The sequence below is a fragment of the Astatotilapia calliptera genome, chromosome 3 (genome assembly GCF_900246225.1).
Source record: "Astatotilapia calliptera chromosome 3, fAstCal1.2, whole genome shotgun sequence".
NCBI classification, from domain to species: Eukaryota; Metazoa; Chordata; class Actinopteri; order Cichliformes; family Cichlidae; genus Astatotilapia; species Astatotilapia calliptera.
Genome location: NC_039304.1, coordinates 22881735 through 23010283, shown reverse-complemented (window position 1 = coordinate 23010283; position 128549 = coordinate 22881735). Strand labels below are relative to the sequence as shown.

General features: G+C 38.9%; 4 protein-coding genes and 1 pseudogene across 6 annotated transcripts in view; 4 read left to right on the top strand and 1 right to left on the bottom strand.

The window, feature by feature from the left end:
• LOC113013697 (uncharacterized) overlaps positions 1–2066 on the bottom strand; it is a 6308-nt gene extending 4242 nt beyond the window's left edge. Inside the window, exon 1 of the mRNA XM_026154830.1 lies at positions 1862–2066. Coding sequence (XP_026010615.1) covers positions 1862–2066 — 205 coding nt within the window. The remainder of the gene's footprint in view (positions 1–1861) is intronic.
• A 17785-nt stretch (positions 2067–19851) lies between these two features.
• On the top strand, positions 19852–25118 carry LOC113018973 (low affinity immunoglobulin gamma Fc region receptor II-like). 2 transcript variants are annotated; one of them, XM_026162427.1, is made up of 10 exons: positions 19852–19967; positions 20219–20254; positions 20585–20887; positions 21026–21295; positions 23062–23304; positions 23497–23605; positions 23804–23895; positions 24071–24133; positions 24265–24334; positions 24504–25118. In XM_026162427.1, the coding sequence occupies exons 1-10, from the start codon at positions 19853–19855 to the stop codon at positions 24508–24510; spliced, it is 1308 nt and encodes a 435-aa protein (XP_026018212.1). In that variant the 5' UTR covers position 19852; the 3' UTR covers positions 24511–25118. The 2 variants fall into 2 exon arrangements, with proteins under 2 accessions (XP_026018212.1, XP_026018214.1); XM_026162429.1 differs by having other exon boundaries at positions 24265–24358; positions 24474–25118.
• A 6322-nt stretch (positions 25119–31440) lies between these two features.
• Positions 31441–94385, top strand: LOC113018972 (uncharacterized). 2 transcript variants are annotated; one of them, XM_026162425.1, is made up of 14 exons: positions 31441–31455; positions 81129–81208; positions 81592–81627; positions 88074–88340; positions 88964–89230; positions 89353–89631; positions 91870–92154; positions 92230–92343; positions 92450–92465; positions 92610–92665; positions 93120–93170; positions 93252–93308; positions 93975–94034; positions 94202–94385. In XM_026162425.1, exons 2-14 carry the CDS (start codon positions 81172–81174, stop codon positions 94276–94278), a joined length of 1602 nt encoding a protein of 533 aa, XP_026018210.1. In that variant the 5' UTR covers positions 31441–31455; positions 81129–81171; the 3' UTR covers positions 94279–94385. The 2 variants fall into 2 exon arrangements, with proteins under 2 accessions (XP_026018210.1, XP_026018211.1); XM_026162426.1 differs by lacking the exon at positions 31441–31455 and having other exon boundaries at positions 81030–81208; positions 92233–92343.
• Positions 52757–61658, top strand: LOC113013695 (killer cell immunoglobulin-like receptor 3DL3). The gene is made up of 12 exons (XM_026154813.1): positions 52757–52766; positions 53754–54026; positions 54166–54426; positions 55097–55363; positions 55847–56125; positions 58627–58746; positions 58855–58870; positions 58988–59082; positions 59469–59519; positions 60986–61048; positions 61194–61253; positions 61373–61658. The coding sequence occupies exons 1-12, from the start codon at positions 52757–52759 to the stop codon at positions 61378–61380; spliced, it is 1503 nt and encodes a 500-aa protein (XP_026010598.1). The 3' UTR covers positions 61381–61658.
• Positions 94386–97144: 2759 nt separating the features above from the next.
• On the top strand, positions 97145–127289 carry LOC113013691 (Fc receptor-like protein 4; annotated as a pseudogene).
• Positions 127290–128549: the final 1260 nt, after the last annotated feature.

The window sequence follows — 128549 nt, the reverse complement described above, 5'->3', positions numbered from 1 at the left end:
GGCTTTCACTGAAATTGACCTACCTTATTGAATCTTTTCTACCAATTGGTTTACATCTGTAATGCCAAAAAATCCACCAGAAGGCACTGTGAATGTAAACGGTTGGCTCTTCTTATCACTCTCCCAACCAGGAAGTCAGAAACAAAAAATCATCCAACATATTTTGAGTGTTTTTGATGAAACTAAGGTAGGAAGATATAATTTTTTGATATATGATAGTGTTAGAGGACTTACTAAACAGATGTATGTCACTTGAAAGCATTAAAAATGTGAAATTAAATGTTTAATCATTTAAACATGATTGCCCAACCAAACGGCTGATTTGTCACTTTATGGTGCTAATGCTAACAAAACTTAATGTTATTATAATTCATTATTTGTCATAATATCAGACCACTATTCCCATTTTGTTTATCCATTGCTGTTGATAAATCCCATTAAGTGTTAGCACAGCAAGAATATGCTGAAATAATTTCCTCAGTAAGTAATTTTTGTAACTTTCTGAGTTAACATTAGTAAATACTGTAAAAATCAAGAGTAACATGTGGAAATCACAAATATCACAACTAATTACCTTTTAACCAAAGTACAGTAGCTGGTAAATAAATTTTTCTGAGAAGTCAAAATTATAATTTCATTCTGTACATACGATAATTTTTAACCCTACAACTGTTTACAACTTGCATAGTTCCCATTTCTGTATAGCTGTATATCTCAGATTCCTGTAAAGTTATTTATTTCATATTCTGTATAGTTTTTCATATTTATATCCTGTCCATATCCTGTCCATAGCTTGTACTCACTACAGCCTGTACATACTTATAGTTATAGAATATTCACAACATACTTCATACCGTGTACATTATAACATAATAGACCCATTTCTGTAATATACTTACATATCTATATTATTGCTAATATATATTGTAATATATCTATATCACTAAGCACTTCTGGATGGATGCAAACTAGAGCTGGGCGATAGAACGATAACGATATGTATCGCAATATAACTTTTTCTCGATAGAAAAATTAAACTATCGCGATAGACCTCGCCGCTCTTGTCCCTCTTAAAAAAAATAAAAAATAAAAAGAGAACAGCCAATCCAAATTAAGTAGCGCAGAGCCGAACCAATCACAGCCGCAGCGTCACGTCACGTGTCAAAAATACCCGTGTACGTGTGGACGTAGCCTCAGTCTCTGACTGGAAGCGCTAATTCGTCATTCGGCTTTTGTCAGACTAAAGTAACTGTTAAAATTGTTTTGAAAAGCTAAGCTATACAACAAGGAGAGATTTGAGAATTTCCTTTTAGTTCTCAGTTTATTTGACTATTGACAAAAGTTAGTCCAGTTTTGTCTGTTCTCTGTAAAACAAGATTTATTTTTAGAATTAATATTTTGTTTCTAAGTGGAATTGACAATTTAGTAGTCTGTTTCGTTTGTTCTATTTTGAAACTTAAACGCTTTAGCGGCTGCCTTTTGTGTAGTTTGCAATATTTGCCTTTATTTATCTGAAAAAGTCTCATGTTCCTTAAGTACATCTACCCTGTTGAACTTATTATGGGAAATAAATATTTAAATAAAAACAAGCTGCTGATTATTTCACATTTTACTTGTGAGCAACGGCACATTTAAATCTTACAAATATAGTTATTTGGCTTATATCGTGATAGATATCGTTATCGCCTGAAATGAAAAAAACATATCGTGATATGAAAAAATCTTATATCGCCCAGCTCTAGTAGGGCACAGTCCCTCTTGTAGATCAGGTATTCAAGTCAGGGATGTATGTTTAACTTGTCTTATACAGGTGTAATAGCATATCAGAAAGCTTAATTCCTCCCATATGCTAATTATATACAGGGATGAGTGATGGGCATGGAATGGTGATCTTTGCCATTGGACTCTTTGCTCCACCGTTTGACCGATATAAGAGGCTTGAACCCACAGGCATTCTTTAGAAGGTTGACACATTTGCTGTCAGACCATTTTACTGGAATCAGACCTTCACCAGACCTGTAATAACAGGCTCCATGGCCCTTCTTCATCAGGTTCTTGTCTGCCATCAGGGGAGCTCCACCGGTGCAGTTTGGTCATAGAGTACCATGCACCTGACACCGGAAGGAGGTGTGCAAGTTCTGGACCAAGCTGAAACTTGTGAAGAGCTGAGGTTCTTTTATGGGTTTGCTTAGCTGTTTTTTACAACTTTGGCCCCTTAGAGGTAGCTTCTGTTCCTTGTCACTGGAGGGGAGCATTGAAGAATGTAGATCCCCCTTGATACGCAGCAAGTCATGGATGATGCAGATGAACTTGCCTTGGCAAAACCATTTAAAGCCCCACTCATCTGGTTTGTTGGCAATATACTGGTGGAGATAAGATAAGATAGATAAGATAAGATACCTTTTATTAGTCCCCCACACGTGGGAAATTTGTTTTGTCACAGCAGGAAGTGGACAGTGCAAAAGTTATGAGGCAATTAGAATACAATAAGAATAAATACAGTACACAACTGTACAGAATAGAATAAAATAAATACTATATACAGTAGAATAAATAAAATAAATATACAATAAGATAAAAATAGAATACAATATAAATACTATATACAACTGAGTAAAAATACAACGATGACAGAAAGGATTATTGCACTTAGTATTATTGCATATGTATGGATGTGTGTGCTTGATCAGTTAAAGTCTTTATTATGGAGTCTGACAGCAGTGGGGAGGAAAAGACCTGCGAAATCTCTCCGTCCCACACCGTGGGTGCCGCAGTCTCCCACTGAAGGAGCTGCTCAGTGCTGTCACAGTCTGCTGCATGGGGTGGGAGATGTTGTCCAACAGGGATGACAGCTTAGCCCGCCGTTCTCCTGTCACTCACCACCTCCACTGGGTCCAGAGGGCATCCTAGAACAGAGCTGGCCCTTCGGATCAGCCTGTTCAGTCTCTTCCTGTCCCCAGCAGAGATGCTGCCGCCCCAGCAGACCACACCATAAAAGATAGCAGAAGCCACAACAGAGTCATAGAAGGTCTTCAGGAGTGGGCCCTCCACTCCAAACGACCTGAGTCTCCGCAGCAGGTACAGCCTGCTCTGCCCTTTCCTGTAGAGGGCGTCTGAGTTATGAGTCCAGTCCAGTCTATTGTTCAGATGAACACCAAGGTACCTGTAGCTGTCCACAGCCTCAATGTCCATACCTTGGATGTTCAGTGGTTGCAGTGGAGAATGCTTGTGCCTGCGGAAGTCTACCACCAGTTCCTTGGTTTTACTGGCGTTGATCTGGAGGTAGTTCAGCTGGCACCAGTCCACAAAGTCTTGGGTCAGACCTCTGTACTCCTTGTCGTCCCCATCAGTGATGAGGCCGACTATTGCAGAGTCATCAGAGAACTTCTGCAGGAAGCACTGGGTGGAATTGTGGGAGAAGTCTGCAGTGTAGATGGTGAAGAGGAACGGAGCCAGAACCGTTCCCTGTGGGGCCCCCGTACTGCAGACGACCCTGTCCGACACACAGCCCTGAGTCCTCACATACTGTGGTCGGTCGGTGAGGTAGTCCAGGATCCAGGTAGTGAGGTGATGGTCCACTCCAGAGTTCACCAGCTTGTCCTTTAGAACCGAGGGAAGAATGGTGTTGAAGGCACTGGAGAAATCAAAGAACATGATTCTCACAGTGCTTCCAGCGGTCTCCAGGTGAGCGAGGGAACGATGTAGGAGGTGAATGACGGCATCATCCGCTCCAATGCCAGGCTGGTAGGCAAACTGAAGTGGGTCCAGTGATGAGCTTATTAGGCGCCGAAGCTGAGCCAGGACCAACCGCTCCAGGGTCTTCATCAGGTGGGATGTCAGAGCCACCGGCCTGTAGCTGTTGAGGTCCTTGGGGCGTGAAGTCTTTGGCACTGGTACAACACAGGAGGTTTTCCAGAGCTGCCAGCCCTGTTGGCTTCATATGAAACCATGACCTCAAACACACTGTGGTTGAAGGTGGATGGTATCATGAGTGTCATGCCACAAGACCATGTGATTTTTAGCCATATAATTGTTTAGCGTCCATATAGTACTTATTAATAGAATTAGGATAGAATTCAACTTTATTGTCATTGCACATGCACAGGTACAGGGCAACGAAATGCAGTTTGCATTAGAGCAGGGCGATATGGCCAAAAATATTTATCACGATATATATTTGAAAATTTGCGATAACGATATAACTGACGATACAATTGATGCGAGACAAAATACAACTCCACAACATTACTAGCGCAAAAAGACAACCTTCCATTTATTTTCACTTAAACAAGAAGCTGGTTTTTATGTACATTAAAGCTTTATAAAAATGTAACAGTGCAAATGCAAATTCCTTGCTGAAAGTTTAACCAAAAGGCATTTCCAGTAGAAATGGGCTGACATATCCTGAGCATAACCATGTATAATATCCACTGAAGTTAAAAAGAGGTGCTTTGCAACATTAAACTGCAGTGTGCAGTACGTATTTTTCGGACCATAAGGTGCACGGGATTATAAGGCACATTAAGCGAAACAAAGCAGTCAGATAAATCAAACTTTATTAAACTCATTCTTCTTGCTTCCTCCACTTCTGTACCATTGATTTATTAATGAATGAATTCTGCTCTATTCCCATGTTGTTGCAGTATATTAATGACTAACCTTGTATTGTGGATGGATTATCTCAGTTGTTCTCCTGACTGAAAATTGGTCCGTTTACAGCATCCTGCCATGCGATTGCATTTGTCTCTAACTATCAGGAACTTTAACGTTAACTTTTATAAGTGGAAAAGTGTTAGTGTTTGTCCTCCAGCTTCACTGTTTATGTTATGCTAACATAGCTGTGTCGCTAGCGATCAGGTAGCACATCATTATATACCAGCTAGCCCAACTTCAGTAACCCTACAAACGTCACTGCTGTTTAGTTTCCTGTCTTCATTTATGTTGGACGTGATAGCAGAGCTGTACGTTTGAATTTTTCCAGAAATCTCTCAGTCAGAACATGCAATATCATGCTTAGGTAACTAGCGAAACTAGCGAGCTAACTTCCGCTAGCTTCCTGCTAACTTCTAACTCTGTTAAATGTAATAAATTTTGTTTTCATAGATGCCTGGAAGTTAAAATTCATAGTTACACCTGGTAAAGCAGCAATGCTGATCGTTTTATTAAAGATGAAAGAATTTAGACAGTTTTTAACTCTCAGTGATGCTGCAGTGTTCGTTTGACCTGAAAAGACGGAATTTAGGACCCAGATTACTCCCAGATTTAAGAGCATCTTAGTCCGACAAATACGACAATAATGACGGCCGCTTGCATGTTCTGCAAAAAAATGTGCTTTGTCGTGTATCTGACGGACAAACACCAAACCCGTTCCACATCACTGAAGTTGCACCATTTTTACAAACCAATTCTGGTTCATCTGTTTCACTCAACAATCGGCCATGTGCGTATGAAAACAAAGGCACTGCACATGCGCGTTTTACTCATTCTATCGCGATATTTCATTTTCCTATCGTTGCCTAACATTATACCGGTATTACCGTGAACAGTATAATATGGCCCAGCCCTAGTATCCAATGCCCTGGATAGTTTTTTGTTATTAATTGAATTATAATTTGGCCCTTTATTTGATTTTTCTTTACAACTGTATTATCTACTGTACTTGTATTTGCATGACATTTCATACGTTAACCATTAAGTGACATCTCAACCATTTAGTAGAGATCAATATTTTAAAAACTACAGGGTCTATTGAAAAAAAAATATTGATTGTGGTTATTACTCACCCAAGTCAATAAGAAATGCAAAGAGAATTTTTTTTTTCCATTGCTTTTTTCTTGGTGTGGACCTCAAAGGGTTAACATACTCGCAACTATTTTAACTATTAAAAACTACTATTATAATCGAACCCAATTAATTTGTACTGGTTTGTGCGGTTATTTGTAAGCAACAAAACAGAAAATAGTTTTTAAATATTCAGGATTGGAAATCAGAGATTGATTTTAAAAGCCATTTGTAGCATTTGTGCAATCTATTCTTATCTCTTCCTATATTATGTCTTCTTTCTTTTTTCTTTTCTTTTCTAAAAGTGTGCACCAGCTGATGTGACTGAAACAATTGTGTGTGATTGTTTCACAGATGATGGTAATGGTCCAATCCTGGTGAGTCCTGTTCATCCTGTGACTGAGGGAGCTTCTGTTAGTCTGAGCTGCAGTTTGAGAACACAAAAAATACTTTCCAATGTGTTTTTCTATCACAATGACAAACTTATTGAAAATGATCCCCGAGGGGAGCTGAAGATCTCTGCAGTGTCAAAGTCTGATGAAGGTTTCTACAAGTGTCAGTACTCAGGAAGAGAGTCAGCACAGAGCTGGATGTCAGTTAAAGGTGAGCAGGATCAAAACATTTGATGGAGTTTTTTTGTAAACCATTTTGATATTTGAGAACTAGCATGATTATCATTAAGTACAGTCATCATAAAGAATAAAGTGATGTGCTCTCCATAAAGAATGTTGGCTGTTTTGAAGTTTGAAGTCATTTGATTCTACTTTTGCAATTATCTTACCATTTTAAATGTTTTTTCTAATAATTATTATTATTTTATTTCTATTGTTGTTATTATTTCTTTGAATTTGCAGTAGGTGTGTTATGTCCTGAAAGCTCTTCTTTGCCTGTGTGGTTGATTGTTGGATTGGCTTGTGGAATCTCTGTCTTTATTATTGTCCTGCTCTCGTTTTATCACTTTAGAAAAAAAAAGGGTGAGACCTTTTCCTTGATTCAAACTTCAAAATTTAAATGTAAAGATAACTGCGACATTTATAACAGGGAATTTTATTTACATTAACAGCGAAACAATTGTCTTTTTTTACAGATTCAGGCTTCATCAGGTTGGTATTTTTTTTATTGTAGTAAATATATTTATTAACCTGCAATGCATGCGTTCATCAGACTTTTTGCATGTAATTGTTATGTTTTTATTATGCCATACAGTCCAATGACCACCACCAATCATGTAGTCAACCAGAGTGAAATTCACAAACACAACTGTCTTGACCATGGTCAGTTCTTCTTTAAGTTTCATTTACCCTTAACTCTAATTCTTTGCTTCAGTTTTTGGTCACCTGTTTTCAAAAGAATGTTATTTAAAATATATATTTAAAAATCAAAAGCTGTGAGAATGAAACTTTTTTCAGTTGAACTAAAGTAAAATGACAATAAACCAGATTTTTTTTTATACCTGATTGTATCCTTTATTACTTGATTGAAAAAATCTACAAAGGTTATTGTTGTATATTAATTACACATACTATAACACCATTATGACTATGCTGCCCTCACGACATGTGATCATGTGAAGCTAGACAGCTAGCGAACAAAATAGACTAGATCTTCCACACAAGGCTTGCTTTTCTTGCTTTTCATGAAGATCCTTTAAAACCTTATCCTCTCTCAAGGCTTCTCCTTGCTATTTCTTATTTGTAACTGAAATATACAGAAAGTGAAAATAAATTGCTAGCTAATACACATCTTAATGACAAACTTAAAGATTAGCCTAGCTTAACACGTGCGTTACATTAGCATCGCAGTTCACTCCAGGTAAACACATATAAAGGTTGTTTCTGAACACATTAATACTCACAAAGACGAACGTTTTCCAAGGTACAAGCGTGTAGGGCACTCTTAGCGTGTACATGAACTCGTTCACTCTTTTAATACTGCCGAAGCACTTTTCACAGGATTAACGGAGAAAATACGTCAAAGATAGGTTAATGATCAGAGCGCTCCCTCGCTCCACAAAGATCACTTGTGATAACGATGACTCACTCTGAGCAAATTTCGAACCCAGACATTTTAACTGTTTTTAACATGAATCACTTATAATATTTCTTAACTTTGAACTTATTTATCACCTTGCTTATGTAACTTAATCAGACTATGCACTAACTACTGACTTTTGACCAAAAGGCATAACAATGAATCAGTAACCCATGTGGGAAAAAAACTGGAGATGATTTAATATATAAAGTAGTTACAAATAAAGCTATCTTCTTGTTGTTAGTATTTTTATTTTTGTTTCTCTAATTTAAGGAAACTAATTCCATGTGATATATTTGCATTACAGGTGCAGGTGAAATACACGATGTTACATACTCTGTAATTCAGCTTAAACATGTTGGAAAAAAGAGTGAGTATGTAAAAAAAACATTGAACATGAATATATAATTTTTCATAATTGAGAAAGTTCAAATTATTAAAGTTTTTCATATGATTATCTAAACAGGGAAGCGTCATAAATCACAGGAGCATACTATTTACTCAGAGGTGAAGGTGGGAGTTGAAGGTAAAGTCATAACAGTCTCATTGTTTGCATTGCATGCAGTTTCAGGTCAGCTTAGCAGTTACCAAGCTTGGCTACTTTCATAGGATTAATAAATATTACCAGAGTTGAATCTTGCACACATCGAAGATCATTTGGATATTTTGGATATTATTACATTTGCCTGCTTTATATACAGTATTTTTCAACCAATTTGTGATTTATAGTTGCTTTCCATTTGTTTCTTAGATATATGCATGACAGATAAATAGCTTTTTCAATGTTTTCACTCTCTATTCATATTCCTAGAATAAAATTTATTGGATTTTTTATTTTGCTGGTTGTTTGCAGGTTGTACATGAACTCATACATACTGTATGATATATATATATATATATATATATATATATATATATATATATATATATATTAGGGGTGCAACGATATACAAAATTCAGTTCGGTTCGATACTTTGGTGTCACGGTTCGATATTTTTTCGATACGAAAAAAAATTGTTCATGCCTTTTTAATTTGTCATTTATTAAAATTATAAATATATATTTTAACTCAAAAGTACAGTTTTTAAATTTAATGTTGCTGAAACAACAAAGTAATAAAAAAATATATATATATATCTGATTGAGGAATCACTCATCTTTGGAAAAGAGAGTTTATTACAGAGAAATGGCTCTTTCCAAAATAACAGCTATACTATACGCTTCTTCTGGGCTATATTCTCAGCAGCATATTAAACACATCCGGTCCCCATGAGGAGAATCATGTGCTAACGGCTGTCTAAATGACTCGGGTAAAGTTTGTAGCATGCGTGCTTGTTGTTTTTGTCTGCTTTCACTTGTCTTTGCACTAGCATGCTGTCGCCGTAAATGTGCAGTCATATTCGTTGTGTTCCCACTAGTGCTGTCAGCGTTAATCTGAAATGACGTTAATGCCACAACACGGCAAATCTCCGTTAACGAGCTACCGCGGATCGCCCCGTGCGTGGGGCTGGACGGCCAACACGTTAACGAGCTAACTGCGCTATCACACTAGTTCCCACCAATGTAATTGAGCATTGCGTGGCACATCAGACATACTGTTTTACTTTAGTCCATGACGCGCTTACCTTCAGGGTCATACGACGTTGCACCCCTAATAAATAAATATATATATATATATATATATACATACATATATATATATATATATATATATATATATATATATATATATATATATTTATTAGGGGTGCATATATATATATAAAACACCCAGCACGCCCCTGCGGGCGGTTTATCCTTCAAGCTCGGGTCCTCTACCAGAGGCCTGGGAGCTTGAGGGTCCTGCGCAGTATCTTAGCTGTTCCCAGGACTGCGCTCTTCTGGACAGAGATCTCCGATGTTATTCCCGGGATCTGCTGGAGCCACTCGCCTAGCTTGGGAGTCACCGCACCTAGTGCTCCGATTACCACGGGGACCACCGTTACCTTCACCCTCCACATCCTCTCGAGCTCTTCTCTGAGCCCTTGGTATTTCTCCAGCTTCTCGTGTTCCTTCTTCCTGATATTGCTGTCATTCGGAACCGCTACATCGATCACTACGGCCGTCTTCTTCTTTTTTTTCTACCACCACTATGTCCGGTTGGTTAGCCACCACCATTTTGTCCGTCTGTATCTGGAAGTCCCACAGGATCTTAGCTCGGTCATTCTCCACCACCCTTGGGGGCATCTCCCATTTTGACCTCGGGACTTCCAGGTTATACTCGGCACAGATGTTCCTGTACACTATGCCGGCCACTTGGTTATGGCGTTCCATGTATGCCTTGCCTGCTAGCATCTTGCACCCTGCTGTTATGTGCTGGATTGTCTCTGGGGCATCTTTACACAGCCTGCACCTGGGGTCTTGCCTGGTGTGATAGACCCCAGCCTCTATGGATCTTGTACTCAGAGCTTGTTCTTGTGCTGCCATGATTAGTGCCTCTGTGCTGTCTTTCAGTCCAGCTTTGTCCAGCCACTGGTAGGATTTCTGGATATCAGCCACCTCCTCTATCTGCCGGTGGTACATACCGTGCAGGGGCCTGTCCTTCCATGATGGTTCCTCGTCTCCCTCCTCTTTCTTGGGTTTCTGCTGCCTGAGGTATTCACTGAGCACTCGGTCAGTTGGGGCCATCTTCCCAATGTATTCTTGGATGTTCGTTGTCTCATCCTGGACTGTGGTGCTGACACTCAGCACCCAGCCCCCTTCCTTCCGCTTAGCGTACAGCCTCAGGGTGCTGGACTTGGGGTGAAACCCTCCATGCATGGTAAGGAGCTTTCTTGTCTTTATGTCAGTGGCTTCTATCTCCTCCTTTGGCCAGCCTATTACCCCAGCAGGGTACCTGATCACGGGCAGGGCGTACGTGTTGATGGCCCGGATCTTGTTCTTACCATTCAGCTGACTCCTCAGGACTTGCCTGACCCTCTGCAGGTAGTTGGTGGTTGCAGCCTTTCTAGCGGCCTCTTCATGGTTCCCATTTGCCTGCGGGATCCCCAGGTATTTGTAACTGTCCTCTATGTCTGCAATGTTGCCTTCTGGTAGTTCAATCCCCTCAGTATATATATATATATATATGAGAAAAAAAGAGGACGTTTTTATGTGGTTGATTATTTTTTGTTGTAAAAGGCTTCTTGGCAATTAAGTCTGTTAAATGGTCCCTTAAATGGTACCACATTTGTAAGGAAATTGCATTTGAGCAATAAAGCTGAGTATGCTGGTTGTGCCCATGAAAAACTACTACAGGGGCTGGCAGTCCGGTGACTGAGTGGGGCCTGATTAGTAGCGCCTGTGAGGATAGACTGCTACAGCTGTCAGTTGGTATCTGCACCAAGCATGTCACATTTGACTGATATTGCCCATGCAATAGGTCAACTTCAAGCTGGAGTTCCACAAAATGTTCCAGTGTTATTCAGATTTGGCCCTGGTACCATCTCCAAATTGAAGAGGAAGATCCTTGTAATGGAGGATGTCTTCCCAAAAAGATCACACCACAAGAAGACCGTTTCCTCACCCTGTCAGCACTCAGGAAACATCTTCTACAGATTTGCAGTTAAGGTTTGCAAAATGATATAACTGATAGCTCATTGTACCCAAAATAAATTTCACAGACCAAATCTCCAGTCTCATGGAGCTGCCAGGAGGCCCTGCCATAATTGTTCTTCACAATCAGGCCCACTTATACTGGTGTCAGCAACTTGTGCACTAGAACCTGAACATATGGAGGAAAGTTGTGTTCAGCAATGAGTCAAGATTCTACTTATGGATTATAGAGTCAAAGTGTTGAGAAGACACTAAGAGCACTATGCTATATGCTGGACTGACAGGGTAGAGCTAGTATGACGGTTTGGGAGCAACCTCTCCCTCAATGGAAAAACAAGTCTTTTCATCATTGGCGGTCATTTCAATGAAGAGAGATATCAAGATTAGAATGTGCAACTAGTACCTATCCTTTGCTCTCCGATGCATTCATCGGAGTATGAATGTGTGAATGAATGTAGGAAGCACTGAGTTTAGAGAAAGTGCTTGTGAGAATGGGTGTGATTGGGTGATGTGGCATGTTGTAAAGAGTGCTTACTCCTGGAGAGTAGAAAAGCGCTATATAAGAGTCAGTCCATTTACCATTACACTGGCAGAGAACATTTGGCATGGATTTTTTTCTTGGACGCAGGCCACATACTCAACTAAATGGTAAATGGACTGGTTCTTATGTAGCACTTTTCTACTCTCACTGAGCACTCAAAGCACTTTATACAACTCGTGCATTCTAAGCTGCATTCTAACCCAATCATACAAGCGCGTTATCTAAGGTTTTTAGTGTTTCTATCAAACATTCACTCGCATTCACACTCCGATGGATGCATCGGAGGGCAAAATGGGGTTAATATCTTGCCCAAGGATATTTGGCATGTAGACTAAAGGAGCCTGGGATCAAACCACCAACCTTCCGGTGAGTAGGTGACCCGCTCCACCACCTGAGCTACCGCCACCCCAGCTCTGCTGCTGCTCAACTCACAAATACATTTTCCTTACAAATGTGACACCATTAAAGGAGAAATAAACAGGATTCACAATGGTATAATATTTATTGCTGAGAATTATTTTTACAACAAAGAAATCTTTTGTTACATTGTTTTATCTTATATATAAAATCAATAAGCATGCATTAGCTGCGGTGTCAGTGACAAAAAGCTGATTTTCTTTTCAGTGTCTTAAAAATAGTTTTAGTCCACCTCTGAATCTGTTTATTAATTCAACAGCTCTGTATCACATTTTGGATGAAAAAAATCTGACTTTTTTTTTTTTTTTAATATGAGTCTGATTTATGTTGAGGTCACACACCACCCAAAAAAGTAAAGAAAGGAAATAACTGGCAACATCTGTCATCAGTCCCACTGAATATTTTTCAATATGCTTATCTTTTCTTGAAAATATAAATCTTTTTATGCATTTTTATGTCTGTAGTCACAGTTTACATCAAGATTTGTAAATCAGTTGATGCTATCATACTCCTTCTTTCTTTTCCTTAGTAGAGATATCAATTGTCTTCCTTTCAAGTACATTATAATTGGTAATCATAACACTGCAGATCAGTGCTTTAAATGATCTTCTCTCCATTCACAGAAAAATCAAGTCCTGCAGCATCTAATGAGGAACTTTACTCCGAAGTCAGATTAGAAAGCAGTCTCGGTAATAAATATATAAGTCTATATAAAAATCTATAAGTTATAGAAGTGCATTCACATTTAATCACATACATATAAACATACATACATGTATATATACACATACACATATAGCTGTGGTCAAAAGTTTACATACACTCATCAAGGGCATGAGTATCATGGTAGTTCTCAGCTTTTATTAATTTCTTTTGACACAGTTAAGTGAAGTCAACATATTTTCAATTGGGCTAATGTCAGAACTTTGAGCTTCGGGAATGAACTTTCCAATGGGACAGTCCTAAACAATTGTATGTAAGTACAAGTTATTCAAATTTCTCACCACCTTGCCAAGGTCTGGAAGTGGTTAGAATAATGAAAGGAGGACTACCTCTAAATTCTTAAACTTCACCCTTACTCAGTAGCTAGAGGGTTTAAACTTGGGCACAACTGAGTGTTTCAACAGGACAATGATAACAACCACAGATCAAAGTTATTTTTTTAATCGATAAAGCAGGCTAAAAGTAAACCTTTGGAATGGCTTTCCCAAAAGCTTGATCTCAAAAATTAATCCAGAAGCTTGCTTATTGTGACCCAAAGCACTTGATCAAGGTGCAACTTGCTGAAGGACCTCTTACCAAATTATTTGTAAGAGTGTATGTATACTTTTGACCCCATATGTACACATTTGTGTAAACTGGGGAAAATCCCAAACAAAACATGTACACCCAATTCTCTTTATTTAAAGGCCCAAAAGAAAAAAGAAAAAAAAAAAGATTAAATCATCATGTGCTGAGTCTGGGGCGAGGGGGATTACTCACCCATCACTGGAGGCGGAGTCAGTAGTTAAACAGGTCCTTGGTAGCAGGAGATGGATGAGATTCACCTTGAGTTCCTTGAGGATCTGGATGTTGTAGGGCTGTCTTCGTTGACATTCCTTTGCAACATTGCATGGACATCAGGGGCATTGCCTCTGAACTGGGACACTCACTGTTGGTGGTTCCCCTTTCTTAGAAAGGGGGCCAGAGGGTGTGCTCCAACTACAAGGGAATCAAAATTCTTAGTAAGCCAGTGAGCCACTGATAGAAATATATTCTCAAATCTCCTTTCTTATTATAGAAGACATTCCAACATATGCCGAGATCAACCGTCACAATAAAGCAAAAGCTAAGGAAAACCAGGGTAAGTAAAGCCTGCTATAATCTCCAGTGTTGAACTTGATAATTATTATAAAAATAATAATTTCTGATTAAAAATTAAGTCTTTTTTCTTATTTGTGTATGCATTTTAGTTTATATTAATAATTTACTGTCATAATTAATGATTGTGAACTCTAAAATTGTGAATCTATTTTACTTTTTTGTTTGTATGTACTCACAGTTTAAATCACTAACAAAAGCTGTGATATTGATGTTTGCTTGCCTTTGTCAATTGCCTGATCCTTTTTGTGTTGTGGATGTGTGTTGTTGTTTTGTTTAGGGTTTTTTTTTCCTTTCAATTTTTGGCCAACTGTATGCATCAGTTCCTTCTGAGTCTCAAAGAGATTTGTTTGGTAGTTTCTCTTCTATCTGTACCTTACACAAAGAGTTGGTGCACCCATAGATTGTCTTATAGTCCATCTTCTGCATTATCTAGTGTCTGTACTGTCCTGTTCTAGGAAGCAGGGTTAGCTAACAGCTCTGAGTTGTAATAAGTGAAACTGGGGTTTTCTGTTCCAGAAAGAGTGTTAACTTCAACTCTTAGTCGGTTTCTGGGGTGACAGTCTCTGTAAACCTAACCTGCTCACTGGCAGGTTTTCTTCTATAAACTCTGAGTTTCTCTGACTCCTCCCCTTCTTCTAGACTTGAACCAGCTGACTGACACATTCATTTCCTCATTCATAAAGATGCATTGACAAGTGAATTACCGTATTTACCGGACTACAAAGCGCACCCGAATATTAGCCGCACAAGCTAAAATCAGGGGAAAATCCTGTTTTGTACATACATTAGCCGCACCTGACTAAAAGCCGCAGGTGTTTCAATGTTGACTTATCATATGTAAGAGAATATGCACAAAGCGAATTGTCAGGAAAGAGATGGCTGTTTGGAGACACATCACTTTTATTAATATTTTGAAAAACAAGTTATGGGTACATATTTGCATAACTTTTTAGGTATATGTACAAGTAGCGGTAATTACAAGTATGAAACATGTACTGTGCTTCATAAATGAGTAACAAATGTAGTACATAACAATAACCTATAGCACACCAGAAAAATAGATTCGGCCTACCTTTTAGGCTGAGGTGCAGTGACACGGCTTTAACAAGAAGAAAAGTCAGTCATTCACCACCATCTTTCTCTTCTTCCTGCACACTAAAACCACCAAAGTCCTCTTCTCCAGTGTCGGAAACGAACAGGCTCAGGATGGCTTCGTCATCCACTCTCCGCTTCTCTCCTTCGTTGTCACTTTCAAAACCAAACAAATCCTCGTTGTTAGTGTCAGAGTCGAACACCCTCAGAAGGGCCGTGGCGGTGTCCTCCTCTCCATCATGCAGCAGTCCAGCCCTTCGAAATCCGTTGGTGATCGTGGATGTTTTCACACTTTTCCACGCTGTCAGAATCCACTGGTGGAGTTGGGCATAACTTGCTTTTCGCAAGTTTATCGCCGCTCATCATCCACGCCTCCCGCTGAACGCGTAGCGCTACTTTGAAGTTTGTTTTTTTGCGCTACTTCGTACGGCACTACGTTGCCTGGCGGACAGACATGTGACCAACATACCACTCTTGAACCCCGATCAGGCAACATAGTGCCGTACAACAGCGGAACAAACAAAACAAATCGTCTTACGATACCACAAAAATCATGGACAATCCATAGAAAAGCCGCACCTGACTAAAAGCCGCAGGGTTCAAAGCTTGTGCAAAAAGTAGCGGCTTATAGCCCGACAATTACGGTAATTTGCAGAAGTTTATGTTTTAACAAGAACTGAAATCCTAGACTTGAATTAGTTTGCTATTTTGTGTACTTAACATGACTGCTTCCACATTCATTCAGTTAGTACCAAGTATAGGTGCATTTTTTGAATTTTTGTGTTCCAGGTGCTGTATGTTCATTTTTCTTACCGGTGTGGCAGTTGGTGATACATTGTGCAATTCTATTTGTACTCGTTCCTTTTATTAGGTTCCCCTCCCCTGCCCGGCTGTCCTGTCTTAGACATTGTCATATTGTGTACCATATACAATGTAATAATTGAAATAACATGGATAAAAGTGACAAAATAAACAGATAAACCCTGAAAAGGAAGCGCCCATAGCAAATTTATAGAGCTGATCTTGAAAAACCAAAATGTGTTTGGAACAACAGTTTATCACATTTAGTTAGGAACTGGACCCAAATGCAGGACTTTCCTGGTTGTGGCAGTGAATTTATTTACAGTGTTAGAACAAACAGTGCGATTTCTTCCGTGGCAAAATTCCCGACTCTTGTGCAGTGCTCTCCTCCCGATCCGTAGTGCAAGATTAATCCAAAATGACGTATTTACAGCAGTGCTCACTCCCTGCACTGAGCCACTTAGGACAGGTCAGCTGTTGAGGACATGACATTGATTGCAAAAGCTGCCAGACAGGATAGGATTAAGAAAAAAAATATATACTGTTGTCTTCTTTTCTGTTTTTAAAGATTGACATTCATATTGTGAATATCAATCTCTTGTCATATCTTATTTCTTGGTCCTCGGTATTAAAATGAATGGTCTGCTATTTTTTTACCCATTGGCATGTTGAATTGCAGTATTGGGGATCCACTGATGATTGCTTTTTTCTCTGCTCATGCATCGGGTGAACATATTCAGATTTGACTGAACTAACTCTGATCAGCTGTTCTGGAACAGAAGACACAGAGTTGCCAATTTCAGAGTTAATCAACTTATTGTTTGTTTTTAAAGTCAGAGTTTGATGAATATGCTTCCTGGAATGGTGCCACACAGGGGGGTTAAAACAAACAAACAAACAAACAAACAAACAAACACACAGTTTTGTGTAATAATAATAATAGTAAAGAATATTATGAAATTCATACGATTTATGTCAACTTCTAAGGCTGTCCACAAGTTCAGCAGCTGTATATCATTGTTTTCTGCGGCATAAATGCATCCTGAGATCTCATTTCTTTTTTAGAAGACAGTCCAACGTATGCCCAGGTCAACCGTCACAATAAAAGAGCATCCAAGAACAACCAGCGTAAGTAAAGCCTGCCATCCTCTCCAGTGATGATCTTAAAATTTGACTGGAATAAATAACATGAAAATCTGCTTTACTTATTTTTTTACTTGAATACATTTTAGTTTGTATCACTAATATGTCATACTCTGTATTTGTCTCAGATACAATTGAGAACTAACTTAATTGACCTGTGAGTTAAAGACTTACTTTCTATTATGAGTTTACAGCTAAGCCTTTTAAATAATATTCTCTCCAGTCACAGTAAACTCGAGTCATGCATCAGCTGATGAAGCAGTTTATTCTGAAGTTAAATTAGGAAGTGCCCTCTGTAATTAAGCTAACATGACTGTTATATTTAGTGATTTATTTGTACTCTTTAGCTTATAATATTGTTACTAAATGATAATCCCTATGTCCTTTTTGTGGCTGTTTTACAGGTCATTGAACCGAATTGTAGCAGTAAAACCAACCTCAAGCTTCTTATACAGAAATGTCTGTAGCTTGTTCAGTATTTTGTACAGTTTTTTTAGTGATAGTCATCATCATTATAATATACAGTATACAATATATATAATATATGGTACAGACAAGGTGTTTTCATTTAGTGTTCATATTATCTGTATTCATTTAATAATAAAACATGATTTAAAGTTAGCTTTTGCAGTGTAACATACGATAGGTTCCTCTATGGGTACAAAGAAATACTATAAATGCATGTATTGAAAGTTTTTGAACATTACCTAAAAGAGGACTGATATAATACTGTATGGATTTAAATGTGTGAATAAATGCATTTCTTCATGGAAATTGTATGCAGTTATAGTTTGGGTTTTTATCTTTTTTTATTTTGGCCTGAGCAGTGTTTTTGTTCTATCATGATATAGCTCTACAATATAATTGTAAAAATGTAAAGGATTTATCTTTTGTAACTTTCAACTAAATGACCATGTATACAATATGAATAGCAAATCACAGAGACAGCTTAAAGTTAATAGACATTTAGTACTGGGGTTCTATTATTTTGAAAAACGAGTGTTTAGAAAATCCAATCAGAGTAAATTCTCCGCTATAAAAATTTTCCTCTACATTGGACCTAATAATTTGCTCATGCACCATTTTTCTTCCGATCTTCACTGAAAATGGGAAAATACTATTTTCAGACAAAGACTCAAAATCTCAAAATTTTGGCAATCTGGGTTGGTCAAAAATCAACCAAGCAACTTTTTTTTTTTTTTCTTCGCAATTTTGAGACCAACTGAACAGCTTTATCCTTTCATCTCTGCATATAATGTTGGAACACCTGGGCTTGAGGTACCCCTGTTCTGAGTAAGCTTGGTTATAAAAGTGCCCTCCTTTCTGCAGTCACACCTCTCCATTGCTCTCTGTCTGGATTTTTGTTTAAAGCCTTCTGACTTGGACAAGCCAGGATATAGCATGATTTCTTGAGTCATTTTTTGTTGCTTTCTACATGCTTTGCTATGCATCCTGCATTAACGATGGGCAACAACATTTTGGTATTGATCCAATGTTGTGTGCACTTTATGTAGTCCTGTATTGATTTACTGTTTTATGTAGCACCAAGGTCTTGGAGGAATGCTGTCTCGTTTCACTGTGTACTGAACCACTGTATATGGTTGACATGACAATAAAGCCACTTGACTTGAGTTTATATGTCTGTAATTGTTAGATGTATTTTTTTAGGCTGTAAGCTGTAATCATCAAAATTGTAAAAAATGTAAACAATGAAATATTTAACTTTACACGCAATTCAATTCAGTTTTATTTTTAAAGCATCAAAATCACAAAAATAATAATACAGGAACAAAAAAAAGTCAGACCACCCCCTCCAGAAAAACTTCTTTTTAATAGGAAGAAATCTCCGAAATACAAACCTAAAACATAAATAAATTACTCACTCTACTCGACTATACAGCTCTTTGTCCCATATTTCCTACGTGAATCTTATAACACAAAGCACAGTACAATGATGGACTGTGTTTACAGCCGATAGGCACTAGAGGGTGATATTATGTCATTTATAATTTATTGAATCTATGTTAACCTTTGGCAGAAATGGTTCCAAGACCTATCAGTCAGTGTTTGACTGCAACCCGTCTGCTAAACCCTGCAGTATCACAGTAACAGCTTAGTACAAATTGCATCTTTTGTAATCCTAAATAGGGACTAAAAATAGCAGTCAAAACTACTCATTTTGCTCTAACATGTTTTCTCTACACAGACAATGTCCTGAAAATGTCATTAGTTTAATTGCAGAAAACATTAGTTTAACCCTTTAAAGTTATTCTCATGACTTATTCTAATAACAGCCACAATAATTATCAAGCCAAAAATGACACATGAAATAAAATGTAAACCCTCATGCAGCTGTCAAGTCACTATTCATGAGTTACTATTTATCATTATTGTGTTGACAGGGGACATGTTCAAAACTGAAGTATTTGTGGTTCCTCATAACGAAGTGGGAATTTCAATATAACTGCAGTTGTGAGAGCTTTATTTAAAACAGGAAAGGGAGGAGAGATGGTGTGGTCTGAGAAAAGGACTCCGCAGAAAGCAAGTGTGCTCACGCTGATAAGAGATATAGCTTCCTTTCACCCACACTTCTCTTTTTATCTTGTTCATATGCATCAGAGCATCAAAGTGGAAACATTTCTCACAAGTACAGAGACATTTTCACCATTTTCAGTATTAAATATCAGGATGGGACATGCTTTGTTCTGTGCATCTGGGTTGGTTTGTAAGTATACTGAATATTTACATTATGCAATGTCTATTTTTATATTAGTTTCTTTCAGAGCGTAGAGAGTATGGTATTTTTATCCACTTCACTTTGGTCACCTTTTAGTTAATGCAGGGTAGCTGGCGCAGGTGTAACTTAACTTAGTAGTGACATTGTTAATTACACACAATACTGTCATCAGTAAACCACCAGGAAGTTTTAAATGCAAGGTTAATTTTAAGTTTTATAAGTATTAACTTCTATTTCAGTGCTGAACACACTTCTGTCTTGCGGACAAACTGAAGGTGATTGAATGCTTTTTCTTTTGTTTCTGTTGCATCACTTCAGATAGATATATATCACATAAATACCATCAACCATATTTTATTTGCAGAATTACTGCCAGTTTAGGCAGTAATTCTGCATCTTATTTCTTTAACACAAACACTACTTACGCGTGCTGTGATTACTCATCTTTGCTACTTGAGCAGTTTCTTTGACAATGTATTACGACAAGGAACACAAAACTAATATAGTTACTAAAGATTGTGTAAGAAAATGACAAAAATATCTTGAAGAACTGCTGAGTATTGTTTGCTTTACTTACGTGGACATGCATGTGTTCATTCTGAAAGATAAACCCAAACCTGATCTCAGTGTGTCTTCATCATGGCTGAGTCCTGGGGCATCAGTGACTCTACACTGCAGTGTTAGAAGTCACTCTGCAGAATGGAGGTTCTACTGGTATCAGGCTTTTTTCAAAAATTCAAGCAAGGCCTACTACTTTGAGCTGCTACCAGGTGGTAAAAATGGAACTGCACAAAATTCCTACATTGTTCATGGACAGAAACAGACGGCAGGATATGCATGTAGAGCTGGAAGACAACAGCCAGAGCATTTCACTTCGGACAGCAAACCTGTATTTGTTTGGTCTGCAGGTAAGTGTGAATGTAATATCACTGCCATGATGCATAACAATACAGCTTCTGTTAATACAGTTACTTCAAGAAACATTTAGATTCCTAATTTCATAATATCTCAGTGGCTGTTTTGATCCCACATTACATGTTTCTAAGATTCTAGTTCAGCAACTGCAACTGTCAAAGTGACTCCTGACAGAGTGCAGCACTTCTCTGAAGAGTCTGTCTCACTGCGCTGTGAGGGGAAACCTTCTGAGTGGAGAGTGATGAGGCTGAGTGAAGCAGGCTACCTTGCAAACTGTTCTGTCTGGGGAACAATGAGTGGATCCACCTGCACGATCAAAAATGCTACAACCAAACCAGCCGTGTACTGGTGTGAGTCTAAACTGGGTGGCTTCAGCAATGCTGTCAACAACACGGTGCAAAGTACGTATTTTTACATCCTTTTTTTCTTTTTTTCTTTTTTGTTTGTTTGTTTGTTTTCCTGTATGACTCTGCAGGTTCTACCCACATTGTGTCACAGTAAGCATCCTTTCAGTCAATAAGATTATATTTTTGAAAGTGTTAGAGTTATGTTTCTGTAAATATAAAAATGCAACATACTCATTCCTCACCTTTATCTTATTATTTTTTTATTCAATTTGTCATTAATGTGAAAACATTACCACAGGCCCCAATCTTTCTGCCTGAGTTTTGAATTTTTGTATTTACCTTTTATGTTTAACTGTTCTGAGTTTTTGAGTTTTGAATTTTATTTATTTCTGGTTTGGTTCTTTATGGATATCTGCTCAGTTTTGTCTTTAGACTTTTGCAAATTTCATTGGTTTCAATTCTCCTTGCCTCCCTGTATTAAATCTGTTATTAAATCTCTGTCCCTGTCAATCGGCCGAGGTTAACCCAAAACCTTTCCAAGCTCTTTTGATTCCTGTCTTAGGTGCTTCTTTGTTTAGTCACTTCCTGTTTTATTTTAGTAGTCTCCTGTTCCTGTCATGGTCCTGTGTCTCCAACACAGTATTTTAAGTTTTCTGTAGTATTTGGTTTCTTGTGTTTAAGTGTTGTTTTTTTTTAATTTCTTTGCAATATTAGTACATTGTTATGGTCTCTGTTAGCCACTTCCTGTTCTGCTCTGACAGTCCCTCTTTTCATGTGATGTGATGTTCAATTTACTTCCTCTGTCTTGTCAGTTACATTCAGCAGTGTCAAATCGTCAACAGATTCGACACTGTAGTTAATGCTCACCTTTCTACTCACTTAGCTGTAGTCAGCCTGCAACCCACAGCCATGCAACACTCTCCCGTCTCCTCACTGCACCATAATCTAGTATGAAAGAACAGACACCTCTCCCCCACCTTTCACTTTCACTCACAACCAGGTTCAGAGACAAATAGTAAGACTCCACTTGGGGAAGTCTACTGGACAGATGGGGCGAGTCCCTGCCTCATCAAGGGCTGTGCCTCCATCATCGACCAGCTCCGATCTATAGACAGGCCACATTAGGAACCTCTTCACTTATCTTAGTAGCTCCACTTCAGACATCAGCAGATGTCATCATCTAACTTCTCAATTGTGTTTATGCCGATCTGGACCAGCCAGCAAGCACTGTGAGGGTCACACTTTTTGACTTTTACAGTGCATTCAATACCATCAGGCCAGCCCTCCTGGGTGATAAGCTGACAGTAATGCAGATGGATGCTTCTCTTGTGTCCTGGTACCTTTACACCACAGACTTCAGCCACTGCACTGAGACCTGCCATCTTCAGATGATTTCTGATAACTCTGCGAAGGGTGAATTCATCGGTGGGGATGATGAGACAGAGTATCCGGCTGTGGTTCACTCTTTGTCTCGTGGTGGGAGCAGAATAATCTGCAGCTCAATGTGACAAAAACCAAGGAAGTGACTGTGGACTTTAGGAGGACCAGGAAACCAGTAAACCCTGTTTTATGCAGGGGGTCGACAGTGTAGACAGTGTGGAGAACAATAAATACCTCGGAGTACACACTGACAATAAACTGGACTGGGTTAAAAGCACAACTCCACTCTACAGGATGGACCAGAGCTCTCTCTATTTTGTGAGGCAACTGAGGTCTTTTAACATCTGTCAGACAATGCTCTGAATTTTCTACAAGTCTTTTGTAACCAGGGCCGTCCTCTAGTACGTATTCTGATATGACATTGTCTGACTGTTTTACAGAAAGCAATATAATACTTGTGAGCCCGGTCCACCCAGTTACTGAGGGAGAAGCTGTTACGCTCCACTGCAAACTGAGGAACAAAACTTTAAAATCCTCTGTGCTTTTCTTTCGAAATGATAACCTCATCAGCAATGACACCAGAGGGAGGCTGAATATCCCTGCAGTGTCAAAATCAGATGAAGGCTTTTACAAGTGTCAATATTCAGAAAAACAGTCACCACAGAGCTGGATGTCAGTAAAGGGTAAGTTTGTTTAAAACTCTTCTTCAGCCCTTCTTTTTGCAAATACTCCCTGCAACAACACTTTTGGTGTTTTTATGTGAATATGGATCATTTTAAATCACATTAATGTACTAATAGTAGTGAGTATTCATACTTTGTGAAAACAACTGAACATAAAACTTAAAAATAAAATGTATTTGTTTTTTATTGTAGCGGTATCCAGGCCTTTAAAGTCTTCATTTACTGCGCAGATGATTATTGGATTTGTTTGTGGGATTTTACTGATTGCTATCCTACTCGTGATTTATCTGAAAGTCAAAGGGTGAGGCCTTTTCAATTGATTAAAATCTGATTCTGCCTTCAGTTTCTAATGCAAAATAATATATTTTCCTTATAAAAGTTATTGAGTAATCATCTTAAAGAGCATACATGTTTATTAGTTATCAATTATTTCTATTCACTTTTTTTTTTCAATATTCTTAACATTATTTTCTTTCAATTATTTTACTACATTTTACAGAACACAGTGCAAACAAACCCATGTTGATTCTGCAGTTTCTGAGGTTAGCCAGAATGCATGTCAGCTTGAAGCGCTCTACTCTGAAGTCCATGGTCAGTTTTGATTAACTAACCCAAATCTTCAAAAGTTTTTAAAAGTTACTGACAAAAAACCTTTATGATGTACCTTTTTTAAATGTACGGACATATTTTTAAAATTAGATTCCACTTTTGCAGCATTTCAGTTTCTGAAATATCATTAAACTGTCTGTTTTCTGTCATCTTTTAGATGATAATCTGCTGTATGCCCTGGTAATGCACAAAAACAAAGGTGAAACCCAGAACAATGCAGGTATTTTAAACTAGCATTCAATTCAATTTCAGTTTTCTGTTCATGTTAGTTAAACTTGATTGATTGTTTTTGTAATTTATGTAACATCTAACACACATAATCTGGACCTTAACTGGTTTCTCCATTTACAGGTAGACCATCACAGGCAGCAGCGGATGGCGCTATCTATTCTGAAGTCAGACTACAGGAAAACAGCTCTTGGTAATATAGGCACATATTAAGTCTGTTGTCTGTGTGTGTGTGTGTGTGTGTGTGTGTGTGTCTGTAGGTGTGTGTGTGTGCGTGCGTGTGTGTGTGTGTGTGTGTGTGTGTGTGTGTGTGTTTCATCTATGTACAATATACATCATCTGTATATATATTTTCATCCAAGTTCATAGAAAGAAGCTTCAGCTTTACAGCAAGAATTTCCTGAGTTTGAATCGACCTAGTTGGACCTTTCTGTGTGCAGCTTCCATTTTATTTGTGCCTGTGTGGGTTCTCTCAGAGTACTCTGCTTCCTCCTACAGTCCAAAGACATGCATGTTAGGTTAACTGTGTTTGTGAATGTCCAAAGTCATCTGACTGTGTTAGCCAAAATGTTCAGGGTGTATCCCACCTTTTTCCCTGTGACAGCTGGGAGAGGGTCCAGGAAGATTTTCTCTGTAATTGAACATATTTTGCATCTGTAGCCCTTACAGTTGTCTGGATTGATGTTAAAGCTGCTTCTTTCATTTTTTTTTTATACTTTTGCACTTTTCCACTTGAATTCTGCTTGTCCTTCAGTCTTGTCCACACTTCCACTTAAAATCTAAAGGTGAGAGGTCTTTCTCTGAGTCTCCCCTCTTTTGTAAAGTCCCCCTCCTGTTTGGAAATTGTTTAATCAATCTTGAAGACCTAGCTATTTTCACAGGCTTTTGGGTCCCTTTGAAACCGGCTATGGGTCTGTTCTGTCTTAGTTTATCTTGGTTCTTTATGTTATTTGTGCACGTATGTGTATATGTATATATGTACACATGCACACGTGAGTATCTGTGTGTATATACTGTACATGTTCCCTTTCAGCACATGATGCAATAAATAGTAACTCAGGAATGGTGAATGGTGATATGACTGCTACAGGAGACTTTACATTTCATTTCATGTGTCGTTTTTGGCTTGATAGCTATTGTGGTGGTTATTAAAGAAGTCATTACCATGATTTTAAATGTTTTCTGCAATTTAAAATAACTACACTTTCAGTACATTATCTGTGTAAAAAACAGTGTGCAGAAAATTTAATGATAATAATCATAAAGAAAGAAGAAATACGCCTGGCATGACTGTATGAAATTTATTTCCTCTTTTGTCATCATATTCTGTTCAAACCTGCCAAACTGTCAATAAATGTGTCACTGTTAATTTCTGTGCCTTTTTAGCACCACATAAAGAATATATATAAATATCACATGTGGTGATGTGCTATACAAATAAACCTTACTTGATTTGACGAATTAAAAAAAATGTGGTCATCATTAACAAAATGCATGTGTAATAGTGTGCTCCAGAAAATTATCATTTAACGTTACTACTACTGCTAAAATGTGATCTTTGCATAAATTTTTAATCACATTGGGGAGTGAGAGGGGGACTCAAGGTTAAGACTGCATTCATCAGCACTACTCAAGGCAGGATCATTCTACACTAGGGAAATATTGCTCACCACAAAGCCAAATTATGTGATTTGGTGAATTTGAAATTTAATTTACTAATTAATTAGTAAATTAAATGTGAAATTTGCCTTCAGTTTTTACATTTTGTTGCAGTTATGTATGTTGTTAACTTGCCTGAATAGAGAGCAGCCAAGTTAAACACACCTCCAACATCCAATGAATACAGAATCATCAGAGCTACTGAGTCTGACAGTGGAGGATACAGCTGCCGGGGCAGCAGGGACTATTTCTTCTCAGAGTGGAGTGATATCATCACACTGACTGTGTCATGTGAGTTAGCAAGAGCACTACCTGTTGCAGCAACATATGATAAGGATGGCGCCAGTGTCCGGCAGCCTCGCCTCTGTCAGTGCACCCCAGGGCAGCTATGGCTACAATGTAGCTTGCCATCACCAGTGTGTGAATGTGTGTGTGAATGTGTGTGTGAATGGGTGTGTGAATGGGTGGATGACTGAATGTAGTGTAAAGTGCTTTGGGGTCCTTAGGGACTAAATATAGCGCTATACAAATACAGGCCATTTACCATTTAATTCTGTTGTTTTTAGTGTGTATTAAATGGAGATTTCATTTTTGTGGGTGAATTTATGACCAAACCACAATTTCTTCATAATGGAAAAACACGTTAAAAGAGTCTGCATTGATGTAATGGGATACCTCACATTAGTGAAGTTCAGCTTTATCAGTTAACATGAAAAATTTCACTTTTTTAGACACACATTTCACTGTTGTGAAAGTGCCAGGATCAATAACACGTGAAAATTTAGCCCGGGTATGTATGGCACCTCTCTTTATCAGTATAATTTGATACGTTATTCATCTATTAATGATTTTTTAAAGTGCTTATAAAACTTGATTTCGTTTGTTGCAGTCTCTCCCAGCTGTCTTCAAGTCAAGTCAAGTGGCTTTTATTGTCTCAGCCATGTACACTTGTACAGTACAGAGTGAAATGACACTGCATTCCTCCGAGACCCTGCTGCTCAAATATAACGGACAAACACAGAACTACGTAAAGTGCAATGTAAACAAAAATAAACAAGACAAGACAGTGCAACACTAGACAGAGCAGGATGATACAGACACAAGACAGTGCAATGGAAGAAAGCAAAATGCTGAGTATTGTGCAAAAGTAACTTGGTGTCTGTAGGTGTGTGTGTGTGTGTGTGAGAAACTGCAGATAAGTGCTTGGTAGTGACGCGTATTTAAGTGTGCATGTGTGTGTCAGTCCAATCACTGAGTGTTCAGGAGTCTGATGGCTTGGGGGAAGAAACTGTTCTGTAGTCTGGTAGTGAGGGCCCGGATGTCTTAATGTGAAAAGTACTGTGTACACCCTGTTACTTTGTTACAAAGTGCTTTGAGATTACTTTGTATACTCTAAAAGGAAATAAAAGTATAAAGGTGCATTTATTAATCAAGCAGTTTAATATTTTTCTTTAGTGTGTCATCAACAGTTTGTGGCCCTCAGCAATAAGTGTACAGTAGTTATGCCTACAATCACCAATGATGGTTGTGAGAGTAATTATTATTGCTGGTAAACCTTGTACCAAACCTAACATGCAGACAAGTAGCAGACAAAGACAACAAAATGTTCTCAGTGAAGTTTTCAGAGAGAGAATAGTGCATTTCAAAGGTTTTGTCTGGCCTTAAAGTTCGATATGTTAAAACCCTTAACTATAACTAACAAAGAAAAAGAGTCCATCGATGAGACTCTCAGCAGCCATAATAATCACATTACTAACTTATAACATTATAACTTGGTGTTAGCTTGATATTTGTTAATAATTTGAAGACACATATGAGTCTACAGGAAAAAAATAAAAACTTTTCACAAACTTACGTCTGCCTGTTCCTCATCTCCCAGCATGCTTAAATTAATTTACAGGGATCACAAATATCTTTTATAAGTTCCAGTAGAGTAACAGCATGCAGGTAGAACAGAGTTTTGTTTTTTTTTACTGTTTAGATATTTGTTGGTATTTACTGCTTTTTTTCCCCAAAGAGTTTTGCAATAAAGTTCTCAAACTTTTACACGAAAAGCATCCAATTTTGTTTCCTGTAAATTGCATCTATTCAAAGAATACCGCAGACCTTGTGTGTTAACGTTAAATACATGGCGTTCCTCTGCTACAACCTGCCCCATTACTGGGGTGTGTTGTAACACATGCTACAGAGAATTGTAACAATTAGAAAAAAGAAGCAAAAACTGAATCCACACCAGAGAAAGTACTTCAAGAAGTGGTTTAGTGGAATAAAGGTTTTTGTGTTTATTTCCCTACGACTGACCATAATCCAAATTCACTCTTTTGTGTGGGTGTGCAAATTAGTTTAACAGAAAAAACTTTCACAACACCGCAAATACTTAATAAATATTTTTTTTATTATTAGTCCCATGCGAAAAAGATAAGTTTCTGTGATGGGGTGTGGTCTGCAGTGTGGCTGCAGGGGATGGGTGGACCAGTGGGTTCAGGCTGTAGTGTCACTGGAGGTCACTGGATCCTATCATTATGATCATGCATCCCCTATTTTTACGGTAGCTGCCAGGGCTGGAAGTGGAGACCGGTAGCTGAGCATGGGTCATACTTGCTACAGTCTCATTTAAAGCTTATATATTATCTGTATCAAAAATACAATAGCAGTGTGCATGTAACCCTATAGTGCAGCCTTGGTGTGCCCAATGACTGCACAAATTTTACCCAAACTTCCTCCGGCTTTGGGCTGCCAAATGGCTCCATACAGACAAAGGTTTTTATCATCTGAGGTCAGAGTCTTTAGCGTTAGTTTTCATTTCTTTAACAGGTTTCTCTTTCTTTTTCGTCTGATTGCCTTCAGTTTTTCCTAAGACATTCTTTTTGCATTTTTTTCTGTGACTCTGTCAGCCTTTGCAATGATTTGTAGAATTAGCTCAGTGTTATGTGGCAGATCACATGTTCTTTAGTCACTGATTTAACTGACTCGCCCTTCTTTGAGACCTCATCAGATGCTTTTTTGTTTTAAATATCAGCAGGCACACCTCAATCATTCTTTCTTTTCCACTTTCTAGGTATGCTGTAAAAGTATAAGTATATGCAAAATTAATAAACTATTCATACTTTGGGGAAGGGGGTGTTGGAACACTTTTATAACATACGTTAGAACCCACCCCACCCTTGTCAGTCATTGTTTAACTAAATGTATTTGCGTAGTGCATTAAAATAAGCAGGGGGAAAAAAGCATCACAGTTTAATGTAAGTCATTTTATCTGTAGCTGTTTAATTACTTAACAAGGTTTAGTGCTGGTCAAAAAAAAAAACCTTTCGTAATGCAAATTATCATCGGTGTATTTGTATTGTTTAGTTTCACTATATTTGTATGACAGGTCATTTGATAAAAACTGCTTGATAAGTTTGTGCAGCACCAGGACAGTATAAACATGTCACAGTATGCTGTGGACAGATCTTGTTAAGGTGTGTTAGTTCTGTTGAAAAAGGGAAGGAAGCAGAAAGAAGAAGTGTTAAAACCTCTTTGTTTCCTTCTCAGCTCTTTGGTATCTGCTGTGCTGCTGCTTCACTCTCTCTCTTTACAGAAAGTTGTAGAAGTTTTCAGACGTGTCACTGCTGGATGTGAGGATGGGAGCCACTTTGCTCTGTGAGCTGGGCCTATTCTGTGAGTACATCACTGACTCCTATTGTTTGATTCATACTGATCCATAAACATGTTTTAGTAAGAAGAACAGAGCATCAGTCATTTGTACCATTTCAGGTCATGTGATCAGAGGACTCTCATGTTTGTTACCAACATGGTTGTTTGTAGACTGGATTAGATTTTAGTGGACTGACTCAGATCAGAGTGGAGCTGGTTTAGTTTATCTAACAAAGGTTTGTTTCTCCATCAGTGGTAATTTGATGCATTTAAAATCATAATATAAAATGTCACCAATCATAGTAGACACTAGTAAAACCCCAAGTGTGCCATACTAGATTATTTGAACCAATGTCTGAAGTTTCTGTCTTTATTGTAGTGCTCTGTACGCTCCTCTGCACTGGACACACTCAAGGTGACTGAACAGTTGTTTTATTTTATTTATGATTTTTTTTATCTCCACATACTGCATCACTCTTTAGCATTTTATCTTTCTGTAATTCTGTCTTTATTTATTTAGAACTGACATTTTAACTAAAAAAAACATTTTATGAACACAAACACAGATTGTTTCGTGCATAAAAGTGTTTCAGATTTCTAATGGTGTGATTGTGTTGGATTCTAGCTGCTGTGCTAACTATTGAACCCAACTGGTCCAGTTTTGTTATTCAAGAGTTTGTTACCTTCATATGTGACATGAATGAAGGTGAAGACGCTGACTGGGAATACAAAATCAACAAGGATGGGCGAGAATTTATCCCCTACAACACACACAAAGACTATACATTAGAAATTAGCTCTAAGGGTGACAGTGGTGAATATCAGTGCTCTGGTCGCAAAAAGAGGTCACATAAAACAAAGAACAGTAATACTGTCTCTATAATTGCATTAGGTAAGTCCTCTGTGAACAATAGCATGAATTGTTCTGTTCAAATTCTCATCTGAATAATAATGTAGATTTTAATTAATTAATTAATTAATTAATGTTGCTACTGAAACTTTTTTCCTGATGCATGAAATGTGAAGCTTCAAACAGGACCACCGTATTTACCGGTTATTTTGCCCATGCAATGCTAACATAATGCTAAATACTCCCTCACTGTTTAATCCATCATCACTAGATGTACCATTGTGGGTACAAATAATGGAATCTTCACGAATCAGTGTGTATCATTCAGCATTAGATTATAGTGGGACTTCTTCGGGCCAGAAAATAGACAAACAGTTATACTGATCTTATTAAGAGAAATGCAGAACATTAAAACATGGTTTAAATCTAGATATTTATTTTTATTTTTATTTTTTTTAATGGATCAACATGCATATTTCCTTCCCTTCTTTTTTATAACTGCAGATAAACCCAGGGCCACACTGACAGCAGGAACAACAATCATACCAGTAGGGGGCAGTGTGACACTGACCTGCTCTGTGCAGAGCTCTGATGGATGGAAATATGAGTGGTTCAGACGAACCCAAAGAACCTCTGAAGGTAAAATCAGAGATCAACAAAACAGAGATATCAGAGTATCTGAAGGAGGAATCTACAGCTGCAGAGGAACAAGAGGAAACCCAGTTTACTACACTGATAGAAGTGATGATGTCACCATTGAGAAAACCTGTGAGTTCAGTCATTTAGTTTGAAATATACATTCACTCATGATTATCAAACATACAATGTTAAGTTTTCTGTGTTGATTTCATGTTTCTGTTTGTATCTCAACTGTTAATATGTGTAAACAGTTTCCAATAAAGTTGTTGTAAAACAACGACCCAACTGGCCTCAGATATTCAGAGGTGAGACGATCACTCTGACATGTGAGGTGCAGGAAGGAGGTGAAACCACTGAGTGGGAGTATGAATGGAGAGGACCCAGGACACCCACACAGTGGACACACAATAATGATGTGACATTCAGAGTTTCTGAGTCCAGCAGTGGAGACTACATGTGTAAGAGTCGACGCAGAGATGACTTATATTCTTCAACAGAGTGGAGTGAAGCCTTCACATTGTCAGCATCAAGTAAGTCATGTGTGTATATACATTATTATTATTATTATTATTGTAGTATTTTAAGGCAATTGAATCTAGTGAGTTGAACCACCTAACTATATAAGCTAAAATATTTTATATTTGGAAGTATTGAAAGTCATGATTTTCTTCTGAAAACCTTCCAGTATTCATTATTGACAAAGCTTCACTCATTTAAATTTCAATACTCCCATCCATCCATCTTCTTCCGGCCCTGGATAAATGGAAGAAGATGGATGGATGGGAGTATTGAAATTTAAATAAGTGAAGTTTTGTCAATAATGAATACTGGAAGGTTTATCCAGAAGAAAAACCACGACTTGTATTTTTGAAAAAGGGTCAAAAGCTGGGCCCAACTCAATCCAACCGTAACATAAGATCTAAAAGCCTAAAAAGAACAAAGTGTTGCACTTTGCAGAGAATTTAAAGACATAAAAATACTTAATTAAATATCATAAAGAAAATCATAAAGAAACCATAAGGTCATAAATTGCTGTTAATGTGTTTTTGTTTCTACTTGATGAAACATCATGTGCGTCTTCTTCTTCTGTATTAATGCATATGCTATAATTATTGAATTATGTGGCTACTTACTAGATAATAAAAAAGACAGAAATGATGAAAGAGTGAGTTGACGTAAAGCCATCAGTGTTAAAGCTGCTCGGAACCTTTAACTGTGTGGTCACAGGAAATGGAAGTAATACTGCTAGAGCATCATGCACTGAAGAAAAGGTCAAGGTCTAATTTAAAGGCAGATAATAGCCTTGCATGCCTCAGGTAGCACAGACCAGGGCAGTGTGATCCTGACCTGTAAATTGTGATGTTAAATAATATGTCTTTTTTCTCCTGCCTTTGTTCTACATACAACAGCAGTTAAACCAAAGGCCCAACTGACTACTAACAGCAGAGACGTTCCAGTAGCAGGCAAAGTGACTCTGAACTGCTCAGTGAACCTGTCATCTGAATGGAAATACTTCTGGTACAGAGGTAATAAATCCTCTGAACCCCTGACTACACAAGATGCTGCTCCTTCAGACGGACAAATCAGTGTCTCACAGGAAGGACTCTACAGGTGCAGAGCAGGAAGAGGAAACCCAGTTTACTACACAGACTACAGTGATCCAGTCAACATTGATAAAAACAGTGAGTTTGACTGAAAGTTAATGAGTATACAACCTTCAAAAGATTGTTGTGAGCCTTTCAATTTGACAATATTCAATATGATATTTGTATAATATTTAAAGTTTGAATAGCTCTTGTTTACCACTGGGTCATTGTTACAAATTGACTTTAGCTGCGTAGAAATACCATAGTTTTTGAAAACATCAACATTATTTATAGGTTAAAAGGTTCAGTACTACAGAGCCATATTTAAAGTATAAATATGCAATAATATATATTTTTTCCTCTAAGGCTGATTTTTAGTACATGTAATTTTGCTAATTGTTGACAGAAGTTACACCATCACATCGACATATTGTGGTTTAAGTAAGATGTTTTTGGTCAGTGGAGACCTAACAGCACAAAAGCACAGCTCCATCCTGTATTGTATTAACAGTCCAGGATACTGGTGGTTGTGTAATAGTGCGAGAGATATTCTTAGTACACTTTTGTCCCCTTTGTACTAAGTGAGCATTGTCTATATACCACAGAATACTACTGCAGAAAACAATACTAAGTATTGTTTTTGACCATGTCCATCCACCTTTATGACCATAGTGTACCCATCTTCTAATGAATGCTTCCAGCAGGTTAACGTGTCACAAAACTAAAGTCATTACAAACTGGTTTTTCGAATATGACAATGAGTTCTCTGTGTACTCACAGCCACCAGATCTCAATCCAGTGGGGCACCTTATGGATATGGTTGAACAGGAGATTTACATCATGCATGTGACGATAACAAATCTGCAGCATCTACCCCCCCCCCCCCCCCCCAGACACACACACACACACAAAGTAAAGGAGAGGAAATGATGATTCCTGCCATGCAGTGACATAATTATAAGAAGATTTCCATAGGTGTCAATATACAGGAAAAGAATGTTGGGCTCTAGCATATGTTTGTAACCTTCAGGTTTATGCAGAAATACTGTTATTAGGAATATGTGTTGTTCTTGTGCCATTAAAGAACTCTAAATCATTTTGGAGAATCTTTATACATAAATCTAATTAGAACCTAACATTTATTACAGCAGAGCCTGGGCCTGAAAACTCTTCGTTTCTCACTCCTTTGATTGTTGGACTTGTTTGTGGAATTTTACTGATTCTTCTTCTTCTGCTGTTGTGTCGCTTCAAACTGTCAAAGGGTGAGGCCATTTCCATCTTGTTTTTGCCTTATTATGTGATCTAAGTATTCATGCATCTAGTCTGAAGTAGATGTACTGTCATTGCACCAGAGCAGTTTGAAATTATTTTCTTTTTTGTTGTTTTACAGATTCATGCTTTAAGAGGTTGGTTCAACCCTTCCCACCCCTTTTTCAACCTTCTGGAATTGTTACATTTACAAATTTATGTTATATTTTTATTCCTCCAGGCCTCAGAGCGAAAATCAGCACTCTGCTACAAACCACATGACCAAGCAAGATGAAACTCAACACATTTCTCCTGTTCAAGGTCAGCCTTCACCCTGCATTGTTTTCTTGACAAATTGTAAACTCTGAGCTTAATACATTACGTCCTGATTAGATGTATTAGAAGATGCTCAAATTGCTATATATGACTATTTATTTTGTATTATTTATTTAACCATTGGCTTGATTTTACTCTGTATGTGATTCCTTTTTCTACAAATCAAATAAAGACATCAATGACACAGAAAAAGGCACAGTATGTACCATGGAAAATAAAAATGAGTAGGACTTTTAATAATCTTTTTTTTTTTTTTTTTGTCCCGTTTGGATCTTTAGCCATCAGACTTGTTGTCTTAAGGCCAAGAAAGATGCCAAGCGGATTTATTTTACCAAGTGGATCATCATGGCCTTGCCATATTGGTCCATTTGATTGACCTTTATTATAATTATGAATTTATTTTATTTTCAGTTGCTACAAACGGGACAGACATGACTGGGGATAGGACAGGGGGAAAGAATGAAAGAAAGGGAGGGAGAGAAAGAAAACCAAAGGGGAGAAGAGATGGTGAGAAAGGGGGGAAGAAAAAAAGAAAAACAAACAAAACACCTGGATCACATGTATGGAGAAAAAAAACAGAAGAGAAAGCAAAAAAAAAAGAGCAACATAATAAAAAAACAGCACCATCACAATAAACTAGCTAGCAGTAGATAACAGTAGATACTAAATATTAAACGATATTGTGCAGCACACAAGATAGACAGCGCACAATGTGCTTTGAGGCAGCAGCCAAGAAAGCTGTAGTCCTCGTCTGTGAACACCCGTGTGTACACCTGTGTGGATCAGCATGCTTGTATTCCAAAGGTTTCTCCATGTAACGATCTGCTAGGGAGTGTGGGGAGCCACAGCCCCGTCTCCCAGGGTATGAAGCAGGTATGGAGGAGATCCAGGCCCCAGATATCCAGAGGCCCCAGAGTACAAGGACCCAAGGAGGACCACCAAAGGGGGGGGGAACCGTGCCACCCTCCTGGGAAGAGCTGAGTAGAGCCCCAAAGGAGAGGTCACCCCGCAGCTACGGAGCAGAGGCCAGAGGGGGTTGCAGTGGCGTGCCCGCGGGCTCTGCCGGCAGCCAGCTGTGTCAGAGAGGACCGAGCTTCAGGCCTCGAGGCCAGAGGCCTGAGGGCATCCCACCCCTGCCGGGCCACAGGCACCCGGCCCCGCCAATCAGCCACCAGGAGTGAGCCGGTACATATATGAGCGCCCAGCCGACAAGGACCACCAACACACCAACATCTGAGGGCATCAGCCACCGGCAGGGAGTGTGGTGAGGGGAGATAGGCCTCCGTACTTTAGAGGGCCTGAGATGTACCCAGAGAGGTTGGGTTTAAGACCCAACCTGACATATAGACACAGACGAACAGGCACACGCGGACACAGACGTGCATTCCCACCCCATATGCACAACCAAATACTCGGCACTCACCCAACGTGTAGACAGACACAAATAGACACTGCACAGACAGTCGCACTCCCCAAACTCTATATCCCAGGTCCAGGTAACCCCGCCCGGACCTTTAATAATCTATTAATTAATGGATAACTGTTTCACTATTTCAGTTGAATCAGAGGATGTCACATATTCTTTGGTGGAGCTTAAAAACACCACTCCAAGGAGTAAGTACTTTATGTTGGAAACATTTAGGGGTTTAGATGTTTTTAAAGCGAGCAATATTTAAAGAAAATAAAGAAAATTGTGTTTTCTTTTTTTTTCTTTTTTTTGTTTGGTTTTTGACATTTGTCTTATCCTTCTGACAGAGAAGCCCAAGATACCAGAGGAGAGTTGTGTTTACTCTGATGTTAAAATACGACCTTCCTCAGGTACAGTACAGTCAGTGACAACAATCCTGCTTTTAAATGTTTCTTTTTTTAATATCACATAAAGAATAATCAGCAATCTGTATTTTATTCCTTGGTGTCGCAGTAAGACATTCCTGGAGAAACCCATCTGGGAACAGTTAGGAGAAATTTAGGACTGTTTTTGACAGCTGGTCAGTCAGAGGCAATCAATTTTTTCACCCCTTACTTCTACAGTAGAAGTGTTGTCATATCATCTGTTGATTATCGCGTCTTAACAAAAATGAAGAAAAAAGTGCCAACTGAAGCATAAATCTTTGTGACAAGGCTAATGTTTAATGTTATGAGACCTGTATCAGTAAAGTCCAAGAAAGCCCTAAAGAAGTGAAGGTTGGATGGATGTGATTAGGAGCAGGACTACTTATGAATTCAGTGGTAGACTTTGTTTTAGACGTTAGCCTGTTGTACGCACAGGTCTCGAATATTAAATCGATAGCCAAGACAAGGAAAGGTAAGTAAAGTAATATATCAGATAATTTTTTCTAGCACTTTCTCTTCTACAATTTATAAATCCTGAATAAAATTTATAAACACGTACTGATCCAGTTTAAATTACAATCTTGCTGGGAAAATGTTTTTGATTAATTGTCTATTTTTATTTATTTTTTTAGGAAAATCAGATCCTGCCACAGCCCATGAAATGGTTTATTCTGGACTCAAACCGGGAAAATAACTTGGTGACTGTACAGCAGTCACCAAGCCCCAGCAGAGATTTTTCACTGTAATTATGTACTTTTAGACACATTAGAATGTATTGTAAACAAAATAAATATATCTGCAAGTTACCATTAATTACTGAGGAATTTTTTGGCTTTTTCTCCAGCTCAATAAAAAGTTCTGTATAAACAAAATCAAGGGAAATGATGACAAAAGAGCAACTAAACCCTAACCAATTTAATCCAGAATATCCCCCAAACCTAAAAATACCCCAAATTAAGTGGCAGTGGTAAACTTTTAAAACTATCAGTCCCTTTTTTTTTCTTTTCATGTTTGTAATATAGTGTGCACTTTGGGGAGAGGGACACTGGATTGGTGAACTGGGGTGGTGGTTCCCCTCTTCAATAATAGGGACTGAAGCATTTCAGTGGATCATGCTCCTCAGTTTCCACTATACAGGGAGTGCAGAATTATTAGGCAAATGAGTATTTTGTCCACATCATCCTCTTCGTGCAAATAGCCCAAAAGCACAAGGTGTGCAATACTCAGAGACATGGCCAAGGTAAGAAAGGCTGAAAGACGACCACCACTGAACAAGACACACAAGCTGAAACGTCAAGACTGGGCCAAGAAATATCTCAAGACTGATTTTTCTAAGGTTTTATGGACTGATGAAATGAGAGTGAGTCTTGATGGGCCAGATGGATGGGCCCGTGGCTGGATTGGTAAAGGGCAGAGAGCTCCAGTCCGACTCAGACGCCAGCAAGGTGGAGGTGGAGTACTGGTTTGGGCTGGTATCATCACAGATGAGCTTGTGGGGCCTTTTCGGGTTGAGGATGGAGTCAAGCTCAACTCCCAGTCCTACTGCCAGTTTCTGGAAGACACCTTCTTCAAGCAGTGGTACAGGAAGAAGTCTGCATCCTTCAAGAAAAACATGCTTTTCATGCAGGACAATGCTCCATCACACGCGTCCAAGTACTCCACAGCGTGGCTGGCAAGAAAGGGTATAAAAGAAGAAAAACTAATGACATGGCCACCTTGTTCACCTGATCTGAACCCCATTGAGAACCTGTGGTCTTGGGGGTGGGCACGATACACGGAGTCCAAAGTACCATCAGGGTGTACACCTCACCCCTGACGTCGTTGCCCACCTCTCAATTTTAAATGCACTTAGTCATTGAGGGCTAGCAGGAGGGACTATGCGCTTACCTGCTGCTCCTTGGCAGGTAGCTCCATGCCCTCCTGGGTTTTAATTGCACCTTAGAACACATATGCATCAACACTACAATGAGCGGGTGGAGGGAGGTTTGGAGTCTTCTCCCACCCCCATTCTCTGCGGCCTGCTGGAGCGGGAGGGCTAGTAGGAGGAGTTGGCCGTCCGACTGCGGTCTGGGGTGTGGGGCCTCCCTGCTGCTGCGGAGTCGGGGTGGTCTGCCTCTCCCCACCGCAGGGAAAAGGGTAACACCACCTGGGTCTGGGTGCAATTCCCCCCTCCAGGGGCAAGGGTACCTAGACCCGGTTTGTAGAGTACGCTTGGGGAGTGTGATTGTGTGTACAGCGTCTCTTTATGTCTGTCTCCACGTTGGTTGAGTGTGGAGTGAGTGCATATGAGAGCATGAGGGTGGGAATGGATGTTTGTGTCTGTGTGTGCCTGTATGTCTGTGTCTATATGTCAGGTTGGGTATCAGACGCCACCTCTCTGGGGACACCTCAGGCCCTCCAAGGTTTGGAGGCCTATCTCCACCCACCACCACTTCCCCTGCCGGTGGCGGACTCCCTCAGGTGTCGGTGTGTTGGTGGTTCTTTGTGTCTGGGGGTGGGCGTCCGGGTACACACCGGCTCACTCCTTGGTGGCCGCTTGTCGGGGCCTGGGGCCTGGGGCTCGCTCGGGCCCCTTTGGAGGTGGGGTGCCCCCGGCCTCTCGGCCTGGGGCTCGGTCACTCAGGCACAGCTGGGGGCCGGCGGAGCTCACGGGCGCGTCACTGCAACTCCCCCTGACTTCTGCTCCGCGGCTGCTGGGCGAGCCTTCATCTGGGACTCTCCTCAGCTCTTACTGGAACAGTGGCGCGGCTGCCCCTCTGTTGGTCTTCCATGGTCTCTTGTGTTCTGGGGGCCTCTGGATGTCTGGAGTTTTGATCTCCTCCATACCCGCTTCACACCCTGGAGGACGGGGCTGTGGCCCCCCCACACTCCCTAGCAGATCATTACATGGAGAAACCTTTGGAATGCAAGCATGCTGATCCACACAGGTATGCACACATGGGTATTCACAGACGCGGACTAAAGCTTTCTTGGCTGCTGCCTCAAAGCACACTGTGCGCTGTCTATCTTGCGTGCTGCACAATATCGTTTATTATTTAGTAAATATTGATATCTATGACTAGCTAGTTTATTGTGATGGTGCTTTGTTTTCTCTATTATTATGTTGCTCTTTGTTGTTTGCTGTCTCCTCTGTTTGTTTTTTTTGTTTGTTTTTTTTTTTTTTTTTTCTCCATACAGGTGACCCAGGAGTTCTTTTTTTTTTTTTTTCTCTCTCTCTTCCCCCCCCTTCTCACCGTCTCTTCTCCCCTTTGGTTTTCTTTCTTTCTCTCCCCCTCTTTCTCTCATTCATTCCCCCTGTCTTATTTATTAAAAAAAAAAAAAAAAAAAAAATGACAAAGGATGAACTGAAGCTCTGCCATCACGTAATGTCGCATACTGCTGTTTCTGATGTCATTTAAAAAAAAAAAAAAAAAAAAAAAAAAAAGAGAACCTGTGGTCCATCATCAAATGTGAGATTTACAAGGAGGGAAAACAGTACACCTCTCTGAACAGTGTCTGGGAGGCTGTGGTTGCTGCTGCACGCAATGTTGATGGTGAACAGATCAAAACACTGACAGAATCCATGGATGGCAGGCTTTTGAGTGTCCTTGCAAAGAAAGGTGGCTATATTGGTCGCTGATTTGTTTTTGTTTTGTTTTTGAATGTCAGAAATGTATATTTGTGAATGTGGAGATGTTATATTGGTTTCACTGGTAAAAATAAGTAATTGAAATGGGTATATATTTGGTTTTTGTTGCCTAAGTTGCCTAATAATTATGCACAGTTATAGTCACCTGCACACACAGATATCCCCCTAAAATAGCTAAAACTAAAAACAAACTAAAAACTACTTCCAAAAACATTCAGCTTTGATATTAATGAGTTTTTTGGGTTCATTGAGAACATGGTTGTTGTTCAATAATAAAATTATTCCTCAAAAATACAACTTGCCTAATAATTCTGCACTCCCTGTAAAGCCGGTCGGAGCAGGCACGCTTTGTTTTGCGTAACTATTTTTAAATCCCGGTAGCACTGCAACCACGTAAGCTAGTGCAATATTTTTTTTTGCATATGAAACCGGAGGAGTTGTACTTACATCTTATGCCATCAGCTTGTCCTAGGTCACAGTTTCCTTCCACATATAGCTTTGCAAAAACTGCATAAAAAGCGCTTGCAGCAACAAAAACATAATATTCCAGAAACAGCTTTGCCGATCCGATCAGCTGTTTGTAACACTTCCTACAGATGTCAGCGCAAACTATTGCATGTCCTCCATGTCCTGCCCGAAACCGGAAGTGACGTCATTTTGCCGAAATGTAGTTTTTTACCATCAAGGCCTTATGAGCCTATACTGGTGTTTTTAAAAGTTATGTTTGACTTTATGACTTTCTGTGTCATTTCTGGGATGCTTAGGACTCATATTGCACTGCTGGAAATAGTTTATTTTGATGCATACGTTGTTTTTATTGCAGATTTGCATTACAATATTTATTTTCATTTTTCCTGCAGTGTATAAAAATTGATGTATTTCAAAAATAAAACTATGAAGACACTTAAAATAAATTTCCTGTGGTAGGAAACTATTTTGTGCAACTTTTTTGTATTTACAGTTTTGAGGGATAAGCCTCTTAAATTTCTCTAACTAGAAATATATGTTAAAAAAACAAAAATGATTTACATTTTTTTGTAGTTTATTGCACCTTTTTGCAATGTATGTAATTACTATGCACTTAATGCATACATATTGTTACAATTTGGGCTATAATGGTTGTATTGATGTATATCAACTTGAAATGCTCCCAAAAATGGTACTACAACATGTAAAAATATAATATAAGCTCTGGCGGACTTGGTGCTATGGTAGGTCTTAACCCTTTAAAACCGGTCAGAGCGGGCACACTCTGTTTTGCGTAACTAGTTTTAAATCCCGGTAGCACTGCAACCACGTGAGCTAGCGCAATAATTTTTTTTGCATATGAAACCGGAGGAGTTGTACTTACATCCTATGCCATCAGCTTGTCCTAGTCCACAGTTTCCTTCCACATATAGCTTTGCAAAAACTGCATAAAAACCGCTTGCAGCAACAAAAACATAATATTCCAGAAACACGCTTTGCCGATCCGATGAGCTGTTCATAACACTTCCTACGTCCATCAGCACGAACTATCGCATGTCCGCCATGACCTGCCCGAAACCGGAAGTGACGTCATTTTCGCGGAAATGTAGTTTTTTACCATCAAGGCCTCATGAGCTTATGCTGGTGTTTTTAAAAGTTATGTTTGACTTTATGACTTTCTGTGTCGACTCTCCACCATTTGACCCTAGAACCGAAGAAGCTTCTTGGGTGAGAGGTGAAACGTCTTCAAGCAACTTCAAGAAGTCCAGACTCTTTTATTTCCAAGCTCGTTAAGCTTCAATGACCCGGATGACTGAGAACCTTCAAAGACAGACAAACTGGTCAGAATTGCTTTGCATCACTTATTTGGGAATATTACTCTGGCGGGGCGTGATCACTGGTGACACAGCAGGGAAGGCAGATGCACCTGTGCTGCATCACAATCATGCCGCGCTAGCTGTGTAAGGTTCTGTGTTTGTGGTTGTTGTTGATGTGTGTGGCTGGCAGTGGCATAGCTGCAGCTGAGTGCGTACAGCAAGAATGCACACCCGAGTCTGCTGTGGCTTTCACATGAAGTTCATAAGAAACACACGCAACAAAAAGTCAAATTCATGTGCATGCAGTCTACATGTGTTTTACACAGATAAACCACACTTAGTTTCAGTTTGCTAGCATTTTCACTCGTCTGTCACATTCACATGACATGACACTGTGCAGCATTTACAGCAATTCAGGTATTTGAGTACCTTCATTATTGTAACTTTAAGTTTAAATTCTAGTTAAGTCTGAATCTAAAATCTAGTTCTAAATCCTGGTGTTATTTGTCTCTCAGAAACAGTTCATAACGTCAACTCATTCATGTCACCTAAAAGGTAAACCTGTTTCTCCATCACCTGTTCAGCTCTGATGATTCAGTAAGGACATCTCCTGGTTTCATCTTCATGTTTCCCTCTCACCACATATCCAAACCGATATCATGACCAGCAGTTTTACATCTGTGGCTCCAGCAAACATCAGCTGATACTAGAAATTAATATTAAATAAATTCTAACAACAGATGATCAAGCTTAAATGTGCTGCTGTTGTTTAGCGCGACATCCGCCTGTTTCCTGTTTCTGGCGCAAAGTGGGCGATAAACAAACAAGAGAGAAAAGCCGATCAGCTGATCATTGATCAGTTTCATGATTGAATGAGAGAAGAAGAGACAGCTGACAGCATAAAGACAGAATAACTCCACCTTTGTGTCTTTTTCCATCCTAGCTGAAGTACGGGACAAACTGTGTTCCTTTTCAGCTCAATACGAAACGCGTAATAGTTCTCTCCGTTTTTACGGGTCAGTTGGCAACTCTACTAACTAACTTTATGAATAAAATAAAGTTCACTATCAGTAACATCATAGTACCCACCCAGTTGTATATAAACTCCGTCATGCTAGCTAGTACGCAGTAGGAGTTATTGTAACTGACTGTAAAAAGTCAGCACAACGAAAATAAACTCCACCTAAACTTGGTTTATATCTGACCCAGATAGACTGCAGGTCATAACTTCTTACCTGAAGTTCAGTTCACCGCCTCGGGTCTCTGCTCCTCCTGCCTCCCCTTTCCCTTACCCACCTGCTGGCCTCTGTGGAAGCTCCGCCATAGCCACCACCAAACAACTGAGTTATTTCTACACATCTGCCAGCATCTGGCCAATCCATCACCTTTCATTGTTTATACCGTTACAAAAAAAAAAAAAAAATCATCGGCCCATAAAAACGAAAAATCACCATTGGCCCACTGGGCCAGTCCAGCTATGGTCATGCCATCAGTTAACCCTTCGCATGCCAGCTGTGGCACGCATGCCCAGGGTTGCCGCCCCCCTGATATAAACCCAAATTCAGCCACAGCTATAAAATCTTAAAAGCAGCTCTTATATTGTGCTTAAATTGAAGTAAAGAATAAAAAATAAAATAATAATTCAAGGCACATCAAGTGGGAAGGAGTCCACAGGTCAATTTAAGAAGGAACAAATGAAAGACAGCATTACAGAAACTCACTCAGAGCTAATGTGAAGAGTGGAACCAGCACATGATACAATGCAACAAATTTTTGCAACAATATCTACTTGTACGTATGGAAGCGAAGTGATAAAAGGACACTACGGTTTCATCTAGATCCAGGGATAGTTTATGGACCTTGTTGGTGAAGGCAGTTTTAGATGTGATGTGGTGTGTCCCCCACAAGAGGCACTAGGATGCTGGTGAGCTTCTTGGCAATATTTTAGGTTGCTGAGTTTATGCTGCTAACAATGGTTCTTTTGCCATCAGAATTACTGTCTAAAGGCAAAGAAAGATGCTCAACAGATTTACTTTACCAAATGGACCATCCCAGCCTTGCCGTATTGGTCTATTTGATTCACCTTTGCTTTTATTGTTTATTTTATTTTCACTTGTTAAATACGGGACAGACTTGACTGGGGAAAAGAAAGGGGAGAAAGAAAGAGGGAAAGGAAAAGAGCGGGGAAGAGGGACGGTGATAAAGGGCAAAAACCAAAAACCAACAAAATCAGAATCAGAATCAGAATACTTTATTGATCCCTGGGGGAAATTATTTTTTGTTACAGTGCTCCATTTTAAACCAACATTAAGACAAGACAGACAATACACTAACTAAGAATAGTACAATATATACATATATATACATACATACATACATACATAAGTCACTCATAAATAAATAGTTGGAAAAGAAACATGTGTAGTTGTAGCAGCAAACAGTGTGTTAAGTGGATGCGTTGTACAGGGAGATGGCCACAGGCAGGAATGATTTCCTGTGTCGTTCAGTGGTGCTTTTTGGTAATCTCAGTCTCTCACTGAACGTGCTCCTGTGACTGACCAGCATGTCATGGAGTGGGTGGGAGGTGTTATCCAACATTGTCTTTATCTTGGACAGCATCCGCCTCTCCGACACCACCTTGAGGGAGTCCAGCTCCATCCCCACAACATTGCTGGCCTTACAGATTAGTTTATTAAGTCTGTTGGCATCTGCGACCCTCAGCCTGCTCCCCCAGCATGCAACAGCATAGAGGATCGCACTGGCCACAACAGACTCATAGAAAATCCTCAGCATTTTCTGGCAGATGTTGAAGGACCTCAGTCGCCTCAAAAAATAGAGACGACTCTGGCCCTTCCTGTAAAGTGCTGTGGTGTTTTTAGCCCAGTCCAGTTTATTGTCAATGTGTACTCCAAGGTATTTATAGTCCTCCACAATGTCAACACTGACCCCCTGAATTGAAACAGGGGTCAAGTGTTTCCTGGTCTTCCTGAAGTCCACGATCAGTTCCTTGGTCTTTGCCACGTTGAGCTGCAGATGATTCTGCTCACACCACGTGACAAAGGAGTCGACCACAGCCCGGTACTCTGTCTCATCATCCCTGCTGATGCATCCAACCACCACAGAGTCATCAGAAAACTTCTGAAGATGGCAGGTCTCTGTGCAGTGGCTGAAGTCTGTGGTGTAGAGGGTGAAGAGGAAGGGGGAGAGGACAGTCCCCTGTGGTGCCCCTGTGTTGCTGATCACCTTGTCAGACACACACTGTGGGAGACGTACATATTGTGGTCTTCCTGTCAGGTAATCAACAATCCAGGACACCAGAGAAGCATCCACCTGCATCGCTGCTAACTTATCAAACAGGAGGGTCGGCCTGATGGTGTTGAAAGCACTGAAAAAGTCAAAAAACATGACCCTCACAGTGCTCGCCGGCTGGTCCAGATGGGTGTAGACACGATTGAGCAGGTAGATGATGGCGTCCTCAGTTCCGAGACGAGGCTGATAAGCGAACTGAAGGGGATCCAGATGTGGTCTTACTATGGGTCGCAGCTGGTCCAGGATGAGCCTTTCCAGGGTCTTCATGATGTGGGAGGTCAATGCCACGGGCCTGTAATCCTGGGGGCCACTGGGACGTGGCGTCTTTGGTACAGGGACGAGGCATGATGTCTTCCACATCACCGGGACCCTCTGCAGACTCAGACTCAGCATAAACAGTTTATGAAAGACTCCACACAGCTGGGGGGCACAGGTCTTGAGGACAAGGGGACTCACTCCGTCTGGTCCAGCAGACTTGCCTGAGTGAAGTCTCCTCATTTGCATCTCAACCTGGTATTGAGTGAAGGTGATGGGTGGGGGAGGGGTGTCAGGAATCTCACAGGAGGCAACATGTGAAGAGAGAGGCTGGCACAGTGGTGTGGCTCTGGATTCCAGGCTGACTGCAGGTGAGGTTGTGGGGGTGGGAGCAGACACTGTGGTGTCGAATCTATTGAAAAACAGATTCAACTCGTCGGCTCTATTCTCACCTCCCTCAGTTCCCCTGCTGTTGGTTGGCCTGAATCCAGTGATGGTCTTCATGCCCCTCCACACCTCTCTCATGCTGTTCTGCTGGAGTTTCCACTCCAGCTTCCTCCTGTAATTGTCCTTAGCCTCTCTGATCTTGTCCTTTAGTAACACCTGGATCTTCCTCACCTCCTCTTTGTTGCCCCCTCTGAAAGCCCTCTTCTTGTTGTTGAGGAGGGCTTTGATGTCCTTAGTCACCCACGGCTTGTTATTTGGGTAACAATGAACAGTCTGAGCTGGAACAATGGAGTCGGTGCAGAAAGTTATGTAGTCTGTGATACACTCAGTAAGCCCATTGATGTCCTCGGCGTGAGGCTCACAGAGTGTTTCCCAGTCGGTCACCTCGAAACAGCCCTGTAGTTCTGCTAAGGCCTCCTCTGACCACCTCCTGACAGTCCTGGTGGTCACAGGTTCCCTCCTCACAATTGGCACATAGCAGGGGGTGAGGTGAATCAGGTTATGATCTGACCTACCAAGTGGGGGGAGGGAGGAGGAGCTGTATGCATCCTTGACGTTAGCATACAGTAAGTCTAAAGTTTTCTCTCCCCTGGTGGGACAGTCCACATATTGTTTGAATGTTGATAGTGTATTGTCCAGTGATACATGGTTGAAGTCACCTGAGATCACAATAAAGGCACTCGGGTGCTGAGTCTGTAGCCGAGCTATGGCAGAGTGGATAGTGTCACATGCAGCTGTGGGGTTAGCAGAGGGGGGTACATAAACAGCCACCAAGACGACGTGAGAGAATTCCCTGGGTAAATAATATGGCCTGAGTCCAACAGCACACAGTTCAGTGTCCGGGCAACAAATCCTTTCTTTGATTGTTATGTTGGCAGGGTTACACCACCGGTTGTTAACTAAAACAGCAAGCCCACCTCCTTTCCGCTTACCTCTAGCGATGCTGTCCCTGTCCGCCCGAACAGTGTGGAAGCCTTCCACGGAAGCATTCTCATCGGGAATGTCCTGGTGCAGCCATGATTCGGTGAAACACATCAGGCTACACTCTCGGTATTCCCTCTGACTCCGTACCAGTGCTGAGAGCTCGTCGATTTTAATTGCCAACGATCGCACATTACCCATCACGATAGACGGCAGACACGGTTTAAACCTCCTCCTCGCTTCGAGCCTCCGCTGTCTCACCGTCACCTTTTTTCTTCTCTTCTGTCCTTGACCTCTGCATCCCCGATGTGTTTTCCTCCAAATTTCAGCTGGTACTTCTGCGGGCCTGGCCAGCGAACTAGGCCGGCATCAGGGCGATCAGCTGATCTCTGGAGTAAACAGTCCGTGCGTGTAGGAGATGTGCCGCGGTCCCGTTCCTTGATAAAAGTAACAGTTCCACGGCCACCAGAAGAACAAAAACTCTCTCAATCCACATGATTGAGTAAGAGATAGAAAATGGAGGAAAATACAAGTCAGAAAAAAAAAGAATACGTAAGAAAAAAAAGCTAAACTAAGAGAAAAGCAGGAGCGACTGTAATAGGCTGCACGCTGGTTGGCGCATGCGCACTGAAAAAAACAAAAACAAAAACAAACTATGTGGAGTTTTGTTTGATTCTCAGTTGTGTTTAGACAACAGTGCACCTCCCCGTCATCAGCTGGTGATATGGTGATTTACGGTGTTTTGGTGTTTGCTCAGGGATTTGAAGGGCTTCTTTTCTTGTGTTGTGAGGTTAGATGGAGGATTTTTAATTTTTTTTGCATTAGAGAGGGTGGCCGAAATCTTTATCCTGATAGCTCTGCTACAGGTTGTGTTCATTTGTTAGTTCCTATCCTAATCGCTGTTGCTGCTGCTGGGGCAGACCCAAGCGTAGACAAAGGCAAGGAGACAAAACTGGACTTAACAAAAAGCGAGCCTTTATTTAGGGCAGAAAACTCACAAAAATACAAAAAGGAAAAACCGAAGGAAAACCTGAACATAAACTGAGAAACTATGACTAGGACTCACAGTGAATTTATACTACGATTAACCAAGATAACAACTGTGAGTTACTGTGATCTGACTGGGAAACTGTGACAATGGGTAGGAGAGATAACACAGATGACGCAACACCGAACACAGGAAGACTGAGGACTTAAATACACACATAAGGTGATCAGGGGAAGTGGAGACACATAAGGACACAGCTGACTAGAATGAAACATAATGACACAGGGGAGAGTAAAGCTAACCACACGAACACAGAACACAAGACCCTTTCCAAAATAAAACAGGAAACATGAAGATTTAGACACGACAACACACGCTTAACAGACCTAACACACATGACAGACTAGACAAGGAACCAAACACAGAAACCAAGGAGACAGATGATAAATAATCACTAACCTCAATCTCCACTAAACCCTAAATAAGAATAACACACAAACTTATAACCAAACTAACATGAAAACTTGTGACACTATGGGCAGCTATTGTAAAGAAATAGCAACATTGAGTCCTTTGGCCAGCACCTTCTTTTCAGGTTCAGTGAGGTTCCTGTCTGAAAAGTTCTTCACCCATTCATTCTGACTGTCCTTGGCTGTGGTGTCTTCCTGTTTTTGCCTCTACTGTCTAGGCATCAACTGGGAAATATAAGTTTTCATTCGAAATGTATGGAATTTTAAATGTTGTCTTTGAGACTTGTGGTATTGTTTGTCTTTTGGTATTTCCATATTGGGTTCCTGCCTGTCTTTTTGTTTGTGTTATTGGTGTCTTGGTTTAATAGTGTAATATTTGTGGAGTTTCTTATTTGAGTTTTATACATTGTTCTTTCTTCACTGTGTTTTTTGTTCTGGGCATTTTCTCCTCTCATTGTATTTAGTTCCCAGCGGCTTACTTAACAGATTGCATTTTTTTTTACGTCCTGATGATTTCCTGTGGTTATACTTTAGTTACTTTCTGCTTGGTGGTTTGTTGACCTAAATAATAATTGTAGATGCTTCTGTGAGTGCAAGCAAGAGTGCTCCATTAATCTATGTATGGGTACAATGCGAATAGCAACATATCAGTCGAAAAACATGCTTTGCAGGTGTTGTTTTGGTCTTTTTGTGATAATGTGAGCGCATTTTGCAGAAATCAATAATTACAATAAATATAACTTGGTGGAAACTTTATTGCAAGATATATTGATATACATGATTCAACTCTGCACTGGAGCATTATCTTTAAAAGGATTTTCAGAGTGCGTATTAAACATATCTAGTCTGTCTTGGTTCTGTTTCTTTAATGACTGACTGGTCAGAATTGCTTTGCTCAGTTAGAATTGCTCAGGACTGCATCACTTATTTGTAAATATAACCAAACGTGTTTTAGATTTCATCGTTTCAGCAGTCAAACAGTTTGTTTTGCTGAAGGATCAAGTTTAAAATGACGCTAATGATGAATGTAAAAACATAAAATATGGAAACACTTCACTTGTCGATTAAGATTTCAGTTAAAAAAATATAGATGTCTCTATGAATTGGCAACCAAACCATGTGGCTGTCACAGTTTTGTGAGGTGTTCCTTTAAGTAAATAAGAGACACAAAAAGTAACAGTGTACGTAGGTAACATACATGCATCACGCAGGTGTTTCGCTCAGAAAAACCACACTGAGTTTCACATTGCTAGTGTTCTCTCACTTCCGTCACATTAACATGACAAGAGACCAGTGAAACCACAGCGCTGTTGGCTGATGAAACTGTGCAGCAGTGATAGCAGTTCAGGTATTTGAGTCCCTTCATTATTGTCACTTTTAGTTTAGATTCTAGTCAGGTCTAAATCTAAAATCTAAATCTAAATTGATCAGTAATCAGCAGTTACACATCAATATAACTATTAATAACTATATTGTATTGACAAGCCTGATAAACTGCTCTGACTTTACTTTATATATGTTACAGATGAATGGTGTCCTAAAGGCTAATCTTTTATTTTTATATAAGTGTTACTGTGGTGACTTTTTCATAATTCATCTCCATAATTGTATATATATATATATATATTATATATATATATATATATATACATGCAGATTTTTATGAATTTTACAATGCTTCTTTATACTGAATGAGTTTTGCCCTTACTATCTTCTGCCTGCCCACTGGATGTGACAGCTGTGTGGACTATATGCTCTCTGATCAGAAGTGAACAGCATGCATTTCTGTGAAATCTTTCAGCTTTACAACTTCAGCAGATGTGAACAGAAACTGAATGTGGGCAGAAGGAAAACTCAAAAGTGACTTTTAAAAACTTTTTTTCTTTTTCTAACTCTTCAAAGCTACATCATGATCACAAGGTAGGATGCTCCAGTGTTTTATTCTGAATACCTGGTTGTTTTTTTTTACGCATGGTTTGGTTAAATTAACACTATTTATAAATGAGGTGCTTCAAAACCATTGTACAGGTCAGCCACTGATTTATTTTTAAATCCTCTACTTTCCATTTCTATAAAGGTTTCTTTCTGTGAGTTTTACTGTTATCAGACACCACTGAAAGTTAGAATCCCCTCCAAACAGCTGCTGGGGATTCTGCATCTGATGTTGTGCTGCGTTGTAGCCCCTCTGATGCTTATTGAATATCCTGTTGATAATTTCCACCTGTTTATATTTGATTGTAAATTTACAGCTACTTCTAGAGTATATCTACTAGCTTGCATGCTTTTGCGCTCTTTTGTCTCCTTTACTGTGGCCACAGAGCAAAAAATTGAACACTGGTAGCACAGTCATTTTGTGGTTGACCATTGTACATCTAAAGATAGGTGAACTGCAGCTTGTGAATTTCATAGCACAAGGCTGTGAACAAGTTTTGAGTGTTCTTAGTAATTTATCTGGGATCAACACTGAGTAATTTGGCCTTTATTATTATTATTATTATTATTATTATTATTATTATTACTTGACATATACACAGTATGTGGACACAGTCTTGTGCTTCATGATATTTAAAAAATATGTGCTTCCTGTTCAGTATCAGTGAAAGTACAGCTGCTGCTAACACAAAGAGATCAGGCAGGTCTGACTTTTCTTCTGTTTCTCCTATAAACATTTTAAGTGTCTCACTTTACATCATGTTCTTCCTGTTTGTAAACTGCTGTGAGTGCTGCAACACCCAGTCTGTAGTCACTATTTAATATTCAAGCAGAATAGAATGAATACCTGAATTATCAACTGCCTTTTTCCTCACATCTATTAATGAATCATATCATTAATTATGTCCATTTGCAGATTAACTTAAAGTATAAGAATCCTGCAGTAGCCCTGGTTCACAACTGTTACTGCAAAACAGTTCAATAGCTGTCAGTTATGACATTACAGAGCTTTACAGCGTTATCTGCTAACACAGGGCAGGACGGCAGGATGGTGTAGATGTGTCTCATTTATGTACCTTTTTTTTTTTTCGGACCATAAGGCATACTGTCGATGAACAGGTCAGTTTTCATACATAAGGTGCACAGAATGATAAGGCGCATTAAGCGAAACAAAACAGTCAGATAAGTCAAACTTTACTCAACTCATTCTTCTTAATTCCTCCAATTCTGTACCATTGATTCAATAATGATGAATTTTCTCACAGCTGCTCTATTCCCATGTTGTTGCAGTATATTAATGACTAACCTCATATTGTGGATGGATTATCTCAGTTGTTCTTCTGACTGAAGTTTGGTCTGTTTACAGCATCCTGCCATGCGACTGCATTTGTCCCTAACCATCGGGAAACCTCAAGTTAACTTTTATAGAGTGGAAAAAAGTTAGAATTCATCCTCGAGCTTTAGTGTTTATCTTATGCTTACGTAGCTGTTTTGCTAGCGATCACATAGGACATCAATATATACCAGCTAGCCCATCTTCAGTAACCCTACCAACGTCACTGCTGTTTAGTTTCCTGTCTTAATTTATGTTGGAAGTGATAACAGAGTTGTACGTTTTAGTTTTTTCAGAAATCTCTCAGTCAGAACATGGCATCCGGTCTTAAGTCTGACGTCATTAGCCATGTCTGGGTCCAAACTCTGCTGCAGATCCCAAAGCCAAACCATCATTGCCGAGAGAGGCTGACAATGATCACTGACTGTTTGTTGAGATTAAACAGAACAAGATACAAAGTATTAAAACAAGTTAAAAACACAACAGCCTTATTAAACGGAGAATAGTTTGGGCCCGAAAGCAAGATTCATCACGTCTTCACTTAAAGTCTAGATATCATGTTTTGGTGGAAGCTAGCGAGCTAACTTCCTGCTAACTACTAACATCTAGTTTGTGAAACAAAGAAATCCCTCGCAGTTTAACCATCACAGGTAGTTTTTTCCTGTGCCTGTGTTCACGACAAAGCTCAGAACCACAGAGTAAGATTATTTATAGCTCTGTGCTGAGGCTGAGCTGCAAGATCAGACTGCACATCTGACAGTGTGATGTTAAAAAGCTGGAAATCAGATCAACCGCCAACTAAAAGTCAGCTGAAATAGACTCTACAGTAATTAGAAAGCAGGCTACATTATGAGTTTTAGTACTGCTAATTAGAGCCGTCCTTTTAAAATGATGCCATCAAAGTTCACTCCACTGCTGAAAAACAGATAGTGACCTCAGTCTCACAGGGGTTATAAATGACACACTGTTCCTTTTGCTTCTGTCATCTAGAGCGGGTCAGCTACTAATACAAGGTTGCTGGTTCAATCCCTGGCTGCTCCAGGCTTCATGTTCCAGTATCCTTGGGCAAGATACTGGTCCAGAGTTGCTCCTGATGCTTTCATCATTGTGTCAATGTTAGACTGAAAACACTTTGCAACACAGTTACACGACTAAGCATGTAGTAGACACACAGTTCTACATGTGGATGTCACACGTTTTATGGATGTAATAGGTTGCAGTAAACTGCAGTGCCAGCAGAGGGAGACATTTTATTTCAAGCCAACATGAAAACAGTCATGGAAAACATTTAAAGAAACATTATTAACAGATTTAGATCTGCCGCCTAGCTCAATCATTTCTGGCATCTGGTATGTACTTCATACCTTCCTTGGTCATTTGCAACTGTGTCTGAATAATTGAGACTTGCTGTATAAAGTTTTTTGAGTCCTCAGGTAGAATAGAGCAGAGTTTTATAAGAACCAATGCATTTACCATTTACATTTGACTTGTAGCCTGAGTCATTATGACATGCAATGTGGACTGATTGTTGTACAGCCATCTCTGCTAGACTTGAGCACCCAAAATGCTTAATGTACAGAATTTAATGAGCAGGCTTCAAAATGTTTAACTTATTTAGACTAATTTCATTAATAATCCATTTTCCAGTTCCATTTACTCCAATATTTGAAAAACCATAATAATGGGTCACAGACCCATGATCATGACAATAACCCCAGGACCCTGGGCACGTTGTTCACTTCATTTCACTACATCAAGGACATGCTGGCAGGTGAGAGTGGAGTGGGATCTCAAATTTAATTTACATTAACTGTGATTTCTCTTTCTTCAAAGTAGAACATCTGTGGATGAGAGAGCTGCAGGACTGTGATGATGGGGAATACTTTGCTGGCATTATTCTGTAAGTACACTGATTTTCTCTGTTTGTGTGCCACTAACTGAGAAAAAAAAATCTCTCTGTTACTTTGAGAGTTTGATTAGATCCAGTTGGGTTTTTTTTTTGTTGTTGTTGTTGTTATTGATTTAAACGTTTTTTAAAGTTACTTTGAGTTGAGTTTCTTTTACTTCTTCATTATTTTACAAATTACAAAAAGTCAATTATGTTTTTGTGATGTTTCGAGCCTGTTTATTATCACATAATATATGGGTACAAATATGTTGATGGGGCATCTGAAAAATCTGTTTATGATTGATAAAGTGTGGATATTAATCTTTATTCTAGTGTTCAGTACATTCTTCTCAGGAAATGCTGAAGGTGAGAAATTGTTTTCTTTGTTTTCCATTTGTGTAATGTGTTTAGTATTTACATTTTCCCAGCTCCATTTTTTTCTTATATTTTATACAATTATACAGTTTTATATACTTAATTATGTGTGTAACATTGGGATATTACATACATGTTGTTAAACTCACCCATGAGGCTAATTCTCTGGTTTTGTACTTCATGCAGATCAGTTTTCTTTTTGTGAATTCATCTGGTTGTCTCAGCAGATTCCAATAGTAATCCAGAATAAGCCACTGCTGAGAATATGAGAACAACCACAAACACAGACAGTTTCATATCCTTCTTTGTAGTGATTATCTCACAAACTCACTTTTAAAAGTCTCTGAAACTTAAATGAAAATGTTTAGATTAATATGTGAAACTATAGCCTCCATATACATCCATGTGTTGTAATCTCATGACTCCAGTGTGAGTCATGTTTTAATTTGGATGAGATATTCTGCAACATTCATTTTATTTCTTTTAACTCAACAGCAAATAAACCTAGAGCCACACTGACAGCACAACGTTCAATCATACCAGCAGGGGGCAGTGTGACACTGAGCTGCTCTGTGGAGGGCTCTGCTGGCTGGAATTTTGACTGGTTCAGACGTGATTCAGAGTTTTCTGGAGCTCAGAAAATAGGAGCTGGAAGATCAGAGCACACTATCAGTATTTCAGAAGGAGGCATCTATTACTGCATTGGAAGGAGAGGAGATCCAGTTTTCTACACAGAGTACAGTGCTCCAGTTACAATTCAGAAACAACGTGAGGGTGAAATTTTGTTGTGAAACACAGTAAAACAAAAATTCATGATTAAATTAAAGTAGAACTTTGTAACTTTGATTTTATTTCGTTCACTGTTGGTTTGTTCATGAATATTTGTGTTTATTTGTTTGTTGAACAGTTTGGGCTGCTGTGAAACTGCAGCACAACTGGTCTCAGATATTCACTGGTGAGACAATCACTCTCAGATGTGAGATTCAGGGAGGTGAAGGAAAGGTGTGGAAATATGAATGGACAGCACCCAACACAAACAGCCCTCCAACATCCAGTGAATACAGGATCAGCAGAGTTTCAGTGTCCCACAGTGGAGACTACAGATGTCGGGGTAGCAGTGACTATCTCTTAACAGGATGGAGTGATGCCTTCAGACTGACAGTTTCATGTGAGTTGGACCATGATTCATGCTGACATTTAATGTTTTCATGTTTACATTTGTCTACTACTCATTGGTGTTCATTCAAAACTGAACTGGTATTTGAAGTTTTAATATTTATTTTCTTATTAATTAATTAATTTTCTTATTGTTATTTTCCCTGAACTAAATGATAACATGATGTATGTTTTCCTGTTTCTTCAACAGCAAGTAAACCCAGAGCCACACTGACAGCACAACGTTCAATCATACCAGCAGGGGGCAGTGTGACACTGAGCTGCTCTGTGGAGGGCTCTGCTGGCTGGAAGTTTGACTGGTTCAGACGTGATTCAGTCTCTTCTAAAGCTCAGCTCATGAGAGGAAATGAAGCAAACAGAGTTATTAGTGTCTCACAAGGAGGTCTGTACCACTGCAGAGGAGGGAGAGGAGATCCAGTTTACTACACAGAGGACAGCAGTGACGTCACAGTTACAGAAACTCGTGAGATTAATAATTTTATTGCTGCCAAACTGAGAGATGTTATGTTGTGTTCTGTGCTAACAATTTCATTCAACAACTATGAGTTTATTAAACCTGAGATGAGAGACAACTCCTGACAAATAGAAGAATTTATTCAGTCTTATTTTTTTTTATCTTCATGTTTCTTCTTGTGTCTAACCAGATATTTTCCTGTGAACAGTTCCCAGTAAGCCCACTGTGACCCTGCAGCCATCCTGGACTCAGATATACAGCGGTGAGACAGTCACTGTCAGATGTGAGATTCAGGGAGGTGAAGGAGCTCAGTGGACGTATGAATGGAGAGCAGCCAAGTTAAACACACCTCCAACATCCAATGAATACAGAATCATCAGAGCTACTGAGTCTGACAGTGGAGGATACAGCTGCCGGGGCAGAAGGGACTATTTCTTCTCAGAGTGGAGTGATATCATCACACTGACTGTATCATGTAAGATCTTTCATCCAGAGTATCTAAATAAGGAAAAAGCACTTCTTCTTTCTTACAGCTTTATAACTGTCTTTCATGTTGGTCAGTAAAATGTTTAGTTTTTTTTCCAACAACAAAAACCTGAACAGCAGCTTTTTATTCACAGTGAAGAGAACAAAACATATGAGAGTAACTTCTCTGCTGTGCAGCTCTAATACATGAAAGATGAAATGCAGAACAAATGCTGAATCTGTCTCAGCTGCTCCACCACATCCACTAAGAAACATTAAATCCACTGATTGTTCCTCATGTGTGTTTTTAACTTAGAAATGCAGCAAATTAAATATGAAAGATTAGTGTTGTGTTTGTGTGATAGTTGTACAGTTTGTTGCAGCTTCACCATTAAAGTTATGTGATATTTATTATTTACATATTTCCACCAAGTTATTTCAACTGGTTTGATTCAGTCATTGACTTTTGTTCTTTTTCTAAACTGAACTGCAGATAAACCAAAGGCCAAACTGAGAGCTGATAACACAGCTGTTCCAGTAGGGGGCAGTGTGACCCTGACCTGCTCTGTGAACCCATCATCATCATCTGGATGGAAATACTACTGGTACAGAGATGAGAAATCCTCTGAAGCCCTGACTACACAAGATGCAGTTTTCCACTCAAATGGACAAATCAGTGTCTCACAGGAAGGACTCTACAGGTGCAGAGGAGGAAGAGGAAACCCAGTTTACTACACAGAGGACAGCCAGTCAGTCAGGATGTGGAAAACTGGTGAGTTCAAAGTTAACGAACCAAAAATCACTACATTTGATGGAAATTGACCCCTTTTGTCATTCATTTACTCATTTTGTGAATACATACAGTCCCAATCAGACCTGTTGTGACTCTGTATCCAAACTGGTCTGAGATATACAGAGGAGAGACGATCACTGTCAGATGTGAGATCCATGGAGGAGACACTGAGTGGGATTATGAGTGGGAAACAAACAGCAGGATAAAAGCTCCAAATCAAAGTGAATACAGGATTAGATCTGCTTCATCATCCAACAGTGGAAACTATCGCTGTAAGGGCAGAATGAAAAGTTCACAGCATGAAACAACAGAGTGGAGTGATTCAGTCACACTGACAGTTTCTGACAGTAAGTAGAGTCATAGTTCATTTAACCTGGAAATAGAAACAGTTTGTAAAAATGTGTTTTTATTAGTACATGTTGAGATATTTGACATGTTTAGATAGTCTCACTCTTAAAGTTCATCATAAATATTTGTGAGTCAACATTTTAGTGACATTGAATTCAGAGTTAAGAGACGAAAGATTGAGAGCAAATCTTTGTTGAACAGATGAACCCCGTCCTGTCCTCACTGTGTCTCCATCATGGCTGAGTCCTGGAGCCTCAGTAACTCTGAACTGTGAGGTTGAACATCCGTCTGCAGGATGGAGCTTCTACTGGTATAAAGCTGTTCCTGATCTATCAGAGAAATCCTCCAGTTATGAGCTGCTACCTGATGGCAGTGGGACTGCACAGGACTCCTACATCATTCATGGACAGACACACACAGCAGGATATGTGTGCAGAGCTGGAAGAGGAGACCCAGAGTATCACACTGATCACAGTCAACCAAAGTTTGTCTGGTCTGCAGGTCAGTTTGATTCTATCTTTTTTCAAGTAATGCAACAACCAAAAAATGTGAATTAATGGGTTGTTTTTGGCTTAGCATTGAAAGTGAAAATTATAGTTTGACCAATACGAACACTGCGTCTTTTAGCACTGACCTTTAAACATTAAAGCAAAAGAATATTTTCACTGTGATATTTTGAATCCTAACATCTGTGAGCTTTGTGTCTTCACTGCATGTTGTTTCCAGATGTTCGTTCAGCAGCGTCTCTCACAGTGAGTCCTGACAGAGTGCAACACTTCACCTCTGACTCTGTCTCACTGACCTGTGAGGGAAACTTCACTGAGTGGAGAGTGAGGAAGTTCTCTGAGGACGGCCGACTGTACTCTGACTGTAGGAGAATGACTGGATCCACATGTAAAATCGATTACATATTAAAGTCAGATACTGCAGTGTACTGGTGTGAGTCTGGATCAGGAGATTTCAGCAATGCAGTCAACATCACTGTACAGAGTATGTTATTATACATTCATCATGTTCTTTTGGTCATTTTTTTCCCGTTTATGTTATTTATTAGCTCATAGTGTTTCCCCACTACGGTACTGTTTGAAAGTAAATCTATCAAAAAGAGACAAAAAGTGGGACATTTAGGCAATTGTAAGTCTTATTTTAGCTCGACCCTTATCAGTGAATAAGCAGTAAATGTCATGAAAAAAAGAAAAATTGTTTTCATAATTCTGCTAGAGGTGGGGTCGCCGCTGCATAGAGTTTTCAGAGTACCAAATATTCCTTTTTAACATATATACTAAAAAAAAAAAAAATTAATAAAAAGAAAATCGTAAACTCAACAGAAACCCATCAAATCAGAGTACATCTAAAATAACACCTCATGTTCCTCTTTTCTTGTGTGGCTGTGTTTGATATGTGCTAATGCATAAACAAGCAGCTGGTGAGTAGACAGATTTGATTTGGAATGTCTTATGAGATTAACGTTTGGTGTCTAAGGCACTATATATTTTATAGGTCATATGTATATTTGGTAAAAAAAAAAAAAAAGTTCCTTTTAGGAAATGTACAGTAGTTCTTCAACACATCACAACCCTAACCTTCAGAAAACCTTCAAAAAGCTGAAGTTGCCAAAATAACATGATGATGTGATTTTTGTGACCTTCAGCTTTTTTTTTCTCAAGGTTACCCACTGACTAACAGGAACATCATTCATTATTTCACAGATAATTATTATGGTCCTATCCTGGTGAGTCCTGTTCATCCTGTGACTGAGGGAGCTTCTGTTAGTCTGAGCTGCAGTTTGAGAACACAAAAAATACTTTCTAATGTGTTTTTCTATCACAATTACAAACTTATTCAAAATGATACCCGAGGGGAGCTGAAGATCTCTGCAGTGTCAAAGTCTGATGAAGGTTTCTACAAGTGTCAGTACTCAGGAAGAGAGTCAGCACAGAGCTGGATGTCAGTTAAAGGTGAGCAGGATCAAAACATTTGATGGATTTCTGCAAATGATTAACATAGCCACCATAGAGTATATTAATGAGTATGTGTTTGTCTTTCTTTCACCTGACTCTACTTTCGTAAGAACATTTTTAGAAAGATTTCTCAAGTCTCTAAATGTTTACTGTTAATGTTTACAATCACAGTAGCTCCATCAGGACCTGAAAGGACTTCATGTCCTGTGTGGTTGGTTGTTGGACTGGTTTGTGGAGTCTCTCTTCTTCTTATTCTCTTGCTCTTAATGTATCGCTATAGAAAGGCAAAGGGTGAGACACTTTTACAAATACACCAACATGTGATGATGTTCTGGCACAAAATAGAAGTAAAATGATTTGCACTGAGAGAAAAAACAATTTTTTTTTCTCTTTTAACAGATTTATGCTTCACTGGGTTGGTATAAAACTTTATATTCCTATTTTCACTCTGAACATTCAGCAGTATTTTCTTTTACTGTGCTAAATTTAGTGTATTATGTTATTATCTGTACATTTGTTATGTTTTCATTAGGCCGATCCAGTCAGACATCAACAGTCAAGACTCCACCAGAAATCATGGAGTCAATCAGGATGAAATACAGGATGAATACAAATCTCTTCACCCTGGTGAGTCATAAAATCAAACTTTAGTATTAATTATTAGTCTTCATAACCCCCAGGAGTTCTGGTCAACTTTTTTTCAAAGAGCCTGAATCAAAGGCAAAAATCCAGAACACAAAAACTTAGGGGAAAAAAAATCAAGTGAAATTAATTTGGTGTCTTTGCACTTTAACAAAAATATGTAGTTGCTGTAATGCATTAAACTCTAACATGATACTCTGACCTTGGCTTTTTAAGGTGAATATGAACTCTATGAAACAGCCCATCACTCAGAAGACACTGCAAATGGTAAATGGGATCTTTTGAATAGCACACAGCAGTTTGAAATATAAATAATTATTTTAAATGTATTGAAATGAAACTCTGACTCTGATTTTATTATCTTTGTCAAGGTGATCATCACATCTATGAAACAATCCAAGACTTGGAAGATACTGCAAAAGGTACACATTATCTTTTGAATATCATAGAGTTAATGTACCTGCTGCTCTTTGTGGATTTGAATTCAACAAGATGTGTTATTACTGCTAATTTCTATCCTTTACACTGTTTATGCTTTCTAATATTATACACTATACAACCATCATCTGCTTAATTTCAAATTCATCTTTAATACCCTTTATGCAACCTCTCTGATAATGAGCACCAGTCGCACACTGTTCTTTACTATAAATCCATCACAATACACCAAACTAACCTGTTTAATCTGCACTAAACTGCAGTGGATTTTCATGCAACCTTTAAGAAACACAGTTAGTGTTAGTTTTACAGTTACCTCAGTTTGTTTGAAGCAGGTTTCACAATCTGAATAACATAACTTCATATGTACAGACCTGATGTCTGATTTAAAAACAATAAGACTTACATGGAAGCTTTAAATTTCCAGTTTATTAAAATTTCACTGAGCAGTCCCTACCTTTAAATCTAACCCTTCTTCCGATAAATACGATTCATTTGAAATTATCTGACACTTAAAAACGTCTGACAAAGTGCCTGAAAAACCCATTAAAAAACAGCCTACTGTAACCCCCGACTATTACACATGGTTTTGCCTCTTAAAAAATGCAATAATAATAATAATAATAATCATCATCATCATCATCATCATAATACATTTTATTTATTTAAAAGCACCTTTCAAAACACCCAAGGATACTGTACAGCAAATAAAAACAGGCATAAAAAACATGAAATACACACAATAATAAGAATAGCAGATAGAAAGTTTAATATCAGGGATAGGTTATGAGGAGTAGGCAATTTTAAACAGGTGGGTTTTGAGGTTGGACTTAAAAAGAGGGAATGAGGTGATGTTTCTGAGGTCAGGGGATAAGGAATTCCAAAGTCGGGGTGCACAGTGGCTAAAAGCCCTGCCCCCCATAGAAACAAGACGAGAGGAAGGAACAGAAAGAGAAAGGGAGCAGGATTATCTGAGAGTGAGTTACAGTCAATCCAAGAGGTAACGAGGCTATGGACGAGGATAGCAGTGGCATGTGGAGAGAGGAAGGGGCGGAGGAGATTGATGTTACGGAGTTGGAAATATGCTGAGCGAGTGACATTACTGATTTGAGAGTTAAAGGATAATGTACAAAAACAGGATTTCCTTTCATGTGTTACTGTGAAGAAGCGCAGTGATGAAATAATAACTCCCCATAAATGCACAAAACCATAAGTAACAAACCTGTTTTGAAAATGGGAGTGGGAAGTACAGATGATTGTTTAAAAAGTGGGAAGTAAAAGAAAAAAGTTGTCAGAAAAAAAATACAAATACAGATGAAAATTGCACAATGATGAAGTATTTGTACTTTGTTACTTCTGGTGGTTAAAGATGTATAAACATTTGAATTAAAAACACTAATCCAGATGATCATTTTTTATAATCCTCTAACTAAAAAAAATTACATTTCAGAGGAAGATGAATCACCTGAAGCCACATACTCTCTTATAGAGGTTAAAGACTTTGGGATGGAGAGTGAGTATCTAACATGTGCAATTTAAAATTACAAAAAAAAAAATTAAAATACATTTAAAAATCTAGTTAAGAAAGGTTTTCACCTCCAGCACTGAAATGCACATTAATTATTTTCTTTTGCTCATTCATCTGATTATCTCAGCAGGGAAGCATCATAAACCACATAAGAGTATTATTTACACTGATGTGAATATGGGAACTGCAGGTAAACTCACAACAGTCATGCACTGAAATGTCTGATTACATTGACAATATGCCTTGACAAGATTAAATGGCCTCACCACATAACATCCTTACTTTTTGTCTTTTGTGTTTGCCTTACAGGTCAGTGAAGAGAGCAACAGCAGCAAAGCCAAAGAGAAGCATAATGTAATCATACTATAATGATCAGATCATATGCATGCCATATGTCTTCCTTGCATCCTCTGAGTGAGACAATCTTGATAAAACTTTCCATAAGCACTGCATAGGGCACTGTGAGTGGCCCATGCAATGCATAAATATTTTACAAAAGTCTCAGAATCATATAGAATTGTGTATTTGACAGTTCAACTGAGCAATAATGGAATATCAGATTAGAGTGGCGTGTCTAATTTAATGTATTTTAGCAACATATTATAGCATATATCACAGTATCTTGTTTATCGTAGTATATACATATTTCTAGTCCCTGTCTCCAGTGCAGGGTGGAGGGATTTGCTAGTATGTAATAATATAGACCCAATACTCTGTTTTTACACGAAGGCACCAATACATTTTTGTACAGTATGACATATTATACATTATGTTAAAATAAATAAATGGTGTGACTGATACTGTATGGAGTTGAATTTTGTCCAGTTTTGAGAAGTTTATTCTTCTATGGATTTCTTTTTCTTAATTTCCAGTCTGTCAGCAGTATTTTTCTTGCATCATGCTGCTGTATATCATAATTGTAAACTATAACTGTGAAACCCTATAAGACTAAGGTTTATATTTATGATAAATCCTTAGAGTAACAGCCATCACTAGGGGGTGGTCAATTGTTAATCATGAGATCTCCAAATGGACTGTGCTCTATTGAAATGCTTGTGCAGTGGTGTGTTTTGGTTTTCTATCCCCCATTAGCGGGAAGTAAATGCGAGGTGCGCCTGTTTCTTGCCCACAGGGAGGAGAGGGAGGGGGGGGGGGGGGGGGGGGGATTCTGGTTGGCTGGAGCGGCATCTAATAACCAGCTAGCAAAAAAACAAAACAAAATTAGAATAAACCAACAAAATCTAAAACACCAGACATTGTGATACAGACTTATAATCTTCACCAATGTTTTTTTCTGAATTCTATCACACACATATACGCGTGAGCGTGAGGGCCCTCGGTGCGCCTGCTTGCTGCCGCTTCAGTGCTGAAGTCTCACAAACAACCTGTCGAAAGGGGAAGGAGTCCGGCTGCTTCCAAATAGAGCACATTTTATTCATAATATTGTCAATCCAAGCCCATTATATATTCATGATTTTTTCCTGGGTTGGGCGAAATCCCAGAACTAAACCCTAGACAAACCAGATCTGTGCACTAAGGTGTAGGTCTGTTAGGTTATGTTGTGGTGATCCTCGGGTTGGGGGATGGGTGTTCATGGTTGATCTGATATCCTCGTGTTGGTGTTGTTCCCAGATCATCATACTAAATGTTGTTCCAGGATCAACATTGCAAGTGACCAATCAGAATGTTGTGACGTCATACTTTTGCGACTTCGGGAAAAACCGGCGTAAAACAAAAAGCTGTACTAAAGCTGCATGAAACCGCCTCTGTCCGCCGATCAACTGACCCTGACCCTGACCCTAACCCTAACCCTTTAATAAACAGTAAGCAGAATTGATATTGTCCTTGCAACATTGGAATTTCATAAATGCACGAATGGCTTGGTGCGCAAAAGTATAACGTCACAACAATGTGATTGGTCACTTGCAATGTTGAACGTGGAACAACATTTTCATGATGGTCTGGGAACAACACCAACACGAGGATATCAGATCATCCGGGTGTTCATACTGGAGTGCAAAATTAAAACCAATGGAAGATGGACGAGAAAGGTTCAAAGCCATCAGGCGCTCAGTTTAGGAAAAAAAAGTTTTTACAGTGCAGTTGCAGTGTTTACAGTGTATTAGATGGAGGAGTTGTACAGGGAGATGGCCACGGGCAGGAATGATTTCCTGTGTCGTTCAGTTGTGTTTTTTGGTAATCTCAGTCTCACACTGAGCGTGCTCCTGTGACTAGCCAGCACGTCATGGAGTGGGTTTGAAGTATTATCCAGCATTGTCCTTATCTTGGACGACATCCGCCTCTGTTCGCCCAGGGTACCAAACATGCTAGGACCGCCCCTGAGTGCTTGCATACCTTTATTGCTGCTTTCAGTTTTACTTAAATGCCAAACATGTAGCATAGATCCTATAAGAAACTATTAACTCTAGCATGGCACAATTAACATTTCTTTTGCTACAACTAATTATTTATAAAAAAGATTGATGAGGAAACTACATTCTTGTTTATTCACCACTTACCTAACCCAAACTGCTGTTTGCGGCTTTGCTCTGTTCTCCAAAAATGAGAAATTTGCAGATGTTCGTATGTGACTTGTTAAAAGAATTACAAAATCTGGTTACTACAGATGTGTTCTCAGTGGAAACAATTTTTTTCTGAAATAGATGTTGGATTTCATTTAAAATGACACTTTATGTCTGATCTCAGTGAATCTCACTATATACTAAAACTAATTTCCTGAACTTTAAACAGCTTATTATGTTGAGATTGTTTAACTTTGAACTCTTCCCATGAGCCTCGGGAACTGGCCCAATGTGAGGTAACTGAAAGCTTAAAGAGAACAAATTTATGTGAATACACCCTCAGAGCTACTTTTAAGGACACATGTTAGCTCAAAGAGGAAGCAGGACCTCATCTTGCCTCACATGCACTTCTGTTTCAAAACGCTATTTCTCCTTTCCTCAAGCTCACCCACATCCTGCACAGCATCATGACCAGCCTTAAAATCAGAATTTCACCACATGGATGAGATGTCAAAAAGATTCTGTGTGGTTGTAAAATCAGACACTTAAACACAAACTCTTAAACCAAACTGCAAAAAGCACTTTTATATCCGCTGGCCCAAGCCAAAATGACCAAAAACTAAATCTTTACAAAAACGACAATAGTAAAGCAGGAAACTCCTGAATGTAAGAAGACACACATTCTGCAACAAGTGGCAATCCCATATCACTGAGACCGAACTCTATCATCTAAAATGACAATGCTCACTTCCACACAAAGGGTTTATCAAAGTACCTCCAGAATTTGGGAGTGGGGAGGATGAAATGGCAGTCCTGACCTCAACCCCATCGGATACTTGTGGGGTCAGCTTAGGGAAAATATTCTGTGGACTGTGGCATTAAAATAACACATAACTTCATAAAAAAACATCATACCAAATGTCAAACATAATGGCAACAATGTGATTATCTGAAACTTGTTTACTACTTCAGGACCTGGATGACTTTCCTTTACTGATGGAACCATGACTGCTGCAATCTAGTTGTACTGTTCAAAATTATACATGTGCAAGACACTGTTAATACTCTCAATAATGGATTTAAAGCTGCAGATTTCATTGTTAAAAGTGCACAAAATGGGATATTAAAAAGCATGTGATCGCTAACAACAACAGAGTGTCATGGTCCGCGGCCCGGCGTCCGAGAAGCTGATAGGATGCCCACGCCCACGGGCGTGGCTGTTGACTCCACACCTGCACCCCATCCCAGGCGATCATCAGGTGGACTATTTGATCCAGCCCAGCCTGCTGCTCCACGCCAGTCCGCAGGTGTACGTTACAGTGGTAACGTACACCTGCGGGAAAGCGATTGTGAGAACTCATCTGTCTGAACGAGCGCTAATTCTGTCCTGTGCACTCAGATAAACAACTCGGCGTGTTTTTTGAGCCACCTGCCCGTCTGGAATTTGGATCGCCTTCAGTACTCGCCACCTCGACTTTCTTGGAGCTCCCCCGCGGACCCTCACCCCTCCCTCCGGCTCCCACGGCCCCGCTGTCACCGTAAGACTCATACTCTTCCCCCACGTATGCTGCTATTTCCCCGCGCCCCAATAATTCTTGTCCTTTTTCTGTTGCAGCCTCCCACAGTCTCATTTTCGGCGTTCCTGCGCGACTCATCTCCCGGTCCCTTGGTTTCTCGAGTTTCACGCGTGTTTTCCTTCTACCCTCCCGGGACACCTTCAGTTAAAATAAAGTTTATTTTCTCGTACTCCTGTGTGTGTTGGCTCTGCTTCTGGGTCCAGCTTGTGTGCTGAACTTCGGTTCATGACACAGAGGTGTTTGTTTTGAAATGCTTTCATTTATTACAACCTCAATGTGGTGACTCAGAGGAGAACTAATGTAATGTAAACCCAAATTTAGCCACCGCTATAAAATCTTAAAAACAGCTCTTTATCTTGCTTTTAAATTAAAGTAAAAAATGAAATATAATCATAATTCACTAGGTGGTGAGTTGGATGCTGCAATCTTTTTTTTTTTTTTTTTTTTTTGCTTAACTTATGTCTGACTTTTGTTCCTGTTAATTTAGAAATGCAGGTTTTAAGTTTAGTTTGATAGTTTGTTATTTATTCTAGGTTCCTTTTATTTATCAATATTATTAATCTTCCTAGAATCAGTTGTATAACATGGTTTTTGAGATTTGTCGTATTGTTTATCTTTTGGTGTTTCCTTATTGGGTTCCTGTTTGAGTCTTTTAGCTCTTGTTAGTTTGATGTCTTGGTTTGGCAGTCTAATATTTGTGGAGTTTTTTATTTGAGTTTCATACATTGTTTTTTCTTCACTTGTTTTTTGTTCTGTGGGTTTTGTGCTCTTGTTGTATTGAGTTCCCAGTGACTTACTTAAAATGTTGCATTTTTTAACCTCCTTATGGTTTCCTGTGGTTTTCCTTTAGTTATTTTCTGCTTGGTGGTTTGTTGACCTAAATAATTATTCTAGATGCTTCTGTGAGTGTAAGCAAGAGTGGCCATTTAACCTATGTACCAGTACAATGTTAATAGCAACATATCTGTGGAAGAATATACTTTGGAGATGTTGTTTCTGTGTTATTGATAAAATACGAACACATTTCGCAGACTTCTTATTTCAAATATAGAATAAATATAAATTGGTGGAAACTTTATTGCAAAAAATACATTGATATTCGTTTTTCAACTCTTTTGGGCATTTATTTAAAATGATTATCAGAGAGGGTACTAAAGACCTCTAGATTGTCTTGGTTCTGATTCTTTAATGACTGACTGGTCAGAATTGCTTTGCTCAGTTAGAAGTGCTCAGGACTGCGTCAATTATTTGTAAATATAAACCAAACTGGTTTTAAATTTCATGGTTTCAGCAGTCAAACAGTGGGTTTTTCTGAATGATCAACTTTATAAAGAAAGTACCAATGACTGTAAAAACATAAAACATGGAATCGGTGAACTTGTCTATTAAGATTTCAGTTAAAAAACTGTAGACTTCTCTATAAAGCTGTAACCAAACTGTGTGACTGTCACATTTTTATGAGGTGTTCCTTTAAGTTCATAAAAAAAGGTTACACTATATGTAGTTCTAACACGTTCTCATCCCAAAACGTAGCATTATACGGTATGTGATAAATCGTCGGTATGTTACGCTTCCGGAATGAGAACAATCTTGTTGTTCACATACAGGCAGTCTGCAGGCGTTTTACACAGAAACACCACACTGAGTTTCAATTTGGTAGTATTCTCGACATCTTCCATCACATAAACATGACAAGAGACCAGTGAAACCACAGCACTGTTAGCTGATGAAACTGTGCAGCAGGGGCAGCAGCAGTTCAGGTATTTGAGTCCCCTCATTATTGTCACTCTTAGTTTGGATTCTAGCACAGATGTGAATATAAAATCTAAATCTAAATTGATCAGTAGTTAGCAGTTTTAGAAATAGTTATATTGATGTGTAACTATAGTTTACTGACAAGCCTGATAAACTACTGTGACTATACTTTATATATGTATAATCCTTTTTTAGCAGCTCTAAACTAAACCAAGGCTTATGCTAAGGCTAACCTTTTATACTTGCATATGTGTCACTGTGTGGATATTTTTCGTACGTTATCCCCCTCCTTGTGTTTAATGCATTGGACAACGTGGACGTGCTGTTACCAAATGTGTGTGTGTGTGTGTGTGTGTATGTATATATATATATATATATATATATATATATATATATATATATATATATATATATATATATATATATATATATATATGATTTCACAATATAGCTTTATAAAGAATGAACTTTGACCCTACTATCTTCTGCCTGCCCACTGGATGCAACAGCTGTGGACTGTACGCTCTCTGGTCAAAATGGTTTTCTGTGGAATGTTTCAGCAGTACAAATTCAGCAGCAGCAGAAGGAAAACTCAAAAGTGATTTTTAACTTATTTTCATTTCGTTACGAAACGCAATCAGGAACATGATCGCAAGGTACGATGAATGCCTGTTTTTGAAGTATGGTTTGGTTAATTTAACACTTTATTTTTGAGATGCTGCAAAAGGATTTTGCAGATCAGCTACTAATTTGTTTTTAAAACCTTGAATTTTTTGTGTGACACTTTTCTCTCTGTGAGTTTTGCTGTTATCAGACACCATTGAAAGTTAGACCCCCACCAAACAGCTTTGGGGATTTTGCATCTGATGTTGTGCTGCGTTGTAGCCCCATTGATGGTTGTTGAATATCCCATTGATCATTTCCACTGATTTATATATCTACTGGCTTGAATGCTTTTGCGCTCTCTTGTCTCTTCACTGTGGCCACAGAACAAAAAAAAGCAAAAAAGCTAATCAAAAAATCGAACACTGGTAGCACAGTCATTTTGTGGTTGACCATTGTAGATCTAAAGACAGGTGAACTGCAGCTTGTAAATGTCAGAGCAGAACGTTGTGAAAAGGTTTAGACTGTTTTTTAGTGTTTAATAAGCATATGCTTCCTGTTCAGTATCAGAATGAAATTACAGCTGGTGCTAACAGACAGGGATTAGGCAGGTCTCATTATTTTTTCTTCTGTCTGTCAACCCTGCAGTAGCCCAGGTTCACAGCTGTTAACTGTAGAGCAGTTCAACAGATGTCAGTTATGACATTACACCTGAGTTTTACAGCTCATTACTTACAAACAAAGAAATCCCTCGCTTCAGTTTAACCATACAGAGAGTTGTTTCCTGTGTCTGTGTTCACGACAAAGCTCAGAACCGCAGATTAAGATTATTTATAGATCTGTGCTGATTATGAGCTGCAAGATCAGAGTCAAGCAAAAAAAGTGTTTCTGAAACATGGTAAAAATAAAGGGAAACAAGAAAGAAAAGAAAGAAAAAGGCTGTGTCTATCTGCACATCTGACAGTGTGATGTTAAAAAGATGGAAATCAGTTGCAAACTGAAAACACACTCTACAAGCAGTCATTAGAAGGCAGGCAACATTATGAGTTTTCGTGCTGGTTATTAGAGCCGTCCTCTTAAAATGATGCCAAGAACGATGCCATCAAAGTTCCCTTGACTGCTGAAAAACAGATAGTGACCTCAGTCTTGTTACAGGGCTTATAAATGGCATCTGTCATTTATGGATCTGTCATCTAGAGCGGGTCAGCTACTAATGCAAGGTTGCTGGTTCAACCCCTGGCTGCTCCAGGCTTCATGTTCCAGTATCCTTGGGCAAGATACTGGTCCAGAGTTGCTCCTGATGCTTTCATCATTGTTGATAGAAAACACTTTGCAACTCGACTAAGCATGTAGTAATAATAATAATGGATTGCATTTATATAGCGCTTTTCGAGAACCTCAAAGTGCTTTACAATACAACTATTCATTCACTCTCACATTCATACACTGGTGAAGGCAAGCTACAGTTGTAGCCACAGCTGCCCTGGGGCGCACTGACAGAGGCGAGGCTGCTATATCGCGCCATCGGCCCCTCTGGTCATCACCAGTAGGCGGTAGGTGAAGTATCTTGCCCAAGGACACAACGACCGAGACTGTCCGAGCCGGGGCTCGAACCAGCAACCTTCCGATTACAAGGCGAACACCCAACTCTTGAGCCACGATCGCCCTGTATGTATTAGCCATACTCATCTACATGTGGATGTCACACTTTTATGGATGTAATAGGTTGCATTAAACTGCAGTACCAGCAGATGGAGACATTCTATTTCAAGCCAACATGAAAACAGTCATGGAAAACATTTAGAGAAACATTATTAACACATTGTAATTATAGTCAAATACATATCAGCCACCTAGCTTAATCATTTCTGGCGTAGTAGGAGTCTGGTATGTATTTCATTCCTTCCTTGGTCACTCGCCACCTGTTGACTTTAAATCTATATTCCCTCTGCTGGTACTGCAGCTTTTGCATCTGTCTGCATTTCACGCTCAGGAGAGGCAAATCGTCACATTGCTGTCACATGCTTCGCTGCGATATCAGATGCACTTATTTGAATAAGTGTGTGAATAATTGAGACTTGTTGTACAAAGTGGTTTGTTTTCTCAGGTATAGAAAAGATATATATGAGAACCAATGCATTTACTATTTACATTTGATTTATTTCATTAATAATCCATTTTAAAATTTAATTGACTCCAATATTTTAAAAACAATAATAATGGGTCACAGTGGCATCTCATTTTTATTAACAGTGACTTCTCTTTCTTCAAAGTAGCACACTTTGAAATTATCTTTGGAACAGAGAGCTGCAGGACTGTGATGATGGGGAATACTTTGCTGGCATTATTCTGTAAGTACATTGATTTTCTCCGTTTGTGTCCCACTAATTAAAGAAAAATATGTTTTGTTTGATTGGATTCAGTTTATGTTTTTGTTTGTTTGCTTGTTTTGTTTTCATAAATTTTCTTTTTAAATCAATATGATTGTTTATGTAAAATTGGTTATTTGACTAAGTTTAGAAAAAGTAATTAAACTTACTGTAGTTGTGTTTTTTTTAAGTTACCCTGTTAGTATTTCTTGTAATTCTTTCTTATTTCAAAAAATTCCTGTCAGTTATTTTTTGTCATGTTCCCAGCGTGTTTATGATCTCATAGTATATACGTACAAACAAACATTATTGATATTCTATTCATCATTCTGATTTTCTGCCAGGTTGATAATGTCTTGATATTAATATTTGTTCTAGTGTTCAGCACATTTTTCTGTGGAAATGCAGAAGGTGAGAAATAGTTGTCTTTGCTTTTCAATTTTGTGAAGTGTTTTATATTTCCCTTGACCCAGCACCTTCGTTGATATATTTGATAAAATTTTTTATACATTCTATATTGTAAGTAATATTTGGATGTTACATACAACATGTTAAATTCACCCGTGAGGTTGATTTTTTGTATTTTGTAGTTTGTTGCCTTCGTGCCGATCAGTTTTCTTCTTGTGAATGTATGTGATCATCTCAGCAGATTCCAATAGTAATCCAGCAAAAGCCACCACTGAGAAGACAAGAACAGCCACAAGCACAGGTAGTTATCATATTCTTCTTTGTAGTGATTATCCCACATAGTAACTTTTAAAAGCCTTGAATTGAAAATTATAGGTTAACCAACTAATATTACACATTTACCTTTTCTGAACAACGTTGTCTTTATTTTGCAGTTTAAGATGTTGCTCCCAGATGTGTTGTAATCTCATGACTCCAGTGTGAGTCATATTTTAGTTTGTATTAAATGTATATTCAGGGTTTTTGTTTATTTTTTTTTGTGTCTTTGCATTACCAAATGACAGAACTTGAAATCAAGGCCACTCTCAGAGCAGACAACACAACCATACCAGCAGGGGGCAATGTAACACTGACCTGTGACCTGAAGCACTCTGGTGACTTTGAATATCAGTGGTTCAGAGAAACCTCATCCAAAAGCAATTCCACATTAGAAGTTGGATCGGATAGACAGATCAGTATCTCTGAAGGAGGCATCTACACCTGCAGAGGAAGGAGCAAGAAAAATTCACTCACAATAGAAAGCGATCCAGTCACCATTCAGGAAAATGGTGAACTTTATATTTCTTTTGGAATACAAAGTTTTGATTGTGTGTGAAAGTGAAAATTTTGTACCAAATTTTTTAAACCAGTATTTGAAGTCATAAAAATTCGAACATAATATTTTAATGATGTAACTTCAGTAGCTTCTCTCTAGGGATGGGGATTGATAAGAATTTAGCAATTCCGATTCGCTTTTGATTCTCATTGGCTCCATTTTGAGAGTCACTGCCTTCTCTAAGCATCATAACAAAGACATCACATTCATGCAAATTAATTACAGGCTGTGGGTGAAATGTTTGTGGATGGCAGGGTTATTTCAGGTCTTTATTGTGATCAGTGCTGGGGTTGTTACTCAAAAAAGTAATGTATTACACAGAGCATTTTTATTAAAAGTAATGCAGGACATTACTGATTACTCCAAGAAGTAAGTCATGTGTTGCACTCTTTGTTACATTACTATTGCATTTCCCTGTAAAATGACCTCAAACACATTGTCACGTAATTACCATTTAGCAATATAACACTTAGGCTACAGCCCCACACACCAACACAAATCCCTATCCTAATGAGGACCAGTGTTGCCAACTCCTCAGTAAGGAAAATCACTATTGGCTATCCTAAAAGTCAGTAGAAGTCCTGGAAATAGAAACAGTTTGTAAAAATGTGTTTTTATTAGTACATGTTGAGATATTTGACATGTTTAGATAGTCTCACTCTTAAAGTTCATCATAAATATTTGTGAGCCAACATTTTAGTGACATTGAATTCAGAGTTAAGAGACAAAACATTGAGAGAAAATCTTTGTTGAACAGATGAACCCCGTCCTGTCCTCACTGTGTCTCCATCATGGCTGAGTCCTGGAGCCTCAGTAACTCTGAACTGTGAGGTTGAACATCCGTCTGCAGGATGGAGCTTCTACTGGTATAAAGCTGTTCCTGATCTGAAAACATTCAACTATAAATCCTACAGTTATGAGCTGCTACCTGATGGCAGTGGGACTGCACAGGACTCCTACATCATTCATGGACAGACACACACAGCAGGATATGTGTGCAGAGCTGGAAGAGGAGACCCAGAGTATCACACTGATCACAGTCAACCAAAGTTTGTCTGGTCTGCAGGTCAGATTGATTCTCTTGTAACCAGTGCAGCTGTTGTTTACCTTTAAAGGTCCCCCAAAGAATAATTGATTTTTTTTTCATTTGTGATATTGGTATATATCTTTGCCTAACAAGCACATGTGCAGTTGTAATTGCTATTTCACGTTCTCCTCTCTGCATGTTGTTTTCAGATGTTCATTCAGCAGCAACTCTCAAAGTGAGTCCTGACAGTGTGCAAAATTCGATGTATGCCTCTGTCTCACTGACCTGTGAGGGAAACTTCACTGAGTGGAGAGTGAAGTGGTTCCCCAACGATGGCCCCCTGTTCTATTCCAACTGTGGGAGAATGACTGGATCCACATGTAACATCAGTTACATATTAAAGTCACCTACTGCAGTGTACTGGTGTGAGTCTGGATCAGGAGATTTCAGCAATGCAGTCAACATCACTGTACAGAGTATGTTATTATACATTCTTCATGTTCTTTTGGTCGTTTTTTTCCCCCTTTATGTTAATCACTACCTCACAGTTTTTCCCCACTACACTGCTGTATGAAAGTAAATCTGTTAAAAATGGACAAAATGTGGGACATTTAGGCAATTTTCAGTCTTATTTTAGCTCGACCCTTATCAGTGAATAAGCAGTAAATGTCTGAATATGCTATTGTGGGTTCTCCACAGAGTGCTCAGACCACTAAGTTTTACTTTTTAACATATGTACAACAAACAAACAAAAACTGCAAAACCCAGCAAAGCAGAGTACAGTACAGTGGTCCCTTGCTATAATGCGATTCACCTTTCGTGGCCTCGCTGCTTTGCAATTTTCTTTGTGCAATTTTGCATGGTTTTTGGGTTTGTTTGTTTTTTTTTACAGCGCATTGTGTTCTGCGTCCTGATTGGCTGTAGACCATTGTCAATCAATCTCGTGCTGTCTCCTGTCGTGTACAGAATGCGTTCAGTTTGTCAAATTTACATAAATCTTCTATCACTCTGAAGTGCTGAACTGCATGTTTGTAAGTTTTCTCCCCAACAAACACAACAATGTCGATGAAACATTTTGCACTGTCAAAGGCACCTGTGGTAGTGCTCAAAAGGCAGAGGAAGATGCTAGCCATTGCACAAAAAGTTGGACTTTTGGACTTGCTAAAGGAAAGTAGAAGTTACTGTATTTCTTGGACCATAAGGTGCATTAAGCAAAACAAAACAGTCAGATAAGTCAAACTTTACTCAACTCATTCTTCTTGCTTCCTCTACTTCTGTACCATTGATTCATTAATGCAGCTGTGAGAGAATTATGAATTCTCTCACAGCTGCTCTATTCTCATTCTCTATTTTCTGGACCTGAAAACAGGGTTTGATCTTTGGTTTCATTCTATAATACTGGACTTATTTTTCTACGAAGGTTTGAGCTTCGAGAGTGTTTAAACAAGAATGAAAAGTGTGAAAATGTTGATGCCTGTCTGAGAAAAGTGTATAAAGTGTGTAGTGAGGGGTTTTACAGCTTTAAAACATCTATAATAATTGTAAAAAATAAAGTTGCCTACTTTGCAGATTTCAGGTTATTTTTAGAATGTAACACCCGTGATTAACGAGGGACCACTGTACACTTAAAGTAAGACCTCATTTTCCTCTTTTCCTGTGTGGCTGTGTTTGTTATGTGCCACTGCATAAACAAGCAGCTGGTGAGTTGTTTTCATTAATGCTGCATCAAATCAGCTCAACATTACATTACAACACTTTTTAAAGTCTCACTCTGAAGACAAGGACAATTCCCATATTTCAAAATACCTCCAACTGTCAACCTAGAGCCCAAAGTCTTTTAGCTGTTACTAACTGATATATGGAAATAACCCATGTCTCATGAGATTAACATTTCATGTCTAAGGCACTCTACATTTTATAGGTCAGCTGTCCATTTGGCAAAAAAAAGTTAATGTACAGTAGTTCTTATACACAGAACAGCAGGTATCACATCATCATGTAACTTTGGTGCCCTTCAGCTTTTTTTCTGATCTAACAGGACCACCATTGATTGTTTCACAGATAATTATTATGATCCTATCCTGGTGAGTCCTGTTCATCCTGTGACTGAGGGAGCTTCTGTTAGTCTGAGCTGCAGTTTGAGAACACAAAAAATACTTTCCAATGTGTTTTTCTATCACAATGACAAACTTATTCAAAATGATCCCCGAGGGGAGCTGAAGATCTCTGCAGTGTCAAAGTCTGATGAAGGTTTCTACAAGTGTCAGTACTCAGGAAGAGAGTCAGCACAGAGCTGGATGTCAGTTAAAGGTGAGCAGGATCAAAACATGTGATGGATTTTTTTTTTTTTTTAATAGAGTACTCATTGATGGCGTATATCATTGAGTATGTGTTTGTCTTCTTGTCACCTGACTCTACTTCTTTGAGAATATATGTTTTTTAGAAAAAAATTCTCACATAAAGTCTCTTAATGTTTTCTGTTAATGTTTACAATCACAGTAGCTCCATCAGGTCCTGAAAGCTTTTCATTTCCACTGTGGTTGGTTGGACTGGTTTGTGGAGTCTTTCTTCTTATTATTCTCCTGCTCTTAGGAAAGAGTATTCTGTATTGCTATAGAAAAGTGAAGGGTAAGACATTTTTCTTACTTGATACAAAATATAAAAACATCATAGCACTAAATAGAAGTAAAACAGTTTGGATTATCAAAAAAATCATTTTCCTTTTTTGACAGATTTATGCTTCACTGGGTTGGTATAAATCTCTGCATTCCTATTTTCATTTTAAACATTCAGCAGTAATTTTCTTACTGTACTAAATTTACTGTATTATGTTATTATCTGTGCATTTGTTATGTTTTCATTAGGCCGATCCAGTCGGACATCAACAGTCAAGACTCCACCAGAAATCATGGAGACAATCAGGATGAAACCCATGAATACTGTGACCAGGAGATATTTTATTTTGTATTCTTATGATCACAGTTATAATTAGAAATATCAATCATTAATCATTTACCATTGTTGAACCAGTTGACAGAATAATCTTTGAACCATATCTAGGTTAACATTAATCTACACAGATTATCAGTACTCTAATCAGTCTATTGTTGTTCTGTACTATTCATGTTATTTGCTTAAAGCTGTTTCACAGTTCTGTAATCACTCAGAAGCCTGTGGGGCCTGCTGGACCCTGCCTTGGTTCTATGTTCCGTTCTGCACGTACACAGGCCTTGAAAGTACATGCACGCTCTTATAAAACACATGAATGTGTACACACACCCTTAGTAAGAATAGGAGGGTTGTCTGAGGACAGTTTTCTGATAGATACACTTTCACAAAAGGCACGAATGTAATACACACTTGTTTTCTCTAACAACTAGCAGTTGATGTCCATATTAGGTAAACTCTCTGAACAGGCCCAAACTGTTATCATTTCCAGTAAGGTCTGACTGTGTGACGTCATCATAGCTTATATAAGGAGGGGGAGCTGTCCACTCTTTGGAGATCTGTGGCTGTACGCTTGTCTTCCCATGCTTCTGTCTTAGAAGTGTGCAATAAAATCACTATGTTTGTCACCTACACGGACTCGGCTGTTTTTCCGTCTTACCCAAACCGAACCAGACGTAACAATACAAATCTCTTCAGCATGGTCAGTGCTTAAACCAAAGTTTAGTATTAATAATTAGTCTTCTTAAAGTCCAGGAGTTCTGGTCATCTGGTCATCAATCAAATATCAAAAACACAAAAAGTTGTGCAAATAATCAAAAAAATCCTAAAAACTGAGTTAAACCAGAATTTACTCACAGAAATGTATATCTAACTAAATGAACTGAAGGATCAACAAAAGTTATTGTTCCATATCATTACAACACAATATTTTTAATACACTGTTGATTGATTGATAATATTATTCATCCCGGGGGAAATTGGGTTAAGGCTGCCATCTTAGCGTTCCGACCATACATACATTACACAAACATCACGGGGAAGACAGGTCAGAGAGGTATAGCAATGGAAAATGCACAATGTGAGGAAAGACGAGGAGAAAAAAAGAACTCGCCCCAGACTGAGCTCCAACAGGGAGATCAAACTGTTAATCAAACTCTCTAAAACTGTAATTAAATTAAATTCGAATTTTGTGTCTTTGCACTTTAACAAAACTGTGTTCATGTATTTGCTCTAATAGCACTGACATGATCCTCTGACTTTGTTTCTTCAAGCTCATTATGAACCCTATGAAACACTCCATCTTGCGGAAGAGACTGCTAATGGTCCAAATGGTACACAGTATCTTTTGCACACAGCAGCTAGAAATACACATACTTACATATCATAGCTTTAAATTGTAACTCTGACTCTGGCGTATTATTTTTTCAAGGTGATAATCACGACTATGAAACAATCGCTGACTTGGAAGAGACTGCAAATTGTGAAAATGGTACATGTCATGTTTTGAATATCACAGAGTGGTTAGAGATACATAAACATTTGAGTTAAAAACAGTATTTCTGGTGATTTTTTTAATAATCCTATAAATACAAATATATATATTTCAGAAGCAGATAAAGTTCATGAAGCCACATACTCTCTTACCGACCTTAAAAATTCCAGAAAGAACAGTAAGTATAGTACAAATACTCGCACATGCAAAAAAGATAAAATACATTCAAAAAACTAATTAGGAAAGGTTTTGACCTGCAGTACTAATGTAAATGTATTAATTATTTTCTTTTGCTCATTCATCTGATTATCTTAGCAAGGAAGCATCATAAACCACATGAGAGTCCTCTTTCCACTGATGTGAACATGGAAAATCCAGGTGAACTCACAACAGTGATGCACTGAAATGTCTCATTACATTGACAATATTTCTTGACAAGATTAAATGGCCTCACCACATAACATCCTTACTTTTTGTCTTTTGTGTTTGCCTTACAGGTCAGTGAAGAGAGCAAGAGTAGCAAAGCCAAAGAGAAGCATAGTATAATCATACTATAATGTTTAGAGCATATGCATGCTGTATATGTTCCCTACATCCTCTGAGTGAGACACTCTTGATAAAACTTTGCATAAGCATTGCATAGGGCACTGTGAGTGACCCATGCATATGTAAATATTTGAAGTCTCAGAATCGTATATAATTGTATATTTGACAGTTCAATTGGAATAATGGAATATCAGAATAGAGTGGCGTGTCTAATTTAATGTATTTTAGCATCATATTATAGCATATATCATAGCATCTCATATGTGGTAGCATATACAGATTTGTATTCCCTGTCTCCCATGGTAATTGCAGTGTGCTGGGATTTGCTTGTATGTAATGATATAGACACAATATTCTGTTTTGTTGTTGTTTTGAGGGGTTTTTTGTATTATCTGGTTTAACTGACAATACAGCTTTAAATAAAGGTTTTGCCATGCTACATTAGGGCACCAATACATATTTGTACTGCATAATGTATTATACATTATGTTGAAATAAATAAATAAATGCTGTGACTGATGCTGTATTGACTTGAATGTAAACTATAACAGCCAAACCCAATAACACTGAGATTTATAAATATGATACATCATCAAGTGTAACAGCCATTTGATCACTAGGGAGCAGTGCAGGAAGCACAGCTGTATTTCACTAATAACTGTTGATCATGATATTTCCAAATCGATTGGGCTCTACTGAACTGCTTGGATACCTTTATTGCTGCTTTCAGATTTTCTTAGATGTCAAACATGTAGCATAGATCCTGCTAGAAGCTATTAACTATAGCATGGCACAATTAACACTTGTCTTGCTGCAACTGAATGTGCATAAAAAGGACATTGATGATGTAACCAAACAAGAAGTGCAAATGTTGAAACTGCATTCTTGTTTGTTCACCCCTTACTTAACCCATACTGCTGTGTTTGCAGCTTTGCTGTGCTCTCCAAAAAATCACAGATATTCATTGTTTGCATGTGACTTGTTAAAAAACACACACAAACAAACAGAAAAATATAGTTTCTGCAGACGTGTTCTCACTGGAAACGGACTTCTATTTATATGAAATAGACCTTTGATTTGATCTCAATTGATTTCACTATATACTACAACTAAATTCATTTGCTGAAGTTTAAACAGCTTATTACGTTGTGATTATCAAATATTCTTTAACTTTAACTTTTCCCATGAGCCTCAGGGGAAAAAAATCTCTGTGAATAGAGCTTTCAGAGCTACTTTTAAGGACACACGTGTTAGCTCAAAGAGGAAGCAGGATTAAATATCACCTCACACTTCTGTTTCAAAACAGTATTTCTCTTTTCCCCATGCTCACCCACATCCTGCCCACTAAGTTATGACCATCTTTAAAACCAGAATTTCACCACATTGGAAATATTTTAAAAAGGAATCTGTTTGGGTGCAAGATCGAGAACCCAAACACAAACTCTTAAAGTGAACAGCAAAAAGCACATTTAATTCAACAGGTGGAAAGTCCAATCACCCTTAGTATAGCTCTGTTGTGGTTTAATATCTTTGAAAAAAAAAGACGTGCATCAGGAAACCAAACAAGAAGCAGAATTTTTCTTACATCATCCATAAATACAGTCGGTGTGTTTCCTGTTTTACTTTGAAGGTCTGTGTCTCATGTCAGTGTTTTTAGTTTGCTTCCCTTGTCTCGTCCTGCCTAATTACTCCCAGCTGTGCTTTCCTTCTGTGTATCATTGCCCTCGTTATCCCTCAGTGTATTTAAGCCCCGTGTTTCTTTTTGTCAGTGTTGTGTTCTCCCTCATGTTGTGTGTTCCCTTGAAGTTTAGGTTATAATTTCCCCATGTAGTTTAGTTTTGTATTATTTCCTTGAGTCAGTAAATAAAGCCGTATTTTGAGTTCACTCCTGTGTGTTGTGAGTCCTGAATTTTGGGCCCAATCTCCTGCCTGCCAGACAGCAATCCTTGACACTCATCCATTACCTGGTGTGGTTTGAACAGCGTCCCTGTTTAAAGTTAGCCAATGTTTGATTTGGGCAACATTACCCAACTGCCCCACTGTGCGGTTACTGAGTGCAGCAGTTACAGCTACTTTTAAGGAAGAGAGAAACAACATAGAGCACGCCATCTGGCCTCAAGCTCACTTCTGCTAAATGTCAGTTTTGCTCGAGGCCGCTAACTCTCTGTGTGTGAATTTATGACCACTCCAGAATTTCACGTTAAAGGAATTGGCCCTGATGTAATGCAGTACTTTACATTACTGAGCTCAGTTTTTTTTTCAATTAGGAAATATTTTTAGTTATAGATTCAACTGCTCTGTGAGAAAGTGCATGGATCAACAACACCTGCCGTGAAGGTTTACTGTCCGTGAGTATGACATCTCTGTTTATCAGTTAATGCTTTATTCATCTCTCAAACTATTTTCTTAACTGCTTATAAAACTTAAGTGGCAGGTTGCCTCCATCATACTCCAGCTGTTTTTAGAGTGAGATGTTGTGGTTTATTTACTTTACATTTGAATCAATATAATAATTTTGTGTTACAGCCTTTAGTATGAGAAATTAATGGCTGCTTAGATATTAGCAGCAGCCTATTTGGGATTGTCTCTGTGGCATGAAAGAAACAGTGTAAAGAAAAGTGTATTCTCTTCCTTTATAATGCTTTTATTCACTTATCCATCTACAGCAGTTTGAACCAATCTGAATGAGGTGTTTATGTAGTGTATTGTTTGTGAGGGTAATAATTATCAGTGGTAAAATTGCTTAATAACAAAATGAGCAGGCAAAGGCAATCTCCTGTTTCTGTAAGACCTCAGTCAAGTTTTAAGCCTTGCAATGCAGTTATTCCAGTGTGTGAAACACTTTCAAGCAAACTGCTTTTCAAAGTTTTTGTCTGGCTTTGACGTTTATTACATTAAAACCATTAACTGTATAATATTAGAGTCCATCAAGGGCACTCCCAGCATCCATAATAAACATATTACTGAGATGTAATTTTATTACTTAATGTTAGCAGATATTTGTTAGAAATTTGAAGACTGATAAAAAACTGGAGGAAAGCAGTAAAATAAAAAGTTCCCACAAATGTATCAACAATTCCACAGGGGGAAAAAACTTTTTGCTAGATCCAGCAGTGTAACAGCATTCAGAGACTTTGTTTAACTGTTTAGACAAATTTGTTGACATTTATTGTTTTTAATTCATATTTTTGTGTGAGCGGATGTATGAATTTATTAAGATTAGTAATAGTTCTGAGAATCTATTGTGTAAATATTATACTATATTATTATACTATTATACTATAGTATAAACACATCACAGCATGCTGTAGACAGATCGTGTTAAGTTGTTATTTCTGTGTAAAAGGAAGAAAGCAGAAAAAAAACCCTTTAATTAGTTCCAGCAGTGTCTGCTTGCAGGTAGAGGGAGTTTGGTTTTACTCTGTAGATATATTTATTGATATTTACTCTCCTGTATTCATACATCTGTGTGCTTGAGGTTTGGAAATATTTATTAAAATTATAAATAGCCTTTGAAATAATGTAAGACAAATGTTTTATAATACTTACAGTTTATGACAAAGATTATTATTATTATTATTATTATTATTATTATTATTATTATTATTATTATTATTATTATTATTATTATTATTATATTTGAATAATATTTCAATAAACTAAATGTATTTCACATTTAAAACAAGTCTTGGACTTGTGTTCTCCTCATTTCCTCTTTAACCCTCAGTCAGCTCACACATGTGTAATGAAACTTACTGTCTGTCTGTTATTGGTCAGTTTAGTCCAAGTGTTAAAGGCCTTTTCATAAAAATCGGGTCAGATCTTGTTAAGTTGTTATTTCTGTGTAAAAGGAAGGAAGCAGAGAGAAGTTTTAAAACCTCTTTGTTTCCTTCTCAGCTCTTTGGTATCTGCTGTGCTGCTGCTTCACTCTCTCTCTTTACAGAAAGTTGTAGAAGTTTTCAGACGTGTCACTGCTGGATGTGAGGATGGGAGCCACTTTGCTCTGTGAGCTGGGCCTATTCTGTGAGTACATCACTGACTCCTATTGTTTGATTCATACTGATCCATAAACACGTTTTAGTAAGAACAGAGCATCAGTCATTTGTACCATTTCAGGTCATGTGATCAGAGGACTCTCATGTTTGTTACCAACATGGTTGTTTGTAGACTGGATTAGATTTTAGTGCACTGACTCAGATCAGAGTGGAGCTGCTTTAGTTTATCTAAGAAAGGTTTGTTTCTTCCTCAATAATAATTTGATGCATTTTACATAATAATATAAGATAATAACACATTATAGTAGAAACTGATAAACCACAAGTGCTTATGCATGCATTTATTTGTTTATTTTCTGTACTTCAGTCTCTTTAGTTTGATAATGTCTGAAGTTTCTGTCTTTATTATAGTGCTTTGTACACTTCTCTGCACTGGACACGCTCAAGGTGACTGAACAGTTTTACTTTTTTATTTTCTTTTGTCGTGGAAGTTTTAAAATAAACTGCTAACACCAGGTGAAGATGATTTAAAGTGGTTTAATATTGTGCTGCAACATGGAGAGAAACACATTAGTCCAACATCAGATTGGTCTCTGAAGATCAGCCACCCTGATCCTTTTATACCTTCAAAATTACTCCAATTGTCTCCCTAGCAGTGCTGGGCAAGTAACACTGACAAAGTAATTAATTATAGTTACTTAAAAAAATAACTGAGTTAGTAACTGAGTTACAAGATTCTAAAAATAATGAAAAGTAACTATTGCGTTACTTAAAAAAAAAAGTCTAACCCTCTGGGGTCCAGTGTATAATTGGACATTTTTAACTACTTTTGATTTTACCTCTACATTTCACCTTTAACCCTTTAAGACCTACCATAGAACCAAGTCCACCAGAGCTTATCTTTATATTTTACATGCTGTAGCGCCATGTTTGGGAGCATTTCAAGTTGCAATACAACAGTTATAGCCCACATTTTAGTAATATGTATGCACTAGGTTCATAGAAAGTACATAAATTGCAAAAAAGTGCAATAAACTACAAAAAAATTGCAAATCTTTTTTTTTTTTTTTTTACATATATTTCTTTTTTTTTTTTTTTTTTTCTTTGTGTCCCGTTTGGATCTTTAGCCATCAGAATTGTTGTCTTAAGGCCAAGAAAGATGCCAAGCGGATTTATTTTACCAAGTGGATCATCATGGCCTTGCCATATTGGTCTATTTGATTGACCTTTATTATAATTATGAATTTATTTTATTTTCGGTTGCTACAAACGGGACGGACATGACTGTGGGATAGGACAGGGAGAAAGAATGAAAGAAAGAGAGGGAGAGAAAGAAAACCAAAGGGGAGAAGAGAGGGTGAGAAGGGGGGGAAGAAAGAAAAAAACAAAAAAAACAAAAAAAAAAAGCAAAAAACAAACAAAGCACCTGGGTCACCTGTATGGAGAAAAAAAACAGAAGAGAAAGCAAACAGCAAAGAGCAACATAATAAAAAAAACAGCACCATCACAATAAACTAGCTAGCAGTAGATATCAGTAGATACTAAATAATAAACGATATTGTGCAGCACACAAGATAGACAGCGCACAATGTGCTTTGAGGCAGCAGCCAAGAAAGCTGTAGTCCGCGTCTGTGAATACCCGTGTGTACACCTGTGTGCATACCTGTGTGGATCAGCATGCTTGCATTCCAAAGGTTTCTCTATGTAACGATCTGCTAGGGAGTGTGGGGGGGCCACAGCCCCGTCCTCCAGGGTATGAAGCAGGTATGGAGGAGATCGAAACTCCAGACACCCAGAGGCCCCCAGAACACAAGAGACCATGGAAGACCAACAGAGGGGCAGCCGCGCCACTGTCCCAGTAAGAGCTGAGGAGAGTCCCAGATGAGGGTTCACTCAGCAGCCGCGGAGCAGAAGCCAGGGGGAGTTGCAGTGACGCGCCCGTGAGCTCCGCCGGCAGCCAGCTGTGCCTGAGTGACCGAGCCCCAGGCCAAGAGCCCGGGGGCACCCCACCTCCGAAGTGGCCCGAGCGAGCCCCAGGCTCCAGGCCCCGATAAGCGGCCGCCAAGGAGTGAGCCGGTGTGTACCTGGACGCCCATCCCCAGACACAAAGAACCACCAACGCACCGACACCTGAGGGAGTCCGCCACTGGCAGGGGAAGTGGTGGTGGGTGGAGATAGGCCTCTAAACCTTGGAGGGCCTGAGATGTCCCCAGAGAGGTGGTGTCTGATACCCAACCTGACATATAGACACAAACATACAGGCACACACAGACACAAACATCCATTCCCCCCCTCATGCTCTCATATGCACTTACTCCACACTCAACCAACGTGGAGACAGACATAAAGAGACGCTGTACACACGATCACACTCCCCAAGCGTACTCTACGAACCGGGTCTAGGTACCCTTGCCCCTGGAGGGGTGAGCTGCACCCAGACCCAGGTGGTGTTACCCTTTTCCCTGCGGTGGGGAGAGGCAGACCGCCCCGACTCCGCAGCAGCAGGGAGGCCCCACACTCCAGACTGCAGTCGGACGGCCAACTCCTCCTCCTAGCCCTCCCGCTCCAGCAGGCCGCAGAGAATGGGGGTGAGAGAAGACTCCAAACCTCCCTCCACCCGCTCATTGTAGTGTTGATGCATGTGTGTTCTAAGGTGCAATTAAAACCCAGGAGGGCATGGAGCTACCTGCCAAGGAGCAGCAGGTAAGCACATAGTCCCTCCTGCTAGCCCTCAATGTCTAAGTGTATTTAAAATTGAGAGGTGGGCAACCACGCCAGGGGTGAGGTGTACACCCTGATGGTAACTTGGACTCCGTGTATCGTGCCCACCCCCAAGATCCTATATGTATGTGTAATGAGAGTGTGAGTAATGTGAATGTCTAAGTTGTGGGATAAAATTGAGGCAGAGGCAGCCAGAACGGGACAGAGGGGGGGTAGCCTCCTCTGCACCCTGGTGACATACCCCTACTCCAAGGCCCTGCATGTGTGGGTGGTTGTGGTGGAGCGGGAAGAGGGAGATTTACATATATTTCTAGTTAGAGAGATTTCAGAGGTTTATTCCTCAAAACTGTAAATACAAAAAAGTTGCACAAAATAGTTTCCTACCACAGGAAATTTATTTTATGTGTCTTCATAGTTTTACTTTTGAGATACACCAATTTTGATATCTTGCAGGAACAACGAAAATAAATATTATATTATGTATTATATTATGGGGCGATTGTGGCTCAAGAGTTGGGAGTTCGCCATGTAATTGGAAGGTTGCCGGTTCGAGCCCCGGCTTGGACAGTCTTGGTCGTTGTGCAAGACACTTCACCTGTTGCCTACTGGTGGTGGTCAGAGGGCCCGGTGGCGCCAGTGTCCGGCAGCCTCGCCTCTGTCAGTGCGCCCCAGGGTGGCTGTGGCTACAATGTAGCTTGCCATCACCAGTGTGTGAATGTGTGTGTGAATGGGTGGATGACTGGATATGTAAAGCGCTTTGGGGTCCTTAGGGACTAGTAAAGCGCTATATAAATACAGGCCATTTACCATTTATATATTATAATGCAAATTTGCAAAGAAAACAGCATATGCATTAAAATAAACTATTTCCAGAAGTGCAATTTGAGTTCTAAGCATCCCAGAAACTATACAGAAAAGAATAAAGCCAAATATGACTTTCAAAAACACCAGTATAGGCTTATCAGACCCTGAAGGTAAAAAACTACATTTTCTGCAAAAATGACGTCATTTCTGATTTCGGCCAGGTAATGGCGGACATACGATAGTTTGCACTTACGTCTATTGCAACCTAAGAAGTGTTGCATATTTCTGGAATATTATGTTTTTGTTGCTGCAAGAGCTTTTTATGCAATTTTTGGAAAGCTATATGTGGAAGGAAACCGTGACTTAGGACAAGCTAATGGCATAACATGTCAATACAACTCCTCTGGTTTCATATGCAAAAAATGTATTATTTATTTATTGTGCTACCTTACGTGGTTGTAATTCTACAGAGATTTAAAAATAGTTACGCAAAATGGAGTAACGCTCCAACTGGTTTTAAAGGGTTAAAAACTATTTACTTTGCCTTGTTTGGTATCATTCTTTTCAGCACAACCTCACGTGTCTGTTACAGTTCTGTTTTCATTTTGACATACTGTATTAACACAATTGATCTAAAATCAGACAAAAAACATAAAATCCTAGTAGAAAAAGTTATATTTTTTACTGTAACAACCACACCCATGTTTATTGAATCATATTTCATAACTTTGAATGCAAATATAAATTATCAATTTGAAAATCATATGCACAAGTTTTGCAAACAACAAAATTATTTGCAGCCATTTACCTTTTACTCCTTTTTTAATAACCATTTCAAAACGATTTACATAACAATCAGCTGTTCTACATTCAATAAGATTCCACACAAATTATTTGTGCCACTCCAAAAATGTCTGTCCACTATAAAGGAGAACATCACAGCCTGATACCTGCAGGTCTGACAGCAGCAGGCGTATCACTCCTTTTTCTACCTGGAGACAGCAGTCGCCTCATTGTTCTGACACACAACACAAAACTATCCACAACACTACACACTAACTACACAAAACAACACATTAACTACACGCTCCAAACACGCTAAACGTCACAAATCTCTCACATTTCAAAACTCGCTCTCTCTTTTTCTGCTGTCTTTCTTTCTCTCTCTCTCTCTCTCGCCGTCACTCGTAAAACGTCCCCCTCTTCCTAAACAACCAAATGTCATGTTGCCACATCATTTTTGATTGGTCGACATGGTACATTTTTCCACCAACACGAAAGGGCTGTTTTTTGTTTTGTTTTTTGCTCATAAGCAGAGAGTGCTTGCTAGCGCTGTCCTAAGACAGAAACTATGAGGAAAAAGTATATGCGTATATATTGTTTATCATGACTCTGGTTTTACGTGGCCTATCAACACAATTTAAAAACTGGTATATATCACCTTGTTGCTTTGTCATCTTGAAGTGGTCATGTGATTGGCTTACCACGGCTACTATATTCTTCCTCAGTCAAACAGCAGCACTCATGCGATTGTTTTGCCCCCCTAGGTTCAGTTGTTGTGCTTGAAAGTGATCGTCGGGCAGAATTGTGATTACCGTCAGTGGGAGCGCCCATAGCTGCTTAACCCTTTAAAGCCGGTTGGAGCGGGCACTCTCTGTTTTGCATAACTGTTTTTAAATCCCGGTAGCGCTGCAACCACGTAAGCTAGCGCAATATTTTTTTTTTGCATATAAAACCGAAGGAGTTGTACTTACATCTTATGCCACCAGCTTGTCCTAGGTCACGGTTTCCTTCCACATATAGCTTTGCAAAAACTGCATAAAAAGCACTTGCAGCAACAAAAACACAATATTCCAGAAACACGCTTTGCCGATCCGATCAGCTGTTCATAACACTTCCTACGTTAGAATAGACGTCAGTGCGAATTTTCGCATGTCCGCCATTACCTGCCCGAAACCGGAAGTGACATCATTTTCGTGGAAATGTAGTTTTTTACTATCAGGGCCTAATGAGCCTGTACTTGTGTTTTTAAAAGTTATCTTTGACTTTATGACTTTCTGTGTCGTTTCTGGGATGCTTAGGACTCATATTGCACTGCTGGAAATAGTTTATTTTGATGCATATGCTGTTTTTTGTTTACAAATTTGCATTATAATATTTATTTTTGTTTTTCCTGCAGTATATAAAAATTGGTGTATTTCAAAAATAAAACTATGAAGACACTCAAAATAAATTTCCTGTGGTGGAAAACTATTTTGTGCAACTTTTTTGTATTTACAGTTTTGAGGGATAAGCCTCTTAAATTTCTCTAACTAGAAATATATGTTAAAAGAACCCAAAACGATTTTCAATTTTTTTGTAGTTTATTGCACTTTTTTGCAATTTATGTAATTACTGTGCACTTAATGTGCAGACATATTATTAAAATTTAGGCTATAATGGTTGTATTGATGTATAGCAACTTGAAATGCTCCCATAAATGGCACTACAGCATATAAAAATATAATATAAGCTCTGGTGGACTTGGTTCTATGGTAGGTCTTAAAGGGTTAAAGCTGTAGCTTCCAGATTACTTACGTAGTCAGCTACTTCCGTGCAACTGATATAGGGTGTGGTAAGCTGAACACAGCTTCAACCGTCTGTTTGTTGAAAAATAGTAACGGACCGCACCGCATTTTCTTGTTAGTAACGGTAATGGCGTTGTAACGATAGGAATAGTAATTACTGAAAAAGTAACGCTGTTAGTAACGCTGTTATTCCCATCACTACTCCCCAGAGCCCAAAGTCTTCCAGCTGTCCTTTTATACCTTGACCAAACTCACAGACAAAGGAAATTCAAGTTGGCTCATGTCACGAGGGGGCGATACCTTCAGCCTCATCCTTAAATCCTTCTCTTCAGAGTTTAAGAATTACGACGCTGTTTTCTTACTTAGCACCTAAAGAATTACATCCCGAATCCTCCCTCGATCTTCTCTGAGATAAGGATGGGAGTTTCACTGTCTGTCTGTTTAAGATCTCACCTGAACTCACAATGGCCCCACTCTGTCTGTATGTGTATGTGTGATAGAGCATAAGGCCCATTTGGGGTGCTATTGTACATGCATATAACTAAGTGAGCAAGTGATATTAATAATACTAAAGTGATCAATATATAGAGTAAAGAAATGTCTGATACACTTCCTTTTTATCTATCTAGTAAAGATTGAACAGAAAATACTGCATACTCACCCTTAAACACTTTCCATTTCTGTTTTTATTTATTCATTTTTAATATGTTTCTCATTTTATGACAACATCAACACAGATGTTGCCTTTGATGTCATAAAAGTATTTCAGATTGCTTATATTGTTCTTGTGTTTGAATCTAGATGCTGTGCTAACTATTCAACCCAGCTGGTCCAGTTTTTTCACCGGGGAGTTTGTTACCTTCAAATGTAACATGAACAAAGGAAAAGACAGTAAATGGGAATACAAAATTAACAAGAATGGTCGAGAATTTATCCAGTACAACACACTGAAAAACTACAGATTAGAAATTAGATCTACTGGTGACAGTGGTGAATACCAGTGCTCAGGTCGGACAAAGAGCTCACATAAACCAAAGCACAGTAATACTGTCTCTCTAACTGTATTAGGTAAGTCCTCAGTGAAAAAACAAACAATACATTTAAACACTAATCTGGATGATAAAATACAGTGTACATTTAAATAATGTTGTCATGGAAACTTGAAAATTTGACCATGACCACTGTTTCTTACATGTTACTTTGCTCACAGTATACACAATGCTAATGCACTCTATAATGCATCATATTCGTTTTAATGTGTAACAGCAGCACTTGTGAATGAAATTAGAAAAAAAAAACTTCTGATATCTAAGCAAAAATCATACAAATACAAATCCCTCTTAACCCATCATTGTCTATCATTCAGCAGTGAACTGCATTACTTTACTAATTAGTTACAAGTAGTTCACTATTTTGTTCATGTATTAATTAAGTGCGACTTCTTCAGGCCAGAAAACTGAAAAACTGGTATACCATTCTTACGTTGGGATGTAAGATTTACTACACCACTGGAACAGTGTTGAGATGGACACCGGAAAGAAAATAAAAATTAAAAAAAAAAAAAAAACTGAAATATGATCATAGTGAAATATGTAGATTTTACCTTAAGTCAGAAATTGAATCCACTGAAAACATATTTTAAAGTGTAGCTTTATAATAGATCATGATGTGTATATTTTATTTCATATTAGCACATAAACCCAGGGCCACAGTGAAAGCAGGAACAACCATCATACCAGTAGGGGGCAGTGTGACACTGACCTGCTCTGTGCAGAGCTCTGATGGATGGAAATATGAGTGGTTCAGACGAACCCAAACAACCTCTGAAGTTCAAATCAGAGATCAACAAAACAGAGATATCAGAGTATCTCAAGGAGGAATCTACTGCTGCAGAGGAACAAGAGGAAATCCAGTTTACTACACTGATAGAAGTGATGATGTCACCATTGAGATAACCTGTGAGTTCAGTCATTTAGTTTGAAATATACATTCACTCATGATTATCAAACATACAATGTGAAGTTTTCTGTGTTGATTTCATGTTTCTGTTTTTATCTCAACTGTTAATATGTGTAAACAGTTTCCAATAAAGTTGTTGTAAAACAACAACCCAACTGGCCTCAGATATTCAGAGGTGAGACGATCACTCTGACATGTGAGGTGCAGGAAGGAGGTGAAACCACTGAGTGGGAGTATGAATGGAGAGGACCCAGGACACCCACACAGTGGACACACAATAATGATGTGACATTCAGAGTTTCTGAGTCCAGCAGTGGAGACTACATGTGTAAGAGTCGACGCAGAGATGACTCATATTCTTCAACAGAGTGGAGTGAAGCCTTCACATTGTCAGTATCAAGTAGGTCATGTTTGTTGTGTGATCTCCATTTGACAAATGTCATCATGGTCAGCACAGGATGAATTCAATGGTCTACAAAGCATGTTACATTGTTAGTCAGACAAAGAGCTGCAGCTGATAGTAGCCTCATTGTAGACAGTTTGTCACCACTTTGTGTCATGAACTTTCAGCTGGTATCCAGTCTTTAAGTGATGATGTGATGAACCCTGCTTCCGGGTCCAAATTACTCTTCATTTATTAAGGCTGTTGTGTTTTTAACATGTTTTAATGCTTTGCATCTTGTTCTATTTAATCTGAACAAGACCCTAAAAAAAGTCAGTTATCACTGTCAGTCTGCCTCGCTTTTTATTACAACCATTCATTTTAAAACTCAGTTTTGAAAACCTTACGATGCACCTAGAGCCCATACAGCAGTATGTTAATGCAGTGGTTCCCAAACTTTTTTCGCAACCCCCTTTGTTTCACAAGAAAAATGCTGCATCTCCTGCTTTGCGTTTGTGTGGGAGCCCCGTCAAAAAACCTGTCCATTATGCTAGCTGTGCACCCCCCCTAGGGGCCGGGCCCCACACTTTGGGAAGCTCTGCGTTAACGACTAACCTCATATTGTGGATGGATTATCTCAGTTGTTCCCCTTAAGTTTGTTCTGTTTAGAGCATCCTGCCATACCATTGCATTTGTCCCTAACCATTGGGAACCCTCACGTTAACTTTTATCAACTTGAAAAAAATTAGTGTTCATCCTCCAGCTTAACTGTGCTAATGTGTTTATATTATGCTATACGTAGATGTGTAGCTAGTCACCCCGTGTTACTTCATAATATACCAGCTAGCCCAACTTCAGTAACCCTAAAAACATCACTGCTGTTTAGTTTCCTGTCTTTATTGAGGTCGGAAGTGAAAGCAGAGCTGTACTTTGAATTTTTCAGAATTCCCTCAGTCAGAACATGGTATATCAACTTTATACCATGTTACCACCTTAGGTAACTCCCGGCTAGCTTCTGACTCTGTTAAATTTCATAAATTCTGTTTTCATCAATGCCTGGATGTCAAATTTAATCGTTACACCTGGTAGAGCAACAACACTGATCATTTTATTAAAGATGAAAGAATTTAGACAGTTTGTAACTCTCAGTGATGCCACAGTGTTCGTTTGACTTTAGGACCTGGTGCTGAGTTTGGATCTGCACACGGCGAAAGATGTCACCGCAATGCTGACCTGCTGCTCCATCACTTGAGTGCAATATTAACATAAATAAAGAGGGGAAAAAATGATTAGGTTGCCAGATTTAGCTTGACACCCACTCATTACTACAATCGGAACCGATTGCTATGGAGGTAAAACCAGAGTGGACATAATCTGAGCCTTGTGTGTGAGTTCAGATGCATGGAGGAGGTTGTAGCCTGTGCACTGTCTATGCACCCACAGAAAGGGCTCACAGCTGGGCGTGTCTGGTGTGAAAAAAATGTAAAAAGAAGAAAATAAGTTTTGTAGGAGGTTAAAGAGCATATGGATGTAGGTTTGTTGTTGTAATATTTCAGGAGGAGATGTCAAAAATTTCCTTACTAATAATTTACGCATGTTTTACTTGTTGCCATGGTGACTGATAACGCTATAATCAGTAGTCTATTTTCCTTGTTCAGCTGGATTAAGGTGGGATGAGACATCCTAGAACTATGTATAATGATTTGGTGACATTGATCATCATTTACAGATCCAAGTGTTGTGAACATTTTTAGAATTTATTTATTAAGTTTGGACCAGAGTTTATTGAGTTAATGAACAGTAATTTGTGAGTTTTGAGCCTTTTTTTCCAAACTAAAAAGGGATTTTTTTCTTATGACATGGGAAGAAGGCTGGTTTCTCTGTAAAGCATGTTCATCTCCTCCTGAGTGGTCTGACATCTGAGACTAAGCTTACTAACACTTTTGTTGGGTTATCTCACGAATTTGTTGTTGCAGTGGGACCTACAAAGAATCACACAAAAAAAGTAAAAGTATTTTTTTTATACATGGATTAGGAAAGGGGAAACACTGCTTTTACAATGTTGGGTGATAAAAATGTGATGCGCTCATACCATTTCAGTTTAGTCTCTTTTCCTTGTATTTGTTTTTGGAAACTGAAGCAGAGGTGGACAAGAGGGGAAATGAAGGCTTGTAACATTAGTACAGTGTAGATCCTGACCTTTGTGTACAGTATAATATATTTACTTTTTTTTCTTTTTCTATCTTAACTCAACAGCAGATCAACCAAAGTCCCAAATAATATCTGATATGAGAAACATCCCAGTAGGAGGAAATGTGACCCTGACCTGCTCTGTGAACTCATCATCATCATCATCTGGATGGAAATACTACTGGTACAGAGATGAGAACTCATCTGAACCTCTGACCATACAAGATGCAGTTTTCCACTCAAATGGACAAATCAGTGTCTCACAGGAAGGACTCTACAGGTGCAGAGGAGGAAGAGGAAACCCAGTTTACTACACAGAGGACAGCCAGTCAGTCAGGATTGATAAAAAGGGTGAGTTTTCCATCACTATCATCACTATCAGATTCACATTAAAATAATCTAATTAGGGTATATTATTTATTACAGCAGTACCTGAGCCTGAACGATCTTCATTTCTCACCTGGTTGATTGTTGGACTCCTTTGTGGAATTTTACTGATTCTTCTTCTTCTGTTGTTGTATGTCTTCAAGCGGTCAAAGGGTGAGACCATTTTCTTCTGGTATTACATTGAATATGATCTATTATTTGTTTAAAAATCTACATATAGTGTTACAACACTAAAAAAAGTAATTGTCTTTTTTTACAGATTCATTCTTTGTCAGGTTGGTTCACATTTCACTTCTCTTTTTAGCATACAAGAATTAAATCCTGTGTTTCTTAAATAATAATAATAATAATAATAATAATAATAATAATAATAATAATAATAATAATCTACTGTTTTACTACACCTTATGTTCCACCAGGACTCAGAACACAAATCAGAATGAAATTCAGAGACAAAACAGTTCTCCTCTCCAAGGTCAGCCTTTGTTTGCTATTATTGTTGCTGTTGGTCTGTAATGTAAATATGTAACAAATGTACTAAATAAGGAAGTGGATCCTATCGACATACTATAGTGGTTAATAATTAAAATTTGTATATGCATCTGATCATCTACCCAGAAATTGTCATTTCATTTTTGTTTCACAAACAAAAAGCAAAAAAAGAGCTGAGAGGCAGAGAGTCACCAAAGCAGGTCACTCTCTGGGCAATATTTACTTTTAAGAGAATAGTATTTTGTATATATTCAGTTTGTTTTCTTTGTTCTTTTTAAATGTTCTTTGGAAAGTTTATAGTGATGTAAAAATGCTATGCCTTTGCTGTTTGTAATGTTGTAACCACATTTAATATATTTACATGGCTTTGAGTGTCAGTATTTTTTATATTTTTTTTAATTTTTTTAGTTATTCTAACATCAGCCTTGATTTTGTAGATGATGCTTGTTTCTATGAATCAATCAAAGACTGCGACGACACACAAAATGGTAAAGTACATAAATAAGGCAATAAGGTATATAGAGTCTGTGTGATGTTTATTTATGTATGACTATGTAACTCTGTTCCAGCTGAATCTGGGGATTTCACATATTCTTTGATTGAGTTAAAAAACTTCACAATGAAAGGTAAGAATTTGATGTTATAAAAACATGAAATACAGTAGATTAGATGTTTTCATAGGACAGTAGTATCTATATTAAATTTAAAATCATTCATTCATATGAGCCTTCTAACAGAGACGAAGAAACATGCTCTCTGCTTGTCATGTGCATTCCTCAAAAATAAATAAATAAAACAAAAGCCAGTTAAATTTAAGAGGCATAAATACATCCAGTTAGGAAGCATAAACCATGTTGACTCCATATGACCTGCTAAAAGTGACAGCAGGTTCACTGGAGAGGCAACAAAATGGCAAGCCCAAAAATACAGTACCTGCATCCCATTCTAGTTGGATAGGTAGACCAGCTCCTTCAGGATGGATCGTCCACACTTGCTGTTGCCAGAAGGTTTGCTGTGTCTCCCAGAATCAGAAGGAATAAGAAGACAGCAGTAATCTGTAATCCTCTGCACGGGTGGAGGAGGGTTGAGCTTCTCTGACACTGAAATGAGAGCTAACAGCAGCAGAGAAAGAAACAGATTTTTAAACATGACAGCAAGGGGTCATCAGGAAATCTCACCTTTAATAGAGCGAGAACCTCCTTCAGTCAGTTCATGTGATAAGTTTGGTGTTGACTGACAGAAAAATCGTTCCACCCTTTGTTTATGCTGAGCATCTGTCCATCCTCTTTTAGATGACAGCCAGTTCTACACACAGGTCTACTACAATAAAGCTAAATCCAAGAGAGACAAATGTAAGTAAAGTAATACAATCAATAATTTATTTCTCTTTCTGTCTCATTTACAATTTTTTTTACAGATCAAAGAAAACTGTATAAAAACGAACAGCTGTCGTATGTAAGTAAGAGGTTACTGGCAATTAACTTTGACTAATGATGTCTTTATTTGTATGAAAATCCAGCTCCTGCAGCAACTGATGAAGACGTTTATTCTGAAATCAAGCCACAAACAGCTCTTGGTAATGAGTACCTTCAATAAGTTTTCAAGCAAGTAGATTCGGTCCCAAATCTGAATTGAAGAGATCATTGTGGGGGGAAAAAGCTAATGGACTGTATTATTAAAATAGAGCTTTATTATAAAGTGATGGCTAACGTTGAGATTAGGATCTGTTTTCACGTTAGCATAAGCACTTATTCATTTATTTATTTCTTTAAGTATGTTTTTCTGTTACCTTGAATTGAATACGTATCATTTGACTCATTTCAAAAAGCTTTTTTAAAACAATATTATAAGTTGATTAACTTTTTTTGTCAGTAGTTTTTGTTATCTGATTACGTGTCATATAAATCATTTCTTTATTAAACCTGATATATTATTCACTTTGCAGTGTTCTGTGGTGTTTGCTGAAAAAGAAACCTGTTCAAGTTGACTTATACTCCTTCATGTTTTTTGCTCCAACACACCAGATAGAGTTGCGTGACACATGACTGTTTATCAGCTACTGCCACAGTTCTGGGTCCTTTTGACCCAGCATCTTCTGTTTCTTGTGTTTTTGTACTATTGTGTATTATGGTTTAGGTTCTGATCTTCAATTGTGCTTTCTGATCATTATTATCATTATTATCGTGTTGGGGTAGGTTTAGTTTAGTGTCTAGTCATCTCTGCCTGTGTTTGCCCTCTGTACTCTGTCGGTATGGTGTCTCTCAGTTCAGTCAGTGTGTTTCCTGTTTTACTTTGAAGGCCCATGTCTGACATCGGTGTGTTCTGTTTTGCGTCCCCCTGTCTCTTCACGTTATTTAGGTTAAGCCATGTCTCCCTCCTGTGTGCTGTTTCCTCGTTGATCTATCTTCCTTCCTATGTGTGGCAGAGGCGGAGCCAGACATTTGAAACACCCGGGGCTTAGCACAAAAGGGTAGTATGCATGTGGGATTTTTTGTTTTTTTCTTGGGGGGGGGGGGGGGGGGGGTAGAAATGACTGAAAGATTAATATGCTCTGTTTTGAGTTTTGTTCAAAAAAGAATGACTTCACATAGGAAAAAAATATATTTCACATGTGCAGGACACCTTAAACTAGTTTTTTAATTAAGCAGCAAGGCAGAACAAAGTCGGGGCTGTATCAAGACACGAGGACTAAACCCCAATTCAACCAGACCCAGAACTGATCCGGAATTAAAACAGGTCTACAACAGTTCAAAATCAGAACTACTGAGGACTTAACCAAGACAGAACCAGAATCATAGTAGCACTAAAAATCATCATAGACCTGCACTACACTTATTATTTAATTCTACCAAAGTACAATATTTAGATTCAGAAAAGTTTATATAATTATTTAGCCTTGTTGTGCAAACAAGCCTGCATAACTTGCATAACTGAATATGTTTCCAAAGCAACTTCATTCTAAGCCAAAGACTAGAAAATATGGTGAAGCATATCTGCCCTTTGGCTTCACCTGCACAAGTGCCAAGGTAGGTCTCCCCTGTAGAATTGGTTTTCCCTGCGTCGGGAGCAGCGCTGGGCTCTCCAAATCACAGACAAACAGTATCCCACATTCTTGATTTTTAGTTCACACACACATGTTGTTGTAATGACTAACTACTTTGGACATTTTGGAGCTGTTAGCTCTTTATACAGTAAAGTTACAGCGGGATACAAATAATATCAGGCTGATCCTGCCACAATTTGTTCCCCCTGTCTAAATCACGGACAAACAGTATCCAACAGTTGTTTATGTTTTGAACCCATTTTGCACAGAGAGGCATTTTTTGAAAAATTTATTGATAGCAATTCATCTCATGTAAACAATAACGTGGCGATGTGAAAAAAGGCACATACCTTTGATGTTGCATGACGAACTCTGTATTCCTTGTCCACACGTAAATGCAAAAAAGGAGTTTTAAAAAATTTCAGTTTTTGGTGATTACAAACGCCATTTACGTGTGGACAAAACAGCTGCGTTGTCAAAAATACCCGTGTAGGTGTGGACGCAGCGTAAAAGAGTTAGTAGTTTATTTTCCTACTACCTGCAGATTACTTGTATTTGCTTAATTGTTTACTAAATGTTTGAGGTGTGAAATAAACCGCAATGGAGCAAAATATGAGTGTGTGTGGTTGGAGGATGTGTTCGTGCGTTCGTGTGCGCGGGGGGTGTGGGCTACCACCTAACCCAACTTCAGTAACCTTACAAATGTCACTGCTGTTTAGTTTCCCATCTTCATTTATGTTGGAAGTGATACCAGAGCTGTATGTTTGAATCTTTTCAGAAATCTTCTGTTCTTCTAACTCCGTTAAGGACACTGTATTTATTTTTCTCAAGCTCAGTCACTTCCTGTAGGAGATCTTATGACCAAATCAGAATTGTATTATAAAAGAGTTTGCAGTGGAGTAATAGGATACATCACATTAGCGAAGCTCAGGATTTTTGTCTAAGAGAGTGCATGGATTACCATCAACTGCTGTGAGCAGTACCATAAGTGAGTATGACATATCTGTCAACGATGCTTTAATCGTCTATGAATCCATGTTTTACCATGTTAAAACTTTGGGTCTCAGGAGGGCTGGAGCATGTCCTGGCTGTCTTAAGTGGAGTGCACCATGGGCAGATTTCTTTCTCATTTTAGATGGAAATTGATTTATTGTTTATTTGGAGAGGTATTTTTACATCTGGTTTGGTTCAGTTAGTTAGCTAATCTTAGCTTTGAATAGTGGTTTATGTAAAAACTGCATTTGTGGAAAAAAAGACATGCTACTAATTGTTTATGACAAAGAGTATTTAACATGTTTATCTGAGAGCAATCAGCAGATGTATGTTACAGCTCTTTGGTATCCGCTATGCTGCTGCTTCACTCTCTCTCTTTACAGAAAGTTGTAGAAGTTTTCAGACGTGTCACTGCTGGATATGAGGATGGGAGCCACTTTGCTCTGTGAGCTGGGCCTATTCTGTGAGTACATCACTGACTTCTATTGTTTGATTCATACTGATCCATAAACATGTTTTAGTAAGAAGAACAGAGCATCAGTCATTTGTACCAATCATAGTAGCCACTGGTAAAACCCTGAGTGTTTTGTTTATGCCATATTTGAGTCTCCCCGGTGGGAGTTCTCGTTTAAAGCTGGGCAAACACTGTGCGATTTTTTTCAGTCGCATTATTCAGCTTCTGCTCAAACTGTACGATTGACTCGCAGGGGTTAGAAGTTCGTAGGTCACGATGCAGGGTCTCACACTATATGGCCCGATGCTCTGATCCGACCTGAGTGCTCACACTGTGCCTCCATAAAATTAAGGTTATAACAGAAATTCTGTCGCTCTCCCTCTCTGTCTTTCAGTCACACAGACACACACACCACCACCATCAACTTTGCTAAATTGCTAATGAAAAACATTGACCAGGCAGCTGTGAGTGAGCAGCAATGTAAATCCAACTGTTTTCACGGTTGTTGTGGTCGTGATAATTTTGAAGGCTCGGATGAGTTTTCCAAAGTTCTACAAGTGTCTCCATCGCTTGTGTCCAGATCACACGCTGCACTGCTGTGCTGTTCCGTCTTTTTCACCAACATTTATGTGTTTGCGCGTGCGCAGTGTGAGCAGCTGCGGTGACATCCTCACGACGGTCATGAGGATTTCAAACCGGTTTGAAATCCTTCCGACCAAGCGATTGATGATCGGGAGCTGGTCGTGAGGTGTTAATTGCTTCTTGTTACCCCACATATACACGATGCATGATGAAGGCCAAAATCGGGCCGATCACCTAAACGGTTGTACGATTAAAAAATCGGCCCAAAATGGGCCAAAAATCGCACGATGCAAGCCCAGCTTAAGGAGGTCGTTAACTCACTATGGATCATGTGCCTCATCACATGAGCCAAGATGTAAAAAAAGCTGTGGGTCATTATCAGCACTGTTTTATTTATGCAATATTTGAGTGTCTTTAGTTTGATAATGTCTTAAGTATCTGTCTTTATTGTAGTGCTCTGTACGCTCCTGTGCACTGGACATGCTCAAGGTGACTGAACAGTTTTTTGTTTTCATTTTTTTAATAATTTCTATAGCAAAGGTTAATTTTGACATACTGCATCATTCTTAAGTTATTTCCATTCTGTTTTTATTTTTTTAATTCTCGGCATAATTCTTATTTTATGAACATGCAGACCCTACATCCTACATAAACATCTTTTACATTTCTAATGGTGTGGCTGTGTTTGAATCTAGATGCTGTGCTAAATATTGAACCCAGATGGTCCAGTTTTCTCATCCAAGAATTTGCTATGTTCATATGTGACATGAATGAAGGAGAAGACACTGACTGGGAATACAAAATAATAATAATAATAATGGATTGATATAGCGCTTTTCAAGGCACCCAAAGCGCTTTACAATGCCACTATTCATTCACTCTCACATTCACACACTGATGGAGGCAAGCTACGGTTGTAGCCACAGCTGCCCTGGGACAGACTGACAGAAGCGAGGCTGCCATATCGCGCCATCGGCCCCTCTGGCCAACACCAGTAGGCAAGTAGGGTAAAGTGTCTTGCCCACGGACACAACGACCAGGACAGAGAGCCCAGGGATCGAACCGGCGACCTCCCAGTTACAGATGCGATTCCCAACCCCCTGAGCCACAGTTATCAACAAGGGTGGTCGAGACTTTGTTCCCTACAACCTGAACAAAATCCACCTTTTTGAAATTCAATTTGCAGGTCAAAGTGGTGAATATCAGTGCTCTGGTCGCAGGAAGAATTCACATTAGACAAAGATCAGTAATACTGTCTCTGTAATTGTTTTAGGTAAATCTTTAATGAACATCACCACTACATATTTGTATGATTTCTTTGCAAATACTTATTTATTATAAATTACTGGACTTACATTACTGTATTTTACCTTTTTTACATTATAAGCAATGCTAAAATTGTGACAGACTCTGTAATCTACCATTACTAAAGGTGTGTGTTTTAATGTGTAATAATATCAATTACAGATAAAATTTCACTTAAAAGAGAGAGAAAAAAGAAACATCAGAAGCTTTACAGAAATTGTGCTGACTGAAATCAGACAGATGCCTCTTCAACCATCATTGTGTTTCCTTCAGCAGTGAATGTAACTGTATTAGTTTACATTCAGTGTGACTTTTTCAGGTCAACTGAAAAACTGTTACACTGCTGATTTAGAGATTTTTAAATTGAATAATTGTCACAGTAATCCCATATTGAGCCAGAGACTGAGAATATTTTTTCCAATTGCAGGCAGCATGGTCAAAACAGTTGTCAGCAATGTTGCCTCACAAGATGAAGGTTCTGGGTACTAGGGCCTTTCTGTGTGTAATTTGAATGGTGTCCCAATGTCTGCGTGGGTTGACCGTGAATTGTATAAGTAGAAGAGAGTGGATGGATGATTCTGTAATTGGAGAGAAAGAGAAAAAAAAAACCTGATTTAGTTTTTTCTGGTTTGGTAACAGAAGATAATCCCAAGACCACACTGACAGCAGCAACAACAATCATACCAGTAGGGGGCAGTGTGACACTGACCTGCTCTGTGCAGAGCTCTGATGGATGGAAATATGAGTGGTTCAGACGAACCCAAACAACCTCTGAAGGTAAAATCAGAGATCAACAAAACAGAGATATCAGAGTATCTGAAGGAGGAATCTACAGCTGCAGAGGAACAAGAGGAAACCCAGTTTACTACACTGATATAAGTGATGATGTCACCATTGAGAAAACCAGTGAGTTCAGTAATTTAGTTTGAAATATACATTCACTCATGATTATCAAACATACAATGTGAAGTTTTCTGTGTTGATTTCATGTTTCTGTTTGTATCTCAACTGTTAATATGTGTAAACAGTTTCCAATAAAGTTGTTGTAAAACAACAACCCAACTGGCCTCAGATATTCAGAGGTGAGACGATCACTCTGACATGTGAGGTGCAGGAAGGAGGTGAAACCACTGAGTGGGAGTATGAATGGAGAGGACCCAGGACACCCACACAGTGGACACACAATAATGATGTGACATTCAGAGTTTCTGAGTCCAGCAGTGGAGACTACATGTGTAAGAGTCGACGCAGAGATGACTCATATTCTTCAACAGAGTGGAGTGAAGCCTTCACATTGTCAGCATCAAGTAAGTCATGTTTGTTGTGTGATCTCCATTTGACAAATGTCATAATGGTCAGCACAGGATGAATTCAATGGTCTACAAAGCATGTTACATTGTTAGTCAGACAAAGAGCTGCAGCTGATAGTAGCCTCATTGTAGACAGTTTGTCACCACTTTGTGTCATCAACTTTCAGCTGGTATAGAGTTCTCTTCTCCTCAACCCTTACCGTTCTGCATATATGGCTGGTTTCTAGCCACATACATAAACAGCGATTAGGCAGAATGGTCCATCTCGACCACTGTACTCAAGGAGGCAGTGCAACTTGACAACTTTCACAAACCAGTGTGTGCTCCTATGTATTTTTAAGAGATTAATTCTAAGTCTAAAAGAACATATCATTTTGTAAGTGTATAGTGTATATTTCTAACTACAATAGTCATTTTTCTATTAAACAAGCTCATAAAACAACTGTCTGTACATTTGACAAAGAGCTGTAATAAAGTGATTGTGTCAATAGCACAGGTTCTGATAGGTTGGTTTTAATTTGTGAAGTTAGGAAAACATGGACAGTCTCTGTGTTTCCTGTTTTACTTTGAAGGCCCATGTCTGACATCGGTGTGTTCTGTTTTGCGTCCCCCTGTCTCTTCACGTTATTTAGGTTAAGCCATGTCTCCCTCCTGTGTGCTGTTTCCTCGTTGATCTATCTTCCTTCCTATGTGTGGCAGAGGCGGAGCCAGACATTTGAAACACCCGGGGCTTAGCACAAAAGGGTAGTATGCATGTGGGATTTTTTGTTTTTTTCTTGGGGGGGGGGGGGTAGAAATGACTGAAAGATTAATATGCTCTGTTTTGAGTTTTGTTCAAAAAAGAATGACTTCACATAGGAAAAAAATATATTTCACATGTGCAGGACACCTTAAACTAGTTTTTTAATTAAGCAGCAAGGCAGAACAAAGTCGGGGCTGTATCAAGACACGAGGACTAAACCCCAATTCAACCAGACCCAGAACTGATCCGGAATTAAAACAGGTCTACAACAGTTCAAAATCAGAACTACTGAGGACTTAACCAAGACAGAACCAGAATCATAGTAGCACTAAAAATCATCATAGACCTGCACTACACTTATTATTTAATTCTACCAAAGTACAATATTTAGATTCAGAAAAGTTTATATAATTATTTAGCCTTGTTGTGCAAACAAGCCTGCATAACTTGCATAACTGAATATGTTTCCAAAGCAACTTCATTCTAAGCCAAAGACTAGAAAATATGGTGAAGCATATCTGCCCTTTGGCTTCACCTGCACAAGTGCCAAGGTAGGTCTCCCCTGTAGAATTGGTTTTCCCTGCGTCGGGAGCAGCGCTGGGCTCTCCAAATCACAGACAAACAGTATCCCACATTCTTGATTTTTAGTTCACACACACGTTGTTGTAATGACTAACTACTTTGGACATTTTGGAGCTGTTAGCTCTTTATACAGTAAAGTTACAGCGGGATACAAATAATATCAGGCTGATCCTGCCACAATTTGTTCCCCCTGTCTAAATCACGGACAAACAGTATCCAACAGTTGTTTATGTTTTGAACCCATTTTGCACAGAGAGGCATTTTTTGAAAAATTTATTGATAGCAATTCATCTCATGTAAACAATAACGTGGCGATGTGAAAAAAGGCACATACCTTTGATGTTGCATGACGAACTCTGTATTCCTTGTCCACACGTAAATGCAAAAAAGGAGTTTTAAAAAATTTCAGTTTTTGGTGATTACAAACGCCATTTACGTGTGGACAAAACAGCTGCGTTGTCAAAAATACCCGTGTAGGTGTGGACGCAGCGTAAAAGAGTTAGTAGTTTATTTTCCTACTACCTGCAGATTACTTGTATTTGCTTAATTGTTTACTAAATGTTTGAGGTGTGAAATAAACCGCAATGGAGCAAAATATGAGTGTGTGTGGTTGGAGGATGTGTTCGTGCGTTCGTGTGCGCGGGGGGTGTGGGCTACCACCTAACCCAACTTCAGTAACCTTACAAATGTCACTGCTGTTTAGTTTCCCATCTTCATTTATGTTGGAAGTGATAGCAGAGCTGTATGTTTGAATCTTTTCAGAAATCTTCTGTTCTTCTAACTCCGTTAAGGACACTGTATTTATTTTTCTCAAGCTCAGTCACTTCCTGTAGGAGATCTTATGACCAAATCAGAATTGTATTATAAAAGAGTTTGCAGTGGAGTAATAGGATACATCACATTAGCGAAGCTCAGGATTTTTGTCTAAGAGAGTGCATGGATTACCATCAACTGCTGTGAGCAGTACCATAAGTGAGTATGACATATCTGTCAACGATGCTTTAATCGTCTATGAATCCATGTTTTACCATGTTAAAACTTTGGGTCTCAGGAGGGCTGGAGCATGTCCTGGCTGTCTTAAGTGGAGTGCACCATGGGCAGATTTCTTTCTCATTTTAGATGGAAATTGATTTATTGTTTATTTGGAGAGGTATTTTACATCTGGTTTGGTTCAGTTAGTTAGCTAATCTTAGCTTTGAATAGTGGTTTATGTAAAAACTGCATTTGTGGAAAAAAAGACATGCTACTAATTGTTTATGACAAAGAGTATTTAACATGTTTATCTGAGAGCAATCAGCAGATGTATGTTACAGCTCTTTGGTATCTGCTATGCTGCTGCTTCACTCTCTCTCTTTACAGAAAGTTGTAGAAGTTTTCAGACGTGTCACTGCTGGATGTGAGGATGGGAGCCACTTTGCTCTGTGAGCTGGGCCTATTCTGTGAGTACATCACTGACTTCTATTGTTTGATTCATACTGATCCATAAACATGTTTTAGTAAGAAGAACAGAGCATCAGTCATTTGTACCAATCATAGTAGGCACTGGTAAAACCCTGAGTGTTTTGTTTATGCCATATTTGAGTCTCCTCGGTGGGAGTTCTCGTTTAAAGCTGGGCAAACACTGTGCGATTTTTTTCAGTCGCATTATTCAGCTTCTGCTCAAACTGTACGATTGACTTGCAGGGGTTAGAAGTTCGTAGGTCACGATGCAGGGTCTCACACTATATGGCCCGATGCTCTGATCCGACCTGAGTGCTCACACTGTGCCTCCATAAAATTAAGGTTATAACAGAAATTCTGTCGCTCTCCCTCTCTGTCTTTCAGTCACACAGACTCACACCACCACCATCAACTTTGCTAAATTGCTAATGAAAAACATTGACCAGGCAGCTGTGAGTGAGCAGCAATGTAAATCCAACTGTTTTCACGGTTGTTGTGGTCGTGATAATTTTGAAGGCTCGGATGAGCTTTCCAAAGTTCTACAAGTGTCTCCATCGCTTGTGTCCAGATCACCTGCACTGCTGTGCTGTTCCGTCTTTTTCACCAACATTTATGTGTTTGCGCATGCGCAGTGTGAGCAGCTGCGGTGACATCCTCACGACGGTCATGAGGATTTCAAACCGGTTTGAAATCCTTCCGACCAAGCGATTGATGATCGGGAGCTGGTCGTGAGGTTTTAATTGCTTCTTGTTACCCCACATATACTACACGATGCATGATGAAGGCCAAAATCGGGCCGATCACCTAAACGGTCGTACGATTAAAAAATCGGCCCAAAATGGGCCAAAAATCGCACGATGCAAGCCCAGCTTAAGGAGGTCGTTAACTCACTATGGATCATGTGCCTCATCACATGAGCCAAGATGTAAAAAAGCTGTGGGTCATTATCAGCACTGTTTTATTTATGCAATATTTGAGTGTCTTTAGTTTGATAATGTCTTAAGTATCTGTCTTTATTGTAGTGCTCTGTACGCTCCTGTGCACTGGACATGCTCAAGGTGACTGAACAGTTTTTTGTTTTCATTTTTTTAATAATTTCTATAGCAAAGGTTAATTTTGACATACTGCATCATTCTTAAGTTATTTCCATTCTGTTTTTATTTTTTTAATTCTCGGCATAATTCTTATTTTATGAACATGCAGACCCTACATCCTACATAAACATCTTTTACATTTCTAATGGTGTGGCTGTGTTTGAATCTAGATGCTGTGCTAAATATTGAACCCAGATGGTCCAGTTTTCTCATCCAAGAATTTGCTATGTTCATATGTGACATGAATGAAGGAGAAGACACTGACTGGGAATACAAAATAATAATAATAATAATAATGGATTGGATTGATATAGTGCTTTTCAAGGCACCCAAAGCGCTTTACAATGCCACTATTCATTCACTCTCACATTCACACACTGATGGAGGCAAGCTACGGTTGTAGCCACAGCTGCCCTGGGGCAGACTGACAGAAGCGAGGCTGCCATATCGCACCATCAGCCCCTCTGGCCAACACCAGTAGGCAAGTAGGGTAAAGTGTCTTGCCCACGGACACAACGACCAGGACAGAGAGCCCAGGGATCGAACCGGCGACCTTCCAGTTACAGATGCGATTCCCAACCCCCTGAGCCACGGTTATCAACAAGGATGGTCGAGACTTTGTTCCCTACAACCTGAACAAAATCCACCTTTTTGAAATTCAATTTGCAGGTCAAAGTGGTGAATATCAGTGCTCTGGTTGCAGGAAGAATTCACATTAGACAAAGAACAGTAATACTGTCTCTGTAATTGTTTTAGGTAAATCTTTAATGAACATCACCACTACATATTTGTATGATTTCTTTGCAAATACTTATTTATTATAAATTACTGGACTTACATTACTGTATTTTACCTTTTTTACATTATAAGCAATGCTAAAATTGTGACAGACTCTGTAATCTACCATTACTAAAGGTGTGTGTTTTAATGTGTAATAATATCAATTACAGATAAAATTTCACTTAAAAGAGAGAGAAAAAAGAAACATCAGAAGCTTTACAGAAATTGTGCTGACTGAAATCAGACAGATGCCTCTTCAACCATCATTGTGTTTCCTTCAGCAGTGAATGTAACTGTATTAGTTTACATTCAGTGTGACTTTTTCAGGTCAACTGAAAAACTGTTACACTGCTGATTTAGAGATTTTTAAATTGAATAATTGTCACAGTAATCCCATATTGAGCCAGAGACTGAGAATATTTTTTCCAATTCCAGGCAGCATGGTCAAAACAGTTGTCAGCAATGTTGCCTCACAAGATGAAGGTTCTGGGTACTAGGGCCTTTCTGTGTGTAATTTGAATGGTGTCCCAATGTCTGCGTGGGTTGACCGTGAATTGTATAAGTAGAAGAGAGTGGATGGATGATTCTGTAATTGGAGAGAAAGAGAAAAAAAAACCTGATTTAGTTTTTTCTGGTTTGGCGTAACAGAAGATAATCCCAAGACCACACTGACAGCAGCAACAACAATCATACCAGTAGGGGGCAGTGTGACACTGACCAGCTCTGTGCAGAGCTCTGATGGATGGAAATATGAGTGGTTCAGACAAACCCAAACAACCTCTGAAGGTAAAATCAGAGATCAACAAAACAGAGATATCAGAGTATCTGAAGGAGGAATCTACAGCTGCAGAGGAACAAGAGGAAACCCAGTTTACTACACTGGTATAAGTGATGATGTCACCATTGAGAAAACCTGTGAGTTCAGTCATTTAGTTTGAAATATACATTCACTCATGATTATCAAACGTACAATGTGAAGTTTTCTGTGTTGATTTCATGTTTCTGTTTGTATCTCAACTGTTAATATGTTTGAACAGTTTCCAATAAAGTTGTTGTAAAACAACGACCCAACTGGCCTCAGATATTCAGAGGTGAGACGATCACTCTGACATGTGAGGTGCAGGAAGGAGGTGAAACCACTGAGTGGGAGTATGAATGGAGAGGACCCAGGACACCCACACAGTGGACACACAATAATGATGTGACATTCAGAGTTTCTGAGTCCAGCAGTGGAGACTACATGTGTAAGAGGCGACGCAGAGATGACTCATATTCTTCAACAGAGTGGAGTGAAGCCTTCACATTGTCAGCATCAAGTAAGTCATGTTTGTTGTGTGATCTCCATTTGACAAATGTCATAATGGTCAGCACAGGATGAATTCAATGGTCTACAAAGCATGTTACATTGTTAGTCAGACAAAGAGCTGCAGCTGATAGTAGCCTCATTGTAGACAGTTTGTCACCACTTTGTGTCATGAACCTTCAGCTGGTATAGAGTTCTCTTCTCCTCAACCCTTACCGTTCTGCATATATGGCTGGTTTCTAGCCACATACATAAACAGCGATTAGGCAGAATGGTCCATCTCGACTACTGTACTCAAGGAGGCAGTGCAACTTGACAACTTTCACAAACCAGTGTGTGCTCCTATGTATTTTTAAGAGATTAATTCTAAGTCTAAAAGAACATATCATTTTGTAAGTGTATAGTGTATATTTCTAACTACAATATTCATTTTTCTATTAAACAAGCTCATAAAACAACTGTCTGTACATTTGACAAAGAGCTGTAATAAAGTGATTGTGTCAATAGCACAGGTTCTGATAGGTTGGTTTTAATTTGTGAAGTTAGGAGAACATGGACAGTCTCTGTGGAGCACTTGCGAGCTGGGTGTCTCAGCTTTCTTACTTGACACAATGGCAACACTGACTAACAAGTTAATTATTGTTAAAAAAAAAGAAGTCATTTTTGGCTGAAGTTGTGCCTCTTCCATTATTATTATCATGCCTTTTGAGCTGAACCATGACAGCATCTTATTAGAACCTGTTATTTATTACACACTCTGAAAACTCATCATTTCTCACTCCTTTGATCATTGGACTCATTTGTGGAGTTTTACTTTTTCTTCTTCTTCTGCTGTTGTATTACTTCAAATATTCAAGGGGTGAGACCATTATCCATCTAATATTAGACTGAATATGATGTAGTTATCCAGAACCACATATGAAGACTACATGTACTGTTACTGCACCAGTAACACAATACAATAAATCAATGCAATTGTCTTTTTTACAGATTCCTTCCTTATGAGGTTGGTTCAAATCTCCCCTCTCCCATTTTATCAAACTAGAATTACATCCTGTGTTTCTTTGAAGTTTTACTACATTATGTGTCCCACCAGAACTGGGAGCACAAATCAGAGCTCTGCAACGAACCACATGATCAACCAGGATGAATCTCAAAATGGTCAACATGCTCCTGCTCTCCCAGGTCAGCCTTATCCACAATAAGTTTTATTAATTTTGTTATGCATGTGACATTCTGGCTAGTTTATTTAAAAGATGATCAAATCCAAATATAGAAATTTTAATCATTAATCTAACATTTAGTTGATTTGTATAGGTGAAGCTTGTCTCGATTAATCAGTCGAAGACCACGATGACACACAAAATGCTGAAGTATATGCAGTGAATTATACATGTGTAAACTGTGATTATGATCATTTATGTATAAATGTGTAACTCTTTTAGTTGAATCTGGAGATTTCACATATTCTTTGATTGAGCTTAAAAACTTCACCAAGGAAGGTAAGGATTTTATGTTATAAAAATATAACATACTGTAGTTTAGTGTTAGGGTGGAAGGATCCACTGACAGTGGCCCTGCTAACCAGGGAAGGAAGGAAGGTTGCACTGATCTGACACTTAAATGAACGATAAAAAGTTATCATAAAATCTTATTCTTTAGAGCAAGAAGCTCCAGCAGTCAGTTCATGTGATGGGTTTGGTGTTGACTGAAAGAAAATGTAAATGTCAAGAAAATTAAAGCACGTCATCATTTCTTTGGATCCTGATTATTTGTCCATCCTCTTTTAGATGGCAATGTGTTGTACGCACAGATCTCCCACAATGAAGCTAAAGCCAGAGTCAAAGGTGAGTAAAGTAGTACCTTATTTGTTTTGCTTTCTTATTGGGAAATTCAAAGAAAAAAAACAAAAACAATGAAAGCTTTGCAGTCATCAGTTTTAATGTCACCAGCAGTCACCCTTTTCTTCATTTGCAGGAAAATCAGCTCCTGCAGCAGCTGAGGAAACAGTTTATTCTGAAGTAAGACTAGCAGTTCTTGGTAATTGTACTTTTTCTGCAAAAATCAACTGAACGGAGGACAATGCAGAACTGATTTCTTCTGAATTTAACAAATCATCGGGAAAAAGAAAATGAGATGGAGATTGCACTGTTTTTGAAGTTTAAGAATATATAAAAGACTTGTGTGTTTTGTTTATTATTGTGTTATTGTCATATTATTTTCAAATGCATTACGAGGTACTTTGTTTCTGGCAGCTTGCAAAAAGCATGATTTATTGTCATTTCTTTCACTGAGTTCATGAAAGATGTCACATGATGTCATGAAGGTATCATAGTTTGACAGTGATTAACGTCGTATTTTAACACCAATAAAGTGATTAATAAGAGCTATTTTATACCTGCATATCCTGGCGTGTCCTGAAATTTTGACATAATAAAGCATCCTTCACCAGCACCTCCCTGCAATACTCTATACTATTTAATAGATGTAGTACTTTTAGAATTAATTTTCAATCAATTCAAACCTGCAAAGAAACAGTGATAAATATGTAGCCATGAATGCATATAAAGCAAGACCAAACTGTCACAATGCACGCCGAGAACCACGGCAGAAATGGCAAAAACATTTAACAGGGTTTATTGCAAACACACACTAGTATATTGCACAGGGAGACATAGAATATGCTAGGGTGTGGCATGGGTGGTGTGGTTACGAGGTTGTGTACCTAGACAGTGATTTACAGGCAGGCACGTCTGAAGGTTAACTGAGAAGAGAGGAAAATAGAGTTAGGATGGTGGCGAGGAGTAGGGAGGCTTGGAGGTGGTGAATATTACTGGTATTGTGCTTTCACCTCCTACGTCATTTCCTCTCTCACCGGAAGACCGCTGTGAGAATCAAGTTCTTTGATTGATTCTTCCATTGCCTTTAACATCATTCTTCCCACAATTCTAAAAGACAAGCTGGAGAATACATAAGTGGACCATCACCTCACTACATGGATACTGAACTACCTCACCGACCGACCACAGTATGTAAGAACTCAGGGCTGTGTGTCGGACAGGGTCGTCTGCAGTACGGAGGCCCCACAGGGAACGGTTCTGGGTACGTCTTGTACTTTGTGCCGTGACCAAAAAATTTCCCATGTGTGGGACTAATACGGAGCCCCGCAGGGGTCATGGGAGAAAAAAAAATTAAGACGGACTTTTGCGAGATCTCGCAAGACTAACTCGACTAAAAAAAAGACTAAAAAAAAAGAGCACAATGCTGACACAATACCCAAGTATGATTTGAAACAGAAGCTTAACGTTTCTATGGGGAGTAAATTACACAGGAGAGAGTGTTTGGGCTGCACCTGGCAGACATTGGTGTATTATCTGTTTCTCTCATGTTATTATAATAACTTATAGTCCAGTCCAGACTTATTCAGTCCAGTTTTTTAAATATGTTTCTCAACTACAGCAGATGTCCCCACTGCTGAAATCTCTTTGTTTCCTGTTCTGATGATCGTTGGACTAATTTCTGGAATTACACTGATTTTCCTCCTGCTCTTGTTGTATTGCTGCAAAAAGTTGAAAGGTGAGACTTTGTTTTTTTTCTTCTTCTGATATTAGATATTTTATTTTTTAAAATGACTAAATAAACAGATGCAGCATAGGGTCATGAATTGTGAACTGTTCACAAGAATGTATAATCCACAAGAACATAAAACAAACATATTGTTTATAATTTTTAATAAAGGTGCTGCTAATGAGCAGACGCTCAATCGGGATGAAGATCAGCAGCAAGTGTACTCCTCTCTTCTTCATGGTTAGTTTTTCATGTAGTTTCAAAATTTCTGATGCTATTTGCAACAAGACTGTACTTATTACATCTGCTGCAGCTTTTAATATAAATGTTATTTGCAAGAACATTTGTGTTTAAATTAGTATCACAGACATGAGGTGACTGATTTTCTCTGACCTGCAGGTGATCGTTGTGTCTATGAGACAGTCAGAAGATGTGAAAACACTGAAAATGGTAAAGTTTACACTTTCATTAATATAGAGCTTGTGGAAGCTGGATGATGATACAAAAACTGTGTTTAACATGAAAGTCAATAAGATTATTATTTCATGTCCAGCAGAAGGTGATTACACCAATGTCACATCTGGGATTCTCAAAGTCATTAACAAGACAAGTGGGTGCACAAAATGTGAGATTTGAAATGCAAAATATACATTGGTAATTATTCTCTCTGATAATAAATGCATTTGTGGACAAAACAGAGGGAGTTTGTTTTGAAATGCTTTCATTTGATCACCTCAACAGGGCAACGTGGTGACCCAGAGGAGAGCTCTGACTACAATGATGTCAATCCAAATTCAGCCACAGCTCTAAAATCTTAACAGCAGCGCTGTTTTTTTCGCTCTCTTTTTCTCTTTAAAGTCTTTTAAAAACTTGAAGTCACTTTTAGTGAAAAGGAGATTTTGAATTCAAAGATCCTGATAGTCTGAGTTTATGTTTCTTTCAAATATATACCATAGATCAGTTTTTTGTAGCTGTTACATGCTGAATAAATGTGTCAGACTTGTGAAACAGAGTTAAATGAACAAAAAAACAACAACAAAAGAAAAAATGTCCAAATGGCAAAATCTAGACTTTTAGCCATAAAAGTAAACATGTACAAATAGTAAAATAGGACATAGAACTTTTAGCACAAATGTGTATTTTCATTTCATATGTATGTATCAATGAAATTGTTGGAAAGGCTGTCAACTGTGTGGGAGATCCCCCTTGTGGCGAGAGACCACCGTTGCACTATTGAGCATATGGTATATGGTCCAGAGCACAGAGTTTTAACTAACATATAGTAAGAGCCACCTTGCAGACTAACTCAGCAGTGGATGTCTATGCATGGTGTGAGTTTTGTGTGTCACTAAAGAACTGTGAGTAGACATTGAGCCCTGCCTTTCCAGGCAGGACAGAAATACTGTTAATTTGGGTTCTTAGTGTCATCTTAGTGGTTGATTGACCCAGCCACAAAAATCCATTTAATGGAAAAAAAACACAAAACAAAAACCAAGACTCCACAAGAACCACCTGCAGATCACCCTGTGTGATTCTCCACTTTCCAAAAGACAATCTTGTGCAGCACTTCATCCATGTCATGAGAAGTGACACTGCGAGACTTCCTATTCAGGCAAACATCAGATGTCTTGTATGACTGTTTAAAAGAACTAGTCCAGGACCAGGTTAATCCTGCAGTGTAAATAACTGCACATACTCTTTCTCCTGTCATTTTGTTTGATTTCTTATAAATATTCAAATTTTATTGTAAATGTTTTTAATCATCTTTTTAAAAGGTTCAAAATGAGTTTTAGGTCATTTTTTTCATGACAGCTCTTTTATAATAATCTCTCTCATAATATTTAAACATGTGTCGAAATTGTCCATCACTGTATATCATCCAGTATCACACAATCCTGCTGCCAATCTCTCACTCCACACTCGCCTGTGTTTTGGGCCACAACTCATCCCTAAACCACAGTTAGAACTTCATCGTTTCTGAGCTGAAAATCACAGCTCAGAGCTGTCGGTGCTGATTCTCATTCCCTCCTCTTGACACTCTGTGGCAAATCGCCTCAGTATGAGCTGGAGTCCACCATCTTATGAAGCGAGGAGGGAAGTAAGCACAACTGTATTTCACTAGTAACTGTACGTAATCAGATTTCCATGGCAACTCAGCCTTGATTCTTGTGTTGCTTCCTTTATTTGATCTGTGATACGTATACCTCTAATTCTGTAAGACACATTCAAGTCTATAAACAGCTGCTGTGTTTGCAGCTGTGCTCTGCTATGCAAAAATGTAGCTGTGTAACTGAGTTTCATCATCTGAATTTACTTCATCTGATCTCACTGAAAACAGTTTGTACAAGAGTGAAATGTTTGTAAATGTCATTAATCAGATTTTTGTCATTGAGTTTCTTTCTGTTTTTGAAACTAAATGATTATCTCCTGAAGTTTGAACAGACTGTCATTATAAAGTTAGACAATCTTAGCAACATTACTGAGTAACTGAATACTGCAAAACAATTTCATTATTTATTAATACAGTAGTTACGAATACTTGTAAGAAAACAGAGAGGAGCTGAGAGAGGACTTCATCTTGTCTCACAGTCACTTCTGGTTAAGGACACCATTTCCTTTTTAACTTGTGCGCGCTTACTTCCTGTGAGTGAACTTATGACCAAACTAAAATTTCACCATAAGGTAAAGATATGTTAAAGGAGTCTGCATTAGTTTAATGAGATACTTTGAATTAGTGACACTCTGCTTTGTTGATTACAATGTAAAAGTATTTTTAGTTAATCATTTCACTTCTGTGAAAGTGCATGGATTACCAACACCTGCTGTGAACATTTACATGAACATCAGTAAGTATGAAGTTTGTGTTCATCAGCTGATACGGGGCTTCACACCAAATGTATTCAATGTATATTTGAAGCAGTGTATAGATTTTGTGCATCAGTCTTTAGTGTATCATCATCTCGTTGCAAAGGAGCAGCAGCAAACTCAGTGACTACATCTGTGACAGGAAGGAAACAGTAACAGTTCATTGGTCCTCATTTATGCAGCTACTGCAGTTTAAATCCATTTGAATGCTGTATGCATGCAGTGTTTATGAGGGTAGTTATCATTGGTGTTAAAGCTCCTTATATGCATATAGTGTATAAACTCAAAATGCACATTTCACTTAAAAATGAAGATGTGAAAATGTGAACAAATCAACTTGTTAGAGATATTCATCTCCTGTTGGAAAAACCCCCAAAAAGGAAATGTCTTCTCATCAGATATTGATGCTTCTTTCCTGTGTGACAAAAAATAGGAGACAGAAGTTTGTTTGTTGTTTGTTAATTCCCAATTAAACTGTTTTATTGCTAACTACATTGCTGTCTGTATTATTGCTGAAGTCCTAAATAATACCTTTAAAGTGTTTGTGCTAATAACATCGTGTACAGTCAGACAGGCATGGAGAACAGCACTGACTGGGAGGCTTTGAATAGATCACATAGTTCAATGCAACATATGAGACTTTAAGAATGCACAAGCATCTACTTAAAATCTATTTAGTTTATCATCTGTGATGTGATTATGTACAATTCCAATGTATTTTGTTCATCTCCCTTAAATAAACAGGCACCCTTAAAGTATGAAATATTCATGTACAAATACACATAAATGTGTGAACTGTCTAAGTGGCTGAGAGTGCCCCACAGGCCTCAGTGTGAGCTTGAAGACATTTATAATGTTTAAGCAGTTTAATGTGTCGGTGCTGATGATAAACACAACGGAGGGAAAGAAGAGGGAAAGAAGGCGCGGTCAATGTCTTTTACAGCGCTTGAGGCCGAAATTCTGATGGCAGCATATGCCGATAACATGCAAATTTTGCGGGAAAAAAGTAACACAGCCTCAGCTGCAAAAGAAAGGGAGCATGCATGGCAAAACAAAGCCGACAGAGTCAATGCGTGAGTGTTAATTTAAACATTGATCGAGGGATTTCCACCCATTTAACACGTTATTTTATTATATTTTATTTTTTATTTTATACATTTCATTTTGTGATGTGATGTGAGCGCAGGTGCAACCCAACAGGCCCCAAACGTTCCTGGCAGCAAGTAAAAATGAAATATAAAAATATAGTCCAAACAGGTAAGGTGTAATTGTATTATGAGCCATAGTGCTTGGTCTGTTTGTCCGATGTAAATCAATTGCAGTTAGAGGCTACATTAATTTCCCCTCTGTAAGCACTTATTGAAATTATCTGAGCACATTACAAGTACATATTTGCTTACTCTGTATGCTCAAATGTGACCCGTTATAGCCAACAGAAAAAAAAGCGGAGGCCCGAAAAACAGGTGGGGGTCCTCCACCACCACCACTCACAGAGGCTGAGCAGTTGGCTTCCACATTTGTGATAATGTTGGCAGCATCACATATGATCTTCACAGTGCAGAGAACACAAATTAGCATCCATTACTATAATGAAATAATTTGTTAGTTTGAAATGCTACAGGGAACTATGTACCTGTACATTAATGCTGTGGAAAGACTTCCTGTTCACATAGTCTTCTTCATTTACTGAAGGAGCAATGATTGGAATGTGAGTGCCATCTATACAGCCAATCACGCCTGGGAACCGTGAGAATAAATGTAAAATTTAAGTAGTAGTTCAAGTATCACCACATCATGAATTGAGTTTTGTTCATCCTGATACCTGCAATTTTGTGGCATCCCTCTTTGATAAATCTTGTGGGTCTATGACCGGGGAACACCACAAACGAGTACAGGAGACGTTTCAGTGCAACTGTAACATTCCTGACTGCCCGACAGACGGTAGCCTTGGAAACGTGCTCAGCGTCACCAATATTATACAGAAAGCTCCCGTTTGCAAAAAACCGAAGTGCAATACAAATAATATGTACAGAACTGAGAGAACGTCCGCGATGTGTCACATGAGCAATATTAGGCCTGAGGATGTTATTCAAATGAATTATAGATTGTGCTGAAAAACGGTAACGTTCACACAGGAGATCACCAGGAAATGATAAAATGTCCGAACGCGCTCTAATCACTCTCTCCCGGCAGAGAGCTCTGCGGAGAATTTGGGCTTCAACATCTACTGGCTCTTCAAGGAAGGGGCAGCCCACCCCCATTCTCTGCGGCCTGCTGGAGCGGGAGGGCTAGTAGGAGGAGTTGGCCGTCCGACTGCGGTCTGGGGTGTGGGGCCTCCCTGCTGCTGCGGAGTCGGGGTGGTCTGCCTCTCCCCACCGCAGGGAAAAGGGTAACACCACCTGGGTCTGGGTGCAATTCCCCCCTCCAGGGGCAAGGGTACCTAGACCCGGTTTGTAGAGTACGCTTGGGGAGTGTGATTGTGTGTACAGCGTCTCTTTATGTCTGTCTCCACGTTAGTTGAGTGTGGAGTGAGTGCATATGAGAGCATGAGGGTGGGAATGGATGTTTGTGTCTGTGTGTGCCTGTATGTCTGTGTCTATATGTCAGGTTGGGTATCAGACGCCACCTCTCTGGGGACACCTCAGGCCCTCCAAGGTTTGGAGGCCTATCTCCACCCACCACCACTTCCCCTGCCGGTGGCGGACTCCCTCAGGTGTCGGTGTGTTGGTGGTTCTTTGTGTCTGGGGGTGGGCGTCCGGGTACATACCGGCTCACTCCTTGGCGGCCGCTTGTCGGGGCCTGGGGCCTGGGGCTCACTCGGGCCCCTTTGGAGGTGGGGTGCCCCCGGCCTCTCGGCCTGGGGCTCGGTCACTCAGGCACAGCTGGGGGCCGGCGGAGCTCACGGGCGCGTCACTGCAACTCCCCCTGACTTCTGCTCCGCGGCTGCTGGGCGAGCCCTCATCTGGGACTCTCCTCAGCTCTTTCTGGGACAGTGGCGCGGCTGCCCCTCTGTTGGTCTTCCATGGTCTCTTGTGTTCTGGGGGCCTCTGGATGTCTGGAGTTTTGATCTCCTCCATACCCGCTTCACACCCTGGAGGACGGGGCTGTGGCCCCCCCACACTCCCTAGCAGATCATTACATGGAGAAACCTTTGGAATGCAAGCATGCTGATCCACACAGGTATGCACACATGGGTATTCACAGACGCGGACTAAAGCTTTCTTGGCTGCTGCCTCAAAGCACACTGTGCGCTGTCTATCTTGCGTGCTGCACAATATCGTTTATTATTTAGTAAATATTGATATCTATGACTAGCTAGTTTATTGTGATGGTGCTTTGTTTTCTCTATTATTATGTTGCTCTTTGTTGTTTGCTGTCTCCTCTGTTTGTTTTTTTTTTTTTTTTTTTTTTTTTTTTCTCCATACAGGTGACCCAGGAGTTCTTTTTTTTTTCTCTCTCTCTTCCCCCCCCTTCTCACCGTCTCTTCTCCCCTTTGGTTTTCTTTCTTTCTCTCCCCCTCTTTCTCTCATTCATTCCCCCTGTCCTATTTATTAAAAAAAAAAAAAAAAAAAAAAATGACAAAGGATGAACTGAAGCTCTGCCATTACGTAATGTCGCATACTGCTGTTTCTGATGTCATTTAAAAAAAAAAAAAAAAAAAAAAAAAAAAAAGGAAGGGGCAGGCCATGTCTGACACTTCCTACAGTCAGGTTTCTGACAAAGAGGCAGAGAAAGTCAGGGTTAGTTGAAGTAAACCTGCTAGGGAGCAGGTTAGCTTCATGGAGTGTGTCGTCATAGTAACTCACTCAGAATTAATCTAAACTCGCTTTGTGAAACCGAAAACCCAGAGTTTTCGTTAACTCAGGGTATACTTACTCAGAGTAGGGCTGCTTGATTATGGCAAAAATGATAATCACGATTATTTTCACTGAAATTGAGATCACGATTATTTGACGATATTTATTTAACCCTTTAAGACCTACTATAGAACCAAGTCCACCAGGGCTTATATTATTTTTTTACAGGCTGTATGTTGTTTACATGCCATTTGTGGGAGCATTTCAAGTTGCTATACATCAATACAACTGTTATAGCCCATATTTTAATAATATGTATGCATTAAGTCCATAGTAATTAGATAAATTGCAAAAAAGTGCAATAAACTACAAAAAAAATTGAAAATCGCTTTTGTTTTGTTTACATATATTTCTTCTTGGAGAAATTTAAGAGGTTTATCCCTCAAAACTTTAAATACAATAAAGTTGCAAAAAATAGTTTCCCACCACAGGAAATTTATTTTGAGTGTCTTCATAGTTTTATTTTGGAGATACAGCAATTTTTATATACTGCAGGAAAAACAAAAAACAATCCTATGATGCAAATTTGCAAAGAAAACAGCATGTGCATCATTTCACTGTGGGAAGTGTTACGAACAGCTGATAGGAACGGCAAAGCGTGTTTCTGGAATATTATGTTTTTGTTCCTGCAAGCGCTTTTTATGCAATTTTTGCAAAGCTATATGTGGAACGAAACCCTGACCGAGGACAAGCTGATGGCATAAGATGTAAGTACAACTCCTCCGGTTTCATATGCAAAACAAATTATTGCGCTAGCTTACACGGTTCAGGTTCTACAGGGATTTAACAATAGTTACGCAAAACGGAGCGTGCTGCTCTGACCGGCTTTAAAGGGTTAACAATGACTTTAAAAAAATAATATAAAATAGTGTGCAACACCACTGAAGTTTTTTTTTTTAAACTCTCTTCATTTAGAAAAAAAAAAATAATAATAAACTCTCTTTTCAACCAACGGCAGTCACTCTCCAAATAACTTCTGCTTAGCTTTCCGAGCTTCCCTCGGGTCCTCTTAATCAGCGGTCTCCAACCTTTTTTGCGCCACGGACCGGTTTATGCCCGACAATATTTTCACGGACCGGCCTTTAAGGTGTCGCGGATAAATTAGGGAGGGGCTAATAATCGGCTCAGTCATTTTTAATGATCGTTGAAAGCCCAGATCGTAATCGTGATTAAAATTCGATTAATTGAGCAGCCCTAACTCAGAGTTTGCACTAAACCGGCTTCCTGAAATAGGGCCCAGGTGTGTCACTCAGTGTTTACACTGCAATCTGCGTTTGGTGGCAACTGTGACATTCACTAGTAGAACTCACACACAAAACAAAACAACGACTACTCTACGACAACGACTACACCACTACACTTGAGACTCCAAACACGGTAAATGTCACATATCTCTCACGTATCAAAACTCTCTCTCTCTCTTTCGCTCAATCGCTCTCTCTCGCCGGTCACTCCTAAACAAACAAATGCCACATGCTGCCATATCATTTTTTGATTGGTCGACACGGTACATTTTTTCCACCAATAGGGAAGGAGTTTTTTTTTTTCACTCACAAGCAAAGCCTGTTCGCTAGCGCTCTCCTTAGAAAACGCAGTTTTTACCGTTTCTTTCCGGATTAAACGCCACTGTTTTATTCAGAAAAAAACAAAAAACATCGGTTTTACATGTCCTATCAACACAATTTAAAAACTGGTAAATGGTTTGAAGTCCGCACGTTAAACCCAAGTTGAAATGGAGACGGTTAATCAGAAAGCTTTAAGTTGGCTAGTTATGTATTGGGCTAATGTTTAAAGCTTTCACTTGAGTAAATTAACTCATATCACTGCTAAGTAATGTTAGCTAAGTTCACAGCATATTCCATAATAGCAGCGCCATACTGCATCACACTAACAAAATAATAATCATAATTTTAAAAAAACAGCATGTGTTACGTACATGTACTGGAAAATTGTTTACTAGCACTCACCTATCATGCGACTAGAGAGCGCAAAATCCGCCATTGTCATTTTCCATCAAACACTCATTACAACAGCAACCAACAGGTATGTTAGCGCACTCATCCCTGACTGTCCAAGGGAGGGGCGGGGTCACACGTTGAAACAGACGCAAGGCAGCCCAGGCGGGGAAATTTTGCTTTTACATTTTGCGACTCATTTTATTTCTCTATCTGACAGGAAAACTATTCAATCAGATAATTATTTGTGGTGAATGAAATACAGTTACACTCTCAAGCACTTTTACGCACCACATCTGAAATTCAAGCACTTTTCAAACTTTGAAAAGACAACAATACAATTCAAGCATTTTCAAGGATTTCAAGCACCCATACGAACCCTGTGTATAGATATTTGCTAGCAATCTGAAGACTGATAAGTAAAATAAAAACAAACTTACCTCTGTCCATGCCCCAGAGTGTTCAAATAAATTCCCAGGGACATAAACAGCTTTTACTAGTTCCAGTAGTTTAACAGCATGCAGACAGAGGGTAGTTTGTTTTTAATATTTAGATATACTTGTTGATCTTTTTTCTGTCTCCTTGGGAATTTGTAAAAATTAATTAATCAATTGTGAGGAATTGATTTATGTATATATTTTATCTGAGTATATGAGAAGACAAATGTTTAATATATCCATTTACAGTGTAATTGGTGTGTGTATGGTATACAAAGGTAAATTCAGAGTGTTGTTCCTGTTGTTTTCTTCTTGTTCTTGTAAAATAAAATAAACTTGTCTTGGAGTTGTGTCTAATTATTTTGCCTCTTTGGGCACTCGGTGAAGCTCATGTCTGTGTAATAGAACTTTGTAACTGTCTATTATTGTTTAGTCTCAGTATATTTGTTTTACAGTCCTTTTGATAAAAATCTCTGCCTGATATGTGTCTGCAGCCGAGTATAAATACAGTGGGGCAAAAAAGTATTTAGTCAGCCACTGATTGTGCAAGTGCCCCCACTTAAAATGATGACAGAGGTCAGTAATTTGCACCAGAGGTACACTTCAACTGTGAGAGACAGAATGTGAAAAAAAAATCCATGAATTCACATGGTAGGATTTGTAAAGAATTTATTCGTAAATCAGGGTGGAAAATAAGTATTTGGTCACCTCAAACATGGAAAATCTCTGACTCTCACAGACCTGTAACATCTTCTGTAAGACGCTTTTCTGTCCCCCACTCGTTACCTGTATGAATGGCACCTGTTTGAACTCATCAACTATATAAAAGACACCTGTCCACAGCCTCAAACAGTCAGACTCCAAACTCCACCATGGCCAAGACCAAAGAGCTTTCGAAGGACACCAGGAAAAGTATTGTAGACCTGCACCAGACTGGGAAGAGTGAATCTACAATAGGCAAGCAGCTTGGTGTGAAAAAATCAACTGTGGGAGCAATCATCAGAAAATGGAAGACATACAAGACCACTGATAATCTCCTTCGATCTGGGGCTCCACGCAAGATCTCATCCCGTGGGGTCAAAATGATCATGAGAACGGTGAGCAAAGATCCCAGAACCACACGGGGGGACCTGGTGAATGACCTGCAGAGAGCTGGGACCAAAGTAACAAAGGTCACCATCAGTAACACACTACAACGGCAGGGAATCAAATCCCGCAGTGCCAGACGTGTTCCGCTGCTGAAGCCAGTGCATGTCCAGGCCCGTCTGAAGTTTGCCAGAGAGCACATGGATGATACAGCAGAGGATTGGGAGAATGTCATGTGGTCAGATGAAACCAAAGTAGAACTTTTTGGTATAAACTCAACTCGTCGTGTTTGGAGGACGAAGAATACTGAATTGCATCCAAAGAACACCATACCTACTGTGTAGCATGGGGTGGAAACATCATGCTATGGGGCTGTTTTTCTGCCAAGGGGACAGGACGACTGATCCGTGTTAAGGACAGAATGAATGGGGCCATGTATCGTGAGATTTTGAGCCAAAACCTCCTTCCATCAGTGAGAACTTTGAAGATGAAACGAGGCTGGGTCTTCCAACATGACAATGATCCAAAACACACCGCCCGGGCAACAAAGGAGTGGCTCCGTAAGAAGCATTTGAAAGTCCTGGAGTGGCCTAGCCAGTCTCCAGACCTCAACCCGATAGAAAATCTGTGGCGGGAGTTGAAAGTCCGTGTTGCTCGGCGACAGCCCCAAAACATCACTGCTCTCGAGAAGATCTGCATGGAGGAATGGGCCAAAATACCAGCTACTGTGTGTGCAAACCTGGTAAAGACCTATAGTAAACGTTTGACCTCTGTTATTGCCAACAAAGGTTATGTTACAAAGTATTGAGTTGTATTTTTGTTATTGACCAAATACTTATTTTCCACCCTGATTTACGAATAAATTCTTTACAAATCCTACCATGTGGATTCATGGATTTTTTTTTCACATTCTGTCTCTCACAGTTGAAGTGTACCTCTGGTGCAAATTACTGACCTCTGTCATCATTTTAAGTGGGGGAACTTGCACAATCGGTGGCTGACTAAATACTTTTTTGCCCCACTGTAAATCAACCTGCCAACAGACAGCTTCACTTTCACACTCAGCTCTCACTTCACTACACCACACTGGTCCTGCATCCATATCACTGCAGATGTCACACAGTATCACCCAATCCACCTGCCAATCTCCCACTCCACTCTTGCCACAAGATCCTTAAAATCCTGTGCTTTGGGCCAGAACTCATCCCTAAAACACAGTTATGACTTCAACAATTATCCAGTGTCAATCACGGCTCAGAGTTGGAGGTGCTGATTCTCATTCCCTCCTCTTCACACTCAGCAGCAAATCACCTCAATACGAGCTGGAGTCCACCATCTTATAAAGTAAAGGGTGCAGGAAGCACAACTGTGTTTCACCTATCCGGTTGTTAAGTGATGATGTGACGAATCCTACTTCCGGGCCTAAAGTAGTCTGCGTTTAATATGGCTTTTGTGTTGTTAACATGTTTAATGTTATGTATTTTCTTCTATTTGATCTCAAAAAGCTCCTAAAACAGTTAGTGATCACTGTTGACCTCCCTCGGCTTTTATTATCACTAATCATTTATTTAAGCTCAGTTTTTAAAACCTTAGGATGTAACTACAGCCCAGCCCATGCAGCAGTATATGAATGACTAACCTCGTATTGTGGATGGATTATCTCAGTTGGCTGAAGTTTGGTCCTTTTACAGCATCCTGCCATGCGATTACATTTGTTCCTGACCACCGAGAACACTCACGTTAACTTTTATCGAGTGGAAAAAAAGTTAGCTTGTTTATATTATGCTAACATAGCTGTGTCGCTAGCGGTCACGTAGCACATCATTATATACCAGCTAGCCCAACTTCAGTAACCCTACAAACGTCACTGCTGTTTAGTTTTCTGTCTTCATTTATGCTAGAAGTAATAACAGAGCTGTACGTTTTAATTTGTTTCTAAAACCCCGCAGTCAGGACATGCTATATTGTATTTAGATAGAAGCTAGCGAGCTAACTCCCTGCTAACTTCTAACTCTGTTAAATGTCATAAATTCCGTTTTCATGGACGCCTGGATGTTAAACTCAATTGTTACACCTGGTAGTGCAGAACGCTGATCATTTTATTAAGATGAAAGAGTTTAGACAGTTTTTCAACTCTCAGTAATGCCATAGTGATCGTTTGATATATGGACCTGCAGCGGAGTTTAGACCCAGACATGGCTAGTGACGTCAGACTGAACAATCGGATAACTGTACGTTATCAGATTTCCATGGTAACTCTGCCTTGCTGAACTGCTTGCTTCCTCTTATTGCTGCCTTTATTTGACTTACAGCGTTAATTCTGTAAAACACATTCAAGTATATAAACAGCTACTTTGTTTGCAGCTTTGCTCTGCTATCTAAAATGTAGCCATGGAAATGAGTAACTAAGTGTGTAAGTGTGCTTTTTAGTTACTAAGTGTAGCTAAAAGGCACTTTCATTATTTATTAATACAGCAGTTACAACTACTTGTAAGAAAACAGAGAGGAGCTGAGAAAGGGGCAGGATTTCATCTCGTCACACGGTCACTTCTGGTTAAGGACACATTTCTACTTTAACTTGTGCACGCTTACTTTCTGTGAGTGAATTTATGACCAATCTAAGATGTCACCACAGTGGAAAGATATGTTAAAGGAATCTGCATTAGTTTAATGAAATAAAAATAAAATTACTGTCAGTTCTTGATTTCACTGCTGTGTGAGAAAGTGTGTGGATTACCAACATCTGCTGTGAACATTTGCTGTCAGTAAGTATGACATCTCTGTTATCAGCTGGTATGGGGGCTCACCTCAAATCTATTTAATGTATATTTGAAGCAATGTAATGATTTTGTGCATCAATATTTAGTGTATCGTCATCTCCTTGTAAAGGAGCAGCAGAAAACTCAATGACTACATCTGTGACAGGAAGGGAATGGTAAAAGTTTATTGTCTTGGTGGTGTTTATTAAGTCGTCTTCATTTATGCATCTACTGCAGTTTAAAACGATATGAATGATGTGTACATGTAGTGTTTATGAGGGTAATTATTACTGGTGATAAAGCTCCTAATAATCAAAACCAAGCATACAAGCAGCAGACAAAGGCAACAAAATATCCGTCGCTGCTTCTGTCGGACCCTCAGTCAAATTTTAATAGAATAGAATAGAATAGAATTCAACTTTATTTCATTGCACATGCAGAGGTACAGGGCAACGAAATGCAGTTTCGTAATGCATGTAATGCCCAAGTCTGGAGTTATTACAGTATATACAAAAAGTCCATAGACAGCACTCTAAGCAACCAGGAAAAAACTTATTACTAACCTGTTACTTTATTATCTAATGCTTGATAGATATTTGTTAGCAATCTGAATCTGAGCAATGTTTCTCGTTGTGTTTCTGGGCTGTAAAATGAACTAAAGTACTTCACATTTAAAGCTGTGTCTTTGACTTGTGTCTATCTCATTTTGGGCACTTAGTCAAGCTATTATTATTTAGTTTCAGTATATATATATTTTTTTTACAGCCGTTCTGATAAAAATCTGCCTGATATGTTTCTGCAGGAGAGTATAAATGTATCACATGATGTGGTGGTCAGACTATGTTAAGTTGTTATTTCTGTGTAAAAGGAGGAAGCAGAGATACGTTTTAAAACCTCTTTGTTTCCTTCTCAGCTCTTTGGTATCTGCTGTGCTGCTGCTTCACTCTCTCTCTTTACAGAAAGTTGTAGAAGTTTTCAGACGTGTCACTGCTGGATGTGAGGATGGGAGCCACTTTTGCTCTGTGAGCTGGGCCTATTCTGTGAGTACATCACTGACTTCCTATTTTTCGATTCATACTGATCCATAAAGATGTTTTAGTAAGAAGAACAGAGCATCAGTCATTTGTACCATTGCAGGTCATGTGATCAGAGGACTCTCATGTTTGTTACCAACATGGTTGTTTGTAGAATGGATTAGATTTTAGTGCACTGACTCAGATCAGAGTGGAGCTGGTTAGTTTATCTAAGAAAGGTTTGTTTCTCCATCAGTGATAATTTGATGCTGATTAAATCGTAATATAAAATGTAACCAATAATAGTAGACAATGATAAAATGCATAAGGGCAGTGATTTAAAGCCAGTGCTAGATTTTAACAGCATTTTATTGCAGAAATATTCTTCCTTAGTCAAGGTATAAAAGAGTACTAGACTAATCCTGCTCCTGACTAAATGAAACTTGCTTCCTAAAGGAAGATTAGAGCTCGTCCAGCCATAAATGGAGATTTAAAAAAGTAAACTCCCAGTAGGCAGGTTTAACTTCAGATGAATGTTGTTTGCTATGACACATAAATATGTCAAAAATGATCAACAAATACCTCCTTCTAGACAAATTCTTGTTGACAGAAGTGACCCACTGCAATTTGTCAATGGCATTAATTTTGAGATTTTTTTCTAGTATACAAAGTAAATACTGGGGAGATCATTTCCCTTTTGGAACCCAGGTCTTTCACTGGCTGCCCAAAGAGGATGGCCTGTACCATTTCAGGTCATGTGATCAGAGGACACTCATGTCTGTTATCACCATGTTTGTTTGTAAACTGGATTAGATTTTAGTGCACTGACTCAGATCATAGTAGACATTGAAAAATCTCCCAGTATTTTTAAGGAGCTTGGTAAGAAAGCGACTGGACTTTAAACACTAGTGGGATTGTTCCTTAAGAAGGTCATTAACTCACTATTGATCATGTGCCTCAAGAAATGAGACACATCATTACCAACAGTTTTTTTATTTATGTTACATTTTGGTGTCTTTAGTTTGATAATGTCTGAAGTTTCTGTCTTTATTGTAGTGCTCTGTACGCTCGTCTGCAGTGGGACACGCTCAAGGTGACTGAACAGTTTTCCTTTTTCAATTTCTTCCTTTTTATTTAATAAAGATTATTCTCAACCTGTATGACTCTAATGAATGCAGATCCTATTTGTGTTTCTTTTTTTCTATTTATCACAGTATTTTCATTTTGTGTGAATATATATATAGTGTTATCAATCACTGTCTTGCCTTGAGCATTAAATAAGTGTTTCAGATTGCTAATTGTCTGTTTGTGTTGGATTCTAGATGCTGTGCTCACTATTGAACCCAGCTGGTCCAGTTATTTCACTGGAGAGTTTGTTACCTTCAAGTGTAACATGAATGAAGGAAGAGACACTGACTGGTATTATGCACTCAACAAGGATGGTCGAGAGGATTTCCGCTACAGTGCACAAAAAGACTACCAGATTCGAAATATATCGCAAGTGGTGAATATCAGTGTTCTGGTAGATGGAAGGAGTCAGATTATACAAAGAACAGTAATACTGTCTTTATAAGTGTAATTAGGTAAGTCCTCAGTGATTAATAATGTGATGATTCCAGTTAAAATTCTCATCTGAATATTAAAAAAATCTTGTTTAATAAATGTTCATTGAAAGTATTGTATTTCTGATGTATTGAAACATTGAACTTTAACCATGACCATTGCATTTTACCTAACTTTGTTCACAGTACACACTACAACCAAAATACTCAGACAATATGTTTCTTGTCATTACAAACATGTGCATGTTTTAATGTATAACAAGAATAACTGTGGATGAAATGTAATTTAAATAATGAAAAAAGAAACATCAAATCTCCACATAATTTAAGGTGACGATGTTTCTGTTATCTAAATGTGAAACCAGGCAGATCCCTCTGAACCCATCGTGTGTTTCCTTCAACAGTGAACTTCATTAGTTTACATTCAGTGTGACTTCTTCAGGCCAAAGAATGGACAAACATTTGAAATGTGCTTATTTAGAGATCTACAACCTGAATTACCTGACTAACCTCAATATTGTAGCTCTCTTACTATGTCAGAAAAAATTAAAATGATCTTAAACTATAATAAAAAAATAAATTTAATTAGGATTAGCATTCAAGCTTTATTGTCACTACACATCTATAAATACAGGTTAAGGAAATACAGTTTGCATCTGTTTAGAGTGCAAGAGTAGTAAGTGCTTAAAAATAGGAGCAATTATATACAGATAAGGGTAGTATAAATAAATGGTGGGATAGTTATGAACAGATTATATACAGAGAGAGCAAATATACAGATGACCTACAGACATATGTACAGATATACAGATGATCTATATAGTATACAGATATTCTGTATTGCTATACAGACGGGCAGAAATACAGATGTACTATGAACAAATATAAAGTTTTTGCTAAATATATACAGATGTGGCTACATATGGTAAACAGATCTACAAAGTGCTATGAATATATTCACAGTGGAAGCGTAGCGCTCTGAACAGACTATAATAGTGAACAGTGTACGCACTATACCAGAGACTATACTGGTTCAGTGTCCTAAACTATAGCAGTAACCAATGTAAGCATATTCTGAATGTTGAGAATGAATGACAGTCATGATCATGGTCATTAGGAGGGATAAGTGGGTGTGGATGGAAAGGTTCAGCAGGGGACTGAGTTCAGTAAGCTGACAGCTGTGGGGAAGAAGCTGTTCATAAACCTGCTGGTTTTAGGTCTGTAGGGTCCTGTAGCGTCAGCTGAAGGGGAGGAGCTGGAAGAGTTTATTGGCAGGATGAGAGGAGTCCCTGAGAATGATGCGTGCTCAACAAAGACATCTCTTCTTGGAAGTTGGAATTTAAATAAAATGAAAGCATATTTTAAAATGTTTTTCAATGGCTTTGTGTTTTCTTTTCGTCTTTTTGATAACAGAATATAGACCCTGGGCCACACTGACAGCAGGAACAACAATCATACCAGTAGGGGGCAGTGTGACACTGACCTGCTCTGTGCAGAGCTCTGATGGATGGAAATATGAGTGGTTCAGACGAACCCAAACAACCTCTGAAGTTCAAATCAGAGATCAACAAAACAGAGATATCAGAGTATCTCAAGGAGGAATCTACAGCTGCAGAGGAACAAGAGGAAACCCAGTTTACTACACTGATATAAGTGATCATGTCACCATTGAGAAAACCAGTGAGTTCAGTAATTTAGTTTGAAATATACATTCACTCATGATTATCAAACATACAGTGTGAAGTTTTCTGTGTTTGATTTCATGTTTTCTATTTGTATCTCAAACTGTAATATGTGTAAACAGTTTCCAATAAAGTTTGTTGTAAAACAACAACCCAACTGGCCTCAGATATTCAAGAGGTGAGACGATCACTCTGACATGTGAGGTGCAGGAAGGAGGTGAAACCACTGAGTGGGAGTATGAATGGAGAGGACCCAGGACACCCACACAGTGGACACACAATAACGATGTGACATTCAGAGTTTCTGAGTCCAGCAGTGGAGACTACATGTGTAAGAGTCGACGCAGAGATGACTCATATTCTTCAACAGAGTGGAGTGAAGCCTTCACATTGTCGCATCAAGTAAGTCATGTTTGTTGTTGTGAAGTAGTCAGACCTCGAATGTCAAGGAAGGTGGTAGGGAAGCAGACTATGCAGACATTTTAGGTTTCCTAGGTGAGCAATTTATTTACAGTGAACTTAATTTTAATGTAACTTAACAAAACTTACCCCAAATCAATTCATTTAACAAAACATGACATGGCTCTGGTGCCATAGCTCTGGTGACACAGCTCACCTCTCCTCTCTCCTGCATCTGGTAGAGACTGGCTTTTAAATAGGGCCATCAATTTCCCTCCAATTGCCCAGCCAGTACCACTCACTCAACTGAGGGATCTAAAAACTCTACAAGATTATCTAAAAACACAAAACCTCTACACACTTCTAATATGCACATTTACACAACTAAATGGCAGTATTAACACAAGGAAAAACATTCAACAAATCCCTTTAAACATTAACTACAAACAAAAGGAAGCATTCTTCTGGAAAAAGAAACCCCTCCACTTGGGTTGACCTGATGATGTCATGTGTGACATGATCAGGACTTTAAAATGAGGAAATGCCAGGCGGGCGTTTCCCCCACACCTGACACTCATGATGACTGAAAAGACAAACAAAGTAAGTATGAACAAATGACTTAATCTGTAACATAATAAAGTATAAAGAAACATAACTTAGTATTTGTCTTAATTTGCAGAATGTTTGATTTGCCGGCAACAAAACGCTTACACAAACAAACCCGGGATAGTGAGTGAAGTAATGTTACTTGACAAATAGCAAATCATAGCAAATACATAGAAACAGAATAATGTGTACAATGTGCAAAAAAAAGGTAAACACATATGGGACAAATGGAGAGAATTACAACTGCTTCTCCACTTTGTCACAGTTGTGTGATCTCCATTTGACAAATGTCATCATGGTCAGCACAGATGAATTCAATGGTCTACAAAGCATGTTACATTGTTAGTCAGACAAAGAGCTGCAGCTGATAGTAGCCTCATTGTAGACAGTTTGTCACCACTTTGTGTCATGAACTTTCAGCTGGTATAGAGACGCCAATGCTGACCTGCTG

Bases quoted from the DNA above. Each gene is read 5' to 3' on its own strand.
- LOC113018973 (XM_026162427.1), top strand. From the start codon at position 19,853: ATGCATCAGAGCATCAAAGTGGAAACATTTCTCACAAGTACAGAGACA. The intron at 19,968-20,218 runs GTAAGTATACTG...CTTCTATTTCAG, and splicing joins CTGTGCATCTGGGTTGGTTT to TGCTGAACACACTTCTGTCT. The intron at 23,896-24,070 runs GTCAGTTTTGAT...GTCATCTTTTAG, and splicing joins GCTCTACTCTGAAGTCCATG to ATGATAATCTGCTGTATGCC.
- LOC113018972 (XM_026162425.1), top strand. From the start codon at position 81,172: ATGGGAGCCACTTTGCTCTGTGAGCTGGGCCTATTCT. The intron at 81,209-81,591 runs GTGAGTACATCA...TCTTTATTATAG, and splicing joins CTGTGAGCTGGGCCTATTCT to TGCTTTGTACACTTCTCTGC. The intron at 89,632-91,869 runs GTAGGTCATGTT...TTAACTCAACAG, and splicing joins CTTCACATTGTCAGTATCAA to CAGATCAACCAAAGTCCCAA.
- LOC113013695 (XM_026154813.1), top strand. The intron at 54,427-55,096 runs GTGAGTTGGACC...TCCTGTGAACAG, and splicing joins CTTCAGACTGACAGTTTCAT to TTCCCAGTAAGCCCACTGTG. The intron at 56,126-58,626 runs GTGAGTTCAAAG...TTACAATCACAG, and splicing joins AGTCAGGATGTGGAAAACTG to TAGCTCCATCAGGACCTGAA.